This window comes from Amblyomma americanum, chromosome 10, assembly GCF_052857255.1.
Source record: "Amblyomma americanum isolate KBUSLIRL-KWMA chromosome 10, ASM5285725v1, whole genome shotgun sequence".
In the NCBI taxonomy this organism is placed as follows: domain Eukaryota; kingdom Metazoa; phylum Arthropoda; class Arachnida; order Ixodida; family Ixodidae; genus Amblyomma; species Amblyomma americanum.
The window spans coordinates 11,001,436-11,103,636 of NC_135506.1; the positions used below are offsets into that span (position 1 = coordinate 11,001,436).

General features: G+C 47.0%; 3 protein-coding genes across 6 annotated transcripts; 2 read left to right on the forward strand and 1 right to left on the reverse strand.

Annotated features, from left to right (window-relative positions):
- Positions 1-784: 784 nt before the first annotated feature.
- On the forward strand, positions 785-24,619 carry LOC144107400 (uncharacterized). Its single transcript, XM_077640391.1, has 18 exons — positions 785-849; positions 2,226-2,312; positions 3,097-3,167; positions 4,112-4,230; positions 5,754-5,824; positions 6,445-6,636; positions 7,763-7,823; positions 10,321-10,450; positions 11,842-11,885; positions 13,458-13,711; positions 14,273-14,442; positions 15,807-16,050; positions 16,962-17,021; positions 18,168-18,265; positions 20,181-20,272; positions 21,937-22,037; positions 24,405-24,556; positions 24,612-24,619. Exons 2-18 carry the CDS (start codon positions 2,239-2,241, stop codon positions 24,617-24,619), a joined length of 1,941 nt encoding a protein of 646 aa, XP_077496517.1. The 5' UTR covers positions 785-849; positions 2,226-2,238.
- Positions 24,620-25,567: 948 nt separating this feature from the next.
- On the forward strand, positions 25,568-28,101 carry LOC144107124 (protein FAM135A-like). Its single transcript, XM_077640112.1, has 3 exons — positions 25,568-25,676; positions 26,534-26,650; positions 27,768-28,101. The coding sequence occupies exons 1-3, from the start codon at positions 25,568-25,570 to the stop codon at positions 27,962-27,964; spliced, it is 423 nt and encodes a 140-aa protein (XP_077496238.1). The 3' UTR covers positions 27,965-28,101.
- Positions 28,102-31,548: 3,447 nt separating this feature from the next.
- LOC144108034 (uncharacterized) lies at positions 31,549-79,262 on the reverse strand. Of its 4 annotated transcripts, none has more exons than XM_077641311.1 (21): positions 78,998-79,262; positions 64,071-64,134; positions 62,642-62,806; positions 60,130-60,401; positions 59,046-59,148; positions 58,416-58,430; positions 56,256-56,317; positions 55,264-55,313; positions 54,110-54,149; positions 53,274-53,315; positions 53,038-53,090; positions 52,403-52,430; positions 51,221-51,325; positions 49,153-49,220; positions 41,195-41,375; positions 39,214-39,286; positions 38,293-38,442; positions 37,803-37,904; positions 33,917-33,995; positions 32,383-32,471; positions 31,549-31,712 (listed from the first exon to the last, which is right to left on the reverse strand). In XM_077641311.1, the coding sequence occupies exons 2-21, from the start codon at positions 64,077-64,079 to the stop codon at positions 31,662-31,664; spliced, it is 1,737 nt and encodes a 578-aa protein (XP_077497437.1). In that variant the 5' UTR covers positions 64,080-64,134; positions 78,998-79,262; the 3' UTR covers positions 31,549-31,661. The 4 variants fall into 4 exon arrangements, with proteins under 4 accessions (XP_077497437.1, XP_077497440.1, XP_077497439.1 ...); XM_077641313.1 differs by having other exon boundaries at positions 31,550-31,712; positions 51,221-51,316; XM_077641312.1 differs by having other exon boundaries at positions 31,550-31,712; positions 38,293-38,439.
- Between the last annotated feature and the right edge of the window lie 22,939 nt (positions 79,263-102,201).

The window sequence follows — 102,201 nt, forward strand, 5'->3', positions numbered from 1 at the left end:
AAGATCCCCAGGTGGTCGAAACTGCTGTTGTAAACTTCTCACGGGGATCGGCCAAGATTCTGGAGGCAGAAATTGCTATCAGTTCGCTGGTTGGTTGGCCTCAAATAAAGATGGCACATACCCACTTCTGGGGAGTGGCCAAGATTCCTCGTAACACATTAAGCATAGCGCGGGAAGAACGCAGGACGAAGACGAGACGAGACAAGCGCTGCAATGTTACGATGCTACATTGAGTTACCAACCTGCCCAAGCCTATTCCATTCTGCCAAGATTCTGGAGCCCTCCACTACGACACCTCTTTCTTCCTTTCTTCCCTCACTCCCTCCTTTATTGCGGTGGCTCCGTGGTTATGGCACTCGGCTGCTGACCCGAAAAACACGGGTTTGATCCCGGCCACGTCGGTCGGATTTCGATGTAGGCGAAATTATAGACGCCCGTGTACTGTGCCATGTCAGTGCACGTTAAAGATCTCGAGTCGGTAGAAATTTCCGGAACCCTTTACTACGGCGTCTCTCGTAGCCTGAGTCGCTTTGGGACGTTAATCCCACATAAACCATAAACCAAACCTTCCCTTACGGCGCGGTTCGGGTGTCCACCGAGATATGTGAGACACGTACTAAGTCATTTCCTTTCCTTGACATGTGTGCCACAAACTCCTAACAGCCCTGCAAGTCTTTTTACCTCTATATTTGTGGTCTTATCAAAAGAAAAAATGAATCGAAGTGCACCTTCAACTATTACTGGCCCTCGTGAGCACGTGGAGAAGACGAAGAAGATTGCTAAATTGAACCGGCGCAGTGCGCAGTTGTTCACGACGGGCGGATTTTTGGCTAATACCTTCGTTCACATGTGAGTATTCCAACACCACCAGTATCAATAGCGAAGCAGGATCAGTCCCTAATTGGTTAGCGATATGAATGGTGTTTGGCCCTTTTTGGAAAAGGAACGCTGCATGGCGAATCTTTTCACGTCACCTTTACGTCGGAGTAGCTGCTTCCTTTCCAACACTTTCACGAATGTTTTAGAAGCAGCTATTATTAATAAGTGCAATTCCTCAATTATTTTTTATATCACTTTCGGTTCTAGAGGTTTGCTGAAAGCGTCATTATTAGGGCGCTGTAAATGCTACTGTCGGCTACTCGACTTATCAAGATAACTGCAGCTCAAAGCCAAAATTTGTCATTTTAACGAGTTACAAAAAAGAGGACGGGATAAATATCAGTTTTCATCCTTGTATCACCTCACCCTATCTCTTAACCAGGTTGCCAAGATTGTCATTGGTTTGTGATTGGCGGGAAAATCAGCTATCGCTTCCATGCCTACCGTGAATGGTCAACGCAAAAGTTCATGTTTCCGCTCCTTCGCAATGATATGTTTCGGTGTTGTGATTAGTGAGATGATGCTCGCCTGCCAAATACTGATAATGTGTACAAATTTCAGTCGTGGTTTAAGACGGGAGCTTCGCGACGTGTTGATAAGTGTACTTTATGATTGGCCAGCACTTTTTTACTATTGGCTCTCCTGCTTAGACTATCGCCGCGTCTGCTGTTATGATTGTCCAGCGCTCATTCGCGGGCAGTCACGCAGTGGCCCAAGTACAAAACATTCCAGAAAATTATTGCCCTTATATAATTGCATCTTGAAAAATGTTTTTACTGGTACACCTTTCGCTTTGGCTAACATCTCGTTTTCTATTATGACCGGTGAGAACCGACCAATCAAACCCATCTGAAAAAGCACAAACAGCTATAAACAACCAGTGGGCGAGCTTCGTGACGCTCTCGTTATTTAACTGCAATTCCTGATCTTCCGGACGAATATGGTTTGGTTAGGGTTAGTGTTTCGTTTGCATGGCCACTCCTCTACCAACCACCACGTGGTCTCGTGTACGATTATTCAAGCGGGTGTCGCGAATTCCGCCAACCCCGCAAGTTTTGTCGTATTGGGCGTGACGACCGCTTTGTACTAATTATTTATTTGTACTGTTAATCTCACATGGGATTGTGGCGAGAGGACATAGTTAGGTTTATAAGACAGCGATCTAGAATTAAGAACGTTCACCTGGTCAGCGCGTTATGCAAACAACGAACAGTAAAACGCAAATACAGCAAAGCTATCACATAAAGAATGAAATAGCACTCTTTAGTGGTGTCATAGATGTAGTTGAGTCTCTGCGCCGGCGTACATGTTGAAGCTCGTCGTCGTCTTGACTTTTCTTCCAACAGTGAAGCCCACACCATGATGCACGAAGTGGTGGTTGACTTCGTCGTTGACATATACACGCTGTACAACTTCTACCTCGACGCCGAAGGGTGCGTCAACCGGATGGATTTCGCTTTTAAAACATTTCTGTCACTTGTCTTATGTGCCAGAGCCGTTCATACCATGATTTTTACGAGTACTTAACAAGGTTCAGGAAAACGGACTTAACGAATACGACGCAAAAGCACGGACCTAAAATTAAATTAGCACAACTGCAGCCTTCGTTTTGATTTTGGGTAATACTGGCAGATGTGTCTTCCTTTCTAAGTGCCTTTCTTTTGGAGTGCATGATTATTATCTCTGTCGAACAGATAGTGAAGCCTAAATGATTCTTATCAGATGAGAGACAAGTTTTTTTTTCATTTGTAAGACAACATCTGCCAGGAAGGTTGAAAGAAATGAAAATTTCCCTTGAAGATTCCGCGAAAATCGCACACACATACAAGGTTGCTTTGGGCACTGAATATTTCGCTATGTGGAATCAACAGGATTATTTAAGCACCTGAAGAAATGAAGAAAAACATCACTGGCTGCGAAGGGCTGTAACTTGTGACTGCATGCAACGAAAGATTCGAGAACTGCAGAGGAAATTATGCTGTTGGGGTAAAGTAGTTCGACATGCTCAATTACTCAATTATAGATACATTCTTTACTCAGTGTGATCCTAAAGCCTGCGTATCCCGACAAGTAGTAATGGAAGAAATGAAGGCCTACTTTTTAAGTACTTGATGCCACATATTATTGTATTACATTTACCTGGGGCAATTAGCAATCACGGGCTGCGTGCATGTTCCGGTGCGGTGTTTCTAACAAATACACCTTTGTTTCACATAGCCGGTACCAAATTCGAGTATCGATGCAAGGGGATTCAAGGTATTACTCTCAAGTGCTTCTGGGTGCAACAAGTAAGTTCTCCCTTTACGGTAGCACCTTGCAAATGCCGTGGTGTACAGGACTCAAAGCTGTGTTTTAATGATGACAGCGATAACGTGACACGTATGTTTTCATCAGGCGTCACACATTTAACCGTAAACTCTTAACACATCAACAATTAACGTCAACTCTGTGACTCTTGGAAACTGTGCCAAATATTCGTTTCTCGGAATATGGACTTCTGCGAAATGCTAAGCAGTCTATAGCAGAAAATAGTACTTTACAGGAACAGAAAGAGCTCAACCGTTCGTTCACGTTTTGACCAACCTTATTATACTACGTGAACTTGCTGCGACTACAGCCACATCTAGATATGCGACATACTAAACGGGTGTCGGTCTAGCCAATGTCATCTTTATCATTAAACTTTCTCTCAGTTCGGCTATAGTGGTTCCCACTTTACCGATTAAATGTATACATTTCTGACGCGACTACCGTAACCAGGCTGAGGTTTTTTGTGTGTACTGACATCGCACAGTATCCAAGCCTTATCGCATATGGTCTCCGCATTCACATGTAGTCGAAATGTAGCAGCTACTGAGCTCCCAGGATCGCGGCATCGAATCTCTTGACCTTAGGCTTAGCAGCCGACCCCCATAGCCACTAAGCCACCGCTTCGCGTCCTCCACCACTTTGAGGTCGATGCATTATGGCCTTATCTACTACTGCCAATAATATTATTATTATATTTCTCGTAGTAACTAAATGACGCTTTTAATTTTAGCTTCGTGTGCCACGATCGAAATGGCGTCGACCGCTGAGCCATAACGTTTTGGCTGGCAGAACTGCGTGCTACGTTGATAGCGTACACAAAGCATAAGCATGTCATATGACCGCACGTAAGACATTCAAATTTAGCTATAATATTTAAGCAGATCGTCGTAAAAGCTCAACTGTGGCCACCGCTAATTCGCAGAGAGGCTGAACGGCACCTACGTGACCAAGACGTTCTTCATCACCAATACCTGCGACTCAATCCAGACCGACCTGAACGAGGCGGTACGCTTCGAGGTGCACCTCTTCCTCAAGGACGACGTAAGGACGTTGTCTGTATTTCTTCTCTCCGATTCTGCCAGTGGGCACACTCTTACTGGCCTTCTGTTTGTATATTTACATTGCGAATTGTTGCGCCTCCTATGAACACGCAGGAGAAATAAAGGACAAGTATTTTGTGGTTGAATAAGGTTTTCCTGTGAAGTAATCTGCCAGAATTTTCTTTGTTGGCTTGTTTTTAATAGAAGATATGAATGCATAGCTGTTCATAAGGAGCCCATCATGGCAGAATAATTTGCCTACATGTGTGTTCTCACGGGAGGTATTTTCGAGAGACTTGTAGGGTTGTGAACTAAATGAAGTGTGAAGTGCTCTTCGGCGTGCTCTTCCCCGTGGCGCAGTAGTTACTTCGCGTCTGAAAAAAGCGAACTGGTCTGACAAGTTTTATTTTATTTTAGGGGTGCATTTGCATGGCGTGTGCGATGAGTCAAGCTGAAAATCTCAAGTGAAGGAAGCGGAGGTTAATGTTTAATTCACAGCCCCGTCTTGCCATGGCTACTGTCACACAGTGTTTACCTAGTGACACGGGCTGGGGCATTTTGTTTTTCAATCTTTTTCTTGCCCCACCATAATTTTTGTCACACAGTGTTGCCCGCACAGCACAATTTTATATAAAAGCAGAGACGGTAAAAAAAAAAAACTGGGCCTCCTCGGGCGGGCAAAGGTGTGTACTCATTTAAACACTCTCCGCGTTGTTGTCCTAAGATGCAGAATATATGGTATCTGTAACATATACGCGCGTACCAAATTGGAAGAAAGTACAGAAGCACAGTGTGCGGCGAAGAAGAATGCGAAGCCAGAGCGTTAGCAGCAGCAGATACACAAACTGGTAAAAGATACGCCTCAGGCCTCTAGCCAACATTTTGATAAAAAGACGTCTTCGTCTGGAGGCTTCCAAGCTCTTTTCTGTTTATAAATCACGCAGGCAAGGCGTTGTGATTATAACGCGTGAATACGAAGAGCCTTAACCGATGCCGGCACAGAATCGAATGCAGATAGTGCATAGTTCTCGGGCCAGATAAAGTTATACCCTGTAACGCAGGTTAAGTAACTTTAAATAGTACTCAGGACAGCCAAAATGCAACTGTAGTTTGCAGTAAATATTGATTATGTTGCTGTATTTGGCTATGTTGACGTTTGTTCGACAGCAAAAATGAAGTTATCGCAGTTGGAATTGGATTTAAAATATTCATTCCAGTGAATTAAAATTCCTGACGCCCTTGCCGTAAACGATCGTTTGCCGCCGTTTGGTAGTGAATACTGGTGCAGCGTAGACTCTGAGATCCGTCCGAAAGTGAACTTTGACGTAGGGGTTTTATTTCCGTAATCGGCATGTGATGGCGAGACTAGTGCCAAGTTTTCTTGTTTTTTTTCTGACTTTATAAAACCTCCTTTTTTGATTAGGTGGCCTCTTTGTGATTACAACGTTGTACCCTATCGATAGCGGCCAGCGTCAATCTGTGCTTTGTGTTCCTTTAACGATCGCCATAAAACTCTCCTCTCAGGTTCGGGTGCGGCTCGAGGACGTCATCTACGAACTTCGCCTGGAAATCTGGTGCTCTAAGACAGAAGACGAGCAAGTGACCTTTCTCCGTTCTTTTTCTTTTCACCAGAACTTGTGCGCCGGTGACGCTTTGGCAAAGGTTAAACACCTGACACTACTCCGTGAGGAGCGAAAACATTCCCAACAGTTCTGGACAAAATCATTTTTGAACGGGAAACTATTTATGAAAGCAATTTTTTTCACATAACGTAAAATTTCGCTATTACATTCTATATATCCGCAGATCACCTGACAGCAGTCTTACATTTTTTCTATTAACGTTTTCGCTATCGTCAAAAGTGGTCCCCCTTGGTTTTATACAGCAGTCTTAATTGTTCGATGCCATCGATGGAAACACCTTAAAAGAAAGATTTTGATATCAGAAGAAAGGACCATTACCTTCAATATTTCCACAACAGTACCTTACAATTTTCAAAATTTTTGTCCTGAGATGTTGGACATGTGTCCCTTAGCGGAAGCCGTCTTCCTAGAAGGGCGAGTAGATACATAAAAACTAACTATCTTAACTGTATCATAAGCACGTGGTTGTTTACGTTACCTCTCATGCCTGGTTAGCCGTCACGAATTGTGCAGCGCCGTTGGCGTTAAATCCCGCGAAAGGCGCATTCCAACGTAACCATCTTGCGGCGCAGTGTCGGGAAGTCGGCGGTGGCCAAGCCGCCTTCGCCTTTCACTGCCGTGACCGCGCGTGTGCTGGCGCTGACCTTTGACCCCGTCCGTGGCCTGCACCACTACTACCCGCTGGTGTTCGAAGTGTGCAACTTAAGCGTGCTCACTATGACCTTGCACGCATCCCTCACAACTATCTGCATACCCAGCGACAGGTGAGTGGGCATCGCCTCCTTTACCAACTCACTGCCGGATGTAAGGTGCGACAGAACGCATTTCTGTCAGTGATTTGCCGGATCCCTTACATACGACAAGGTTAGAAAAGAAAATCGGATGGATAAAAGCTACGGCTTTTAACTCTACACATGGGGAGGGGCAATTAAAACAGGCGAAATTGATCGGAATTGCCTGGGAAGGACCTTTTTTTCTAGTTTTACCTCTTCATTTATCTGGAAAATATTAGCAAATATGCTAAGATAAGTGGTCTTTACAAAGCAGTGTAAAGCGCGGCTAGGCCACCCATGCCGTCCCTTCATGTATCCAATAGACCAATAGACCCCTACTTTTCCCTTCCTTAACAACCCAAGTCCCCAACAAACGGCCTTGAGCCTCCCTTTCTAAATAAACAGCTCATTCATTCATTCATTCATTCATTCATTCATTCATTCATTCATTCATTCATTCATTCATTCATCTCTCGGAAGGTTACATTTACAGATTTATGTTACTGCCTCAGTTTGACTGACATTTTGCCAGGCGTTCGCGCGTTTTTCAATGTCGAAGTTGGTACCGCTTGTACTATGCAGTTCTCGTCTTTGCCCTGTTTCAAGTCGCGGTCTTTTCCCCACAAGTATGTCGGACCAGCTGGTCCAAGACCTACCTTTGTCGCAGTTGATGTTTGCAGCCTGAATACAGTTTTAGTTACTGGCCACGGATGTAACTAGTATCCGTAAGCCCCCGAAATTTCATCCCCTCAGACCGCTGTTTAATGCTGCGTTGACACTAAGGGAAGTTTTCCAGCTGGATAGATCTAAGGGTTATGATCCGTATTTCGGTAGTTAAACATATACTATGGGTTAACATGGGCGCAGGTGCGTAGGTGAATTAATATAGCTGCGTGATGGAAAGCATGTTTTATCTTATGCAGCTAATTTCAATGTCTTTCTCACTTTACAGTGCCTACGCCCTACGATATGCAAGGCTTTTGCAGCCTCCAGGCATTCTGCTGCGCGATCATTTGTGTTCAGTTCTGGGCCATTATCGCGAACTATTTCTCCTACTATTGGTTGCGTAATCTTTGTCCTACTATTGGTTCCGTAATCTCTCACGTTTTATTTCCAGGAGCATGAGGAACGCTTCCGTAAGCCATCTGGTGGGCCAACTCTGCATATGCGATGGTCAGGTAAGGCTCTACTACTATATGAAATTCTTACTGTTCAATTAGTGTTCCATTGGCTGAACGGTTCTTGCTGTACCTGTGCGTCATTTTCGCACAGATAGTGGCACAATGTGCGCGTATTTCTTGAAACGTGCTTATAAAAAGCCCAGTCAGTAAAGCTGTGCATGCAAAGAACAAGCAAATGAAGCAAAAAAAAATAAAACTAATGTGACAGCTAAATGTTTGCCGCAAAGCCAAGTAAACGACCGAACACCTGACACACCATGGTACGGGACTTGATTTCCTGGTCACAGGGTTAAAATCCGCATGTAGCCAATTTTTAGCAGGACTATAATTGTATTGTCACGTAGTGGTGACGGCAGTCGAAGGAGCGATGAAGACGGACAAAAGGTCTTCTAAAAGAAAACTGCTTATTGGGCTGCACTTGCGGCCACAGTGGACTGAATCACTCGGCGGCGGCGAAGCGACAAGCGTGCTCTGCGGTCGTCGAACAGAATGCCCGCCGCTGTCGGCCGCGCTCAAGTTAAATCTGATAGCGAACTTTTGAGATAAAGCGTGCAAAGTTGCTAGAACATTCCGGAATAACGTAGAGTCAGCTCTGCCTGGCTGAGATCAATCGAGATAAATCTAGTCGCGTCTTGCGTAGGAAACAAAGCGATTAAGTGGGGTGGTGGTAGATTTGAAGAACGAACGAACACCGCAAATATTCGCGGCAGTATGCAGCAACTTTCGTCATGCAGCCAATATTTTTCAAACTTGGTTGCAAGCAAAACACAGCAAAAATATGTACATTTATTTAATTGTAACAAAGCTTTTATTAACGGCGTAGAAGTTTTGCTGTTTTCAATGCAAAAGGTTTACCGAATACCTGCCTTTAACTTTTTTTTTCACATCACACGAGGACATTGAGGCCGACATTCATCACTTACTGTGGGATTGCCCAGCTCTCAAGCCTACAAGGATCCGGCACCTGATGGTAGCAGGTCTTTCACCAAGCAACCCTTCTTCATACATTGTCTGGACGCAGGGACCGTACCATCGTTCTTTAATGGACTTCATCAAATCCGCTAACCTTTCTCCATTCGTTTAGATCATTAATCACACCTTCAGCCATCATTGATGACCTGGGGCAATAAATTTTGCTTAAAAAAACTATTTTTCACAGGCTTTTAGCTTCTTCACCACAGCGAGATTTAATAGGAGGCACAAGGACACGTACATCTAGAACAATACATAGAAACGGAAATCAAATTTGCTGGCAGCTCGCGCTTTCCAGGCTTTCGAAGTCGTTCTTGCAAGTCGCGGCCATCTTTTAGATTTCAGTGAACGCAGACATCCACCCACTACCACCACCTGTTTCCACTCCAGTAATGGGAGGCATCTTTATTGAAGGATTAAGCTTATTTCTGGAATTTGTTTGCATTCATAAATCATCGATTGAACGTCTAGGTGCCAACTTGTTTTCCTGAACACATCTAATTCGTTGAATTATTGCGCATAACTGCGATAAATATTTTTCTACTGATCTGTAATAACGGCCAGCTTTTTTTCCTCCTTCATTCCTGGATTCAGCATATAAAGAGCCAAGGCTCGTGTTTGGTTGCGCAGCTACAGCGCTACGCTCATCCCCTAGCGTCGAGTCGCAAAACTTTAGTGTTATTTAGGCGCAGCCGGTTTGACGGCGTCATGCGCTCGCGCCCTTCAGTTCAACCGATGCGCAGCAGGGCCTGGCGCTTCTCTAGCTTCGTGCGCTCATTCATCCAGTGCTTGCACAAGGTAACCCCAAGGGCGTCTTTGTGCACACTTAAAATAAAACACTTAGCACGGTGGAGATCAGGAACAATGAAGGCACGCACACAATCATATGCTCACCAGAGGTCTGAGTGTGTGAACTTTAAGCATAGTCTTCGATGTGTTACTTGTTTTACGCTGCATAACAATACACAGATCCTAACGTGTGCTACAGTATACGAACAGACCAGATTCACCTTTGAAGATGAAGCAAATCCTGGGAAAGTGGTACGGAAAGAAAGAAGGACAACTGGTAACTGTTTTCACCAGGGCACAAAAAGAAGCAAATACTCAGTGGCCTGTAGCATGATAAGGCGTACCTTTTTGCAATTAACTTCAGGTCATCACCTGGGCTTGTGCCGTAATATTCCGCAAGCGCCAACAGACCAAAAATTAGGAGGAAAGAATTTTTTCATAAATTTCTTCAGCGCAAACAACTTGTGCTTAGAACCGTGGTGCTTCTACTTGCCACATGGAAGCACACTGCAGATCATCCTGCTTTGAAGGTGTCATTCTAAGAATGTATCTTTCGCTCAAAGAAAAAGAATTGCTTTTATATTCGAGCTTCCTTTGAAACGTGTGAACTTTGGAACTACAACGATTTGTATTTTGAGTCTCTGTTTTGATTTTGAGTATTTTGAGTCTCTGTTTATAAAAGACGCAGTAAAGGTGTACATAATATATGCTTATATTTGCTTTGGCGACGCAGAGTTCCTGCTGCTACTCGGCGCCTATCGACAAGGGAATGCAGCAGGAGCTCAACTCACTCCTGACGCAGACCGCCAACCACCTGCGCATGATCCTCGAGGAGCACCAGCGCCCGCCCGTGGTTGGCCGCAGTGAGTGCGCCACAAACTTCCATGTCGCGTCGGGTGAACTCACGCGTGCTCGACGCACTTCAAATAGCCCGGAACAGAAGGCTTGTCGACACGAACACATTTAGGCTCCAGCCGCCGCTGTGGGTTAGCGGTTATGGTGCTCGGCTGCTGACCCGAAAGACGTGGCTTCTATCACGGCTACGCTAGTCGCATTCCGATGGAGGCCAAATGCTAGAGGACCGTGTACTATGCGATGTCACCGCACATTGAAGAACCACTGGAGGTCGAAATTTTCCGCAGCACTCCGCTACCGCGTCACTCATAATCCTGAGTCGCTTTGGGACGTTAAGCCCTATAAAACCTGAAGCGTAAACATTTAGGCTTAGCAATCTAAACTTAGGCGAAATTGACAAATCACTTTGCAAATGATTATAAGGATTTTCCGTACATGGCTGGTGCATGCTCACCAACTGATTACCTTACCAATTTATATCATCGCGAAAGCTTAAATTTATCAAGTGCCGATGATACACGCCAACATCCTTGTGGACTAAAACGAATATCACTGCGAACAGGACTGCTTGTATAGCATCCTTAACACCTGTCTTTTGTAGAAGCGCGAAATATTTGGTAGCCATTCTCGTGGAGTTGCAACCGACAAATATCTTTTTTTTTCTTGTTCCGGCCTTTCGACTTCTCGAGGGTTGAACAATAGAGTGAAAATGGTGGCTTGAAAGTGGCACTGTGTACCAGAGGGCTCATGATTAATTAGTACCACCGACGGTTCTTTGACGCGCAATGAAATCGCACAGCATGCAGAAGTCTTTCTTTTCCATTTTTCCTCCCTCAGAAACACGGAAGCCATGGCTGGGATTTTTCTCGTTAACTTGAGCTAAGAAGCTGAAGGCCGCGAGCACTGAGCCATCTTAGAAAGTTCCCGTAAATTATATGCGTGTAACCCCGCAAACATGCCTGAAGGAATGTGATTTGAAAAAACTGACGCAGCAAAAGGCAGAGTCTGTTTTGACTAATCTGTACTCTTTTCAGATCCTTGAAGTGTGTCATACTCTGCAGATCATTTTTCAAGTTGCTGCAGTCGTTGAACGTTCACTTTTAGCAAGTTTTTTCGACACACCACGATGCGACTAATTTGAAAGTTTCCAGTGAACACCGAGAACTGGGGTTCTCGGTGTTCACAGTGAACACCAAGAACTTCGCCTCGGCACTTTTGTAAGACAGTTTAAAATTGTATTATACAAAAGCTTTATATGGTGATTATAAAGAAAAAAAAATGCGCATCACAAGCCAAGATCGCAACATGTTTTACCACAGAACAAGCAACTACATTGTTGTCATGTTCGTTAAGCTCTGAGTAGTATAAGTTCTCGAGTTTAAACTCTACACTATTTCAGAAAGCCGAGAAGTGGACATAGGAAATGACGCTGGCTCAGAAAGGGTGAGTATCATTATTTTACAGGGCTTACAGTAAGTTGACGCTCGGGAGCTGGTACGAAGCCAGCAATTTTCTGGGGAGGGCCAGTAGTAAAATTTAGTAACAGGGAATAGGGGGGGGGGATGTAATTAAGAAACGAAGTGTTGTCTTTTTTCTCTGACCTGTGGGGCAAGTTCTGGGCATGATTTGGAGGAAGGTATCGTTACAAGATAGTTTTAGTCCAAGAAGTTTAAAAGAACACTGAAGCAGCTTCGCTCAGCGCCAGTCGCCTTTTTCCCCACTAACTGCTCCTTCTGGTCAGGCTCTGTTTACCGGGCTGAAAGACGCAACTGCATGAGTGAGCCAGTAGAAGTAGCCCGCCAATATGCGCTACTTGTAGGAGCTTGTGCAAATGTGATTACGATGCCCTGTCAATTACACACAAAGTTAGTGTTCTGGTTCTCACTTTTCGCGCTGCGATGACATGCGCGTTCTCTCCCTGGTGATGATTAAAAGCTGGTATGTCGTATTTTACGTCTTACATTTTACACTTAAAATTGGACAGTGGAAACATTTCATATTTCATGACTACACGAAAGACATCCGGAACAAAAAGACGAAAGAAATATAATATTTGATTGAAACGGAACACTACAAAGTGTCTAGTTAGATACTAAATGACTTTTTGCAGTTTTTACTAACAACAATAGGAAGTTACATTAACAACCGTATTTCTTTTACCATAGTTTCTTCTGCCCTTTTCACCCAACTTTCACCAAACATATTAGGCAGCTTCAGACCGATATTTTCTAAACCGCGTTGTATTACTTGATGCAGTCATTCCTTTCAAGTCCACCTTTTCTATTCTTGTTGTGAAGATCATCTCTTCATCCTAGTAGGAACAGATGTGATGGCCGCGCATCATCAGACAATTGTTTGTGTCCCTACAATCTCTTCTTCTATTTGAGCCGCATGGGAGGAGAGGCTGACAAGCTTTGTCAACTAATATTTGCAACTGCAGACCGGCAGGCTGAACCGGAACTTCCTGATCATTTCAGTTAGCAAACTTTGCTTCGAAACCTACCTCTTCGAAGTAACAAGTTCGTGGAGCGAAACAGATGGCTTCGCTATCTGGAAGCAGCAATTAAAAGTTGTCGCCAATCTTCGTTGACTTCAGGGGCACTGAAATCTATTGCTAGTTTATGTATGAATCTCTCTACAGTACTATTATATCTATGCTTTATAATTACAGCATCACTTCCATCCTCTTTGTTACCAGGCGCTAGCGCCGTTATCAATCGCCTCGGAGTTTGTAACTTGTAACCAGTTAGTTTTACCGCCTACAGGTGTCGCCATCATCAGCTAACCTCCGAGTTTTGACCCTACCGGATTACGAAGTTTTTAATAGATTTGGTAGTTGAGAGCATCGCGACTAATACGATCAAAGAACCCAGGGACCAACATAGTGGCCAAGACTAGCGGCTCCAGCCAGGGATGTTTCCCTTGATTTGTATTTTAGTGCGGTTTTGCACAATATCACTGTGCATAGTAGCTACAGTCACCCTGAAAGCCCCACGGACTTTGTCGCATGCGCAGGCCCGTTCTCGCGTGAGCCGCTACAGCACGCTGGACAGGCCGGAGGCAGTGCGCTTCCAGGACGAGGAGTCCAAGAAGCTCAGCGTCATCCTGGTCGTGCTGTGGGAGCAATACCTGGAGGCCGTTGTGGGGCACCAGGAGCTGCGCTTTGTGCTCTACGAGCCGCTGCAGCGGGCGCGCACCGCCAGGCTCTGCGAAGGCTACCTCATCCTCAACAAGAACGCCGAAGCCGTTTACTACGACGGCGTGGTCGAGTGAGGCCCGCCGCAGTTTCGCAGTACTATTGAAGGCGGTCTAGGTTTTTTATTTTTAGCTTGGGGCGCTTTTAGTGCGTTCTAGCTTTAGCTAGTCCCGTACAAATTCAAGTTCGCTATATTTAATCACAACGCCATTAAAATCAAAAGGTAACTTCGACAGGGTAAATTTACAGTTTGATTGCGAAATACTAGAGCAGCAAAAAATCTTAATGGTATTTTAGTTTCACGGTGAAATTAAGTTGAAAACCGTTATTGTAGTTGGCTTTTCTATGAAATGCAATCTGTAAGATTGAAAAACCAAACACTAATTTTTTCTCACAGTATAAAGCTTTAGTACAAGATTAATATTCGTATAACATAAGTACATATTTACCGATAAAACACTAATACAATTATAATTTCTTGAACCTAAGACGGTACATGAGATGATGGTGTTATGAAATCGCAAGAATGAGGTTTAAAGGAAATTTCACAATTTACTTGCCGTCATAAAGCAATTTTATCGCGAAAGTAACTGCAGTGGTTTGCACTGTAATCCTCCACCACGGTCTCCCGCAGTGAAGATGTGTACCGGCAGATGGCACGTAAGATCCGCGGCTCCAAGTGCTTCAAGCGGTTCCCCGTCCTCGAGATCGAGTGCTGGCCGCTGGACGGAAACCATAAGAATACGCCCATAATCTTCGAAGAGCGCTACCGCCCGCTCATCTCTCCCACGTCAGCGGACGAAGGCAAGATGCCAACGGCGCTGAGGTTAATCGCAGAACGGTGTGCTTCTCAGCATGGCACATTTGTGGTCATATGCCGCAAAAACGAGGCGCACTGAGAGCCGCAGTGAAAGTGACGAGCTGAAATTATTGCAAAATTCCTAAATGATCATTCATGACATAAGCACTTTCTCGCACCAACAAGGAGAAAAAGCGCATTTCCTAACTAAACCTGAGCGAACTGACGTCATCGTATGGTGCCAAAAACAAAAAAATAACATATTTTACTTGTGCGACTATTTCGAGCAAGCGAGACCAAAAGCTAAACATTGTTGAAGACCTCCCAAGAAAAAGGTTCTCTTCTATAAAGTCTTCTCCGTTGTGCATATACTCGTTCCGCGAAAGAATCGATCTTTGCGGTCTCATCTTTTTTAAAGCGTGCAATGTTCCGCATATTCTCTTTGTGCGGCAAAAGGTAATCAATCATTGCCCTTATTTTTTTTTATTTTTTAATATGTCAGCAATCCTGTGCAGGCTTTCTTCCGTTGTCTGTGTAATAATTCAACATAACCAAAATAAATTCACAGTTGTATCGTTACCTGTTATAGAGAGCACCATTAGTGTTATTTATCATTGGTATTATTTATGGTGTTATACACCTTTTACGGTATTTATTGGCACCACAAGGTAATTTCGCAAAGTAAATTCAATTGGTACGAGTCGCCAACCACATACTGTAGCAGTAAAAAGCGGAACCGAAGGTACCTAATGCAGTGGGACCAGCTGGTTGTGGCAGCGCAAACTACGACCGCATTCCGCGCAACGACGTCATGGCAGCGACAACAAAACAAGGCACAAAGCGTATGCGCGTTCTGTCGATTGTCAGCAGCCTAGGTATGGATGTCTTTGCCAGACATCAGATGCTCGCAGGAACATAGGCTGATTCAAAGTCTCTCGAATTTCACTGCGACACAGTAATGCCACTCAAGTCATCGACACAAGGCTATAAATACCCATGCTACAGCGCACATCAGGAATCTGAACAAGAGGCCTTGGTACGGCCTGCTAACAAAACAACTCAAACAAATTGGTACCAATGCTTGGTTCTGCCGTTATCTACGTTTGTGTCCTGTAAAATTTGTCACAAATGTAGACCACACGCTTGGTTCTAAGCTGTGCAGTAGGGCTCTGCAGCACCCGTAGATCACTCTTGAATATCCAGCCTTGGATATCCTGTGGATATCCTGTGGATATCCAACGCTGGCGATGCCCAACGAGCCGCATTGCACGGCACAGAAGCAATACCGGAGGAGGAAGACAATACGCAGCAGCCTTTTATTCGACATCGGTCTGCTTTTGACTTCATTAGTGCCGCGCTCGGCCCGCAGAGGTCGACACTTGTCTCCAGGACGACGTGGCCGAGCTGGCTTCGGTGCACTCGCTGACGGCGGGCAGCATGGAGCTGCTGGCGCTCAGCACCCACCCGGAGAGCGAGGTGTGCAACTGCCGCCGACAGCTCAGAGCCACCTACTTCCGGTTCCGGCGGCCGTCAGCAGTCTCGCTGCCTCCGGCGCTTTCCGAACTCTACCACAACGCCAACTCGGCTTGCTACAGAATCTACGACACCCAGAGGTAATGCATCACCCCCATTTCCAAACCTGCTTCAACCTAGACATCTCCGCTCTCATAATCGCGCGTCTAAAGTCGGAGTTTCATCTCCGCGCCAAATTGGGCTCTTTCCAGCACATTAAAAAGGTAAAAAAGATTGAAATGTAAAAACGAGGCTCAGGACGGTAGGTTCACCTACGCAGAGTAAATTATTTCATTGTTTTAGGCGTTGCATTTTAAAACCACGTTTCGAGGAAGATACTTTTAACGTAACAAGCCTCGTTTACAATATGAGTACCATTTACTGCATAACAAAGTTTTCATGAGCTGCCGTAGGTGTTTCTAACATTTCTCTTTGCCTTTCTAAGAATTCAACCGCCGTCACTTTATTGGCTGGTGCATATCTGAACTGTTTCTTCACTTGCGCAGTCTAGATGACTGGAGATGTTGCAATAAAACCAAGGTTTATAGTATTCCAGCATTACAATGTAACACTATAAGGTGAGAAATTGCTTGCGACATAGTATGTTTCTTGCCGAATGCCTTAAAAACCTGCCGTGGTGGCTGAGTGTGTGTGTAGCTCCGCTGTCGAGTTCATGGTTGTGGGATTGAATCCCTATCGCAGCAGGCCCATTTCGATTAAGGCGAGATTGAAAAGCGCCCGTGGCTGTGCGGTGTCAGTGCACGTCCAGGAACCTCAGGTGGTCAGAATTTATCCGGTTCATTCCACTACGGGCTCTATAAAAGCCCTGTGTAGCTCCTTGGAACCTCCGGCCATCTAACGTGTGTATTTTTTATCTAAGAGGTGTTGCGGTAAGCCTCTGAAGCCTTTTTTCAGTCATCTCTAAACGATGCACGTGTAATCAGACATGGGGTGACGCGTGTCTGATTGACGATAGTTGTCTTGAGAGTGTATGACTGAAAGTATTTTGCAGGTTCAGCCACGTAAGACGAGAGCTCTGGGAAAACTTCAAGATACCGGTTTCGTGGAGCACGTAAGTGAAGCTTCACGCTGAGATTCCCATTCCCAGAATAACTGTCGGGGCACGGAAAAGGGACTCCTTTTCTGTCGAGCATTTTATATTTTAGAGTGAGTTAATACACTTTAATTGTTCAATCAGATACAATCATTTAATTACAATAGTTCCGGTTTAGTTGGCGGCATTAGCGACTTCTTTGATATGAACCGAGAAAATTATGAAATATTTCAGTGTAAGAGCTGTAGTAAATTTCAGGAAACGTTTCCCGGTGTTTCCTGGTAATAACGCTGATTGAAAGAGATTATTAATGCTTGTGTTGGGATTGAAACACAAGCGCTCCACTACTGCTCTGTGCAGTATCCACATGGCGTCGGGTTAATGGCTGCATACTGTTAGAGACCCCTTTATGTGAGACTCCCGCTCGTCGCAGTTGCCTGTCCCTGAATCTAAAGCAGTGGAAATGACACCTTCTTCCAATCTACCATGTACTGGTAGGTGCCATTGAAGCAATATGGAGCAAACCACATTTGTTCTATACCAGTGCGCGAAGGTTTGTACACGTGGCATATTCCTGCTCAGTTCACCTAAAAGTGATAATGTCCTCGAAATTATGCGCTTGGGTATAGCATGATCTGTCTTCTTAACGAACGATATTTCACTATCCCCTCCCCTACTTTTTACGCACGCCAAGATACCCCGCCCTTAAGAGAGATAACAGAGATAAGAGCGATAAGAATAGGTTGCTTCAGAAGGGTCTAGATTAAAGATGCTTACATGTTTACTTAGCTTGCACTTCTTGTGAGTCTTAGGCTTTAATCCACAACTAGGATGAATTGTGGAGAGAAAGGAAGCTACAGCATGTTCTACGCGAATGTTTGCATGCATATGAAAGCGCGTATGAATCCAGTGATTAGGGTAGCATGAGTATATATGTACCAAGCCAGCCCCGGATACAACACTAAGTACGGTTTGTGGGAAAAATCTCTCATCACCCAAAGCGCCAACGCTTACTTCAACGACATTATGTCTCCTGTGAGCTGTCCTACGGTTCGGCTCGGAGTCCAAACACTTTATTCCTTTTCTTTTCAGTGCTGTGGCGAGCCTCCTCAGTGATGTCTAGAACGATAACCGTTCCCAGATTTCCCGCTTGTATTCACGCAGGCCAGACGTTTCGGAGCTGCTTACGCTGACTTTCCCCCAAACGAAGACGCTCAGGTCGGACAACCTTCACCTTATCGTGCTGGTGAACGGAATGTATGGTGTGGTATGTATTTAGTGACACATTTACGAGCTCTCCTTCATACAAGCTACGTTGTCGTCGTGTGTCATTGACGCTCAAATGTGGGCCAATATAACAAGACTCTGCATATCTTCTATCTGCTCGTCTGATACGTGCTTTTGCAGCCCCTCGCACTCCTTTCTCATAAGAACCTACGGTATTGCCACTTAGTCACTGTTATTTTTCTTAACTAGTATGAGGGGGCTTCATAGTCTTGACTGATGATCCGAAAAGTATGGTAAAAAATCATCATCATCATCGGCCTGACTACACCCACTGCAGGGAAAAGGCCTCTCCAATGTCTCTCCAATTAACCCTTCCCTTTGCCAGCAGCGCCTGCCCTATGCTTGCAAACTTCTTAATCTCATCCGCCCACCTAACCTTCAGCCGCTCCCTGCTACGCTTGCCCTCTGTTGGAGTCCACTCCATTAACATTAAGGACCAGCGGTTATCCTGCCTTCGCATTACATGCCTTGCCCAAGGCCATTTCTTCCTCTTGATTTCGACTAGGATGTCATTAACCCGCGTTTGTTCCCTCACCCACTCTGCCCGCTTCCGGTCTCTTAACATTACAAACAAAATGTTTGCAGTTTATATCGCAGCAAAACCATTATGGGATCCGTGCTTTGCGGCGGTGCTAAAGTCGAATACAACTCGAGAACGAAGCGCAAATGCCCCTCAAAAGATCCCGTCGGCCGATTCTCTCCCCCTTGACGAACCACTTCTGCCGGCTAGCATGAAATCGCAGAGATTGGCAGATGAACAGAGGATAACCACGAATTAATCATATTAACCACAGCATCATCAAAATCGGTCGACGCCAATGGCTTGGGGGTCCCCCTCTGAGGGTCATCTGCCGCTTCTTTCTTGAGTTGTAGCCGACTATAGTTCGTTCGACGGGAATCCCGTCTACGTGTACTTAACCAGCGCCCTCTGTATCATCAATGCCTGTCAGATCATTCGCTTTTCAATGGGACAAGCGCTGATGCCTCGTTCAATGATCATTCACTTTGTGGCTAGCTCCGGCGAGCACCTGCGTTACGTCAATCAGACTCCGGCACTGCAAGGCGCGTGTTTAATGCGCGTGGCCTTCGCCACGCGGCGCATCCATGCGTGACCTCACCTGACCATCTCTAAGCTAGGTTAGTTCCAGAAGCTAGTGAAGAGTTGAAGGGCAGCAGTACGGGACAGAAAAGGGCATTATTAGTGATTTTCGGGTGATATGACAGGCATCGACAACACAGGAGACAATGGCTTACCTCTACGGTTCTTGAGGCAGAGAAGATGGAATTAGTATGCCATGAAGGTCATTCACCGCCCTCCCTTCGAAAAAAATCATGCCCCCCACTCCTTAAGCCCTTTATGGTGTGCTTCCGTTGGACGTGCGCAGCCCAGCGCTTCTGCAGTCGAGCCCGTGAGCGCGCAGAGCTTTCATACCAGGCATGAAGGATGACCACTGGTGAAAATGGCACTGGGGCCCTTTCCCTATGCTTGGGCATGGTAAACGCTTACGCCCCTCTACTATCAGTGCGTCGACCACCCGAGCGGGACACCTTACGCATACTTATAGTTTAAGAAATGCAGCTGCCTATTCTTTGTTTAAACTAATCATGTGCACAGATTCCTGTTAGGAAGGTTGAACCTACCCTACCCTGATGTCCGACTGGTGAGGCGTTGGGTAAACGCGCTGCTGGTCGCGCGCCGGTGTGACTTGGCACCTAGCCCGGTCCCTTTCGATATGGACGGGGGGGAAATTCGCGTCTTGTTCGACGTCCGTTTAATCTTCGGTGCGGGGCGTGAACTTCACCGTGGTTGAAAGAGGGCTTCCGACTGCGACTGCCGAGGATGAGAACTAAAAGCATTTTATGCTTCTCAACCATTCCCGTCACGTGCAGGCTCTTCTACCGACCTGCGGCTGCTCCGCGTCTTCCTGGAGCTCACCCTGCCCTGCTCCAACGTTCGCTTCCTAATGTCCAGGGCGAACGAGGTGAGGAAGGTCACGTGAACGCCGCCCTTCCCGATAGAGGTCGCACGCAGCGCACCATACTCGCTACGCTCTGTCACAATTCAGGTAGCTGCTGAACATTACATTTTTCCTGCCAGTAATCAGGGTTCACAGCGACGTGTGAAAAATCAGAGAAGCTATTAGGTCCCTGAGCGAACTCAGAAAATCAGCTATGCCACGGCATAATTTCCGATATAGTGGGGCGTTGCGAAAGTTGAAAATGGCTTCCACTGGCCTCGACTAATTAGAGGGGCCGAATTAGGAGGCGGTCCTCGGGTAAGATAGCCAACGGTTGTCTGGCGCCTTGGCTATTGTATCATTGGCTGCCATGTTTGGTAGTCGCCCGAGTGCCATTTGATCACAGAACATTCAAACGTATGGTTTTCTGAATTAAACGTCTGATCACCGTCGATGACTCTATTTATAAATAACTCAGCTACACGGTTGGTTCTTGTAAGGCGGAGCGCTCTCGCACGGGTTGAACTATCCTTGAAAATTTAATGGATGCTGGCCTTCTCCTCATTTGCCACGATATTCATGATTAAGAATTCGGTTACAGGCGGAACAAATACCGTCAACAAAGGCAAGACCATTTGCATTGTATAGAAACTACGAAGAAAGTAGTTAACTCTATTGCCTGTGTATTGAGCTGGCAAAAAATGGCTCTACAATCCAGTCTTAAATTTACGATTCCCTCTGGTTTTTAGCTTATGTATATAAGTCGAGAATTGCAGTGGCAGTTCACTAGCGATCAAAATACGAGTTCAGGCTTGATGCTGAGACACTAAGAGAGCAGCATCGTTTAGAAAAAAGCGTGACTGTGCCTGGAGTTAAAGGGAGTAAATGGGCATTGGCAGTTCGTGGAATGCACAAAAAAAGATATTCAAGTGCCATATTTTATAAGCTGCCCATTTTCTATAATTCATTTCACGTCCATTTGGCCATGTGTCATAGGTCGCTCAGATATACCTGCGGCTTTCGAGTGTCTGTGAAAAGCGACCCGGCCATCGGGTGGTTGGCGAGCGCAGCTCACCATTGGCTGCATACTGCAGCCAATGGCAGCCAGTGGTGAGCTCCTGTCGCCAACCACCCAATGGCCGGGTCGCTTCATACAGACATTCGAAAGCCGCAGGTATATCTGAGCGACCAATGACACATGGCCAAATGGAAGTGGAATGGACGATAGAAAATGAACACCTTTTTAGAAAACAGCCCCAGGTGCCGCGTACAGGAACATGAGGATGGGGTTTGCAGATGACACCTTTGGGTGGGGGCTTCCTTCATTTCATTTTCTTATCTTTTTTTAATCTCTGGAGGACTGTAAAATAATAGGGGGGGGGGGGGGGGGAGAAGGCGACAAATGCTCAAATAAAGTGATATCAATTAGAAATTTTGTCGGGATATGGTTACTTTAGACGGCGTGGTCAGTATAAAGAGGAATTCACTGATAAAAAACCTTATCTCGCGCTGAAATCAGTTTGGCTGATTACGATGCTTATTTGATTTAGTGAATTGTTGGTATGATTACTACGCAGTATTAGTGATAGTAGCAATGGTATCATTGTTGCTATTGCCGCTATTCGTTGTATTGCTATTCTGAAGAATGCAGCAGCGCCACTTTCGGATGATATTCCTCTCCACACCAGCGAGAAATAACTTACCGAGACTTCGACACCCTCGGAGTCCGACTGGCAACCGAGATCGTGGACCACATCAAGAACCACTCGAAGAAACCCGCCAGGATCAGGTGGGTGTCAGATCGCAGGGCCACGACACTTTGTGTCTAACCTCTCTAGAGATTCACAACCAGATGTTCAAATTTACGAATAGTTTGCGACCTGGCAGATAACCGTCTGATCGTAGTTGCCGCAGTTTTATCCCCTATGGTGCAATTTGGGTCTTAGAAAGGTGTCTCATAACTTCAATGAATTGAAGCATTGCGTTGCTAGCCTAGAGGTGAAGATAGTCCTGGGATCGCTTGCTCGGAACAAAGTGAGATAGTCAAATTTTTGTCAAATCTTAATGACAGTTTCATTCGGTCTGCACCATCCCTTGGCGACAAAAACGCATTCACGAAACAGTGAGGCCGTATTAAAGACTGAAAAACTGCGCGAGAACTAGATGCCCCCCCCCCCCCCACCCCCCTGCACAAACTCAGCTAGACTGACTGCAGCGCAGAGTTGCTTTATATTAAGGGACTCCCAGCACTTTGGCAAGGATTGTTGGCACTTGAACAGGGCACGCTCTTAGTCGGCATCTGTTGGCCGATAGCTGTCCGTTTTCGCATTTTAACATTGTCGCACTTTCCCACGCCGTTGTTGGGCAGTTGATGGCTGCAGTATGGCCTCCTAGTCTCCCTGCAAGCCAGCTAATAAAATAAATTTTCCAAAGATGAGAAATTTGAGCATATTAATCTAACTGAAGAACGCTGGAAGGTAATTTTCAGTAAAATGGCAAGCATCTGGAGGCCTGGGCCGAAGTTGTCGGAACTATGCATTCGTGCAATGCATCAAAATGAGACATAAGAAAAGTAAAAAAAAATGTGACAAAATTTGCACCAGCAAACTGAAGCTGCAGCATTCCTGCAGCCGCACTAGCATGAGCGGGAGACCGGTAAGTGTTGTTTATCGAAATGATTATTCAGGTCGGCGATGAATGTTAGAAGTGCCAGAACAGTACAGCCAAGACATCCCTAACGAGAGTTAATGTACGCTCCGACTGGGATCAGAATTTCGGACAACCCCAGCTGTCGCTGAAATTCGTACTAACGAGGTGAACAGAATTTATGCTCTGAGCTGAACTCGACAAAACACGAAGATAACCTTCCATTTGGTGTACTCTCTCGGTACTCTGTCGTCTGCAGAAGTCGGGTCTTTGTAGTACCAGTTGTTGACAAGAATAAACAATTTCCTGGAGCAATTCAGACTGGTCCGCCGGTCATGCTAGCGCGCCTGGTGGAGCTTTACCTTGAGTCACTGCTTAAAATATTGCCTTTGTTTTTTTTAACTTTTTAGGTTATTTTCATGTATCCTCGAATTTAAAATTCTGATGATATCAACCCAAGCTTCCAAACTCTTGCTTGTGCTTATTGTCGATTGAGTTTATTCATATTACTTCTGTGCATTCGCGAATTAAATCAGCTGGATCGCATTTTTAATCCTCAGCCCACTGACTTGTTTGAGCTGTCTTCCACGCAGGCTTGGAAGGCCACGCTGCAGCAGATTACAGTGAAACGACAAAGTGAACGTATCTTACTGTATGATTATATCCGAAGCGGTGAAGTATTGGGCAAAGATCTCGCTGGTGCGGTCCGTTCCCTGCTCATGCCCAGACATTCTCCGGCGCAGTGCCCGTCGCATCCTCTGTTCGTGGTAACGAACTTATTATGCAAAGACTCCCAGTCTTATTGCGTTCCGTAAAGCAGACTTCAGTGGAAACTATGCTTGACTAAACACGTTTTTTCATGCAAGCGGGCCCTGGTTGTGCCGACGCGTTCTAAATAAACAATGAAAACTCCATCATCGTGCGGTACCCATGGAAGCAGCAAATCGATCATAATCGCTTTTGCGCATCTCTTTGGGGAAGTATCTCTTCGTCATCAAAAATAAAACCGAGCATCTGAGCGTCAAGGAACAAAGGTGCCGTTGTGCTAAATGAGTGCATTAGTTTATACTCGTCGTCAACTTGAAGACGAAAGTAATTCTTTTTGTTACGGTAAGCACGACTGCGTTTTAGAAACAGGGTTGTTTTTCTTATCTTTTAAGCCTCTCATTATGCTTGGAGCATCTGCAGTAGTCTTGGGCCTCTCTATCTAACTGCACAAGCACATAAGTCTCACTCGAGGATTAGTCCATGTTCGGTGAATCCGAACCCGCGCCCAAAAAAAATGTTGATTCGGGGGCGGATTTCCTGTCTATTCTCATACCTGTTTAAGGCACCAGTTCAGGAACTAGGGTTAAAGATCGATACAATTCCTCAACATGTGGTGATCAGGAGATGAAACAAGGTACCACTGTCGCCTGGCAACTCTTGTTCGAGCATGATTTTTCTGTAGGAAGGATACTGGTAATCGTTCCTGCAATGTTCATGCTTCATTTTCTCTGCTGCCGTCCAGCTTCATCGGCTTCTCGATGGGCAACATCATCATCCGGGCGGCGCTGACGAAGGCCCCGATGCAGCCGCTGCTCCGTTTCATGCACACCTTCCTGTCGCTGAGTGGACCACACATGGGCACCGTCTTCAACACCTCTCTCGTGATCAACATGGGCAAGCATCCATCATGTCTCCATCGCCTGATGCGCAGTTTCTCTTTCATTCATAGCAGCGTGAGGTACACTCCGTTTCAATAAAAAATAGTAATGTCGTCTGCGTCCTTGTGAGTGGAAACCGGGAAATCTGGCACTCGCTACCTGGCTAATGGCGTTATTGTCCATCGGAGCTCTGAAACGTGTTGTGTCATGGAAAGGGAAGTGTTAGTTACCCTTGTTACTTCACTGATGGGCAAAAAGTGTGGCAGTGAATTTTGTGAAAAAATGAAAGTTTACAATTGTGTTCAGTTGGTGTTTAGCTAAGTGAAATGGTACCTGTGCCAAATTACATCAAAAACACTGCTGAAGGAGGACAGAATATATGGAAACAAAATACTTAAATGTACCGCTGTATTCGGCATTTTTGGTTCCATACTGTTTTGCCACTACTGTCAAACATTTTTCGTTCCCTGTAGAGAGCGGCAGTCGTGTTGTTCTCATACCGAATCCATCACGACAAGGTGTTAGGCAGGATGTTACTTTTAAATGATTCATGGTGCGAGCAACCGTGGGGAAACGTGCCCTCGCAATTGCGCTGTTCTTTAGAGAAATCGACAGCCTTGTAGTAAACAGTAGCATATCCCGAAAAAAAAAACGAAAAAAAAACGGACGGGCAATGCGCCTGCAATATGGGGGAGGGGGGGGGGGGGGGGGGGGGCGTTTCCAGGCTAATAGGAAGTTGCGTCAGAATTTCTGCTGGTATCATGGCTTTCATTGCATAGGGGACATCACCCTAGTTTCCCTGATATATTTTCAAACTGCTTGCGTACGTTGTGTTTTTGGTAGATATAAGCTTATCTTGCCGGAAGTGAAACATCGTGCCCGCTCTCACGAATCTCTCTAAATGCGCGTTGCACTTCTCCAATGAGCGTAGTTCGTTAATCGGACGCACATTGCCGGTTCGTTCACATTCGCAGTACCATTTTTGCAGCCTGGCTTTATCATGTTTCATTCTTCATGTTACCCAGGGATGTGGTACCTCCAGCGATTCGAATACACCGACTCGATGAGGCAAATGATGCTCGCCGACGCCGCAGACATTCGCAAGACGTACCTCTACCGCCTTAGTGAACACACAGGTGCACTAAGCATGCCGTCCCTATCTACCTTCCGTCGCGTTTCTAATCTGTGTACCGCAAAGAACCGCTTACTAGGAGTTAGACAGCAGATGGGATGATAGCAAACGCATGCAATACTAGCGTGCTGATTCTCTGTTTGTACTGCATGCTGATTATCTTTAGTTATTTCCAACGTTCTTGCATTTTATGCATTTTGCTAAAGTCGGATACAACTTGAAAAAAAAAACAGCAGTTGCTAACACTGGGTCACGGTCCGTGGCGTACTCTATTACTCCTCTGGCCCATCGCAATAGTATAAACGAAATCAACTTTTTTAATATTTGACTATCTTAAACAAGCCGGGTATAAAAATTCTAGCTCCCATAATTTTTCCTTGTGATTAGTTTTTGGTTTAGGTAACAAGAAAAATTTCAACAGCGGTCTACTTTTTTGTCGTGGAGGAATTCTGTGCGGCGGTCCTGAATGTGGGCGGAGCTTCACTGCAGACTTAGTGGTATCAGACTTATACATTTATTCTGGCTTGTAAAATGTTCCTCGTAAACGAAAGTACGAATCGAAACGGCGGATGCTAGTCAACTGAAAGCTTCGATTCTGCACTGCGCAACATTGTTTACTTGAGTGCGTGTTTTTCCTAACGCTTGAAGTGCTCTTGAAAAACTGAATCGCTTCATCCACGTAGACATGGCCGTAATATTTCTTGAAATAAAAACAAAAATCTTAATTTGTCCCTCTCGAAGTGGACCAGAGTGTCGTTAAAACATGAAAAATGCCATATGAAACGCACCGCGTACCGCGCCATGCTTGTCACAATACCTTCCTCGACGTCCTCACGAATATTTGCACACGTCGGCACGCAGGTCTGACGCACTTCAAGAACATCGTGCTTCTCGGCGCCTCGGACGACTACGTCGTCCCGCTACACTCGGCCCACATCAAGCTCGTGAGGCACATTACCAAGGATACGACGCCTCTGGGTAAACACAGCGCCGCGGCGCCGGTATACGTAATCAACCAACTTTTGGGCACACTATAGCCACTCCGCGCTGTCTAGGAAAATAATATTGTTGAATCATCATCATCATCAGCCCGACTACGCCCACAGCAGGGCAAAGGCCTCTCCCATGTCTCTCCAATTAACCCTGTCCTTTTCCAGCTGCACACATCGTATGCCCGCATCTAATCCGCCCACCTTTCTACCGCCCCCTGCTATACGCTTACTTTCTCTTGGAATCCACTCCGTTACCCTTAAGGACCAGCGGTTATTCAGCCTTCGCATTAAATGTCCTGCCCAAGCTCATTTCTTGGTCCGGATCTGGATCCGGAAGCTGATCCGGATCATGATATTGTCACGGGGAATCAACTAGAAGAATGAGAATGGGGTGGAGTGCATATGGCAAGTTCTCTCAGATCATGAATAGCAGGTTACCAATATCCCTCAAGAGAAAAGTACACAACACTTCTATCTTACCGTTTAGCCGCCACGGTGGCTGAGAGGTTATGCGCTCGGCTGCTGGCCCGAAAGACGCGGGTTAGATCCAGGCCGCGGCGGTCGAATTTCGATGGAGGCCAAATTTTAGAGGCCCGTGTACTGTGCGATGTCAGTGCACGTTAAAGAACCCCAGGTGGTCGAAATTTCCGGAGCCCTTCACTACGCTGTCTCTCATAGCCTGTGTCGCTTTGGGACGTTAAACCTATATAAACAAAACCAATCTATCTTACCGGTACTCACCTGCGGGGCAGAAAAGCGGAGGCTAACGAAAAGGGTTCAGCTTAAGTTTAAGGACAACGCAGCGAGCCATATATCGAAAGATAAATGATAGGTGTAACGTTAAAATACCAAAAGAGGTGGAGTGGGTGAGGGAACAAACGCGGGTTAATGGCATCCTAGTCGAAATCAAGAGGAAAAAATTGTTGATTAAGCGTGAAAATAAATATAACCGACCTTTTCTGCTAGCGTCATTCAGACAACCTAAAGGCAAAACTGATCAAAGTGGTGAATGGTATGCGGCTGTGCGCTCATCACACGTTTTTGGAACAAGCGAAGAAAAGAGATCCTCCGACAGATCCTTTGATTTCTCTCTTTTGTTGCAGGTGCAGCGTACCGAGAGATGCTGCGGAACATCCTCAAGCCCATAATGGACAAACCAGATATGAACCTGATCCGGCTGGAAGTGCACGTTCCATTCCGGGCCTCCCTAATCTCCTCCAACGTGCATGTTGCGCCGCTGGGCTGCGAGATACTCGTCCAGAAGATCGCCACCGTCGCCTGCGCGAGGCACCTGTTCTGAAAACGAGGCGGGTGGAGGCCATAGTTACTGTCCCGCACTAAGACTACAGCGGAGGGTCCCCAAATACTGTAGCCTCCAAGATCCGTGTGGGAGATCATAGCCGATTCACAGACGTCTTCTCATTTTGTTGTGGTCCAGATGGCTCACGACACGGCATAGAGGGCGCTCATTACCATGCGGGCTTCACTGACTGTATACAAATGAAGACGGTTCCAACTGTGCCCTCCCTCCTTCACAGTTGTGCGTGCCCAGCAGTCACTGACCTGTGGACTGTACCATTCTGTATATTGCGTGCGTTATTTGCGCGATTTTTTTGCGTTCTCTTACGCAGATTCTTTATCCCCAAGTTCTGCATATGCAGACATAAGCACGGGGGAAAAATTACTTTGTTTTTAATTACAACTGGAACAGTGTTTGCAGTTTCTGCCTATACGCAGTTCTGCATATAAGCTCAGGTTAAGAATCGCGCTATATCCATCTGCTCTGAACGACCGCTTTTTCAGAGCATCATCATACTTTTCCCGTTTCGTTACTTATGTTGCAGTAATGTGATTTGAGAAACAAACTGATCTTACAATATGCTTGTCTGATGCCCTTTGGAATGTAATGATGTACAGACTCGGTCAAAAGTCTTTAGGCCACAGTGTTCATCTGCAGCGAAATGAATGTTCCCAGAATGCTCCGTGTAGCGGATCATTCAAAGCACAAGCCAAGCAGGAAGCTTCTCTACCGCATGAAGAAACCTTCTGCTAGCATTTCAAGGTCATCCGGTCTTTAATAATGCCGTAATGGCTCTGTTATTAGGCTGAAGCGAAAAGTCTTTGGCTTTAAGACTTTTGGCTAAGACTATACCTGTATTCGCTTTCATCCTGTTATATACTTTTCGTTCCGCCTACAGAAGTCTGCACTTTTGACGAGAGCTATGACGGTTCACGGTAAACTCATCGACGTGCATGAGTGAACCCTCCTCTTCACCTGATGATGATGTCACTCCGTGAGGAGAGGGAGGATGAACGCATTAAAATTCGTGAGGATGAGAACGAGGACGAGGAAGGGCAAGAGGGACGGTCTGAGGATGGGGGCCCGATCCGTACTCCGGGCTAACGTCTCTAGTCTATGCAGCCCGCTACGAATTCCCGGTAGTCCTTAGGGCGAAGATTCCCGGAGAAGAGGTGGTTTCTGCAGTCAGGCTGCGCACAAGGCGAACACGAAAGGTGGGGAGCCGCGCGCCTTCTCCGTCGCCACGCCGGTTTTGTAAATAAAGCCAAAGGAAGCGCGCACCAACAGCCACTGCTAGGCTTCGAAGGAAAATGAGAAATGCAATAAATGACGAAGAAGCGGGAACGAGAGCCATAAAGGAGTGGGCACACTTCGTGAACGCAGGCTTACGATCGACAACGGTTTTTATGACCACCGACCCAGCAGTGAGCAGCGGGGCTTTGACGCGTTATCCTTCTCCAGGATAACGCAAGGCTGCACACTGCTCTCAGCGTGATAAAATTTCTCGCCAAGCACAGCATTACAGTATTTCCATATCCGCCATACTCTCGCCTGACCTCTTCCCATGCGATTTTTTCCTTTTTCCTCGTGTGAAGAGAGCCCTAAAAGATCGCTGAATAGATAGAGTGTATGCCATTCAAGAAGGCACGACAAAGGAGTTGACAGCCCTGCCAAAAGAAGCGTTTTCCAACTGTTTCCAAGACCTCAAGAAGCGTTGGAAGCTGTGTATAGACTGCAAGGGAGACTTTTTCGAAGGGGTGCTGCATAAATGATTTCAATGTTAAACGCATTTTTTAATGGACTGTCTCGGAACTTTACGGACAAAGGTTTTAGATATCCCAGTGAGCTCAGAGTTGAGACATTGTTCTTCTGCTCGCCGGCTTGAAGCTCGGGGACTGCTGCCCTCTGCAGACAGCCAAGGCAAACAGCCACCCACAGTCGTTTAGGACGGTGAACCCGTCAAATAGATGTTAACAAAAGCAGTCACGCAAGAAAATGAGAGGAACGCACGAGGAGTAAACAGCACGGCCAGTCTACATAGCCGCTGAAGAAATGAAAAATCGAGCACATACATTTCCTCACCTTATGGATATATACATCATCCACAGCTGTCTGCTATGGTCATTGAAGGCGCTTCCTTCACTCTGCGGAAGTTAGAGCCCATTGTGTCTTTGAATTAGAACTAAAGGGTGCAAAAAATTATTGCTTTCCTTTTAGACCGCTTGTTTGAAGTGCAGGAAATAAGAGGAACAAGGAAAACGTCACCCAAGCTCGGGCATGTGCGTGCAAGGCGAAACTTGTGCATCTAAAGCAGTCTTGATATCACTTCATCTAGACGGGCCAGAGGCAGACAACAAAACAAAAAGAAAAATGTCTGGCCGCAGGAAACGTTGGAATCAGCCCTCTGTCCACGCAAGTAGTGGCGCGGTGAAGTGCACTCTCACTGTTCTCGGTCTCTGCACCCAGGGGAAATTTTCTATCGCTGATAAGCGTGACAGCGCAGGCGGCCTTTAGAAAGTCATCTAGCTGTCATTAACGCGCATGCGCAAGCAGCCGACTCGCCGACGAAAAGTGCGACCATGCATGCGCCGTGTCAGACCGCCGTTCTTTCTTCGTTGCTGGTAGCCGCCGAATTTACTTTCGCCGTACAAGCGGCAGTCTTCTAGGCGTGAGTTTGTGCCCGTTTCCAGTGGGTTGCTCTCGTGTTCACCGTCCAGCGGGGACTCGTAGGAGCCATTGCACTAGCCACTCACTGACCACTGCCGAGGAATGCACCTCTTCGAGCCAGGCCGTCGGCATCGAAGGTGAGTGCGGGGCTAAGCCTCGCGGCGAGGGCGACGAGTCCGTGAAACATGTTAGAGGGAATTTAAGGACCACTCGCGCTGCTACCGCGAGCATTGGATAATAATCGGCAAAAAACACGCAGCCTGTAGAGGAGAGGTTTCACGGGCCATCGCCATCGGGTTTCTGCTCAGTGACGGAAGCGCGGCGAGCTAGGATACGCGATTCATACAGCTTTAGGATTAGTTCACTATAGGCAGGTCGGCTGTAGGTATTGAGCCAGGGAGGAAACTGCTTATATCCCCCTACGCATATACACACTGCGACACTGCGCACAAGACCGCCAAGGTAGGGCGATAGGTTCTCTCTATTAACTAGTGATCACAGAAGGCGAAGGTTAAGGTGAGTAATAATAGAAGAAGAAATCCTGGATACAATGGATGCGGTTCTAATATCGGCGCTCTCTTGAGCAGGAGGTGATCATCGCAAAGACACCGTTTTCCACTCCCACCTTTCGTGGGTATACGCGCCTCTTTAGAGGCGGTCGTCATCGGCAATAGCAACTACCCGCCAAAAATCGCAACCACAATCAGCGGAAATGTATTTCCACTCATAAAAGGAAAAGGAGGTGCCCCCTTTCTCATCAGGCAAGAGTTAAGAAAAGCGACACTCCCCTCCCACCACCCCAATCGTCCCCATTTCCCACTTTCCCGAAGACCATGTGGTACAAAGCAAGAAAAACAAATATCGAATCATACGCTTAGTTCTTCAAATATGAATATAATGGAGAACATGCTGCAGATAAACAGGTCTGGGGCGTCTCTTTATTGCATGAGGGAGGCAACATGGAACAAATGTTGCGGTCTACAAGAACAAGACGCGCTTCTGCAACTTGTGGACGGCGGTAACAATCAGCTCAGCAGTCGGAGTCTTCGCAGCGACCAGCCTCGGTGACGACGTAATTTCTCTGAAAAGAAAAAAAAAACAGGAGGTGTGAAGGTGAACTTTAAGCATGAGCGTTTTTTTTTTTGCTAGTGGAGATGTACTGTGAAAACTCAAGACTTCATGGCGTGTCTAGAAGCCAGAGTTTAGAATGGCAGCCGTTCTACTAATTCACCAGAATCCATAGAGGCATACAAGAAAAGAATTAATCCTTCAAAAAGGATCGAATTTATTGCGCCAGTTCTTAAGCGTGAAATGCAGATGAAACTGTGCAAAGGTGGCTTAACATAATTCGAAGCCTAAAGTCAATATTCGGAGCGTTCAACTCCTCAGTATTTGTCCAGGCGTGCGTATTTTTGTCCTGCTGACCCGTTAATAGGGGACGCTCATCAAACTCCGATACGCTTTGTTCGCGATGTTTGTTATTTACAACGAAACCAACAAGTTTTCCTTTTTTATGTTGTCAGCCCACAGATCTACAAAGGCTTCACCGTTGCTTCTAGCATGGCCCTCTCTTATTGTTATTCTGGCATTCTACTCAAAATTCATCGCTCTACAAGAGACCTACTTAAGTCGTATGGGTGTCTTGCAAAAGGAACTGCATGTGACATTGGTATGCTCCAGTTTCGGTAAAACTTGGGTGCGTGCTTCCCGGACATTCACAACCCCACTGATTACGCGGAGAGTGCACCGACCTGCATCTGCTGTATTCTGTTTATCTGCTGCTCCGTGGCCAGCTGTCGTCGAAGCAGCTCCACATTGTTGGCCATCCTGTCTCGCGACTCTGCGTTTTCAGCGGAGAGAAATAAAGCGGATATCAATCACGAGCTGCGGTACGTCAACACTGTTCATGCGGCTGGCAATCGCTGCGCTCAGAAAACTCGGAATCAACTTTCGTTTCCCAGATGAACAACACTGTCGTGTGAAGCTCAAGTGAGCACGTAGAGGAGAAAGACTCCTCGATATCTGGTCCTCCTCAGGAGCGAAGTTTTGTCCTTACGCTTCCCAACCCTTGCCCCACAGTTCTTGAGAGCGCTCACTGCAAGACTTGCAAGGGCTAACCTTCTAAAATACGTGACCTACATCACGTGACCACTTTACGCAAGCACCCGTTCCACGCATAACAGCTGGATGGTAGGACAGCTGGTGTATTCGGAAGTTTTGAATTGCGACACTACGACGCCGACTATATTTTCTTTTAAGAAAGTCTCCTGCTCTTGCCTTGATGTGTAAAGAGGACTAGAAAATATTTTGGAGCAGCTTCCAGAAAACATTCAAGGGGAAGCGAACCTTCGCAAAAAAAACAAACTCATCAGATAGAATGTAGTAAGCAAGAGTTCCCAATGCCACGTCTGCAACAATAGCCGCTGGGCGGCTTCTAGGCAGACAGCTCGTGCGCCACGCGGTATATGCCAGGGCTAACAACAACAGCACCTTTTTAGAGCTTCTCAGTGTTGGCATTTCCCTACCTTCTAGGAGCGAGTTACCAACGCCAATAGCTACGTGCCACTGGTGGAAGTTAATTGATGCCTAAATGTTAATTGCATTTTATTCTACGAAAAAAGAATAAAATTCAATTAAAATTCAGGTATCAACGCCGTTTTGCAGATAATTTACAAACGACGCACAACGCTACTGCAAGATGCCATCTGTACGGCTTTCATGTCACAGATACCGGTAGTTTATAGCGTACGCTAGACCTCAAGAGCGGCCAGAAGTCTTAAATGCAGGTGGTTTGACTTGCCGAACGCTTGTCGCAGGACAGCGAACATGTGTTTCCTTTGTAAACCGATCCCAAGCCTTTGGTGAGTTCACAATTTAGGTCTCTTAGCCATATGCTGTCCTCTACCAGACTCTAAGCAGCGTGGCCTCCCTTCCAACATTGACATAAATGAGAAGAGTTGGCGTCATATGCCGCGCATAACTGAAAATTTGTGTTAGAATTCTTACGACGAGTTTTCGCTCTTATTCAGCGAGCATGGCTCATTCGATGAACGCTCTCCCCGGTGAAAGGGTTGCGGGCGTACATACTGTTTAATTGGGAGGGAACAAGATTATCAATGCAAAAAAGGTAAAACAGGATGTCTGTACATGCAGAATGGCTGTGCACGAAAGTATATGCAGCTGAGGCCACGGCTTCCTTGTCTCGCGTAGCTGTGTCACATTTGTTGGGGGATTTTGTTGCTTCCCGATGCGAAATTGTATGCAAGAAACTGAAGGTGACATTACCGCTTCTCCGTCGGGCAGGCCTCGAGTCTGGCACGGCGTCGCTCTTTGCTTTTCGGCCGTCTTCCGCTGGACGCGCCACCTGGGAGAAAGGCGGCAAGCCTATCCGTCACTGCTCTATTCTTGCCAACAGGTCGCAAACATAGAATTGTGATAATCTCTGCATGTCGCCACTCGTTTGGGACTCATCCTTCCTCCCATAGGCCATTAAGGTAGTCAGTCATTTGCTCAATATGTTTTGAGCTAGGGTTTCTTATCATTGCGTTGGTCACTTTGTCTGCTCCTGCGGCTGTATTGCGTTCCGCGGCTCTTGCTGCCGCATATACTTCAGCCACCGTGATGGGCTCGTCTAGATCAGTGTTCAGAGCTCCTGTGTATTGAAGATTGCATGGCGGGATTGTTTGAGTGCCAATGTACTGGTCTTGTAGGGCTTGTTTCAATTCCTGATCTGTTCCTTGAAATTTGTAAGCAATTTCTTGCAACGTGCGATTGACTGTGGTTTTGGTTTTGCCCAGATCAATTAAGCTTCTTAGTATGGTCCAAGTTTGAGAGGTGCTGAGTGTGCCTTTGAGGGAGGCACAAAAATCTATCCAGTTTTGCTGAGCGAGTTGCGTTGCGTACTCCTGGGCTTGTTCGGAAAGTGCTGATAACCTAAGTCGGAGCCTGCGGTTTAACTTTTGCTTCTTCCATCTGCGGACGAGACTACGACGAGCCTCCAACAAGTGTAGTAGGTGACGATCTGCTTCCGGGTTTTTCGTTGTGCGCGGTATACTCTGTGTGCTAGCTTTGTGAGCTTCCCTGATGTGTTCACTCCATGTTGCTATGTCTTGGATGCCTTCTTCAGTTGCGGGATGCCTGCGATAAACTTCTCAATCCGTAATATTTACTTCACCGAGCGTTCGGCGAAGTTTAGACGTTGGCACTGACGTACTAAGGATGTAGTGGTCACTGCCTAGTTGTTCCCCCAGGTTTGTTCAAGTAGCTGATGCATTGTTTTTCGATAACGTTAGATCTGGGCAGGTGCCCCTACTGACGCTGTTTCCAATTCTCGTTGGGATTGTAACGTCGGTAAGGAGGTCTAATCCTTCTTGATCCACCGCTTCCAGGAGAAGTTTGCCCTTTTGGGAGTCTGCCGCATATCCCCAAGTACTGGGGGGGGGGGGGGGGGGGGCGTTCAGATCTCCCAGTATGACCAGTTCCTAAGGCCGGAAAGCGGCCCACCCTTGAAACATTAAGACCGATCTCCCTTACATACTGTCTTGGGAAGCTCTATGAGCGAGTTATCCAAAACCGCCCCGTGAATTTCATTGAGGACAGGGATCTCTTTCCACAGTCCCTGATTGGCTTCAGGCGCGGTCTCTCAACCCAGGACGCCTTTCTCTTGCTTAAGGAGGAAGTTCTTACAGACATCCCAAGAGGAGGCGAGCATCTGATCCTGGCGCTTGACCTTAAGGGAGCTTTTGACAATGTCTCACACGGAGCTATCCTCCGCGAACTGAACTCCCTGGGATGTGGACAGAAGATCCTTAACTACATTAGAGCTTTCCTCACGGACCGCCCTGCAATAATTGCAATTGGAAATACCAGATCAGATACCATACCAATGCCAATGCCTCCGCCATCGCCCTTGCCATAAGGCATTGTGATCTGGCGGACAAATCAGCTTACATAATAACTGACTCGGAGCGAGCTTGCCAATATTACGTTACAGGGAAAGTCCCAAAAATGACAGCGGCTCTACTCATACCGTCGGGCCTCTCACCTACACTTCAACGCCCCCATAACATTCCTTGGACCCCGGGCCATCCAGGTCTTGAAGGCAACGAGGCGGCAAACAATCTAGCTCGTGAGCTAACAAACCGAGCGGATCCTTGCCCGTACCTCACCCCTCTACCATCAAACTATGGGGAACGGCTGGAGATGCTTAGATTAGATCGTAGAATATATCCCCCTCCCCATATTAAACTCACCACAGAAGAAGCCACATTTTGGAGGCGAATACAGACGAATACCTTCCCTAACCTGTACTTGTACAGCTTCATTCACCCTTCCAAGTACCGCCCCTTCTTTCCATGGTGCGGCGAAAAGCCTACGCTATTTCACATTTCCTGGAATTGTCCCCAAAAACCACCTCATCTAAAAACATTACAGACATCATACGAGCAGTGGGAAGCAGCTCTGACCACTAATGGTCTGGAGGACCAGTGTCGCATCATCAGACTGGTCCAGGCATCCGCCCAAGCCACCGGAGTCCTGAACTGAGGAGTCCACCTACTTGACTCGTAGAACACTTCAATGAAATAATAAATGTTTTATCCCTCTCTCTCTCGCAAACATGGCTCCAACGATAACAGCATGCATGAGTGGAAACTTCCGAGACAGTGCTACAGTGGTCGCGTTGACACGCAGAGGCCATGATAGGATCTGGTATCCACGAGTTCTGTTGTTTGTTCGAAGCCTTGTTTCAAATGGAAGAAGATGGCCCGCAGTCTGCTTTTGAGGATGAATATTTGTCGTAGAAGGTTCGCTCAGACGACGATATCGGTTTCTGTATCGAAGCGTGAGAGGACCACAAGCTCACCTTCGCTGTCATCCTTAAGAGACCTTCAGTCCCGGTAGGTTGTGATTCTCTATCTTGTATGTGACGGGGACGTGTCACGACGGCCGGGCACCGCCATGCGTTGTGCTTGCTGCGTGTGGTGTCTGTGTTAATACTTATTTTGAGGCATCTGGTCGCTCAAACTTGGTGCGTTTCCTCACATATTTTAATTGTGGTTTTAGAAGCAGTGCAAAGCCCGTTCGGGTCTACAGGCAGCGCTCGTGCTGCCCTGGATAATCTGTTCAGTAGAGGGGAGTATATGGAGAGACCGTGCGTTTATACCCTTGTTTCTGCGTAAATTTGACAGCACAAATCCTTTCTCTGGGTGTGGGGAAAGATAAGTACCAAAAGCTTGCCTTCTTTCTCTCAGGTTTTGCCGCTGCATGAGTCAATGCTCTAATGTTCCAGACTAGATAAGGCTGTTTTCAGAACGCGGAAAGCAAACTTTACGCTAGCGGATGACTCACAGGCGTTTATAGATGAACTTCAAACACTTCTTGAGAATGCCATAGTATGGATCGACAAAGAGTTGGTGCGATAAATTTATTTTCGTTTATTTTATTTATTCGCAATGATAGGATGAGCCCAGAGAGGAGTTGGACTGCGGGATTTAGGACACTGCTGCACAAAAAAAACAGCAATGTGCAGAGGAGTATGCAGTCAACTGGTACTTCCAGTGCAGTACACGCACTAAACATGAGACACACCGCTTCAAAAATAAATCTAGAAGATAACAAAAATTCACTTCATACAGAGAAGAAATGAAATTCAACTAACATGTGGAATATCAATAGTGATTTGCGCAAAAGTAAATAAGACGTAAACAGCGTACAGTAGATTTCTTACGATGCACTGTCGAAAGTTACAAGTTTCGTGTGGTTTGCGGGTAGTTTTGCTAGCCTTGTAGAGAGGTTTAGCTCAGATATTCTGCAGAAAGCACGGTCATTCTCGCTGTAGAAGTTGTGGGTAAATACGGTTGTACAGTTGGTCGTGCAAAGGTGAGGAAAAAGACGAGTGAAAGTTTTCTTTAGTATGTCATATTGAAGTAAAATTTCCTTATAACAAAATGCAACTGCGCATTCTTGGATACAACCAGCTATTTTTAGGATGGGTACACGTCAGGAGAAAAAGAAACTAAGAGAGCCTAGTGATGTCTGGCACCGCCTCTTCTCTAAACAGATACTCATCTGATCGACCCCTTGTGGTCGAGCCAAGTGGGAGTCTTTCCGATCACCCGCACACAACACGGCCTAAGGACTCTCAATACAAGGCACAGAGCCCCGGGCTTACCACTTTCGGTGGCTTAGTGTGAGGCACCGACCGCTTCGTCTCGATCATCATCCGCTCTCTTTCCTGGGGACCCCTGGTCACTTGCTCAGGACGCTTGCTGACCTGCGGCGACGGAATGACAGTGTCCCTTTGTGAGCAGGCATGTGCTGAAGGCACGCCCTCTAGATACTCATTATTCTTACTATTACGTGTTGAAATATGGGATTCTACTGTGATACACATTAAAGAAGGCACCGGTCACCGTTGATTGCTTCGTGAAGGGCGAGAGATTGAAATCACTTAGAACTCAAAGTCGGCAAATACGCAGATTGCCGTGTCAGACGTGGATGCCAAATGAACCCTTCTGGGTGAGCTGCTTCAGTGTTACAGAGCACTCATAGCAGCTGACTCGAGTCCTGAACCCGGCGAGCCGTGCCCCCCGTGAAATTAACCGCAGGACAGTTCGGTGGGGAGCCTCCCTAAAGGTGCGACTGGGGAGGATGTGCCCCACCTGCTCCTTGGGCCGGTGCCTTTTCCTCTCCTCCTCGTACTCCTGGTACATCTTCATCTGCTGCTGCTGAACACGCCGCTCCAGCTTCTCCTCTTCCTCCTGGTCCCGCAGACGCTGCTCCTCCAGTCGCTGCTGCTTCTCCTCGATCTGCTTCAGTGCCAGTGCAAGGGAATGACAGGCTCAGTACCACAGGATGCATTCTCAAGTCTGAGCTGGTTCTTGTTATATTCTTCCATGATTGAGAGACGGACGCATGAAAGAGAGGCATGGACCTTCAAGCCCAAAAATATGAGAGAATAAAACTAGAGTGAAACTCCAAAATTACTGTCATCCTTATTACTAATACTATTATCATCATCATAATCTGTAGGGCATAATAAAAGAATATACAGACACAAAAAAAGAGACTAGGAACAGTCAATGGAAGAGGTATGGTACTAGTACGGAAGACGTAAAAGCAGCACTTTCTGAAAGAATTGCATCGATCTATTCTATCCCTTGACTACGCCAAAAAGTAGGCGCGTCTAAACGCTATAACGGCTACTGAAGGCTATTACTTTAAGGGGAAAAGAAAGGAAAGCGCGTCTTAAGGCTTCTAACAATATTGGATACAAGTCACTGTAAGCGCTTCAATGTTCAGCTTGTCCGACGGGCACATTGGCATGGAGGTTCCCTAGTCACACTTTAGAAAGAGTGCCATCTAGAATTTCGCCTCAGCTTTACAGGGTGAATTGTGCTACTCTTGCCCTAAAGACATGTGACATCTCGTCTTGCAGTTGTGTCTGTGCGCGAATGATAGAGAAGTGATGCCAGGGTAACAAGGTTGCGCTCGTATTTGTAAGAAAACAAGATATTTCTACCAACAAGATGTTTGTGCGAAGTGATCCCAGTGATCCGGAACGAGCAAATTAAACGCCTTACCTGTTTCTGCAGTTCCTTGCGGTATAGGCTTGGAGGCAGGACGTTGCGGACGAGCTTCCTGCTAGGCCTGATGCTGCGTGACACGACACAGTCGCCATGAGCGCAATGCAACTTTGTAAGGCTTTGTAAACTGCCCAGGCAGCCTAAAAATCCGATTGCTTATTTTAAACAATAAATGTGTTGGACACTACCAAGCATAAAAATTATGAGTTTTCAGACTCATAGCCATGAACAAGGACAAGCTTTTCTTGCCAACTACTTAGTGCATGTTTTCTATTGGATTTTGTCAGCGCAAACAGTAGCCGTAGTCTAAGAAGCTTCGTGGGCATAATAGGACGCGCAAGACAGCTGAGAGCTGGAGAGAAGCAACAAGGAAACCGGTAGCTCACAGCATGAAGAAGACAGATGCGAACTAAAAAAGACAGATGCGAACTAATTCCGTTCGGCCGAATTGTATGAGTGAGCAACGTTTAAGACATGGATAACTGTCTAACAGCACACATCAAGAGCGAATTCATCAGACAGCGCATGTGTTCTTAACAAAAGTGCCGAGCTAGAAATTGTTGCATAATATAGGACAATATTTAAGACAACCCAATCCAGAAATCGCATTTTCTCAACGTCAAATTCAGTCTACCCGATCTTTCAGTGCAGACCAGGGCGTTCCTCTCAAAAGTGTTTGTGAACGTTCCTAAACGTCTGTACGGTTAGTCACCGGAAAAGGCTTGCAGGGGCTGCAGTCATTCGCGTCACTATGCTATGGAAAAAAAGGGACGCACTTGTGTTAAATGATAGTGGCGAAGACTGCGAGTTTCGATTGCATGACTGCTCTGAACGGATTGGCGCCAACTATGCGTCGTGAAGACGCAAATGACGGTTGACGCAGGTGTTAATTTAAATGGTTAAAGGGATTGCTAGAGGTTCCCATTCCAGCAAACAAAACTGAACCTATTTAATCGAAGCTCAATGTGCTGAAGCCTGATATGAACGTTGACTGAAGCGGTGGCCTAGTCGTTTGAGCATCCGCCTCACATGCGGGAGGTGCGGGGTTTGATCCCCAGTGTCGCCAGGTACCCACCCGTGGTACAACGGGTACAAGCTTTCCTCTGCTTGTGCTCGGCTTCATTAGGGTGAATTGCTTGGGAAATGGGCGCTTGACCCCACTTTGAATAGAAGAAAAAAAAAACCTGCCATGGCGCTTTTTTGGCCACAGATGCCCTTGCGCCATAAAAATCCACCATCATCATCTAATAGACATTCTATTTGGAACAGCAGATCTCTGATTTGTGTTCGCTACTGCAGCGGTGGCTAAGTGGTTGAGCATCCGCCTTGTATGCGAGAGGTGGAGGGTTCGATCCCCAGTGCCGCCGGGTACCAAACGGTGATACAATGGGTACAAGCTTTTCCTTAGCCTGGTGCTCGGCTTATCTGGGGTGAAATGCATGAAAAACGGGTCTTTGTCCCCACCTTGAGTTGTCGAAAACATCTTGTGACATGGCGCTTTTTGGCCATGCCCTTGCGCCATAAAAATCCATCATTACCGATTTGTGTTGGGCTCCCGGTCGAGTACGTGTGTTGTTCTGTTCAGAGTGGTGCAAGAGCGCATGTTTTGTTACTGGAATCAAAACACGCTATTCCGAATCACCAGCACAGCGTCGGATTTCGCACGGAATGCAAGATATTACGCGTTTACTCAATTTAGCAAAAAAGCACAAAGCAGGAAAGCAAGGACAGCGCTTGTCCTGTCTTGCGTGTCTTCTGGCGTCCGTGTTCCATAGCGCTATGGAAATCTGTCCAAGAAAAACAATGCATCTTCGGTAGGCTGTCAGCTACGTGGGTTATCTGGGTTTCTGGTCCTGTTTTGTGTTGTAGAGAAACTGAAGCCGCTTCCAGTGAACTAAGTGCGTTGCTAATCCACAGAGCGAAGTGACATATGACTAATCGTTCACAGTACACGCACAGGCGCCAGTGCAGCACTCACAAGAGTCCGTCACCCCTGCGCGCGAGAAGCATGTGCAGGTGGGGCACCAGCATCGCCACTTCGCGCTGCCTGCGCGGGTCACCGAACAGGTTGGACTCCGAGCGCGCCTTGGAGGGCATGATGTCGCTCGACGTCTGCACCGGCTGCACCAGGTCACCGAGGAAGCGGGGCCGCTTGCCGCCTGCAGAACCCGGGGAAGGAAAACATCAGTGCAAGTGTGACCAGCAGATGGCATGATTGACAACCGAGCTCATAATAAACGGCTTCTGCTTTTGTATAGTTCATTACAAAGAAGTGGCACTGATAACCGAAAGGGGGGGGGGGGGGTGAGGTGAGGTGAGGTAATGGTAGTGCGCTGCAGGCACTGTAAGATAATTACTCATTCACGGGGAAGCTGTAGAAGGGGCTTTCCTACCATGCAACACAGGCCATTTAGTACTTGGTAGACTCTTCACGGAACATGGTAAACGTGTAATAGGCATCTGCATGGTGAAAAGGTCAAAGAGGACAGTGCGGCTAGCAAGCCGAATTCCATGCAAAAATGCATTGTGCGAAAGGAAAAACCAGTCATGTGACCATTTTAGCGGACATGGAATCCAGAAACTCGCATTTCCATAAATAACGCACACTGTCCTGGCTGTTCCTTCTATGCAGTGTTTCGCGCTTATATGGCTTCTCACAAATTTCTATTCCATCTTCACATGAAATTTATCCGCGACATAGTAATCCCGCCGTTTATTTAGCCGAACGTTGCGGGAATACTTGTCGAGTGTCTTCGTTGTAATAAAAGAATCAAAACGCAGTTGTGAGCTCCCAGAAATAAAAAAAAACAACGCCACTTTCTGGAGTTCTCGCCATGGAGCAAATGTTAGTCCCCGCCAAGGGCATGCACTTGGCATAGGCATATCTGGAGCATCTGGGCTGCTGTCGAAGCTGACAGGAAGACTGGCGGACGGCATTGCCGTGCCATATTAGTTGCGTTAAAAAGAAAGAAGAATTATAAGTGCGGATCTTCAACACGTTGAGGCTGTTGTTGCAAAAGGGTTGCAAGCCCCAAGGGTAGCGTTGGCCTGGCGGCCTGGGGCAAAGCTGGAAACATCCGAAGGCCCCGGCAAAGGATGAGTCGACTGGCAACAGAACAACTTGTTTATTCTGGCATCTCAAAAGAGCAGCCGGTCAGGGCGACCACGTTACTCGAAGGGCGAAATCGAAGTCTCTCGTTGGCGTCCGGGGCAGCTCCCTTTATATACCCTCGGAGTCGAGGGCAAGAAGGAGCGGCTTGGGATGAGTCGCACAAGACGGCGACGCACGGACATGAACAGACGTGACGGGCGCGTCCGCCGGGCCGGCGCCGGTCAGACCTCCTCGCCTTCCAGTTGGGGAGCTCCTCTCCCCGGCTGCCGCGCTTTGACAAACGTGGGCACCAGCATGCACACACACACACACGCACGCACGACGACACGTGGCACTGAAACCTGCCTGGACGCGCTTGGCGGGAGGCGTTGCGGCAGCGATGAACGAAGCCGCGGCATCCGTTGCATCCGCGCCGGCTATACCGCGCGTCGTAGGCGAGACGTAACAGACCGCCCCGCCGGGAGAAGGAGATCCCGATGGTCAGGGGACTGCATCCGCCGTCCAGAGGGATGTCGCTCGATGATGCTCATAATCGAAACCGGTCGTCCCTCGACGTTGCTTGAGCGCAGCGCACAGAGAAGGCCTCGTTCTCATGTTCAGAATCACACAGGACACTGCAAAGTCACTTCGGGAGAGTTGCCATTTTTGTGCTCGTTCCCAGCAAGCGTTAGAACTACGCCGAAACGCAACCGCTCAGTCAGCAAGCACGAGACAACCCTCACTAAGCTCTGCCAGGCTCTTTCCCCTTTTATACTACTGCCTAGTTCCTTACAGTAGTCAAGCAGCACTCAGAACGCGTCCACAAATTGGAAAATTGCACTAGAAAGCACATAATCACTTTGAAACACTAAACAAAAGCAATATGTTAAAAATCCTGCCTCAGGAAGAAAACATCAGTAACCAAAAACTTTGAGGCGGATTCCTACGTTAGGGGCTTCGACTTAAGCCATCGGCGTTACCGTTGAGACTCCCCTTTTTGTAACGCACCTCAAAGGAATATTGTTGCAAAGCGAGGCTCCAGCGCAGGAGGCGGCCATTTTTGGGAGAGATGGTCTGCAGCCATTGGAGAGGGCAGTGATCCGTCTCAATGATAAAACCTCGAGCCGGCTAGGTAGCATGACAATTTCTGAACGGCCCACACGAGACACGCACACTCTTTCTCGGTGGCGCTGTACGCCTGCTCACGACAGGTCAGCTTACGACTAGCATACAGGACGGGGTGTTCCACTTCTCCATTGTCCCTTTGGCACAGTACAACGCCCATGCCTCGCTCACTAGCATCGCACTGAACAACGAACCCTTTTGTGTAGTCTGGCGATCGTAGCACAGGCTGGCTTGTTAGGGCGCTCTTTAAGGCGCTAAAAGCTCTTTCCTTTGTCTCGCTCCAGACGACTGTTTGGGGCTCTGTTTTTCTTAGAGCATCCGTCAGGGGAGCCGCGATATCGGAGTACCTGGGGATGTACCTCTGATAGTAGCCGGCGACACCTAAGAACGACCGAATATCGGTCTTCGTGCGCGGTTGCGGGAAGTCTCGCACAGCGGCCACCTTTATTTCAGAGGGGCGGCGACGACCCTGTCCAATCACGTGACCGAGGTAGACAACCTCGGCCTGTGCTAATTGGCACTTGGGAGCCTTGACTGTCAAGCCCGCTTCGCGCAGGCGGGTTAGCACTGCCCGCAAGTGTGCCATATGCTCAGACCAGGATGCGGAGAATATCGCTACGTCGTCTAAATACGGTAAAGCAAATTCTTCCTGTCCCCGCAACACTTTGTCCATGAGGCTTGAAAAGCAGTATGGCGCGTTCTTCAAACCAAAACTCAAAACTTTAGGACGGAATGTTCCCATTGGTGAAATGAACGCCGCATACCTACTAGCCTCTTCTGTAAGTGGAACCTGCCAATAACCCCTGACAAGATCTAGGGTGGAAATAAACTGAGCGCTACTAACTTTCTCAAGGCGCTCCTCGATGTTAGGGATCGGATAAATTTGATCCTTAGTGATGGAATTAAGCCTGCGGTAGTCGACGCAAGGACGAGGTTCCTTGCCCGGTACCTCAACTAAAATCAAAGGGGAGGTATAATCACTCTCACCCGCCTCAATAACACCGAGATGTAGCATTTTCTTTACCTCAGCCTCCATAATATCGCGCTGACGGGGTGACACCCGGTACGCCTTGGATCGTACTGGCTCTGGCGAGGTAAGTTCTATATCATGAGTAAGGACAGAAGTCCTACCAGGCCTCTCAGAGAACTGACCTTGAAACTCTTGTAAGAGTTGGTGTAGTTCGGTTTTCTGCTCAGGCGACAGCGGTGCTTTAATGATTAAGTCACTAATGACCTGATCAGTGTCTTCCCTGTTCGTAACTGAGCCTAGTCCCGGAAGCTCGACCGGAAGCTCTTCGGGAACGTTTACCATCATACACACCACTGCTTCCCGTTGTCTATAGGGTTTGAGCAGATTACAGTGGTAAACTTGCTGTGCTTTCCGCTTTCCTGGCAGACTCACCACGTAGTTAACATCCGACAGTTTTTGAACAATCCGTGCTGGGCCCTCCCACTGCACGTCGAGTTTGTTTTTTAGCGATGTGCGCAATACCATTACCTCATCGCCCACCTCAAAACGACGGGCCCTGGCTGTCCGATCATAATAAACCTTGGCCCTCTGCTGGGCCTTTGCCATTGCTTCACCTGACAACTCCTGTGCCCTTCTTAAGCGTTCGAGGAGACTAAGCACGTACTCGACCACGACTGGGTCGTCGCCCCTGCCTTCCCACGAGTCTCGAAGCATGCGAAGCGGAGACCGCAGCGAGCGACCGTACACCAGCTCAGCTGGCGAAAACCCCGTAGCCGCATGCGGCGCGGTCCTTAATGCAAACATCACCCCAGGCAGACACAGCTGCCAATCACTTTGTTGCTCAAAACACAATGCTCTCAACACGCGCTTCATGACGGAGTGGAGCTTCTCAACGGAATTCGACTGTGGGTGGTACACTGAGCTGTGTAACAGCTTTACCCCACACCTTTCGAGAAAGGCTGTCGTCAAAGCGCTAGTAAACACTGTGCCCTGATCTGACTGGATTTCCGCAGGAAAACCAACTCGCGCAAATATGGACAGTAGTGCATTGACTATCTCAACTGAGCTGAGGTCTTTAAGCGGCACTGCTTCAGGGAACTTTGTCGCTGGGCAGATCACAGTCAAAATGTGTCTGTACCCTGTGGCTGTTACCGGCAGAGGTCCCACTGTATCAATAACGAGCCGTCTAAAAGGCTCCGTAATGATAGGTACCAACTTCAACGGCGCCCTCGATTTGTCCCCTGGTTTGCCAACCCGCTGACAGGTGTCACATGTCCTCACAAAGTGTTCTACGTCACGAAAACACCCTGGCCAATAGTACTCTTGCAAGAGACGGTCCTTAGTCTTCTTAACTCCTAGGTGTCCGGACCACGAACCGCCATGCGACAAGCGCAACAGATCTTGACGGTAGCATTGAGGCACGATCAACTGATCGAACTCGACTCCTCTGCGGTCTAGATACTTCCGGTACAGGACCCCACCTCTTTCCACAAAACGAGCATTTTTCTTGGCGATACCTTCTTTGACATTGCAGCGCATGTTTTCTAGGCTGCCATCCTTTTTTTGCTCGGCTATCAAAGCCGACCGGCTGACTTTTAGCAACCTATTAAGTCCATCGGACGTAGGCGCGATGAGCAAATCTGCAGATAGCTCTTCTAACTTTCCCGTGTCGGGCGTTTCCTCTCCAGTACCTGGTGCCTTCAGCGCTACAGGCTCAATTTTATTCAGTTCGGACGTGCTCTGAATATCAGCTTGCTGGGCCTCCGACCCTTTCTCATTGTTCGACAACGTCGGCCCCGCAACTACCGCCTTTGCAGCGAGCTCCCGAACTCTCGATCTGCTTAAGGCCTGAACGCTAGCCTCACCAAACAAAAGCCCCTTCTCGCGCAGGAGGTGATCGGACCTGTTCGAAAATAGGTACGGGTACTGGGGGGGCAGCATAGATGACACTGCGGCCTCCGTCTCAATTGCTCCGAAAGGTCCTTCAATAACCACTTTTGCTACGGGCAGACACACGCTGTGAGCTTCCACGGCTTGCTTGATCCATGCGCACTCGCCCGTGAACATATCGGGTTCTACGTAAGAGGAGTGAACTACATCCATTGTAGCTGCGGAATCACGAAGCACTCGGCACTCTTTCCCGTTCACGAGGAAGTCTCGCATGTAAGGCTCGAGAAGCTTCATGTTCTCGTCAGTGCTGCATAATGACAAAAACACGACTTTTGTTTTTGTTTCTGGACACTGCGCCGAAAAGTGACCCGGCTTCTGGCACGTATAACACACGCGCGCTTGCCTCGCCTCGAACCGCTTTCTGCGTTCGGCTTCGGCTGCCGCCGTCTCCTTACGTTCGGTCGGACTGCTTTCACTCGCATCCGCACTACGCGTGTCCCCCCTTGCTCTCATGGGTGTGAACTTCGGCCTCTCAGACTTGGAGCCAAATTCACCCTTTTGACCGTCCTTAGCTCCGCGAGCCCGACGCGTCACAAACTCCTCGGCTAGCTCGGCGGCTTTAGCCACTGTACTAACGTCTGGCCTATCCAAGACCCAGTACCGCACGTTCTCAGGTAACCGACTATAAAACTGTTCTAGCCCGAAACACTGCAGAATTTTCTCGTGGTCACCAAACGCTTTCTCTTCTTTGAGCCACTCCTGCATGTTTGACATAAGCCTGTAGGCAAACTCTGTATATGACTCACTTCTGCCTTTTTCATTTTCCCGAAACTTCCGACGGAACGCCTCCGCTGACAGCCTGTACTTTTTTAGCAGACTCGATTTCACTTGGTCGAAATCCTCTGCCTCCTCTCTCTTCAAGCGAGCGACTACGTCGGCCGCCTCGCCGGGTAACAAAGTGAGCAAGCGCTGTGGCCACGTTTCCCGAGAGAACCCCTGCTGCTCGCACGTTCGCTCAAAGTTAACCAGGAACAAACCAATGTCCTCTCCAAGCTTAAACGGCCGCATCAGGTCAGTCATTTTGAACGATACCCGTTCTCCTGCACCGTGTGCCTGACTTCCATTACGAGCGCGTTCCATCTCTACCTCGAGACGCTTCATTTCTAAAGCGTGTTGACGGTCGCGCTCTTCTTTCTCTTTCTCTTTTTGTTCTTTACGTTCGCGCTCGTCTTTCTCTTTTTGTTCTTTACGTTCGCGCTCGTCTTTCTCTTTTTGTTCTTTACGTTCGCGCTCGTCTTTCTCTTTTTGTTCTTTACGTTCGCGCTCGTCTTTCTCTTTTTGCTCCCTCTCCTCAATGGTCTCAAGGCATTCCGACAGCTCGTCATCCTCAGCCTCCAACTCAAGAATAGCCCTTAGCAGTTCTGGCTTTCTGAGTTTGTCTGAGACATCCAGACCCAACTCTCTTGCAAGCTCCAGCAATTTCGGTTTGCGCAACGACTTCAAATCCATGGCTGCTCCGAATGCTGCTTTCTCTACTGCCTACTATTGTCTTGCCGCAAACTAACCCGGCAGCAACGACAACCACAATTACCAGCTCTGTTTCTGACACTAACAAAAGCCTGGCAAAACTCAGAAGAAGAAAGTCCCGCACTCACCAAACCTCGCAGCCAAGAATTCAGCGCAGTCGTTCCGCTGCAGGCAACCAGTCATCACACAGGGCTCGTTGCACTGCTCCCGGATGGTCGTTGTGCTGCTCAGCATACAGTTGACCGCATATCTTCGCTGCTGGCCTCCGTTGTCGGGATCCCACCGCTGGCAACCAGTTGTTGCAAAAGGGTTGCAAGCCCCAAGGGTAGCGTTGGCCTGGCGGCCTGGGGCAAAGCTGGAAACATCCGAAGGTCCCGGCAAATGATGAGTCGACTGGCAACAGAACAACTTGTTTATTCTGGCATCTCAAAAGAGCAGCCGGTCAGGGCGACCACGTTACTCGAAGGGCGAAATCGAAGTCTCTCGTTGGCGTAGTAGTAGTAAGTGGATGAAAGGGGAAGAGGAAAGGAAAATGCACGGGCCTGTGACTGGTGTTAAAACACCACAACCACTGCCGGCGTGCAGATAGAGAGAAGGATAGGTAGGGTTTCAGAAGAAGGAAGAACGCGCGCGCAGAGACGCGCGAGGGGCGCGCGGCCTCGTTGGCGTCCGGGGCAGCTCCCTTTATATACCCTCGGAGTCGAGGGCAAGAAGGAGCGGCTTGGGATGAGTTGCACAAGACGGCGACGCACGGACATGAACAGACGTGACGGGCGCGTCCGCCGGGCCGGCGCCGGTCAGACCTCCTCGCCTCCCAGTTGGGGAGCTCCTCTCCCCGGCTGCCGCGCTTTGACAAACGTGGGCACCAGCATGCACACACACACACACACGCACGCACGACGACACGTGGCACTGAAACCTGCCTGGACGCGCTTGGCGGGAGGCGTTGCGGCAGCGATGAACGAAGCCGCGGCATCCGTTGCATCCGCGCCGGCTATACCGCGCGTCGTAGGCGAGACGTAACACTGTCAATGCGGAAAATGAATTTATCACCTAAGCGTAAAGGTTGTCATTTATGGCCCACTTGAACGAGCTTACGCTTAAGAAACGCTCTGTAGCCTCCGAAAAATCACTCGAGCTAATAGAAAGCGTCATCCAGTCAGTTTCTAGACAGGGTATTTGTTAGTTCCGAAGAGATTTTCCAGGTGGCACGTACCGTTGCTAAACATTAATTATCCGCTCATTAAGCGAAATTTAATGACGATAGATTGTTAGAACAGAGACTCCTGGAGAAAGACAAGGTTGCAGGCAAATGCAAAGCATGTTCTCTAACCTGCAAATGCTGTAGTCAGGTCTCTGCCCCACGGATCCTGGTACTCCTCTATGCACTTCCGGTCAAGCCTGAAAGAAAAAAAAAGGCATATGCTGGCATAAGATTTACAGCCGGCGCACAACACCATAACTAAAGTATGTATTTGAAAAAAAAAAACAGTTCACAGACAATAGAAAACAGTTGTGTTATCCAGACTATACACCAAAAATTCAGGGGACACTTGAACTATGCCTAAGGGCATGACGCGATAGCTCCAATGGGTACTTTAAGTGGCATGTGGTCCTCTTTGCATATCATTTCGTAGACATGGACAATGTTCTTTATTTCAATTATTTTTCTTTTCTTCATTTTGGACGCCGCCGCGGTGGCTGAGTGGTTATGGCGCTCGGCTGCTGGCCCGAAAGACGTGGGTTCGATGCCGGCCGCAATGGTCACATTCCGATGCAGGCGAAAGGATAGATGCCCGTGTACTGCGCGATGTCAGTGCACGTTCAAGAGCCCCAGGTTGCCGAAATTTCCGGAGCCCTTCACTGTGGCGTCCCTCATAGGCTGAGTGCTTTAAACCCACAAAAAATGAAACGAAACCTTTTTTTTAATTTTCGTTTGCTTTTTATTTTTGCTTATTTCCCAGAAGACACATAAGGCTTCCCTTTAACCAAGTCGAACGAACGGTGCAACGTTCGTTCGACTTGGAACGCTGTACGGAACCCTTAACGCTCCCACTTTAAAGGCCCACATATCCCAACTCGTCTGCATATTCAGAGCCTGGTCGACCGAGTGATGCAAAACTAGGCGCCGGAGAGCCTTTTTCTTTTTAATCCAAGCGGTTGCTCTTTCACAGCGCATTTGTGATCGTTGTTATGATGAAGTCGTTGTTTGCAGTCTGCCGTTCACTCGGAATCTTAAGCATGGTTATGCACGCAGCTCAACCTCAGTTTATAAAGCTAAAAGAGCCAAGTGGTAATGTAAATTAGACATTTTGTCTATAAAGTAAACAGTTTGGTCTCATGTGTAGCTATATTCCGGTGAATAATACTGACTGTGTAAAATCGGAAAGACGCTATTTTTGGTAGTGGTTTTATTAAAAATAATAGTAAAAAGGAAGGAAAAGATTTTTGCTAGCCCCGGCATCTGCCATCGATATTGAAGCACCTGAGCTGGGGCAGCGGAAATAAAGGATATCAGGCAGAATGGAGAAATGAAATGAAAGAGGTGAGGGGACAGGAAGAGAGGATAGGGGGAGAAGTAATATGTACAAACTATTTACACAATAAGAAATGTGTCCAGGTTGTGCCAAAGACGCTATTTTTCGAATCAATAATGAGCGCTAGTGTGAAAGAAAAAGAAAAGCAAATAGAAAAACTGCCTCGCTAATCATTTTTACGAGATTTGACAGCATTTTCTGCGATCTATACTTTTTCCTTCAAGGCAAATAGCTTGAAAGATGCCTCCTTGAAAAGAGCGTCAGTCGGCGGAGAAGTGGAAAGAGGGAGGCGTCTGTGCGCCGCGCTGTCATTGGTTTGCTTTGTCACAATGAACATGAAAGTGATTACCATTACGATGTTAATGAGGCGTATTTTGGAATAAATCTAGCCTTGGAACAAACCTTTAAAAACGGACCACTATGTTACCTACGAGTGCTACTGTTGTGATGTCGTATCCTTGAAGTATTCTTTTTTTTCTAGCATTATCTGGAGGAGTTCGTATGCTCTTGAAGTTGATGTGCGCAGGGTGTGCCGTAACGCTTGCACCGGTTCCGCTGGTCTGGCAACACGTACAGCTGCGCCAGTGTTCCGCCGCCAAACTTTGCTTGCGCCGTGACGTCCTCGGAGGCCTCGCGGGCGCTCCGCGAACTAACGGCGTGCGTAAAAATCAAATGACGAGACGTGAAACATCACGACTGATCAATTTTCATTCATGTGTGCAGCATGTGTGGCCCAGTTAGATTGTGCGCGCCCGGCGAGATCCTAGGTGTCCGCTAATTTCCTTTCATGTTTGCGTGTGCACGGGCGCTCCTCTGGCATCCCGAAATCACGCGCTTGCTTCTTCTTAGGGACTTCCCACTCACCGGGCCTCCTCCAGCTTCTCCTGCAGCATCCGCTCCTGTTTTTCCTTTATCTGGGCCTCGAGCTCCTTGAGGTAGGACTCCTGCTTCGTCGTTGACCTTGCGACGCTGAGAAAGTGGAACGGGTACAAAAAGGTTAAAAACTATGGTGGAAGTTGTGCATGAACTGCACAGTCTCTAGGCAGGAACGGTGGGACACCGTGTCCGAAATAAATATTTATGAAGAGGCAGTGACAATCATCCTAAGAGGAAATTTAATGCTGTGGTATCTGTTCTGAGAAAAAAGCAAATCGGTCAGACATTCACGCTATGGTACAAGATGTAGCACCTCTCGCTGCCGTAGGAGTAACTTGACATGCATGCAATCTCGCTGCCTAATATAACGGTGACGCCAGTGTACTGTAATCTCCGGTATACAATATGCGAGCTATATGTGTTTTGAAGCTGAAATTCAGCACTTGGCGAGCTATTAATAGGCGCGAACCACACAGTGGCTTTCTTTTTTTTTGTTTCTTCAGTGGCGCCAAATATGTTACGCAATGCCAAACGCGATTTTCCAGAGAAGTTTTGTGATACTTCCGCTGTGTTTTTGTTGTCATCGGATGGCTGACTAGCCGCACGCGCGCTTACTAGCACTAATGTTATCTCGGTTTCGAAGAATATGAGCCTACGCAGAAATGTGCTAGTGGGTGATCGAATCTTGGAAAACAATCCCTTGTCAAGTCATTTTTGTCAACTTTGTCAAGATTTTTAACACGGATTACACGCATGACCCTTGCGGACTATGCACGGGGTGTTGAAAATCTACAAAAAAATTAGGTAAAATTGCGTTAAGTAGAATATAATCCGATTGTGGATTGTACCCCAGAAATTGTAGTAAATAAAATAGGACTGCAGAGCAGACGCGCTGCGTAGCTTTTTGCATCTATTAATCTGAAATAGGGGAGACTATTATCACCTGCTCCATTCGCGGTAGTATTAAAGGAAGGTGACCAACAGGTCAGGTGATGAAATAATAATAATAATAATAATAATAATAATAATAATAATAATAATAATAATAATAATAATAATAATAATAATAATAACAATATAATAATAATAATAATAATAACTTTAGACAGCATTGAACTCGTAATAACGATCGATTTTTTTTAAATGAGTCGGCTCGACACCTGCGCTCACCTTCCGTCAGGGCGTCGCTCGGAGCCGGCTGTGTAGGCGAGAAAATTAATAAAACTTATCAGCACCGTTGTTTTATCATACGCAGTCTTTGAAATCAAGCAACATCGGATGAACGCTATATTAGATCTAAAACGTAGCATTTCATCTATGGTCACTATTTTACTAAAGAGAGTCCGGGTGACGCGTTCGTACAGCTCGTCGAGGTCTGCATGGAACAGAAATATAAACTGGGCGAAGCATGCAAATTGAGCAGTTTTTCATCATAATAAAGATGGCTGATTCTGAGTTATTCACCAGCCCTGGGCAAGACTGCATTTGTAACAGGCACTTCTTATAAAAAGGTAGTAATTTCTCATTAGCATCTATCTAAGCGCAGTCATATGGCTACAAAGGAAAGTAAAGAGCTTTTACACAAACTTCATAGTTGTAGAAAAATTCGTCCGTGCCGGAGGGATTCACCTCTACTATGGGGATTCCCCTGATCGTTGGAGCAGCCGCTTCTTCTGTTGCTGCTTATGTCACAGTTATTCCTGTTCCTTTTTTTTAACTTTTTTTGTGCCGGATGAATTCTGAGTTTTACGCATAGTCCCAAAAGTGGAAGTGCTGCGAAGATAACAGTGGTAAATAATTCAGACCTGTAAGCAACGGTGCTCCCGCGTCCAGCTGCGTCGGTTGTGATCCTCCTTTCCTGCACAGCGGCAAAGTTAAAGTGATGACTACAGCAGGAAAACCTATTACCCACCTAGGCTCTCAAACGAGCAGTTAGTGGTTAGGTTAGAACTTTATATTCGAAATTCGGGTGCAGTTAGTGCATGCGGCTTTGAAAAATACATTCGACGATTGATATTTGTCAGGGAAAGTTGCTCCTTACCTTAGTTGTAGGGATGTATCCGATTGTGAGGCACCTTTCAAGCTGAAAAGCAGGAATAAACGAGAGTTTAATAAGTAAACAACCTAAGAATTAGTGCTACGCCCTTCTGCCGGCTAAACACACTCATTTGTGGTCACTTTCGCTCTTTGTAAGGATGAGTCAAATTACGCACCTAGTGTGTACGGCACGAAGCGAATCCTAATTCTTTCGATGCTTTGTTTGCTGTATAAGTACATTTATTAGCTTGGAATATTTCTTTCTATGAGTCCAACCCCTAGTTCATTCGCGGCGGTCGAATTTTGATGGAGGCGAAATTCTAGAGGCCCGTGTGCTGTGCGATGTCAGTGCACGTAAAAGAACCCCAGGTAGTCGAAATTTCCGGAGCCCTTCACTACGGCGTCCCTCATAGCCTGAGTCGCTTTGGGACGTTAAATCCCCCATAAACCATAAACCCTAGTTCATTCGGTCATCTCCTACGTTTCTACAGTTTCTATGTAGCCGCCATTCACAATTTAGTGGCTGCGTCAGGCGCGAATATTTCAGTTCACGGCGAGAATTAAGCGTCGTGATCAGTAAACTTAAATGCCCGAAGAACAATGGAAGTATCGCCGAGAAAGAGTCACCTATCACAAATGAACAATGCATTTTTTCACTCGACATACACCGTCATGCTGAAACACGTACGAGCACGTTATCTTCAAGGCAGACATCACTCATTCTGTTCAGTTTAGTAGTGATCGCTTGTGAACGCAAGATCAACAGTTTTAACTGTGATCGCGGGAACAGGGCACGCGGTTTCGAGTGGCAGGCTGAACAGGTGCCGTCTTTGAGCTTACCCCCTGTCCAGGCTCTGGCTTCTTTCCCACTGGATGGGCGCTGCAGTAGGTTGATGAAGCAAAAAGAAAAGCAACAATTTCTGTGCATGGCTTCACGGTGCAGATACTTTTATTCGGATAGCATTAGGAGACCCAAGGGGCTAAATTAAGTCATGGCTCATAAAATTCGCCCATTGGCTGAAAAGAAGTGACGTCACCAGACCAGAAGTGGCCCAGGAAAGACATCAACAACTGCTAATACCATCACACTGCAAACACATAATGAAATTAGGTGTTCTTATCACTTTTTTTATGTGAATACTTGCGCTGACCGTATTGAATCTAACGCCAGTATTGGTGTGTGGACTTTAACGCACCAAAGTTGAAGCTTAAGCACTTTATTTCACTGTCACAGATGGAGCTACAACTTGAGGTTTTTCTCTTCTAGTAGCAATTAGCTCGCCGTGTCTGGGGTGTAAGAAATGCTCCGCAGGGGATACAATGCAGGTGTTTTATTGAAACGCCGGAAGTGATTTTATTTGTCTCGATTGCTCTTGACTACAGTTACATTAGCCACGTACAAATAAGCCGACCTATTCAATGTATAATGCTCCTCTACAGAAGCCATGTTATATTGCGCTAAAACGCTGACACAAAAAGAAAAACACATAGCACAAGACGAGCGCGGGCGAGCGCAAACTATCAACTGGGTTCGTCGTGAATGTACCGTGCGCACATGCGCGTTTTTTTTTCTATATTTAGGGGCTTGGCCCCTGAATAAATCAGTTCGTAGTTCGCGCTCGTCCTGTGCTATATGTTCCTCTCTTTTGTGTAAGACGATCACCAACTAGCCCGACGACAGCTATTGATAATGCTCCTCGCATTTTGGCTTGGATATGATTTTATGATCTTGTCTTCTCGATATTCGAATTTAAAAATGTTCAACTGTGGTGCGGTCTAATCATTTACACATATACTACCATTTGCACCTCATTTACACCTCTACTTCGACACCCGTGGTGCTGTGATCGTTCCTTTGCCTCTCGTCCTCGTCTTTGTGCGCAGTTTTTCCGTTCTTCGACCATGAACCAACTAGCTCGCAAGAACGCTCTTCTTCTACTGTGAAACTGCAAATTAAGAGGGACACTATAATTAGTTTATATTGAATAATATACCATTATCTTCCCCGTCAGCCTCCCAGTGGCCTGGTGATTGTCCTCTGCTCCTGGAAAAGACCAACGTGTACAATACTCAGCAGAGTCTAGCAATCATGTTGAAAGGAACACTTAGCGCTGATGTTCATTTGAATGTACACAGCGTTACCTCGCAGGATGTTTTAAAAATTGGTAACCTGTGCCATCTAGCTTTATTATATTCTTCTTTGAATCCTTTTGCGCCTAGAGCCTCTGCGGGATCAGTAAACGGGCATTTCAAGCATTCTTATCGTAGTAAATAACATCATCTGACTGAAGAAGTTAACCACAAGGGTAAACATATGCACTCCTTACAAAGAAGCAAATACAGAAACCGTTTCGTTTGGTTGAGGCTAGTTAGGTAGCGAACGTTTCGGTCGTACTGCATCGTCCTCGAGCCGCTACAAACAGATAAGTAGGAAGAGCTTTATTCCCAAAAAGATGTGCACGACGGAGTGACAAGAGGTTTATGAGGCATTTGTTGACCTCGATATGGTATCCTTAAGACGAGAGGCTGATGAGACACAGTGTTCTCAAAACCAAGACACAGTTGGCACAGGAAGTTTCATAAATTTTCTATATGAGGATTCGCCGTGCTGAATGCAAACATGCATGTTATTTTCGATCTCCAGTAAGAACCGAAGACTACTTCTGAACGGCGACCATAGACGTTCTTAAGGACAGATCGAATTTCACTCTCACTCGTGCACTCTTGCGGCGGAGAAAGGAAAAGTGCAATTGGACTAGCTGTTCCTTGCCAGCTTAGAAAGGCGAGACGCGAAAATCGTATCTGTGGTTTGTGACGTATTCTGTAGCTTTAAGGCAAGATTGTGCATAATATCGGCCACTGAAAATAAACATTATTGCACAGTTAGCTGCACATGTATTAGGGCTCTCATCACGTACTCGCATCATGACGTCAGTAATAGAGGAAGAAGGCAGTGTAAAATTATTATTGCTGAAAAACAGCATACCTCGAAAGGCAGGCAGTCAGCGCGGCTCTGGTGGCAGGTTTCTGAACTTCGGACATCACTTCCTGAAGCAGGAGAGAAGCGAGACAGCCTTTTCACACCTGTCTTGTTCAGTTGAACTGTATCGTGTATTTCGTTCGCATTTATGCAAAGGAAATTTTAACCACCGCTAGTGAAATCAATCTAGCTGAAACCTCAATTATGCAGTGTTCGCTTAGAGGAGTATGATCACCTAATTTTAGCTGCATGTTTTCTTCTCTCTAATGATGAGGTAGACGTTAGTATAGCTGGATCACCCCTAGGTATTCCCTTGCGACCACCACCTAATACATGATTAAATTTATTTTCTGGTGCTGTTTCAGTTTCACCAATTGATCGATGCCTTTCAAATCATAGATGGCTTTAGGTCGCTGGAGGCGTGAAAAAACCTCGATATTATTGCTTATACGTCGTCTGTTGTCACTCTGAGTATCGAGACAGGCTGTTTTAAGCGTTGTAGTCCATTAAAAAGACGTATCAGTGATTATACTAGAATTTTTTCATGCCTCACGTGACCTATAAACTTCTTACACTTCACATCCATCGTTCGATTGCTGAAACCGAAACCGAAATAGCATCACAGAAGAAATAACTTTAAAAATATTTAGTTGTTGTAGGGCAGTACCTCGATGTGATCCATGAATACTATAATGGCTAACGCATCATTACACATAAGAAAACATGCAAGCGACAATTTTGTATTTTAACGTAGTTTTCAAGTGTCTTTCTCTCGCGACAAAAATACAGGCAAAATTTTAAAGCACTCCTTAGCTTATAGGGTTTGCTTACCTCAAATGAGAATTTCACGCTTCTTTGTCTCAAGGAAGCATTATAGGAAGCCATCTAATTTTACCTCCCTCCTCACACTCCTTCCGCAAGAAGGCGTTCAGAGCGACACGCGTCTGGCGTCGAGAATAAGCATCTGATAATATAAGTATACGTGTCCAAATAAAAAAAATTTAGCACACAGCTATAATTTTGTATTTAGTTATGGTACGCGCGCGTCTGTTCCCTCGTTCTGCATTTGACGCAGGTTGTTTTAATGACCTAAATAGCTTGGCAGGAAAGCATCGTTTGTTTAGAAACGTAAAATTGTTTACCGTGCAGCGGCAGCAGTAAATGTTCGGCACATCCCTGTTGGAGACAAGACCGCGTACTCAGCGCTATGCTCAAATACAGCCGCACAAAAACGAATCTTCCGAAATCGTGGAACCTGCAGACTGCGGATACGAAGTCTGACGCAGACGAAGCCATCATTTTGAACTCGGCGTCTTGCTGTCGCCTGAGTCACCGGACATCGCAAGCGCAGTGTGAATGGTTGAGAAGTGAACAATGTGTTCAGATCAACTAGAGAAGTAAGGGAACATGAACGTAGCCTTGTGCCCACCTCAGGAAAGAAGCTCTAACGAAGGCCTCACCAAGGCCTCCTTGGTAAGCCGTATTTAAAAATTCACCGAAGGAAGACTGGCTGCTCCTTTATGGCACCCTAACTGAGGCAAGAAGCGTTCGGAAATTTTGCCCTTCACGTCAGTTTCAATATACAGGTTTTTTGCGGTAATATATTCTGAGTACTGCGTACTCCTCGGTGCATTACAATTTTGCAGCGTCAATTACTATCTGAAGTCCGGAGCTATGTGAGACTTATGATTCTTATTGATCTTTAGTTCGTTTTCGAGCTCCGTGGTTTTACTTACCGCCATTTTCTTTTGTGTTGCAAACATAACGTCTTCAGTTAGTTCACGTTAAAATTTCATTCAGAAATATTTTGGAAGGTTTTATAAAGCCTCTAACTCAGTACAGTTAAATCTGTCACAAAATGTCAGAAAGGACTACGAAATTTGGATAACCACTGTACCGCAATATTCTAAGCAAAAGAGTAACTGATAACCACCTGAGCGGAACCAATACTGAAAGCGGGAATTGCTACTCTGGTCTTAATTCACTCCACCTTCGGAGATTCCACTCAACACACTGGACTTAGGGGAGATTACAACGCGAATATGATTTGGTGCCGTGCAAGAGTGTGCCAGGTGACGACGTGGTCTAGTGACGTGGTGCAGTGTCTCGATCGGTTCTGGGGACCGTGCGGCGGGCAGTCCGAGTGCTCTGTGCCAGGTGACTCACCTTCAGACTACTCACCTGCAAGGCAACAAAAAAAAGAAAAAGGAAAGTGATGGGGCTGGGCAACTCATATCGGTGATTGTGGGCGTGTGCCCCTAAGACAAAACAGTGCACGATCGGCTTTTGTAGTTCGCATGCACTATCTCTGATGTGCAAATTTTAAACGAACTCTTTTTGGCTATGTGATTTTGGTGGATTGCATTTCTTGGCACAGCAGGCATTACAAAGACAAAATACTATAATTAAAAATCTTGGAACAATTGAAACTTTGAATAATATGACCACTAATTGCTGCGTCAGCATCACCTTTTTTTTTTTGACGCAGCCTTATTAACATCAGGTAGCCAGAAATTTATAGACAAAACCCTTTACACATACACTCGCGTGCGGTTTCAATAAAATGAGCCAGCGTCACGTAGAGACACCAGTTGACTGTGCTTAAATGATTTGATCACCTTTAACGTGTTAATGAAGGGTAAAACACGGGACACGTTGCAAGCGAAAGTAATAGCAATCACTCCGATGGTATAAAGCATGTCAGCCTGGAGGAATTTCCTAGTGTGTGCCGATGAAGTTAAAACACGGAAAGAGCATGCATGTGCAGTTTGTGTGCAAGTATCGAACAGCACTCACTAGTTTGGCGAACTCTTCCCGCTCCTCCTTGAGTTTGGCAGTCTCTTCCTTCAACGTGGCGACCACGGCCAACTCTCCGTTTCTCGCGCCGTTACTGCACAGCCTGCGAGGGTTGAGGGAGGGCGGAAAGGTGGACGCGAACAGCCCCGTCGTGTAAACTATTACTGCGTCTACTGATACCGGATTCCCCGGTAATCTTTTAACTCTTTATAAGGAGCATGTTCTGCGCATGTCTCGCATGCATAAAAATGATAAAATTGCACTCAGAATGTCTCTAGCAGTATAAAAACATGACTTCGTCTTTTTGACCACTGGCTTTAAAAAAAAAAGATGGAGTACACGCATTTACCAGAGAAGACGGAATATGCCTAAAAAAGGCCTAAAATGTGCCATATAAGACAACCTGGAATGGAATCGATAATTGCTTAAGTAAGTAACATGAGCAAGGTGGCTGATAGATATGTCAATTTTTTTTGTTACCAAGATTGGTCTTGCCGGTCTGCTCGCACGTGGTCGTAAAAACACAGCGCCATGGTGGCTGATTGGTGAAAGATAAAAACACGCTGAATAGTTTGATAGTTCTGTAGTATTTTGCACGCAAAGATATGCTATGTATGTGCACCGTTTTCTGTTTCCCGGCACTTGAAGTAAGCGGTACTCATGTGTCCCGCCGCACTAAAAAAAATGTAGAATATTCATTCTCATCTGGGGCCTGGCAAACTTGCAGGGCCTCACCAATTTTTGCTTGCTTTTTGCGTCACCTGTCATTCATTCTGAAACACCAGCGATTCGTCAAGTTTGTGACTAACCCCCTTGAAAATGTGGAGCTCATCTAGCAGGGTCTTCGTTAACGATATCAAAACAGCAATAAAAGACTGGGTTCAGAAAGATAAGGCAGACCACTGACAATGAGCTGACGCCTTCGCTGACACAAAACAGCATGTAGCCTAAAAGCAGCCATGGAGAGTCATGCGTATCCTGGCTCATAAGTATCATCACAATGCTCACAGTCTTGACCAATATTTCTGCAACACCTAAACTTAAGCCCACGTTTCGAAAAGCTTTTTTATTTTGTTTCACAAACCGTGATCGGCGTCCATCTTTCTCGCTTTTGACCCCAGCGGCCGACGAATGCCCGTTGACGGGCGGTAGAACCGGCGCCGTGTCGGCAATGCCGTCTGCTCTCGACTGACCCCTGGATACAGCGCTGCCTTGGTGGTCACCCTCTTCTTTAGGCTGCTTCTTCAGATATACATCTTCGGCCGGCGTCGGTCTTCTCAAGTGTTCTAGTTGTGACGTAGCTCGTCGGGAGTGCTTCCTTCGCCTCTGCCGCTTTGCCTCTTCCTCGGCTTCTTTCTTAAGAAACAAACAGAGGGGCCAGGGAACGCAAAGATGCACAGATGATCAGTCGCAAAAAAAAAAGAAATGTTTATCGCTTTCGTAGCATAAAAAGAAAGCAGGTACAACAGAAGCAGGCCGACTGGAAGGAACAAGCTTCAAATGGCAATCGCAAAGCGCAACGTCTGCCTTGTAGAAGGAGACGGAAACCAAAGAAAAGGAGTAAATAACACAAAACACGTCCATCAAAAACCTTGTGTGCTTACAAGCACTCCCTAAGTTTACACTTGCCGTTGAACAGGTGATGGGTCTTTCGCTGAAATTCAATGCCCACCCGTTTCAGGCTTTCTTTATCGGGACACCAACTTCCGCATCAGCGCTTCAGTTGAAATTTGCGAGATTACGTCTGTGAGAAAGCGTACCATGGCGGTTCGCCCCGTATGGCAAAAAGCTCGTACTCGAGTTCTGAGCTAGCTCTGTTCAGTATTCCACTCGTAAAAAAAAAGAAAGTTGTTGGAGTGAGGTGACCTGCACGTGCTGACGAGGGCGTAATGAAACTCTCCAGAGAAATTTCTGTCGGACCTCGACTGCGGGTCCGTTGTAGAGCGCTGAAAGCAGGAACGTCCATAAACTGTAGCTTAGACTGAGAGCAAGCCGCGGCAAAAAAAAACGCAAACACTAAATGGTATGGTATGGTATGGTATGGTATGGTATGGTATGGTATGGTATGGTATGGTATGGTATGGTAAGGTACGGTTCGGAACGGTACGGTTCGGTATGGTACACTAAGACATGGTACGCTAAGGTACGGTTCGGAACGGTACGGTTCGGTGTGCTACGGTAAGGTATGGTATGTTATATTTAAAGAGGCACTAAAGGGAGATACACGACGCTATACGGACAGACGATTCCCCGGGAACGCTGCCAATGTTTTTTTCTGGCCGGAACGGCAGCTAAATTGCTGAGAAAATCGCAAATGAAATTCTTGATACTTTCCCTCATTTACGGGCCACGTCACTTGATGGAGCGTGTCCCCCGTAACTCTCCGGCCAATCAGATGCGCTCATTCCGAGCGTGAATGCCGTAGAAAGCTTGCGGTTCCCATCCTGCTGCCTACAACTGTTACGCCATGGTTGTGGGCGCAGAATTACGGGCGAGTCTCCACGCCCGTCTTTGTGTGTTGCCCTTCTGTCGGTCTTCGGTTTTGCGCTCTTTTAATCATGACACTGTTAGCATTGGTAGCTACGGTAGCCACGCTGCTTTCCTGATATTTCGACGGCATTTGCCCATTGACGGTGAAAGAACATTGCAACTGAAAGCGATGAACCAGTCGTGGCCGGCGTAGGACTTGCGCTATCAGGCGCGGTTGCACAAATAAACGATAGCTACCTGTATTTCGCGTGTATTTCATTTTTACGCTATTCTCTGTCTTATCAAAGCGCAGCATGTTTTCAATAAAGATTAAATATTTGCTCTCACGTGATGTAAACGCATCAATCCAACGTGACTTAAGTGCAAAGATGGGTTCAGACAAGCGGACCGAATCACAGACGATTCGTGCGGAGCGCCTACAACGTAACGCAAACGTCCCTCCTCTGAGTAACCCTGAGCGTTCTGGGCCCAATCTGACTCGGCGAAGGACGCTCACGTTCACTGAAGAGAGTGACGTTTGCGCCACGTGGTACGCGGATGGTCCGTGATTCGGTCCGCTTGTCTGAACCGCGGGGGCTCCTGGCTATTGTCGATCAGCTGGAGGTGGTTTTATAACGTTCGCTCTTGCAGCGCCATAACACACTGCCTTGCGAGAAGAGCAAGCAGTTTTGGGTAGTACTATTAGTACTTTTCCGCGCCACCTTCAGGCGCTTATTGGCGTGAGCCTCCGCGCTCTGCCGAAGGCGCGCGTGCCGTGCGTCAGCTATCTGGGCTACGCCGAGAGAAGCTAGGCAATGAATGCTGTCAGCCAAACGCGCGTACCTAATCGCGCAGAATGTGTTCTCGCGTTTGCAACGTCCCAAGTGGCTGACAAAAGCAGTTTTGAGTCACCGAATGAAACAATTGCAGTGCCACCTTGGCAGCGCAGGTTCCCCATACAGGGGTTTATGCATTTCAACTACACCGAACTGTGGCCGCTGCGGCCGAGATTCGACCTCTAGATCTTGGGCTAAGCTGCCGGACGCTACAGTCAGTGACCTACCATGACGGGTCGCGCTAACGGTACGCGTTCAGAGCACACTCATGGTGGGGCACAGTGCACTTACCCTGGAGAGGAAGTCGTTGTACTCTTGGCGCCGTTCCATGGCAAGCCTCAGCCTCCGCTCGCAATGCTCCCGGATGGGCAGGCTGACCGGCTCGGCGGGGCTGTCGCTACCGCCTCCGCTGACGTCATGGGGGCCCTTGTTGGCCACTTCGGGCTCGGACGTCTTCTGCGGTGCGGGCGTGGTTTGTAGCGGAGGTGTTTGCGCCTCACTTGTGACGTGAGTGGCGTCGGCATCAAACATCACGTGAACAGCGCCGCTCACGTGTCTGTGACGTCACCGCCATATGACCAGTGACGTCACGTGTAAGCCGCTCGAGCGCACTCTGTACACGGGTTCGTAAAGTCTCCATCTAATCCGATATTGCGCGAGCACCAAGAGCTGCGCTGGATAAACACATCGATGCGTAAGCGTAATTGCAGAGGAATTTCGTATGTATGCAAGGAACTCCAGGGACGGGCTGCCACTGGCTCGCTTTCCAAAGCAGTCGTGTACGTGCTTATAAAGGTGCCTGCTTTGTCGCTCGTTTTATTATTTATAGGTTACCAAAAAAGGGCTGCCCTTGCCGCCTGGACCAACCCAAAGCTCTGTAATCTTGCACGCGCGAAAATTCGTTTCGGAAACCGGATCCTCTCGATTTACGAAAGGTGTAGATGATGCATGCTAGGTGGATGAATGGATAAATACAAAGAGGGTCCCCTGCAAATCGGGGTGGGGCCGGACTGGACCACGCTCAGATTTTTTATTGTTTCTGTTATTTTATACTTTCCATTGAACCGAAACAATTACTACCTAGGAATTCATACTTCTTATGCATACGCCAAACAAAACTTTTAAAGAAGTTCTTAATATTTTAATATGCATACGGCGTTACACTCTGCGAATTCTCGATTTCGATCAGTTAGCGGCGTAGCGGAGATTTAGCTTGGGATATCTGCTTTTCCATTAAGAGCTCCGTGGGCGTCGCCATAATGCTCGCTGGACATGAACTCTGCACCTGCTCGCAACATCCAAAAAGGAGGTGTTTTGACACATCTGCGTGTACCCGGTTGAGAGGTCTATACGGGTAATTTTTTAAGCTTCCCTTTAAGCTAAATAGATTTGCTTCTATTATCTAAAGTGAGTGCCTCTCACTGCAACCGTTATCGTTTCGTAACTACTGTGCGTAGCGCTATTTTTATAACTGCTGTTTGTACAGCACCCAGCTTTCCTTTATTCAATCGCGTACTGAATCGCGTTCAGCCGTCAGGCCTGGTATTGCACTGTTTTGCATGCGGCAGGAGGATTTTTTTGCTGGTGGTCTCTGAGTAAGTCGCCATGTTACGAAAGCGCGATGCCGTCGCTCGCTGTGACGATTTCTTACGATCTTCAAAAGTATTGTCTCGAAATAGCACCGGCAAGCGAAATAAGATGACACAAACAAAAGACTCACGTGTGTCATGAATAGGCCTTCATGCTGGAGTGTTCACTTCTTCAGGGAAGCCGAACTGGGCAGCCTGTCAACATAAAGAAGAAAAAAAAACGCAAAGCGGAAAATCAGCACCACTGAAAAATACAATGGGAGCTCAAGAGCATAAGCTGCATCTCTCTGTTCCTACGAGGAACGTGCCTTATGTGTGTTTTGTGTATAAGATGTATAGGATAAAAATGCAGCCGCCGCGGCCCGGGTTCGAACCCGACAGCGGCGGCTACGTTTTTTATGGAGGAAAAACGCTAAGGCGCCCGTGTGTTGTGCGATGTCGGTGCACGTTAAAGATCCCCAGGTGGTCGAAATTATTCCGGAGCCCTCCACTACGGCACCTCTTTCTTCTTTCACTCCCTCCTTTATCCCTTCCCTTACGGCGCGGTTGAGGTGTCCAACGATATATGAGACAGATACTGCGCCATTTCCTTTCCCCAAAGAACCAATTAATAATAATTAATGTGTAGGATGTAATGTCTCGAAGCGGCACATGGACTGTGAGGGGCGCCGTAGTTGAAGGCTGTGAATTCGTATGGCCCTCAATCGGTCTTTGACGTGTGCTGCCGTCGTACAGTATACGGGCACTTGTGCATTTCGCTTTCATCGAAATACGGCCGCTGTGAACGGGATTCAAGATCACAACCTCGGGATCAGCTGGGAAGCATCATAGCCACTTAACCACGGCGGCTACTCGAGGTGTATGCACTCTCAGAGTTACACGAGGAAAACAGAGAAAGGAATCTTTATTATTATAGATTTCGCCTCCAAGGATGTGCCTTCTTATTCAGAAGCACAGCTGTAGTTGCGGTGCCACGCACACAGCGCATCACTAGAAGCAGCGAGGCTCTTCTAAGGCGGCGGATTAGCGGTTGGGGGCTGCCCGCGCAACCCCAGACCATGCAGAGCTGCAGACCAGCCCATACACAAGGGAATATACGTTATACTGAGTGGGTAGAATCGACAGTGCCTTGTCGCTGCGACATCAAAACTCGCCAAGAAAACTGCACCCGTAACTCGTGTTTCTTGCGTCGAATAATTTGTATCGCTACTAGCTCTGGGTTTACAGAGAGATGGTCCCCATGCAGCCCGGAGCATCGCGGAGACCACCTCAGCTCAGAATTGCTACCACGTTTTTTAACCTTGGTTGTTTATGGCGAAAAAGCGATGTAGCAACCGACCGTTTCCTGAAACGCCACGCCATTTTGGACACGCCGATGCATGACTCTATAGAGGACAGCCTGTAGCTGAGGTTGCTGAGCTCCATAGACGTTCTCGTGCGTGACTCGAATGCACGCTCTGTGAAAGCGACCAGCAAACTATGGCTTGTGTAATGCCGGCTCCCAATAAGCGTCACACAGATACGTTGAAAAGGGGAGTGTGCCAGGACCTGTGCTTTCGCCTTTTCATCCATGCCCGTGCATTTTCCTTTCTTCCTTCGTGCAAGCTGACGGCTGGAGAGTGGGCTGCCGCGTATAAAATCCGCGCTAGACGAGATTTATCGCTGCAAATTCAAGAGATATAATAGAAAAAAAGGTGGAATGGACAGAAAAAGAGAAGAAGGAGGTGGTCCTGCGAAACAGAGCGTAGGAGGACAACGTCGATGGCGGAGACGTGCTCAAAAGCCGCGGCTGGGACCATTACGGCGGTGGGCTGCCCTCATTAACGTGAATGCTGTTTCTGCAGCGTCGCGCCCTCGTTTCCGTAGCGCCGCCTGGCGATACTCTTTCAACGTATAGTGCCATCGCTCCGCAAGCCCCCCCCCCCCCCCTCCCCCATTTTTTTTTCTCTAGGTATGTGCGGTGTTTCTGTGAACTTCTGTAGCATTTTTATTTCGTTTTTTTTTCGTTTTTTACAGTAACGTGTAAGATTGCATAGGGCCTACGTAGCTCGGAATAATCTTTCATTGCGGGAAATACATTTTTCGCGGGAAATCCGAGTTGGAGAGGGGTGCGTGTCCTGCATAGCAAGGCTTAACCATGCGTCCCATCCGATTTGTTGCATATTCTTTCCTGCCTGAACGATTTCAGCGAATTAATTTATTCTTTATGGAGTATTTTGTACTTTCCATAGCGCTTCGTGGCAAAACTACAAAAATAAAATCGATTGGAGAATAAAGACAATTAAATTAAAAAGAGTAAAAAGCACTCCTGGTATGGTGTATGCCCGCAAGCACACCTCGAATGGCTCGGGGCGCTCGTTTGTACAATAACTAATAAAAGTAATGAATAATAGATGTTTTCAGGCTGGCACATATTACAAGATTGGAACTGAACCGGTATTTTTGTCGACCACCGAGCGCATAGAACGTATTTCTTATTTCAATACTGCGGATTAGTACATGATGCATAATAAACTTATATGCACCCTCAAATTGACGACGACTGCGCGAGTTAGAAAACTGTGAGACTAGCAACAAAACTCCACGTGGCTCGAATACTGCGACGATAGTTTGGCAGCACACGTTTTTACCACACTGAACAGTGTGCTCTAATTCACTAATGCCAGTGGAAGGTGCGGAGTTTTTTAACGTTTCTTAACTATGTACGCATCCTTGAGCCCTAGGAAAAAATTTGAGATACACGCCCAAAACGCTTGGTGGAATGGCTGCAGTAATGTATGCTCACTGATTGCGCACAAACGGCCATGCATTCTGTAGAGGCTACCTTCTTCGATCGTCTGTTACTTCATGCTCTTAATATTCGTTCTTTTCCAAGCTCCACATCGGGATGGCATATAAAACTTATCATCCAGCATATTCCGCCATGTATGCGGTGTACGCTTACAAAGACACTGGAGGGAATATATACTTTTAGCGTAGCGCGTACCACTTGCCGCGTACCGCGCACCGAAACTTCGCATGCGCAGTTCGCACAGAGGGGCCCAGATGGCGCCACGTTCCCGTCAACAGCGTGCCCGCCTGCTTTGTCGGAACCATAGCTCGTACCACTACCGCTTACTGTGAAACCGCGCGCGGCCAGTGCGCACACGCTGATTGGTTCTGACGGGGCAGGCATGCGCGCAGCTGGCCTGTATGCAAAGATTTACACCACTAACTATATATCGCGTACCCGATGACCGGGTTTCCAGACGCCGTCTACGAAGAAGAAGCCAGAGTATAAAATCTAAAAATTAGGTTTTAAATTGTTCAGTTGTATATTTCAGCGCCGCAACCGTGCAATCGTTTATTTGAGCAAGGAGCTCTTGATTGGCGCAGCAAGAATGAAGTCGATTAATGTCAGTAGAGTGTCCCCTAAGAGTCTTTGCAAACAGTAGAGTATGCGTATACGGCGTACAATGCGTGATTCAAGCGTGTCTCCCCTGCCCCGGTTTCCACACCTCAGTGTATATATATAGTGTCTACGAGAGACGATGGGTTTCGATCGCTTGTAGTCCACAGACCAGCGGCGGTGGCTATTATTTCGGTGCTTTTTCTTTCGATCGAGTATCGAGCCGAAAAAAGACGCACCGTTTTTCGAAGCCCGTTCGAGTTCTGATGCGTGTCGAGTTGCGTGAAAGGTTCAGCTGGTAAATAAGGTAGAAATTTTGGCCACCGACACGAGATAGCGTGTTCCAGCACATTTTCACTTCATTTTGTTTGTACATAAGCGCGCACGTCTGAGAGGCCTTGCATGGTTGCGAGAGACAGACTGCGAGTTTCAGCTCGCCTCTGCTGCCCTCAGAGATAGACCGGAGTGTTTGGCGTTTGGATGCTGAGCGCGAGGTTTTGGGTTCGGTGTCCGACCACGTTTAGGCAGTTTATATGAAAGTGAAATGTAAAAATGGTGGGTTTATGGTGTCTTCGATGCGCGCACAGAGCGTTTTCTACTGTGACCTATTGGGCTCCGGACTGAAGGCTCCACAAGTCTGTCCTCAACTGCTAATAACTTTCATGTAACAAAATTTCTTGCTCTCACTACTAGAGATCGTTTTTATTGTTATGCTGTGAACTCTTTTTTCGTGTTGTCTTTGAATTGTAGTTTTATTTGATCTTTTATTCAGAATACTATTACTCTACAACTGCACATTAAAGAGGGGTAGAACGATAACACATAGTAAAGCAAACACAAGATAATCAGAGTATACGGAATTATTTTTCTATACATTTTATTACACAGCAGCAGGAGCAAAATACAAACGTACAGGAAGTTCAAACACCGGATCACAAAACCATGTTTGTAATGCAGCTGTGAAGTTCACTCGAAACAACAGCCTGAACGCAGTAACCGGTGGAACACCGAAGGGGTCCAGGGTAACCTCGCCAGGTTCAGCGTTTGTCTCATAAATTACGAAAAATCTGGGCGTAGCAGGGAGGCTACGAGGACTCATCCTCCCATCTGTCATTAGACGGGAGGAGATGGCGTGATCCAGGAGCAGTAATATCAATGATTTTTTTTATTTACGGCGGACATAGCCCCGTTTCTTAAAATGCACCACCAGCAATAAACGAATACACAAGTGAAACAAGGCACACAGGACGTCAGCCGGACTACAACACACGCTCGCTGGAGGGCGTTCACCCCGGCTAGCCAAAGAACGCATACGCTCAAGGAAAGAATAAAGCAACATTGGCGTGACCCATAAAACTTCGGCGAGCCCAGTTAAGAAAGGCAAGTAAAACAAGATAAGACGGAAATGAATATCATGCAGGGCTCAGTTAAAGAAGAAAACGTCTTATCATTTAGACAGCAATCGTACGCTGTCATTTGCCCGATTGTTACGGTACTGCTGCTGCTGCTTAATACCAGAAAAACTTCGCATAGCTTGAAAGATTAGACCCGCCGCGGTGGCTCAGTGGTTAGGGCGCTCGACTACTGATCCGGGGCTTCCAGGTTCGAACCCGACCGCGGCGGCTGCGTTTTTATGGAGGCAAAACGCTAAGGCGGCCGTGTGCTGTGCGATGTCTACGCACATTAAAGATCCCCAGGTGGTCGAAATTATTCCGGAGCCCTCCACTACGGCACCTCCTTCCTTTCTTCTTTCACTCCCTCCCTTATCCCTTCCCTAACGGCGCGGTTCAGGTGTCCAACGATATATGAGACAGATACTGCGTCATTTCCTTTCGCCCAAAAACCAATTATTATTATTTGAAAGATTAGCACCAAAAGGGGTCAGTCTTAGGACAGAAGGCACACATGGTTGTCCCATTTTTGTCCCAGTTTTCAAACAAGAATGAACTGACTCGCCTAGGAAGAAGTTTTACTGAAGTTCATTCCCTGCAGCAGCGTTAATAATGCGTCTGCCTAGTGCACGCGATGCGAATTTATGCCTGTTCTATCTGCGAGCGCTCAGCGTGATGGCAATGGGGACAACGGCCATCACGTCATTTCCTCGTTGGAAGTTGCGTTCTGCCTCCTGCAAAAGCACAAGAGAGAAGGAAGGGGGGGGGGGGGGGGGGACAATCTGACGACCAGCACCGCGAATACTAGCTTCGGTTAGCACGCACGAAGAAACCACGCCATGCAACCGCCTTCTCAAAAATGAGGTCGGAGCGGCTGCCAACACGCGAAACCATCGACCATCCAAAGCTATTTTAGGTTCGGCTTTGCGATCAATGACACCCGACGCCTGCTACATTAAATAGACAACTGTACGCGTTATCATTAAATAAAATGAGTTTATTCGTTTATTCTTAAACTACCCTGTGAAATTAACATCAGGCTCCCTCAGTCCCGTTGCTAAATATGAAAGTTGGTGGAAGATGCCGCAACATAAAAAAGAGTGAATATCCAAATGCCAAACGAGCCCAAGGCAAAATGACATCGCAACCGAGCCAATCGGTCAACACGGAACAGGCACAGCTCCTACGAAAAGTAGGCTAACGTACTCATCACGCCTCTAATGCTCTACAAACACGGGTGACGTGGAACAGCTCATTTTCCTAACTGTCCAGAGATCGGAGATGGTACAGAACGCCGCCATTATATTTCGCCATATTTCTGACAACTTCCTTCTATCCTCTGGGGTGCTTGCCTTCATTATGAGTAGGCCAACTTCCAACGAGCTCCATCAGAAAAAGCCTTCCTTTTTTGAGAGGTTATAGTTTTGACCAAAATAAAACTGTTGTCATTCAGCAATTTCTTCTTTATACTGACCAAAATAAAACTGCTCTCTTAAGCAGCTTATAAATTTGTAAAGCAACAGTCTTCATGCGTGGTTATTCGACGCCTGTACTTTGGTGTCGCACTCCGGAATCGAGTAATCCTTTTGCCTTCGGAATGGCTGTCAGTGACGCGTGTGATATGACATTGTGCTCAAGCACATATAGGACTGTATCCCCATTTCTTGTGCAGAGACAAACGGTGTGCACATGTACCGTAATTTCCAGCACACAGTGCACTGGATATTATCACACGCGTACTTGCTGCGTATATAGTTGCTGCCTGGAATTCGAACATGAACTTAGGCACAAGTGTGTAAGTGGATGGAGGAGTCATGTAAATCGATTTCTCTTCAATTTGTCGTAAATCGCTTCGCTAAATCTGGCTTGAGGACGTCTGTACCAGACGAATAGAGTGACAGCGAAGAAACCGAAAAAAATGGCCGGTTTTCTTTCGGCATAGAAATGACATTATTGCTCCGACTGCCCGGGTCGTAAAATCAGCGCGTGTCCATACATTTTTACCCGTTACACGCCTCACCACTGCGGACGACGTAATGGGTGCGAACAGCCTTGTAAAAGAAAATTGTTTTCAATCAATATTGAAACCTGAGAAGTCCTCATTGGGTGGGATTGTATATCGGAAATTACGGTGCTTGACGGACTTGGACAGCCGCCCTGTGCTGAAGCGGCTGATTCTTGAACGATAAAGTGTTCCTGATTCCACCCACTAAAGGCATCTGAAGCACCTGCCTTCTATTTGACTTTAGGAGGACGCTGGCAGGAAAGAAAAAAGATCAGGGAATAAGCACGTACTTTCGGCAACTGCCGCAAACTCTACATTGCGCGTATTAAACCACTCTACATCGAAATTGTCGAGGACACGTCTATCATTCCCATTGAGCGCCCTCATACGAACCCGCACGTTTATTTGCTTGCTCGAGATGAAATATGCGCACCAATGGATACAGCCAAAGAATTTCTCCAAAGGAAGAAAAATGTTCACCGATTGTTTTGCGCCGTGTTGTTAACCTCGAAGCGATGTGCAACGTATTTCGGCACTCATTTAACAAGCCGCACACAATTCAACGACGCTCGGTGAAGTTTCGTCACCTGTCTGTGCGAACTTTCAGCTGTCGTGACGCATACTCCTCGGTTGACGGTTTGTAAGCGTAACCGCCGTAAGAGTAAGCGTGACCGTAAGCGTAACCATTCAGATGAGAAGCTGGCTTATGGATTTTATTTTTTGATTTAGCACATACTGTGGACCCTTAGGTCCAAGCAGAGGTGCATTATATTGCATAAAAAAAAATAATTAAACAAATTGAGAACAAGCAAGCACGAAATTACACAATTCTTAACTGCACTATGTAGCTGTCAGTAAAGCACCATTCCGATATCGTGCGGGTATGCTTGCAGAGATTAACAGATAGAGAGATGGCTATTAATGGGAGGGGCCCTTGATCTACACAGTAGAGACTGATAATGATTGAATTTGATTTGAATTTGAAAGTCGCAGCAGCCTGACTGCGTAGCTTATTCTCTAATTGGGTTCATGCATGCAACGAGGCTGAAACGTGGCTGTTGTCAGTAGTGGTTTTTTTAAAAGACCGCTGGCCCAATATTTTGGGTCAAGATAAGTGTCGTTAAACACTGTTCGAAGGGAGACAGGAATGACAAAAAGGCTAGAAATAATTTTTGTGAGACGGCAGCGCTCTAGGTTATACACATGCCATTTGAAAGATTAAGAAAAGTTTCACGGCAATAATTTATTCGTAAGTAATGGCGAAAAAGGTGTGCAGCTCGATATATGCCCAATGGCCACTTAAACTCCCTTGGACGTCCTGGGGACGTTTAAGACGTCCTGGGGACGTCCAGTTTAGTTTCAGTGCTTACTGGGAAGTGCACTCTAGCTGCTTCGGGCGCCCTGGTCTTTGACCCTGCAGTATGGCGTAACGCAGAGCTTATGAAATGCGACATCGGATGCCTCTGAATGCAAATATCCGTCCAGTCGTCCCACTTAACCGAAGGGTATTAGCGGCAGCTCGCTCTATATCCAGGGTATAAAGCTGAAATTATGGAGTCCACCCGAGGCACTGTGGCGCCGCTCTGCGGCGGGTCGTAAAACTCTCGCCCTCCTTTCTTTTTTCTCCCCACGCGCAAGGCTTGGACCTCAGCAGGGCTGCGGTGGCATATTTGGGGCCACTGGTTTCGAAACCGGGTCACGCGTTGTCGTGAGGGCGGTGGTGGGTTTTCGTCCTGCCACGGAAAAGGTAGAAATGTACGCAGCGCCGGTGATGAAATTGGGTCGACGACTGGTGCGCAAAGTGCATTAGCTGGTCGCACATCTTTCCGCCTCCCTCTGCATGAGTATGTGTGTGTGTGTGCGTGCGTGTAGGTGCGTTATTGTCTCATATGCTGTGGTGGCGACGGGCTCTGCCCAGCGTCACGTATTGCCCGTCGTCATGTCAGGGCTTTCGCGCTAGTACGCAGAGCGGTATAGAGATGGGGAGGTAAGGGGGCGAGGAGGACGACTTCGCGCCCGGGTTGGCCCGGTCGGGGTCATCGCTGTCCGGCGTCACGGGTCTTCCCGCTCGCCCCCCCCCCCCCCCCTCCCCAGGACTGTTCTCCTGGAACTGTGATTAACATGGGTTAATGGCGCTAACGCGCGCCCGCGTTTATATGAGATGGCGTAACTGCCGCGGCTGTTCTCATTTCGGTTTCTGCCTCACTTTTGAGTGTTTGTCGTTGTGGCCGTTCCGGAATATGCACCCGGCTGATGTTGTTTCTTCTTTTTTCCTTTTCTGGTATTGCCTGCGTTTAATCTGCGTCCCTTTCGCGTAGCATGAGTGCGTTTGCAGTGCCGTTTTTAAGCCTGAACTGATGAGGTCGTTTTAAACTTTTCCAGTCTTGTTCGGATCGTTTTCGTGGAAAAATTCTTTCTTAATATTATACCCCGCATAATCACCGCACTCCCCCAATTTTGATATACTTTTTTAGAAAAGAAAGTGAACAGTGCGTTCATTACACGAGTAAACGCGGTATCACTTCACTTCGCAGCTTTGTGCAAAAAAAATAAAAAATTGGCGTCCACCTCAACCCTTCATGCAGTGGATCCTGGCTCTTTCTTTACTTTTTGGGCCGCTTGTCATCAGATAGATTTGGCATGCCGGATACCTAATAGCGTAGACATATTCCGGTTTATCGACCACCTCCTACGCATGCGCAGTGGAAAGGGCGGGGCCACTGCGCATGCCCAACCAGCGTCCGGTATCCCGTTTACGTCCCCGCTAGTACGTCTCTACTATGGTAAATCTCTCTGTTCTTGTTGACGTAATGATCGCGACCGGTGCGCAACTCTCCTTTTCCCCTTAGCATTGTTACACTCCTCCGAGCTGCATCATTTCGCCCCATTCACCTCTCGCTACCCTTCGTTCCTGACAGCCATGGAGGAATGAAATAACTCAGGAGAGGCAGTTACGTCAGACGTATTGAAGCCGGCTCCCCCCTGCACCCCCCCCCCTCTCTCTCTCTCTACTTGGCCGCCATCTCAGAGCGCTTGCGCATTCGCAGCAGGCATTGTAGCAGACGACGCCGCTGCGCCCAGCGTTACTATTGGCTGCGCCGGCGGCCAAAGACTCCCAGTAGTCTTCGCGAAAACACATGGCTTCCGGCACACTTTCTGGCGTGGAGCTCGGACAGGGAGGGCCTCTCCTGAGTTTTCCTTCCCTCCATGCTGACAGCTGAGGAGGTTTGTAGGAAACTAAAGTCGTCAATAAAGGCTTTTAATAACAAATTTACATTTTTTTATGACCAAACGGCCTACAACTTTTGAATATGGCTCCTAAGTACCTAACAATCGAAATCATGAGGCATCTAACCTGGTCAAAGCAGATCCCGGAACTTACCGCAAATGTTTCTAAATCATTTGGTTTCATTGGACGATCGCTCTTTTTCACCGACCACCGCAGGAATTTAATCGCATATGAAACTTTCATCTACGCTAACTAGAGTAAGCATCAGTTATTTGGAATCCTTATATAAGCGCTAGGAACAACAGAAAATCGGGTTGCTCGTTTTAACACATCCAAATCAAACTCACGGCTGAGCATTACTGACATCAAATCATCCATTGGTCGAGGACTCATGGCATCGAGACGCACGGCAGCAAAAACTATACATGTTTTCTAACTGTATTGCATTTTTTCCCACTTGCGTGACAGCTTAAGTGTGCTTCCATCCCGATCATCGCAAGGTTAGTTCAAAAGCAGAAGCGTTCAGCAGAAACATGGCTCAACGCACAGCTCGAATAAATCATTCACATGCACCAACTGCTATCGCGGACAAATACGAACTTTTTACCCGCCACGGTGGCTCAGTGGTTAGGGCGCTCGTCTACTGATCCGGAGTGCCCGGGTAAGAACCCCACCGCGGCGGCCGCGTTTCGATGGAGGCGAACCTCTAAGGCACCCGTGTGCTGTGTGATGCCAGCGCGCGTTAAAGATCCCTAGGTTGTCGAAATTATTCCCGAGCCCTGCACTACGGCACCTCTTTCTTCCTTTCTTCTTTCACTATCTCCTTTATACCTTCCCTTAGAGCGCGGATCAGGTGTCCACCGAGATACGTGAGACAGATACTGCGCCAATTTCGTTCCCCAAAAATCAAATTTCCTTTTCATCTTTACTATTGCCTCTAAACTAAATTCTGCAAAATTAATTCAGTTTTATTAGATCATTTTTTTTTGTTTTCAATACCTCCTGTACCATATCTCTTTACTGACTTATTCACTTGTTCTTTTCTTCACTTCAAGTCATTTCTTACCGTTAGTTACAATACGCACAACTGTGTTTTATTTGTGCCTGCTGTTTCTATTCACATGCACATGGTTTCATGATTGACATCCGACACCACATTCACTTCGCTTCTCTTATATATGTAATGCTCTATCGGGAGTCTTTACAGGTAAATAAACTATTTTGATGATAATGTGCCTTTCGGGGCATATTTCACGTGCGCTATACAGTAAGCTTATTCCTACAGGACTTATTTAAGGATATTCGTTCGACTGCAAATGTATTTCCTGGTGCTACAAGTTCTGCTCATCAGCCGTACCATCGACTGTCGGAGTGCGTATTTACTTTCTCTTGGGCTGTGAAAATACTTGCGCATCACGAGATATTAAACACATTGAGTAGGCAAAACACTGAGTTGCACATCTTTCGACCGAGTGGCTCTTACAGTCTTTGTGGAAAAGCTTAACCCACTCCGCTTGAGAAACTTTCGCCCTGCACTCGTCATCTTTTTAAAACTGCATATCTGATATTTCAGGGGCGAATAACATCTTCGGTCCCTCTTCTGGTCCTTGTTGACCACAGACGTTAAAATGTTTGCGCAATAAAGATCTGATTGGACACTAATTGCGAGCTGAGTCATGACGTACGCCGCCCAGCCATGCAAGCAGATGGACTTTTCTGAAAACGCAGAGGTCCGGTAGCAATTCTAACATCGGTGACAGGCAGCCACTTCTCGCGCAGAATATAAAAATGAACATCGCAGCGTGCGAATTCCGCCATTTGCTCGTCACTTTGAACGGGCACGGGTTCATTTTCTTTGTAACTTTCAGAAGCCCGGCACTTTGCTGGCTCACGCTCACTATCCAAAACATAAACGTGAACCCGGACGCGGCGGTCGAATTTCGACAGAGGTGAAATTCTAGAGGCCCGTGTACTGTGCGATGTCAGTGCACGTTGATGAACCCCACGTTGTCGAGATTTCCGGAGCCCTTCACTACGGCGTCCTTCATAGCCTGAGTAGCTTTGGGACGCTAAACCCCTCCAAACCATCAACCAACATAAACGTGAACACCGAAACGGTATCCCATAACGCGCTAATACTTGTACATACTTTCGATACTAACCTCCGGGTCAAAACCTGGAGGCTGGCGGAATGCCTTGAAATGAAATCGAGAACAGCACTCCGATGTATAGAAAGGAAATTGATAGAAGCAGCGTTGAGATCTTGACCGAACAACAGCAGTGGGGATAAGAGCACAAATGAGGGCTAAAGGAAGCTTGTGGGTAACTCCATTCAAATTTTACTGCAAGTGAAAATCGATTCTATGGATCTTTCTGGGTATTTTGATATTTATCTGGCAGCAAAAGACGCATTTTCTGTTACCCCCCCCCCCCCCCGTCCCCTCTCGCTTCAAACCTGCGATTTCTACATCGAAAATTACTCGTTGATAACCGATATGAAATGATCGAATGGCGGTGTACCGTGGCCTCTGGAACTCGCACTAAAGAACAGCGTCGATGCACCGCAGTTTAATTGCGATATTATCCGCTGATGGCGACAAGTGTAGTTCGCTGTTCTGTTCTTTTCTATCTTATAAAAACTGCGTTCTTAGGAACAAGTACATTTGTTATTAGAAAGCGGTAATTTGTCGACACAGGCCAACTGCAAGAAAACAGCCGGGTGGCAATTAAAAAGGCGATCTTATAAGAACATTAATTCTCCTTAGATAGGGTTTCTGCATCAACGCAAGTAATGGAAAATGCGAGATCAAACGGAAAAGTATTCGCCCTGTAGTGAACTTCATGTGTGTACTGCTACTGCTGATGATGACCAGACACGATGCTTCCGGACCGGTTGTATACTTGACTAAATATAGTAGAAGTTTTGAATTAATAAACATATATGCTAGGTCGTGGATAGACCGTAGATTTGGTCAAAGCTACGGTGCATGGAAGAGCTCCCAGCCCAACTGAAAGTTGTAAGACTGGAACTAATCAGCAGCCACGGAAGGAAATACCGCGAAACATCTCATCCCAAGCATTTTTAAACAATTGATAACTGGGCTTGATTGATCCCTCACTACCTGTTTTGCTTGTTATTTATCCTCCAAACTTGATAGGCTAACTTACCACGGATAGTAATTATCCGCGAGGACTAGCAGAATTACACGCCGTTGAGGTGCCGAAATAAGGATTAGAGGAGCCGGAACCAAATGTGACGGTATCTATTGCGGCGCGTTTTATTTTCTTGTGCAAGAAATATTACTAATTTAAAAATCAAAATAACCTGCCACGAATACCCTTTCTATAATATCGCTGTTAGAGCGTACGCATTTGGCTTTACTACGTACCAGCAAATCCTCCTCTCTGCACAGTTTGCTTTACTACGAGAAATGTGGAGAGAAACACGATTTTTTTTTCTCTAAATCAAGTTAACATAGCTGACAACGGACGACGGTTTTTTTAGCACTGCATTGACGAAATTTTCAAACATTGCTATTTTAGCTTTATTTACGTTCAGCAGATCCTGAAAGTAGTGTTTTTATGTTTCAAAAATATTCACACCCTGCTGCTTCAGTTTGTTTAACAGAGACGTGATTATTTTTTTTTTTTGCGGAGATTAGCCATCTTTGGCGACTGAAATGAATCGAGCAGGGTGTACTGTTAGGAATTTTATTTTATGCTGCTCAAAGACACTATAAACACTCTATGTCATATTTACAAGCATACAAGTGACTCAGGGCTGGGAGCTTTTGAGTCCATCTGGCCACAATAAGGCAAATGTGAGAAGCGCTGTCACCTCGACGTCAAAAGCAACACACAGGCATTTGCCATTTAAACAGCGTGGATCGTGCAGCCCATATCACCAAATACGGTTCCTACAAATACCTTTCACGATGCGGGCTCGCCTTTTCTAACCCCATGAAGGAAGAAAAGTGAATGCTAAACATTCAGGAGAGAGCTCCACCGTATGACACGCAGTGCTTTGCGAAGACTGGCACCACAGAAGACTGGCTGCGAAAGCCTTCGCAAAGCACCTCTCCCCAACGTTTTCAAACATTTACGCTTATTACACAGAAAGTGGTAGCTGTTTTATTGAGCGGTTACAGAAAGTGATACACTTCCAAGGGCGGGTGGTTTCGGGCAGCAATTGTCTTTCTTAATGATTGAGACAAAATTTAAAAATAAAATTTATGAATGGATTGAGAAGTGGGTGGTTCATCAAGCGACTGGAAAGCGGGGCCCACGCTAAGGGTCAGACCCTCGCTGTGTTTTTAACATGAAACCACGCAGTTCTTAATAGCAGAGTTATTCATAGGCGCAGCGCGTACGAAAAAATAAAACAAAATTCTTAATGGCGTTATTGAATTTTTCCCGCTCAAAACGTAGCGGCCAGAGTTCACCTTTGAAGAGCCATGCGAGGAAACAAAAAGAGGCTGTCTCTTTGGAATGTCGAGGAGGCCTTCTAAGTGCTCAGCATTCTAAAGGGTCGACAGGAGCGGGACTCTAACGAGTACAAGATAGTTATCTTCAACATAATTGTGTAGGAACGCATGCGCGAATTAAACCGAGAGCTCCCCCTGAGGGAAGGCCCTTATTGTTATTGCTGTTGTGTCCTTTTAATTGTTGTTTGCTATGTTAAAATCGGGAATAGACATGGCAGGAGATTCCTTGAATTCTATGAACGCTGTCTTCTTCGAGTTCTGCTTTCAAGCCCAACTAAATAACATTGTACTGCGTGGAAAGTACACTGGATGTGGAAAAAATGGCATATGACCCTAAATACTTTGCGTTTATTAAGAAAGAGGATAAAACGAAAAGACGCTCAGTAATGCGGCCTAGAAGACTCGTCACCCTGCTCAGCCACTCTTGTCATTTACCCAAAGCCCCGTTTTGTAGTTCGTCACATGGGGGTACGTGTGCGGCAGCCAAGACCAGGCGGGTACCAGGTTTGAAGGTTTGAAGGCAAGGTTGCACTTGTAAACGAAACAGTCGCAGGCACTCACCGTCTTCCTGCACTTCCTATCAGCATACGTCACATCCTGGCTGAGCGACGTCTTTCCGAGCAGGAACCAAGCGACGTCCGTGACCTCCACAGCGACTGAGGCGACAGCGACACTGCGCCGACGGCCTTCGAAGGCCCCGGTGAAAGCAGGGCCCTGTTTTCCGCGCCGCTGCGGCCCGCCGGCCGAGTTTGGGCAAGCGCGGCAAAAGTACAGAGAACAGCTTTCAGCGGGCGTGCCGGACGGCGCCTGCTCGTTTAGTGTGTGTGTGTGTGCGAGGACCCGCGGCGGCGGTAGCCTCGTCGATATTCGACCCGCGTTCGCCGTAGCCAGGGGTAACCACCTTGACGCCTCGGCCTGGACTGAAAATGGCTGCCTCCTTTCCCTCCCCTCGCCTCCTCTCTCGAGAACACTAGTGGTTGGAAAGGGTCCGGACCGCGCGGCCCGCCTGTGTTTTACTGCACGATGGAGTCACTGTCCACGAGAGAGGTCTAGGAGGGTGTTGTTGCGGGCTAGTTGGTTTAACATGGTTGAAAGGGAACAGCGCTAACACAAGACGCAGAGAGGAAGAGAGAAAGAGCGCCTGAGCTGTGTGCGTTCCTCTCTTCGTCCTGTGTTTGCGCTGTTCCCTTTCAACCATGAGAGAGGTCGCCCCAATTGTGAAGTTGGCCATACTCGCTTTCACTTCAGGGGTTCTCAAATGGGCAAACAGAGTATACGGGTAGATTGCCGTCCTGGGCATCCGCACGATCATTTTGGGAATAGCAAAGCGGGTTGTTTACTGATTGAAATATACTGAGCGAACACACAGGGGAACTGAAAATAGCTACGACTTCGTTAATAGCTCGCAACAACGCAATGGTCAGCGAAAAGGATCACACGCTGTTTTTTTTTTTTGCCAAAACAGCTGCCAGCCAATCTTCGTCTTCAGTTTTGGGTTCCGAAATAGAGTGGATGAGGCTTTATGAACCAGTTCTAATGCGGTGACGGACAGTAAGCTCCGAAAGAAGATAGGCCATACCAAGCCTTTCAGTACGCACTATCATGTGCCGCCTCCACCACGAAGCCCCATCGGTTCATCCTTTCTCACCCGAAGGTTTCAGCCGTCTAACTTTTCGTGTTTCCTGCCAGTCGGGATTAATTAACGGATCATTTCTGTGTATGAAAGCAGTTCTCGGGGCTCAATATGGGACTGTCGTGGACGTGCCTCTTAGCAGAGTGGAGCTGTCAGTCGACCCTAGTACGCCAGTCAGAAAGTCACTACAGGCTGAAAGTACTTCAATTAGCGAGCATCGCGCGAGCAATTTCGGATGTGGTTGCAACAATTGGCAACCACTTGGCATGATCTTCGAGCCATCCTTTATTTTTTGAATGGATGCGAGGCTTAGTCGAACACGTTATCTGCAAGCCGAGAATTCGAGTGTTGGAATTGACGTCGACGCAAGTGCAAAGGGTCTATCGCAGCGACTGCTTGCACGTTCACGCTCGAATTCCCGGCTAGCAGATAACGTGTTCGACACGACCCCGAGTACTAAAATGTCCCTCTTTTGAATATTATATTGACAGTGAGCCCGATTGAAGAAGAAAGACTGCTGAATTAAAAGAGAAAACCGAAAGATTTGTTGGGTTGAACCTGTGAGTGTTTGGGCGTGCCACCGTATGCAATCTTTTCTTGGCCAACGAACTGTCGTACATAACGCAGGTCTTACACTGTTCCCGTCTGAATGTGCAAAAGCTTCACAAAGAATTTGCCGTGTTTGTGTGGGGTCCCTCTTGGGAACAGACAAGCTGAACCAACCTTTTTCGCCGGGTCCGCGATGAAGGTGTTGCTTTATGCCATTTGTTTTTCCGACATTTAGTGAACACCTTTATTTTATTCACACGGGGCCTTCGTGGGGGGAAGGGGGTATAGAGTTGATGATGTCACCAGCTGGCGAAAGCCCATGCCCCGCCTCCCTGGCAGGGGCAGGGACTACCCCATCCCTTTGTGCGCCTTCGGCGGGTGCGGACGCTGGTCGTCTATGGAAGGGGGGGGGGGGGGGGGGGGGGGCATTCGTACCCACCGAACATAACCTCCCTGTTGACCCCAGAGTGTGGGTGGCAGCTCCATGATAGAACCGCTCCAGCACCCAAATATATGGCGTTTTTTTGTTTTTTGTTTTACGTGTGTCCACTCGACCCTCGGGAGTGGTGGAATTCTTCCACGTATGAATACCACATGATTAGGAGACCCCTTTCTACGTACTGTTATTCAGTTGAGGCTGGGCAGAGTTTGGATTGAATTTGTCATCACATCACACCGTATTCAAGGAGCTGTTCATGGATATTTTAAGGAAGTTGTACGGTCGTGTCATTTTCTGCCTACACGCTTCTCATCCGATTATCTCAAGACAGTGATTCGAAAATCCCTTTACAAAGACCTTTGTGAGTCACTCTACCCTCGACCATTGTACAGGACCATGTACAGTGCATATCCAGGGCAAGATGTTTTAATAAGGGTTAAGAAAATATTACTTCTCCTGCAGCAAAAACTTTTCCTTTTCGTTTACAGAGCGAAACTTAGCCCCGTAAAAATGTGACTGCCGGACAAGCGATTATTTGCTCCGTGGGGAGTCTACTGTTTTCTGTGTAAAAAGGATGAAACGATTGAGCATGTTTTCTTAGACTGCTGGAACGTGTTCTTTTTTTCTGAGATATCTTTCAAAGGGCGCTTCATAAGAATTTTCCGCTTTACCCCAGGACATTAGATACCTCCCGATTGAAAACGAGGCTGGTGTGCTTTACGATCTTGTCATGGCTTTTAGATTGAAAAGTATAAAGAGGAGCAGGATGGCGGTGGGTCCCGCAGATCTTGACGCACGGCCATTTGGAGAGTATTTTAAAAAAGCAATTGCAAGATATGCTGAAATGATAAATCTTGAGGATCCATCCGGCTTCTGGCTGGCTCCCGTACATTGAAACCTTCAAGGCAATTGAGAATTTTGGCCTTTCTACGTCAGCCATATGTTGGGGGGGGGTTCTACGATTTTGTTGGCAATAAAAAAGAAAGTGGCGATGTTCACTGAGTGCTCTGTGGCAGCGGCTAACGCAGCTGTTCTGTACCCTTATAAAAGTCGTCTACAGACAGTCTATAGACTTCTTATAGACTATTGCCTTCCTATAGATATTTGCTTTGTCTATTTGCAGTCTATCGACAAAAGTCTAGTAAAAGTGTAGGGCCATATATCTGTACATTGTCTATAGACTATTTATAGAATTTGTATTGTCTATAGACTATTCTCTAGGACCTGTCTATAGCCAGTCTACAGCTATAGACTTTCTGACCAATGGAAAGTCTTTATGGCCTATGGCCTATGGAAAGTCTGTAGACTTTCTAAAGAAGTTGTTGTAAGGGTATTAACCGCCACCGGTTCAAACCCCGCGCGAGGTTGATTTTTTTCTGCTCAGTACCATTGGGAAGAAAACCTCCGGAAAACTTGAGATAAGGTCGCTCTCATGTACGGTGTCAGGCTCTTGCTTAAGTTCGGCTTCCGGTTCAGACGACGTTCGCGTTAACTTTACTAGAATGGAAGCTACTAAGATTTCATGCTCTAAGAAACCAACTACGCATGCGAACACCTCAGAAAAGAAGCAGCGAGAGACAAAACCTCGTGCGAGAAATATAAAACTAAAATTTTATTCCACTTAAAACAATAAAAGAGACAACATTTGCGGAGTCATCGTTAGCCCGAAAGCTCGTGAATGCCCACATGTCCCAAATTTCGCAGCTTCAACAACTCAGGCGGCTTCCGTCTCCCTCACGTGCTTTTCTGAGTGTATCGCTTTTCGTTGTTTGTAGCAGACAGTAATGGCGATAACGACGCGGGCGCCAAACCCATTACACACTTGCTGGCAATTTCCCAGGCACGCGACAAATCTGAATATCACCAATGCACTCACGAGCACACGTATATCCCCTGCATAAGCCCGATGACCGCAGGCAAACTCACTCACATGGATACAGGCTCTTCGATACATCGAATTTAAGTTCTTAAGCGTCATCTACCACGATGGAGAAGTTGATTTCGCAGGTCATGGCGGCATGAATCTGAGTTTGTTATCGTAATTTGTTGCGGTCTTGCTGTTCTCGATGACCAACAAGTAAAAATAAGGTATGTTGATAATCGTAATTGCAAGAGGCCAACATTTATATATAGTAAAAGATACAACTTCATCATTTATCTGCAGCTTATCGTCACAAACCAATGTTTTGTGTCGCATGAGAACAAGAAACTAATTAAACCAATCAACGATCAGTGATAGATTGCAGGTGATGTCACTTCTGCCACCGCGCTGAACCACGCATAGCTTCCACAGTGCACACTGGAGGAAGTGGCGGTAGGCGACTAAGTTAAGTGCGCAGTCCTTAAAGAAATATGGCTTATGGTTTATGGGGGTTTAATGTTCCGAAGCGACTCAGGCTACGAGGGACGCCGTAGTGATGGTCTCCGTAAATTTTGACCACCTGGGGTTCTTTAACGTGTACTGGCATCGCACAGTACACGGGCCTCTAGAATTCCGCTTCCATCGATTTTCGACCACCGCAGCAGGGATCGAATCTTTAAAGAAATAATACATTAAATTTCTGCTTGCCAGTTTTTTACTTTGAAATGATGCGTTAGACTTTAATATACATAAATAACAAACACACACACACACACACACATACATACATATATATATATATATATATATATATATATATATATATATATATATATATATATATATATATATATATATATATATACAAAAATTGTTTATATATATATAAACAATTTTTCTTTTCGCTGTTTGTTTTAAGCCGCCGCGGTGGCTGAGTGGTTATGCGTTCGGTTGCTGGCCCGAAAGACGCGGGTTCGATTCCGGCCGCGCCGGTCGAATTTCGATGGAGGCGAAATTCTAGAGGCCCGTGCACTGTGCGATGTCAGTGCACGTTAAAGAACCCCAGGTGGTCGAAATTTCCGGATCCCTTCACTGCGGCGTCTCTCATAGCCTGAGTCGCTTTGGGACGTTATACCCTCATAAACCAAACCTTTTCGCTGTTTCTTTTTCATCAACCGAACGGTGGCTGTGACGTGTAGTTGCCCTTTAGGTCAAGTGAGGCACGAAAAAAAAAGATATTAAACCTGCTGTTACGTCGCTTGTCTTTCCAGTTCTTGGAAGCAGACTTGGTTAAGTGCTGTAGTGAATTAAAACTACGTGTCAGTACGGAGGCACGAACTGTGAGGCGAGTTAGTTTTTCTTGGGGGAAGTGAAGCAGATCAACGGCACACGGCCTAATAAGAGAGCGGTGGTAAGAGAAGAAACAGACACAGCATATCTGCGAACTAACTACTGGCATTTATTTGGCGCACAACGCGTATAAATACAGCTCACGCAAACAAAAATATAACGAATGATAAACAGCGCAATGAGCACACTTATGCACCACGAATCCCGCAGGACTACACAATGGCTAAGACATACAGTTAAAGAAGGGAAATTCTTTTTCCGACAAAGACATCGACAAGGACCTTACTCGCGGCTATCACCATGCTTCTTGATCTGTGCGGCCTCATTTCCTGACACAGCTGATCTGTATTTTTTTTAACTTGGCAATTCTTGCCAAATTGAAAGTATATTTTTGCACAGTCATAGGTATGTTTTAGGGCTAAGAGTAGTCAAGTCACGTAAGGAACCTCGTCTTCCCAGTGTTCCGGCTGTGGATGAAGTGCTCTTTAAGGAACTAACATAGACGGTGGCGCCAGCTTTTCATTCAGGGTAAGATTTAGAAACTCACAGGATGAAGTGCAGCGCCGCCATCTTTCCCTCTAGTAAATAGTAAGGAACCATTATGTCAGCCAAGCGACAGCGTCGCGCGTGTTGCGAAATCAACTCTCCCACGTGCAATTGGTCCGCAGCGGAGGTCCGGGCTTTGAGGGACCCTGCCTTGTGCGGAGCATGGCATGGTCATTCGGCACGGCGTGAAACACGTTAACAGTGATGGCCGTGGAAGATTGTGGTCTCGAACATGGCAGCCTGCCAGCCGAGTGACGGTGCGGACGGATATCAGAATCATGTTTATTTAACATCATGTCGATGTTGGGTGCGTCGACAAAAAGCCAGTGAAAGGCTTGACGAGGCCGACGCACCCCACAGAGGCATTGCAATGGTACTCATCATTGCACTTTCAAAGAACAAAAAATAAAATATAACAAATTTGGCATTAGCTGTACATCAATTCGGACTCCTTATTTAATTGATGCGGGAGGGTGTAGCTCAGCAATTGATAGCCATAATTTGTTCGCATCCTAGGTACATACCATTTGGGTGTCGCTCGTGTCGAGTACTTTGGCTCTTTGCATTGTAAACCTGACAGCTTTACCATAGAGCAATTATTTTATTAACACTGGATTTATAACGCCGTGGACGTAAAGTGTCATACAGCTGTGGTAAGCGGGTGATTCGAAGTTCATTGAAAATCGGATCAGTGTATCCTAGCCGAGGAGCGTTCATAAAATTTCGTACAGCTTTCTTTTGAAGGAGATACAAGCGGTTAACATTTGTAAAAGGCCTGGTACCCCACACCAAAAAGCAATAATTTGCAACAGAAAACAGCGTACTATACAACATCTCCTTAATACTCTTCGGCATGAAGTACCTCAATCGACACAAAATACCGACAACCTTTGACAGCTTGTTCATCACCATGTCGACGTGATCATTCAAGCTCAAATTCTCATTAAAAATAAACCTAAACTTTTAACCGATGGGACCGTTTCGATAAGCGATTTACCGATCCTTAAACTGATTGGTGCCAGATTTGTCAACTTGTTACGAGGCCTGAAAAGCACAGCTTTCGTTTTTGCAGTGTTTATGTGTAAAAAATTATTTTGAGACCATTTCCATTCTAGCAGTGGCTGTAAACAATTTGTGGCTTGTTTTTCGAGATCTGGCAACTGTGCAGCTCTAAAGAATAAAGTGGTGTCGTCAGCGTAAACGACAAATGTTGGAAGATTACTAATACAGACGATGTCGTTAACATAAAGAAGAAATAGCAATGCCCCCAAAATACTACCTCGCGAAACTCTTGAAACGATGCGCCTAATATCAGATAAATCATTATCTATTTTTACTTGTTGCGATCGAGAACTTATAAAGACTGATTTATGTCATGAAACTGGCCGCGGAAAGCGTAGTGCTCGAGCTTATACTCTGTTTCAAACATCATGCCCAACATTGTCAAAGGTAGCGCTCTTGTTTGCGCTGCCTGCATCCGCGACGAAAAAGTAGTGCGTTATTTGGGGTGAGCGCAACATAGTGAATATTTTGCCTGTAGGCTTACAACATGACACATTTGTCATGATCTTGATTAAATGCACTGTTATTTCTTACAACACGCTGTCGCTTTATCGTGCCATATAGACCACTCCAGCACAGAGCAAGCGCGGAGTAACACGCCTCCATTTATTTTCCCGTCCGGACTACTTCCGTACCTTTCACAGCGTTGCACCTAATGTATGAAACGGAGTCAACATTATTTTGTGTTTTATGCGGTCAAACGCTTTTGCAAAATCGATTAATGTACTAAGAGTAAGAAGTTTTTGCTCGAAGGACTTTAAAATTAGTTTTTTGGGTTACCAGCACGGTTCCCGTCGAACTGTTCTTCCTAAAGCCATGCTGACTGGGCGTTATAATGTTATATTTGTCACAAAAACTAGATATCTGCTTGAACAAAATCTTTTCAAAACACTTCGAAAAAAACATGTACAATAGATATTGGACGATAATTTGACAAACTTTTCTTGTCTCCACCCTTATGAATAACTGACTTTGGCAAACTGCTTCTGTTAGGGAACGCTGCGTGTTCAATACAGCTATTGAAAATAAATTCTAACACTGGACTAATTACATTAGCGACGTATTTTACTGGTGAAAACTTGGAGGTCATCAGTGTCAGAGGATTTGCTGTTACGTAAAGCCAGGAGAGTTTTTGATTTCATTAGCATCAGTTGGAGACAAGAAAGGACTGAAACAAGCCGCGAGTCAAGACACTTAATATTAAAAAAATTGTAACCCGTATCTGCCCGACACGCAAAATAATTATTGAAATCATCTGCTAGCCGTTTCCAACTCAGTGTTTTATTGTTGACTAATTTTTCAAGCGCACTAGTACCAGTTTTAAATCTACTTAAAATTCTGTTAACATTTCGCCAAACACGATCGCTCGTTTTTAATAAGTCTTGGTTGAATAGCTTTTCCGTGTACTCTTTTTTTTTTTTGCCTGGCGGAGGAAAGATGTAACTGTGTTCCGGTATGTTTTAAGTTGTTTGAGGTCATCTAGTTTCCTGGTTCTAATGAAACGGTCGTAAATGGTCTGTTTTGTTTTAACGCGACAGCGTTAAGGAGCTCGTGTCGCAGAAAAGCCGGTGTCGTCAGCGTCGGCGGCGTTGGCCGTGAGCGAAAAATGGCGCATCTCAGTGGACACCTGAACCGCGCGGTAAGGGAAGTGATTCCCTTCCCTTACGAAGCGGTACGGGTGTCCAGCGAGAATTGTGAGACAGACGTCATTTCCTTTCCTTAAAACCAAATTTTATTTCATTTTCCTTCCCTTACGGCCCGGTTAGGGTGTCCAACGAAATATGTGAGACAGGCGTCCTTTCTTTAAATTGTCCAACGGGCCACGCGTCGCGCCGAAAGGGCGATGGCGTTCCGTGCACCCCTCGGCAACGCTGCAACACGCTGTCGCGTCTCAAAGACGAAGCTTAAGCGTCCTCCAAAGTTTTTATCATTTTGAGGTTACAAAGACCTTCAGTCTCTGGAATGAGCTACGCCGATAGCACCAACAAACATTTCATGCTTTCATGTACTCCTGACCACGACAGAGCCCTTTTTTTTCCTCTTTCGGCTGTTCTCTTCGAATAAACGGTAGCACCGCTGCGTTGCTTGCTTCGGACGAATAGTTGCGCTCTAAGGAATGATTCGCAGCAATCTAACGGTCCATTCTCATTTCGCCCAGGTGTACGAAAAAACGTTCATAGAGTACGTAAGGCCTGGAAGCTCTCACATTGGAGTGATGAACTAAATAGGCATGCACACGCTCACACCATTGGGCACTATTATGACGAGAGCCTTCGTCCACAAAATAGCGAACTCATAAGTAAAATAACAAACAAGCGCAGCAAACTTACTTTCAGACTCCCTACTTTTGTCAAGGGCGAAAGAATCTTGGTGCACTCGTATTCCTCGAAGCTTTCGTGGTCCAGGGGACAGACGCCACCGTTGCCTTCTTGTCCACTGCCGTTCTTGCAGATTTCGCACAGAGCGTGCGTGCAAGGGAGCACCACAGTGACTTTGGGAATCACTCTGCACAGGGAACACGCGTACCGATGCATGGTATCCTCTGCAAACCGGATTGGTCTCCACTTGACGCCGCCGATGCCTCCGGCGCTCAGCTGCAGCAGCTTTTCTCTCCCGACGTCTGGCATGGCAGCAACCGAGCTGCTCCTCCGGCTACGCCAGTACTGAACGGGGCTCATAGCGGTTACAAGACTACGTGGTCACTATTGCCGCTATCTGTAGCACGTGCGTACCCCACTATTCTGGACAAAGCATTTTATGCGAAGTATACTAGCCGCACAACCGAGCTCTTCCTTGCTGCGCCGTGCGCGGCCGCGTAGCTACCACTTGACCTACATCGGCGCACCACGTGATATGACGTCACAACAGCTGTGAAAGCTGGGGCTCAACTCCTGCGCTCACTTGCGGACGCACAGCCTCCGCCGGCGGCCTAACTCCCGCTCCTACCGCTAGGAGATACTGACGTCACGCAATTGTATAAAAGGCGACGCACTCGTTGAGTCAGTTGAGCAGCGAGATGTCGGCCAGGGAGAGGGCGGCTCGCCAGACCGCAAAGCGCAAGTTACAAAGAGCCACGGAAACGGGAGAAGAACGAGAAGTACCGCTTGCCAAGCGACGTATGCTTCGCATCCTAGGCTTAACCATAAGCTAAGCCAGGCAATTTTTTGTTTTGAACGGGAAACCGTTTATGAACGAAATTTTTCCATATAATGTTCACTATAACAATCTATATATCCGCAGGTCACCCGACGCAGTATCTGTCTCATATATCTTTGGACACCTGAACCGCACCGTAAGGGAAGGGATAAAGGAGGGAGTGAAAGAAGAAAGGAAGAATAGCTGCCGTAGTGGAGGGCTCCGGAATAATTTCGACCACCTGGGGATTTTTAACGCACAGCACACGGGTGCCTTAGCGTTTTTCCTTCATAAAAACGCAGCCGCCGCGGTCGGGTTCGAACCCGGGAACTCTGGATCAGTAGTCGAGCGCCCTAACCACTGAGCCACCGCGGCGGGGCGGCTCACTTGTTTTGATTGGTTTTTGAGGAAAGGAAATGGCACAGTAACCGTCTCACGTATCTCGATGGACACCCGAACCGCGCCGTAAAGGAAGGGATCAAGGAGGGAGTAAAAGAAGAAATAGAAAACAAAAAATTGAAAGTTGGATTTTGAGGAAAGGTGCGGCGCTCCGCAGCGGTGGAATACCTGTGGCTCGGTGCAAGTAGTGGCGCATGCGCAGTAGTGACTAGGGAGCGAGAGAGAAATATCCGCGGCGAGGCGCTCGTTGTGACGTCATGTGCCTCCTCGAAGCACCGTCACGGCGAAATCGGAAGTTCGCGGCCAGTAAAGCTTTCGCTTTAAAAACTGCTGGTGGTTTAACTGGTTAACCCTGGTCGAAAGCGGAAAGCTGCATCTCCGTGGCTACGAATGGCGGTTTACATACACGTGGTTCGGGTGACCACCGAGATAAGTGAAACAGGCGTAGTTTCCTTTCCCCCCTTAAAACCAACTTTAATTTCACTTACCTTCCCTAACGGTGCGGGTCGGGTGTCGGCCGAGATATGTGAAACAGGCGTCATTTCCTTTCCTTAAAACCAACTTTATTTCATTTTCCTGCCTTTACGGGCGTCGTTAGGGTGTCCACCGATATATGTGAGACAGGCGTAATTTCCTCTTCCTTAAAACCAATTTTAACGCGACAGCGTTAAGGAGCTGGTGGTGTCGCAGAAAAGCCGGTGACGTCGGCGTCTTTGGCCGTGAGAGAAAAATGGCGCATTTCGGCGGACACCTGAACCGCGCAATAAGGGAAGGGATTTTAAAGCGAACACTTTACTGGCCACGAACTTGCCGTGGCCGCACTCCGAGGAGGGACATGACGTCACAACGCGCGCCTCGCAGCGGATATTTCTCTGGCTCGCTCCCTAGTCACAACTGCGCATGTGCCTCTAGTAGCATCGAGCCACAGGTGTTCCGCCACTGCGCAGCGCCGCGCCTTTCCTCAAAATGCAACTTTAAATTTCTTCTTACCCGCCGCGGTGGCTCAGTGGATAGGGCGCTGGGCTACTGATCCGGAGTTCCCGCGTTGGAACCCAACCGCGGTCGCTGCGTTTTTATGGAGGCAGAACGCTAAGGCACCCGTATGCTAAGCGATGGCAGTGCACAGCGATGGCAGTGCACGTTAAAGATCCACAGGTCGTCGAAATTATTCCGGAGCCCATCACTACGGCCCCTCTTTCTCCATTTCTTCTTTCACTCCTTCCTTTATCCCTTCCCTTACGGCGCGGTTCAAATGTGCAACGATATATGCGACAGACACTGCGCCATTTACTTTCCCCAAAAACCAATTGTTATTATTATCAATTTTTCTCTTTCTTCTTTCCCTCCCTCCTTTATCCCTTCCTTTACGGCGGGGTTCGGGTGTCCACCGAGATATTTAAGACGGTTACTGTGCTTTGCGCACTCGCCGCGCCATCTGCCATGACGTCACACCGCGGGGCTGCCGTTTGGTATGACGTCACACCGCGTTCTTCGTCGGTGCGCTCGCTTCCGCTCGTTTCGCAGCTGCTTCGCATGCCTTATAACATGTCGGAAGATTGAAAAGAGCTCGCGTGCGCCGCCACCACAGTTGTGTCGTCTATACTGCCACAACACAGCTAGACAACCAGACTACCATGAACTTGCAATCAACATTAACCAAGGATAACCATGCTATACCTTAGCTTTCGCTGCGTATATCCTGGCATAGCCGAGCTAAGCCACTGCCAATTTTATTCTGCGCATTTCTCTATCATCTGAATGATATTTGAATAGAAAATTTGGATAGGAAAATTCAAATAATTTCGACACCGGCGCGAAGCCGTCCCCACAAAGAGGCGGTCCGCGAGTGGGCTCGAGATCTTTACCGCCGAGCCGCTACAGGGCCCCTCGATGACTGAGGGAGTGGAGAGCTCATGCCAAAATATAGGGAGATCACGCAGCATTACAGATTGGAGCCTAAACTGGTACCCCCCCCCCCCAAATCTGAAATTATACAAAAAGACAAGTAGTCAAGTGGAGGCGACTGCAAACTTATACGTACCCGCACCCGGTTATGGCGAACCACATGTTCCCCGACGCCAGGAGCGATAAATGCAATCTTTGTGGCGCGAGAGGGGCCCTGGACCACATATGGGTATCCACGTACTCTCCCGGGGGGACGCACAATATAGGCAGTAGCGACACCTAACAGCCCCTGCTGCACAGCTCGGACCCTGAGCTCCAGCTCGTCCAACTGGCTGAAGAGGCTGCTGGGACCCGACCTCCTAGCCTCCATCTGAGGCGGCGGCACCCGCGCCCTGACCTGCGTGTCGGGGGGTGGGTAGATCAACTTATTCATTGGACAATAAAAGTTTATTCCAGGCCATCCCCAACATAATAATAATAATAATAATAATAATAATAATAATAATAATAATAATAATTGGTTTTGGGGGAAAAGAAATGGCGCAGCATCTGTCTCATATATCTTTGGACACCTGAACCGCGCCGTAAGGGAAGGGATAAAGGAGGGAGTGAAAGCAGAAAGGAAAGAAGAGGTGCCGTAGTGGAGGGCTCCGGAATAATTTCGACCACCTGGGGATCTTTAACGTGCACTGACATCGCACAACACACGGGCGCCTTGGCGTTTTTCCTCCATAAAAACGCAGCCGCCGCGGTCGGGTTCGAACCCGGGAACTCCTGATCAGTAGTCGAGCGCCCTAACCACTGAGCCACCGCGGCGGGATCCATCCCCAACAGCCAATTTCAATTTCAGTATTTGAGTCAGAGAATTTCGCACTTCAACGTTCCTCCCTTCCTTTAACAGCGCTGTTCGGGTGTCCACCGAGGTGTGAGACAGTAACTGTGCCATTTCCTTTCCCAAAAACCAATTCTCAAGAATCAAAGGCCGCGTCTTCGTATGGAGCGGGCCAAGAGACGCGTGGCCCACACATCCAAGCAGCGCGTGCCTGTTCCCATATTGAACAGCGTGGTGTCTGTCTACAATGGCCTGCATAAACGCCCATTGCATGTGATAGCTGACGGTTCGACTGTCATTTCAAGGGTGACTGACGGTGCGAGTAATAGTTTTGTTGCATATCTTAAAGGGTGACTGAAGGTGCGAGTAATAGTTTTGTTGTATATCTTACGCCGAGTCGAACTTAGTCAGCCGCGCGCTGTGCTACAGTTAAGGCGCCTGCAATCTTTGCGCAAGTGTCATGTTACTTGGACAAGGTAGTGCGTCGTTTTTCATAAAACCTACAATCTGAGCAGTTCGTAAAGCGGTCATTTTGTTAACAGTGCGAACGTATTTTTTATCAATCAATCAATCAATCAATCAATCAATCAATGATTTATTCATACATGAACTTGTATGCACAGTACATGCCCACGAGATGAGACAAAAGGAAGAAGCTGCTGGCATTCTTCCTGACGAGGCCTCACCCCGGGTCACACATCAAAGGCAGAAGGGTGGTTACATTCATTAAAACTCAACAAGCTCTTTAGTTCAATTTTCACAGTAGTTGAAAGTTAATGAAGGCACATAGGATAACAAAGAGAAAAGAAAAAGACCAGTAACGCTACAGTTCGCAACACAATAGAAAATATGACAGGAGTGAGGCTATCACTGTAAACACTACATAGCACAAGTATTTGATGGGTCAGTCGTACGCATAAAAAGCATCTTCATTTTCTTTTTGAAATGACAAGTGGTTTTACAAGTTACAGCTTCGTCAATTATGGAAGGATACACATTGCAAACTGCAGAAATTTGGTTATCAATGTGTTCGGTGCCGTAGTTTGTCCGGGCACGACTGGAAATAAAAGAAGTGACTCGACCACTATGGCGTATGTTTCTGTTCACGTACTTGTTTCTGAAAGATGTGATGTCCTGCTTTATTTTATGATAAATATGAACAGTAACTGAAAGCTTATAGCACAGTGGGAATGGAAGAACATTGAAGGACTGTAATAAGCAGTCACCTGAGGAAGGATTAGGAGAATATGCGCGCAGAGCTCTTTTTTGTAATGATAATAATCTGGCTGTGTCAGTTTTGTTGCAAGTGCCCCAAATTAAATTGCAATACACCAGTTGTGAATGGATGAGGGCAAAATACAACTGCTTTTTAGCCTGTATGGGCAACAAGTACCTGATGCGATTTATCACACCAATAGATCGAGCTACACGCAAACGGACGTGATTTACATGGTCACCCCAGCCTAGGTCACTACGAAAGAATACGCCCAAGAATTTACAAGAATTTACGGAATCAATCAATGTATTGTTGAACTGCAGTTGGATGGGATAGTCTATAGGCTTATTTTTGGGACGGAAAATGATAAACTTTGTTTTCTTAACATTCAATTCCAATCTGTTCACTGCAAGCCACAACATAAGTTCATGTAGCCAGGAATTTGAACGACGCTCGAGTTCACGAAGATCTGAACCGGAAAAGAAAACGTTAGAGTTATCTGCGTACAGAGGCATGCTAGAATAAGATAAAATGTTTGCAATATCATTGAGTTTAGGCGAAATTCTATAGGCTTGTCAAAGAACCTCAGGTGCTCGAAAATTCCTGAGCCTTTCACTATGGCCTCCTTCATAGTCCGAAACGCTTTGGGACGTCAACATCCCCCCCCCCCCATAAATGAAACCATCCACTGCCGCCTGTTTTGTAGCGAAAGCTACACTAGGCTACTCAACAGCGCATTTCAGGCGGTCCGCGCTAGTCACTTCTGCGCATGCGCCGTAACCATGGCAACCTGCTGCGCCGAGTCACAGGTGTTCGCCGTCGCCTCGCCGGTCTCCGCGCTTCACGTCACACTTAGCTATGCGCCTCACTGCGCATGCTCGGTGCTCAGCGCAGCGTCGCTCGTGACGTCATCACTTAGCTATGCGCCTCACTGCGCATGCTCGGTGCTCTTAGCGGTTGCTCCGCGGCGGAGCAGCAGCCGCTCGCCTTGGGAGAAGGCACGATGGAAGAAGCAGACGCGGCTGATGGAAGGAGAAGACGCTTGGCGAGACGTTCTTCACGACTCTCGGGCGTCTCCGACACGCTTAGCTATCCGCGCTTCATTCTTACGTAGACGGGCAGCTTCACGCCAGGCAATGACTTCGGAGTCGTTAGAAGCAGCTTGCTGTAGGGTGCGAGGATGCCGCTTGCCACCAGCAGTGTCTTCGTCTTCCAGTGCGCCTTCTTACAAGTTGAGCGACCGCTCCGCGGCTTATATCCTCCGCCGCGGCGCAGCCGCTCAGAGCATAGCACACGCGCCCTTTCCTCATAATCGTCGGCGTCTAGAACGTTTTCAACGCCAGGGCCAATGAACACAATGAATGCAGACAACTTTCGCTTTGTATACCCCGGAATAGCTGAGCAAATGCACATTCATTTTTTTCCTTCCCTTACAGCGAGGTACGGGTGTCCACCGAGATATGTGAGACAGGCGTCCTTTCCATAAAAAAAAAATTATTTTCATTTTCCTTGCCTTACGGCGCGGTTCTGGTGTCCACCAAGATATGTTTCCTTTCCTTAAATTGTCCGGGCAAGGGGTCGCACCGATGGGCGATGGCGTTCCGTGGATTCCTTGGCAATGCTGCAACACGCTGTCGCGATCTGCTCTTAAAGTCGAAGCTTAAGCGTCCTCTAAATTTTTTCATTTTCCTTCCCTTACGGGCGCAGTTCGGGAGTCCGTCTCCGCGGCATGCGTCGCATCGATCACTTAGCATTCCACTGAACGCATCAGTGTACCCGCGTTTTATGCAGAACCCACTTTCATGACCTGCGCATGCGATTCCGGCAGACGCTTTCTCGCTTGACCGGAGGTCAAGGTCAAAGTCAAGATAGATGGTGCAAGAGCCGCTCGTGTCGCTGTTGTAGCTGACGTCATGAGAGAGAGCTCTGTGGAAAACAGGGATGCTTACGAAATCGGAACTGGGAACATACAGGATCTTTAAACAGTAAATTGCCAAAGAAAATATGATAATTGTAGGGAAGCTCTGTTGTTTGAGGCCAGGACGAGAGTTTTGCGGACTCAGAAGAACAGTCAGGTCGCACGAGATAAACACGTCGTGCGGTGCTTGTAAAGAGGAGGAAACGGCTGAACACATGACACTTTTCTGTAAAGGGCTTCACCATACAGTGGAAAGCAGCGGGGCTTATTTATTCAAAGCTTTGGGGTTTACGGACAGTGAAGGAAAAATCGGCTGTGAGTACATTCCTTTTGCACCTGAACAGCATGGAACCGGCCATACAGTTTACCACGGAAGGGGAAGTAGATGGCCGTCTGCCTTTTTTGGACGTTCTGGTGAAACGCGACGGCCCTGGAATATCATTCAGTGTATTCAGGAAGGACACGCACACTGGCATGTACCTCAACTTCAGTTCCGTACACCCGACCTGTCACAAGAAGTTCGTTGTTGCCTCGCTTGTCCGCCGATCGGAGAACCTCTGCTCTACGCTGGAAGAGAAAAAGACAGATCTGGACACCGTTCGCCGCGACCTGATGGCTTCGGGCTATCCCAGTTCTTTTATTAAACAAATCCGAGAATCGCCTAGCTCACCCACCGCCACAGCAACCCCAGCGAGAGAAGAAAAGGATTCCGATACCCTACGTGCCCGGAGTAAGTGAAAGTTTATTCCGCATATTCCAGTCGTACGAAGTCGACGTCACACATGTACCCACGCAGAAGCTGCGACACGCGTTGGTTACAGTGAAAGACAAGATAAAGAAGGAGAACTTCCCGGGCATCGTGTATAGGGTTCCCTGCGCTGATTGTGAGCATGCCTATATCGGTGAAACAGGTGATTTTCGGAAAAGATTGCAGCAGCACCAAAATGATGTCAAGGATAAGCGCGTTGCAACAAACGCACTGGCTGATCATGCTATCTCCGAGGGCGATGACATCGACTGGGACGGCGCGAAGATAATCGGAAAAGAAAAGAGCAAGACGACAAGGCTTTACCTAGAATCTTTTTATATTCAGACGACGGCAAACACGCTTAATCGCAACGAAGGCAATCTACCCCCGATATACTCCCGCTGCTTGCGTCATACCATGAAACCTATATAACCTACCTTCACTCCTGTCTTTCTTTCATTATGAACAAGGCCCTCGTAAGCCGGGGCCGAAACGTCATCCTTTTTAACGATTGGTCGGCGCTTGAAGATTTTCCGCCATGAACCAACTAGCCCAACAGCAAGTACTTCTGGTTTTTAAATTTTAAGCAGAACATAACGGAAGCACATAAATATCACAAATAGCAAAGCGTAAGGGCAAATGCAATAAAATATTCATATGAACTAAGCAACACCACAAATCGTCCACACATTGAACGGAAGCTCTGAATACATAGGATTTCTCACTACATACAAACGAATGCTCCTGCAAGCACATCAGCAAATCCACAATCTGTGATCAATCACAAATTATACGGTATTATCTAAGAGGCAATAAGCCTGATAGCCGATTATTTTAGAGAACACCCATAGTGAATTAGATCTGGCATCAATTAGTAAATCTCGTCAAAACCAAGAATATAGCTTACAGCGAAATGATAGAAAAACAGCTTATATTCACAGCACGAAAACAGACCTAGTACTGCAGTAATGCAATGGGAGAACAGGCAGTGGACTTGGAAGAGCCCCAGTGGTGAGACTAAAAATGAAACAGACTTCATACTGTGCGTTCACCCTGGCATCGTGCAGAATGTGGAAGCCCTAGGAAAGATGCGATGCAGAGACCATGGAATGGTAAGGTGTAGAATTAGCCTAGACTTGAAGAGGGAATGTAAGATACTAGTGAGGCAGAAGCCCATCAAAAAGTTAACAGTAAGACGGAGAGTACAGGAGTACAGGATCTCACTGCAGAACAGATATTCAGCTTTAATCAACAACGATGGCGTTAATGCTCAAGCAATGAATGATAACCTCACAGCTATCACTAAAGAGTGCACAGTAGAAGCAGGTGGTAGGATTGATAGACAGGATACCGGCAAGCTATCTGAGGAGACGAAAGATCTTATTAAAAAATACCAAAGCATGAAAGCCTCTAACCCCACTGACAAAAGAACTGGCAGAGTTATCAAAGGTAATCAGTAAGCACAGGGTAACAGCCATAAAGAAGCATAACATGGAGAGAATCAAGCATGCTCTGAAGAACGAACGTAACTTGAAAATGTTCGAGGAAACTAGGCATAGGAAACAAACTGATGTATGCGCTAAGAGAAGTGGAGTACAATGCCATTTGTCAATGTCATTTAGTTGTCCCGTCATTCTGTGCTTCCGTATTATAACAGATTTTCTATTTTCAGGTTGTTTCATGTGGATGTCCATTTTTGATGCTAGTATTTTTCAGATAGTGTTTCAATTTTAATGAGTGTGCAGTTTTTAATGTTGGCCTATGCTTTTAACCTGTGCTGACTAATGTCTTGTACCATGCCCACAGCGCTGTTGTCAGGTTGCTGAGTACAACTTGTAGCCAACGGGACCATTCAGAGTTGTCTTTGTAACCGCTCTGAAAGCAAAACGAATTGAATTGAACTGAATAAACAATATGGATAAGACAGTTAAAGTAGCTGAATAGCTCTACATAAATCTATACAGTAGCCAATGTAATCAGGACAATGAGAGAAGTACTGCACAGCCACTGGACATCCTACCAGCAACAAAAGAGGAAGTAAAAGAAGCTTTAGGAGCAACGCAAAGGAGGAAAGCAGCTGCTGAGGATCAGGTAACAGCAGATCTCTTGAAGGATGCTGCGGAGATTACACTACAAAAATGAGCCACACTCTATAAGCAATGCCTTATAACCACAAGCGCACCAGAATCTCGGTAGAACGCTAACATCTTAACCCATAAAAAAAAAGAGATGCCAACGGCTTGAAAAATTACAGACAGGTCTGCGTATTGTCCGTTGCCTACAAGGTATCTGATACTGTAATCACCAAAAGAATGAGGACAACCTTAGACTTTCATTAATCAAATGATCAGGCAGACTTTTGTAAAGGCTGCTCGACAACAGACTATATTACACTATCAATCAGGTGATAGAGAAATGCATAGGATATAACCAGCTCCTATATATAGCCTTAACGGATTGCGAGAATGCATTTGACTCTGTTGAAACCTCAGTAGTCATGGAGGCATTGCAGAATCGTGGTGTAGATGAGCCTTATGTAGAAATACTGGAAGATATCTATGATAACGGCTGCAGCCTTCATAGTACTCCACAAAGTCAGCAATAAAATTCCAATAAGGAAGGATGTCAGGCAGGTAGACACGATCTCTCCAATGCTATTCACCACCTGTTTAGAGGGCGTATTGAAAGACCTGGATTGGAAACAATTGGGGAGATGAGTTAATGGAAAATACTTTAGCAATCTGCGATTTGCTGATGACATTGCCTTGCCATGCCACTCAGGGGATATTCGAATTGCAATGCATTATCAAAGACTTAGATGTCCATAGACAAACAGTGGGGCCAAATACATGCAGAAAACTAAAGTAATGTTCAATAGTCTCGGAAGGGAACAGCAGCTTATGATTGGTAGCGAGGCGGAGAAACTGGTAGGGGAATACATCTTCTCAGGGCAGGTAGTGACTGCAGATCCTATCATGAGAGTGAAATCACTACTTCTAAAAATAGGGTGGAGTGCATTTGGCAAGTTCTCTCAGACCATGAATGGCAGTTTACCAATATCCCTCACAAGAAAAGTATATAACAGCTGTATGTAACCAGCACTTACGTATAGTGCAGAAATATGGAGGCTAATGAAAAGGATTCAACTTTAATTCAAAACAATTCAGCAAGCAATGAAAAAGAAAATGACAGGTATAATATTGACAGGGACAGGGCAGAGTGGGTCATCGACTTGCAATCAACATTAACCAAGGCTAACCATGCTGTGCCTTAGCTTTCGCTACGTATATCCTGGCATGGCCGAGCTAATAAAAATAATTGGTCCTGGGGGAAAGGAAATGGCACAGTACCATATATCGTTGGACACCTGAACCGCCGTAAGTGAAGGGATAAAGGAGGGCGTGAAAGAAGAAAGGAAGAAAGAGGTGTCGTAGTGGAGGGCTCCGGAATAATTTGGACAACCTAGGGATTTTTAACGTGCACTGACATCGCACAGCACTCGAGCGCCTTAGCATTTTTCCTCCATAAAAACGCAGCCGCCGCGGTCGGGTTCAAACCCGGGAACTCCGGATCAGTAGTCGAGCTCCCTAACCACTGAGCCACCGCGGCGGGTCGAGCTAAGCCACTGCCAATTTTATTAGGCGCATTTCTCTACCATCTGAATGATATTTGGATAGGAAAAGTGGATAGAATTCAAATAATTTCGACTCCGGCGCGCGAAGCCGTCTCCACAGAGGCGGTCCACGAGTGGGCTCGAGATCTCTACCGCCGAGCCGCTACAGGGCCCTCGATCACTGGAGTGGAGAGCGCCCGCCAAAATGAGTGGAGATCACGCAGCATTATAGATTGGAACGTAGACTGGTACCCCGACCCAAATCTGAAATTAGACAACAGACAAGCAGTCACGTGGAGGCGACTGCAAACTTATACGTACCCGCACACGGTTATGGCGAACCACATGTTCCCCCGAGGTCAGGAGCGATAAATGCAATCTTTGTGGCGCGAGAGGGGCCCTCGACCACATAATATGGGTATCCCCGTATTTTCCCGGGTGGACGCACAATATAGACAGTAGAGACACCTGGGAGCCCTTGCTGCACAGCTCGGACACTGAGATCCAACTTGTCCAACTGGCTGAAGAGGCTGCTAGGACCCGACCTCCCAGCCTCCATCTGAGGCGGCGGCACCCGCGCCCTGACCTGCTTGTCTGGGGGTGCGTAGATCAGCTTGTTCGTTGGACATTAATGTTTAATCCAGGCCATCCTGAAAAGCCAATTTAATAATAATTGGTTTTTTGGGGGGAAAGGAAATGGCGCAGTATCTGTCTCATATATCGTTGGACACCTGAACCGCACCGTAAGGGAAGGGATTAAGGAGGGAGTCAAAGAAGAAAGGAAGAAGAGGTGCCGTAGTGGAGGGCTCCGGAATAATTTCGACCACCTGGGGATCTTTAACGTGCACTGACATCGCACAGCACACGGGCGCCTTAGCGTTTTTCCTCCATAAAAGCCCAGCCGCCGTGGTCGGGTTCGAACCTGGGAACTCCGGATCAGTAGTCGAGCGCCCTAACCACTGAGCCGCTACGGCGGGGCTAAAAAGCCAATTTCAATTTCAGTTTTTGAGTCAGAGAAGTTCGCACTCCCACCTTCCTCCATTCCTTTAACAGCGCTGTTCGGGTGTCCACCGAGGTGTGAGACAGTAACTGTGCCATTTCCTTTCCCAAAAACCAATTTTCAAGAATCAAAGGTCGCGTCTTCGTATGGAGCGGGCCAAGAGACGCGTGGCCCACACATCGAAGCAGCGCGTGCCTGTTCCCATAGTGAACAGCGTGGTGTCTACAATGGCCTGCATAAACGCCCATTGCATGTGATAGCTGACGGTTCGACTGCAATTTCAAGGGTGACTGATGGTGCGAGTAATAGTTTTGTTGTATATCTTAAAGGGTGACTGAAGGTGCGAGTAGTAGTTTTGTTGTATATCTTACGCTGAGTCGAACTTAATCAGCCGCGCGCTGTGCTACAGTTAAGGCGCCTGCAATCTTTGCGCAAGTCTCATGTTACTTGGACAAGGTAGTGCGTCGTTTTCCATAAAACCTACAATCTGAGCCGTCCGTGAAGCGGTTATTTTGTTAACAGTGGGAACGTATCTTTGGACGCTTTGGACGCCTCCCCGAGAGGCAGAGCGCGAACCCTCCCGGCTGCCACCCCCATGTGTCACCCCAGCGTGGACCCCACCGTTGACGCGCCGCCAGAGAGCTTTTTGGAGCTTCGTCAGCCGCTCGATCTGCGAGCAGTGGCCGAAATGGACACAGGAAAGCTAGCGGGGAAGCACGCGAGGGACGCGGATGATAATTCCGATGGCGCTGTCTCGCCCCAGGCAAAAAAGTCTGCCCCAAGCTCCGCTCTTGGCGGGGCTCCCTAAAGGAGTACTGTCACCGTCGACGCTCTGTATCACCATCATGGCGTTAGTGCACCTTCTCTCCCGGAATGTTCAGGGATTTAGGTCGCCGGACAAGCAGAGAGAGGTGATGCACTTCGCCCGAGCACAGGGCGTCGACATCCTGTTTTTGCAGGAAACTAACCTCCGTTACCCACGCGAGGTCTCCGATTTTAAGTCCAGGTTTTGTGTTCATGCTTTTTTTTCGTTAACTACTTCTGTTTCGTGCGGTGTTGGTGTGGTTTTTGTTAACAGCTCCTTTCGCTCTGGCGCGCACTGCATTTACGGCATTGACGGTCGCACACTTGCGGTGGATTTTTATTTGGGTAGCAGGCGTGTCAGGGCGGTAGTGGTCTATGCACCAGCCCGCCGTTCTGATTCGTCTGGTTTCGTTATTTGTTAGATTCTTTTTTGTTGGACTGTTATCCTTGTTTTCTAGTTGGCGATTTCAATTGTGTCTTAGATCCCATTCGTGATGTTCGCGGTCCAGGCCAGTGGCGACCCTACGCCGGGGCACGGTCACTGCGGGATATTTGTATTCAATTTTCTTTGACCGACGCGTGGGTACAACTACATGGTGACAGTTTTGGTGCTACCTGGGAGAGGGGCAGGTCAGCTAGTCGTCTCGACAAATTCCTGTTTCCTCGCGAGTTGGATTGTTGTGTGGTATCGTGTGATGTGCTCGCGTTTCCCCCGGGCACCCCACGTATTAGCGACCATCGACCTCTGTCAGCAG

Coding starts and splice junctions, on each gene's coding strand:
- LOC144107400 (XM_077640391.1), top strand. CDS start 2,239: ATGATGCACGAAGTGGTGGTTGACTTCGTCGTTGACATATACACGCTG. Junction 18,266..20,180: donor GCTGGTGAACGGAATGTATG/GTGTGGTATGTA, acceptor CGTCACGTGCAG/GCTCTTCTACCGACCTGCGG. Junction 22,038..24,404: donor AAGAAACCCGCCAGGATCAG/GTGGGTGTCAGA, acceptor GCTGCCGTCCAG/CTTCATCGGCTTCTCGATGG.
- LOC144107124 (XM_077640112.1), top strand. CDS start 25,568: ATGTGGTACCTCCAGCGATTCGAATACACCGACTCGATGAGGCAAATG. Junction 25,677..26,533: donor CCGCCTTAGTGAACACACAG/GTGCACTAAGCA, acceptor GTCGGCACGCAG/GTCTGACGCACTTCAAGAAC. Junction 26,651..27,767: donor CAAGGATACGACGCCTCTGG/GTAAACACAGCG, acceptor CTTTTGTTGCAG/GTGCAGCGTACCGAGAGATG.
- LOC144108034 (XM_077641311.1), bottom strand. Junction 53,091..53,273: donor GATACATCCCTACAACTAAG/GTAAGGAGCAAC, acceptor GCCGCTGTGCAG/GAAAGGAGGATCACAACCGA. Junction 52,431..53,037: donor GGGAGCACCGTTGCTTACAG/GTCTGAATTATT, acceptor TCGCCTACACAG/CCGGCTCCGAGCGACGCCCT.